We start from the raw sequence: 141,160 nt of genomic DNA, 5'->3' as shown, positions 1-141,160 counted from the left end.
TTCCTGGGTCCCACTCAGGTCCTGTGGCCTGCAGCTGTCTCTCTCCTGAGCCTGTGGGACAAAAGGACAGGTTCAGAGTCTCTTCCTACAGTTTACAACAGCTGAGGACAGGGCCTACGATTTCTCCTCCCTGTCCATTTCTATAGAGTGCACTGGCCAGGAGACCTCTCATCCCCACCAGAAGCTGTCCCTGAAGGCAGAAGCCATGAAGGGGACACAACTAAACCAGGAGACATACAGGGGGCCTGAGACTTACTAGGAAAGTGAATGTGCCAGATCTGGTCCTTCAAAGTAGTATTGAAGCATGAGGTCCATAGGTTAAGATAGGAGCAGGAAAAATCTCATTTTAAAATGCCTTTTAGTGGTATATTTATAAATTAAAGACTAATCAGAAATTTTTTAAAAAGTGAACTACTGATGTACCACATGGATGAAACTCAAAAGCAGGGACTGGGGATGTGGCTCAAGTGGTAGTGCGCTCGCCTGGCATGCGTGCGGCCCGGGTTCGATCCTCAGCACCACATACAAACAAAGATGTTGTGTCCGCCAATAACTAAAAAATAAATATTAAAATTCTCTCTCTCTCTTTCTCTCTCTCCCTCTCTCACTCTCTCTTTAAAAAAAAAAAAAGAACTAAAAATTAAAAAAAAAAAAAACTCAAAAGCATGCTAAGTGAAACCAGGGCAAAGGGGCACACCTGTAGTCCCAGCTGCTCAGGAGGCTGAAGCTGGAGGATGGCAAGTTCTAGGCCAGTCTCAGCAACTTAGCCAGGCCCTAAGCAACTTAGTGAGACGCTGTCTCAAAACAATAAATTAAAAGGGGTGGGGATGTGGCTCAGTGGTAAAGCAACCCTGGGTACAATCCCCAGTACAAAAAAAAAATGCTAAATGAAAGAAGCCAGACACAGACCTATGTGCTGTATAATTCCATCATATGAAGTTCGGAACAGGCAAAATTAGTCTATGTTGATAAGAGTCTGGGCAGTGGTTATCTCTGGGAGGCCATTCAAGGCAATGGAAATGCTCTCTGCATCTGTGTAGATGGTGATCAGTGTGTGTAGAGATGGCAAAGGCAATCCAGCAGATCTGTGCATTTTACTCTGTGTAACTTATGCCTCAACAAATTGCTGTCAAATCCTGCAACCTGTGCCCTAAAGCTGTCTCTGCACACATCCTCTGCCCCCACCACTTCTCCTGGAAGCCAAGGTCAACACCAGACCTATGTACTGAGCAAAGAGAAGAGCTGCAACTACAGAGAGCACTCACGGAGTCCCCGGGGCACAGCACACAGCAAAGCAGCTGAAATGCTAGTGACACCCGAGCAAGTCGCGACCCTGGGGCTCTCAGAATGCACTTGGGTAGAATGCCTCGCAGTGGAAGGACCAAGGAGACAGCCTCTGGACAGTGGTCAGCATCTCAACGAGCACAGCAGTGGCCACAGAAGGCTTCAGGGCAAGGAGGGACTGTGCTCAGGCCCCAAGCTTCTCCCCCTTCTCTCACACTTGTCCTCTCATCTCACGACCTTCGGGCCATGGGTGTGTGTGAGATCTCCTTCCTCCCATTTTAACCTAGCTCCTCCTAGTTATTCAGGCTCCTGTGCAAATAGAACTTATGAGAGCTCATTGGAAATGACTCCCCTCAAACCACTCAAATTAGCTCCCTTATATTTTACTTTATGACTTTTTGAAACACCGTGTCTCCCTCCTCCACTACCTACCCGCATTGCCCAGGAGTTGTATCAATAAAATTTTGAATCCCCACAGCCTGAGTTCACATCTGTACAATGAGACACTGATAACAAGACACCCTCTTCACAAGGCTGCTGTGAGGAATAATACGTGTATGTATATAGCTATGAAAATTGGATGATGTTATTTCCCAGCATATAATGTCGCTGCAATTATTATCATTATTATTAAAACTATAATTGTATTACTTTGGGGCATTCCATGAGGACAGGAACCTTGTCTATCTTTCTTACCACTGAGTATTCAGGACTGGCCCAGAAATAATCTAATAGTGCATCAATAAAGGGACGGGTATGTCCCACCATGAAACAAATGGCAGTTACTGAACAGAGAGAGGCGGAGCTCATGTGACTCAAGCAGGTGTGCAAGATGTATAGTTGTCGGTGATCACAACATGGATACCATACTCTGCCAGTAAGTTCTGCAAGTTGGTATTATCCACGAGGAGTAATTTCTGCCTTTCCCTTATGAGCAAATCTTGGGTAGTGCTAAACCCAGGACCCGGAGAAGAGACAAGGTTTAGTAAAGAAGCTACAAGAGGAGTCCACATGCCAGCCCATAGGCACAGACAAGGACTCCGTCAACAGGACCCTAAAGCTCAGGAAATAATTAGTCAAGAGCTAATGGGGTGGCTCTTGTTACATTGTGTGCATGTGTGAATATGTAACAACAACAAAAAGCTTCTGCACAGCAAAGGAAACAATTAAGAATGTGAAAAGAGAACAAGAACCTATAGAACAGGAGAAAGATCTTTGTTAGCTACTCTTCTGCTAGAGGATTAATATCTAGAATATATACATAACTCAAAAAATCTCAACACCAAAAACCCAAATAACCCAATTAATAATTGGGCAAATGAATTAAACAGACACTTCTCAAAAGAAGAAATATAAATGGCCCACAAATATATGAAAAAAGATGTTTGACATCATTAGAAATTAGAGAATGATAATCAAAACTACACTGAGATTTCATCTCACCCAGTCAGAATGGCAGTCACCAAAAATACAAACAATAATAAGAGTTGGGGAGGATGCGGAGGAAAAGCAACACATTTAGACTGTTTGTGGGACTGTAGATTAGTACAACCACCAATAATTATGGAGACTCCTCAAAATATTAGGCATGGAACCACCTTATGACCCAGCTATACCACTCCTCAGTATTTACCCTGAAGGATTAAAGCCATCTTGAGCTGGACGCAGTGGCACATGCCAGTAATCCCAGCGGCTTAGGAGGCTGAGACAGGAGGATCACGAGGTCAAAGGCAGCCTCAGCAACAGCAAGGCACTAAGGAACTTAGTGAGACCCTGTTCTCTAAATAAAATACAAAATAGGTCTGAGGATGTGGCTCAGTGGTTAAGTGCTCCTGAGTTCAATCCCTGGTATCAAAAAAATAAAAAATAAAATAAGAAAAAGAATTAAAAGTCATCTTACTATAGTGATACATGCATATCCATGTTTATAGCAGCACAAGTCACAATAGCCAAACTAAGGAACTAACGTAGGTATTCATTAATGGGTGAATAAATAAAGAAAATATCATATATATATATAACCCAATGGATTTTTATTCAGTCATAAAGAAAAAATGACAATACGTCATTTGCTGGACATAGTCTCTAGATGGAACTAGAGACCATAATGTTAAGTGAAATAAGCCAAACTCAGAAGGTCAAGAGTCCCATGTTTTTTCTCATATGTGAAAGTTAAAGAGGAAAAAGGAAAAGAAAGGTGTTGATTCAGGGGGAATCTCCTGATAATCAAAAGGAGATCATTAGAGGAAAGGAAACAGAAGGTGGGAGGTGGGGAGGGGAGGGGAAGTGCTGGGGCGGGATATCGGCCAAAATGCATTGTTATATTGTGTGCATGTGTGAATACGTAACAACAAATCCCACCATTATTCACAACTATAGTGCACCAATTTTTAAAATGTGGAAAGAGAAAAAAAAAAAAGCCACAAGAGGCAAGCCCAGCTCCACAGCACATCAAGGAGGCCAGAGACACCCACACTGAGCCCAGGAGCTGCCTGGCGCTACACTGACGCACAAGGATTAGGAGTTCCCTGGGGACAGTGTAGGCAATGTCTTCAGGTGCATTTGGGCTTTGATTCCCACGGATCACTCTTCCACTTTGCTCTGGCTGCATAAGGAACTAAAAGAAAACAGACAGAAGCCTAACGTTCCTAAGGGATCAACTCACCACAAGCATTGTCCTTCTCCTGACTCGGAGCTTCCTTCACACAATCCTAGAAAACAAAGGGAGAAACGACATAGCACACACATCCGTAGTCTCATCTTCTCACAAAACAAAGAAATGGAGACATAATTATGTAATTCAGAGAAATCTGCTGAGTAGGATGTTGTCAAATCGGGTCCTGGTGTGTCCTTGTGGAGCCATCCATGGTGGACGTACCCTTCTCCTGCCTGGCGAATCCTATACTTGCTCCCCAAATAAATTCCATGGTATAGTCTTGAGTCCATGTCCTTAAAACCTCCTGTGCTGCCTTCTCACCTCCTTTGTCAACTACCAGGTCAGCCAAGGAAGCCTCCCCTCTGCCTTCCCCCAGGGCCTCCCCAACGTCTTTGACACCTTCATCATCCCCCTCCCTCAGTGCTCTCCACTTAGCTCTGATGACCAGATTTCTTTCACTTCCATAAACCTTTCAAATTCTTCAGGGTTCTTTAAATGCAAAAGAGCGTTTCAACGCAAAAGCACATGATATATATTGCATGCATGTATAAATATGTAACAACAAATCCTACCATTATATACAGCAATAATGCACCAATAAAAAATATGGAAAATGTGCATGATATATAAGTGAATAATCAGTCCATCTCCAACATACCAGAAAAGTAACAGCTATTAGCTGATGTAAGTCCTTGTGTTTATCTGTGCATACTTGAACATGGAAGAGACTTGCTAGGCTTTCTGTTCTGCAACCTGCCTAATAATACAGGCTTTACATCTGCACAAGTCAACATAGATACACCTACCCACACTTTTTAGTAAATAAAATGTATTCCGTGGTATGGACGTACACAACTGATACAGTCATCTCTTTACTGATCACTTGTTTCAGGTTATTTCTGATCTTACTGTTTTGAAAGTTGCCATGATAACTATCCTTCTACATATATCTTTATACTTTTAATTTTTTTCCTCTGGATTGCTAAAGTCCTTAATTTACATGTCCATAATTTACTGGCCCTCATACACTTCTACGATGATAAAAACAGTTTACAAATATGAACACCTACTGAGTTTTAAAGGTTTAACCTCATAAGCATCTCATTTAACCCTCACAGCAGTTCCTGAGACGCACATTATTGTCTCTGTTTTACAGAAGACAAGTCTGAGATACTGTGGTCAACAAAACAGCTGTTTTCGGTCCTCATGGAGTTTGTAGGGAGGCGACCACTGCAACCACATCCCTAGGAATCCCTTGATGTGGTGGTGTGAGGGGTGCCACAGGCACAGAGGAGTGGGGGGCTCACACCAGGGACTCACAGGGAGGAGTTCCTGGGGAAGTGAAGGGAAGCTGAGGCACATGGGCAGAACCAGTGCCAAGAGAGCTGCAGGTCTGAGACTCTGGAGTGGACCTGACCAATAGGAAGGCCAGTGAGGCCAGCACACAGAGAGCAGGGGCTAGTCACTCATGTCACTCATGTGGGAACTGTCCACAACAGATAGAGCTCAAAGCCATAAAGACTTGGGATCACCTTCAGAGAGTATAAAGAACTCAAGAAGGGCCAAAACCAAACCCTGAGGACCACTTTTAGAGGCCAGCAACTGGAGGAGGACTCTGCAATCTTTGGAGTAGCCGGAAAGAGGAGGAAAAGGCAAGAAGACGGGGGTTTTACTGAAGCCAGGGAAAGAGAGATTCTAAATCTTTGTGTGTCTAATAATATGAAGGGTTAGGAGAGCAAGGCTTAATTTGCTCCTTCACTTGTTAATAAAGTCCAAAGCCCTCAGTCTGATTCCCCTTATCACTCCAGATTACGTATAGATCCCTCGGTAAGCAAGAGCCGTGTCCCATCACACATTGCAATATGCCATTCATTTGTACCCATCTCATCCATTGGCTAATCCTTACCTGTAATCTGCCACCCTCAGTTTTGAAGTCCACGCACTGTCCTTTACACTCATCCACCAAATACTGGATCTCACAGAGGAGCTGGGACACCTGGCTGTGCCGCTCACCATCACCTGCCTTGTTGTTGAAAGCGCAGTATCGGCTCAGGAAGTGCTGAGCCAAAGATGCCTGAAGAGACGGCTCGTTTTCAATATAATCCTGCAGCAGGTCATGCCCCAGATCATCCTTCCAAGTGAAGACGATAATGACGTGCCTGCTGGCTTCAGGTCCAAACACTCTCAGCATGCCCTGGATGGTCGCCTTGTCCTCCTCCGTGTAATGGCCGATAGGGATTACCAGCAGCAGGACATGGGGGCCGGGAGCACAGAGCTCCAAGCACTGTTGCAGAACGCGTTGCTTGGTTTCGGCACAAGCCATGGAGGAGAAAAGGTCAGGGGTGTCGATGACCACCACCTCCCTCCCTCTCATGGTCCCACTCTCTCTCTGGCACATCTGAGTCACCAGCCGATGACTGAACTTGGAGTTGAACACAGTGGTGCCCAGAATGGTGTTCCCAGTGGCACTCTTTCCCGCACCGTGCTTCCCTAGAAGGAGGAGCCGTAGAGGGGACATCCCACAGCCCTGCTCCAGCCTGCTCTCCTGGTCCAGGGGCCCACGGGTTCTGCAGGGACAAAGCCATGTATCAGAGCTGCACTCACACAGGACAGGGGGACAGCGAGGAAGCCCATGCTCTTCTCCCCCACAGGATTGAGCCCCTGAAGACTCAGGCTAGATTGCTCCCAGGGCCTTCCTGAGCTCTCACCCCCCAAACAAACCTAAAGAGCCCTTTAATTCTTCCAAGGCTTTTATCATTCGGAACAGAAGGAGCAAGATACGTTAGAAACTCAGCAAACAGGCAGGTTTCAAAGTTGAAGGAAATTTCCCAACTAGACATTAAAAATACAGACCTTAAAAATACAGATTTGCCAGGCTGGGGTTGTGGCTCAGTGGTAGAGCGCTCACCCAGCATGTGCAAGGCCCTGGGTTTGATCCTCAGCACGACATAAAGATAAATAAAATAAAGATATTGTGTCCAACTACAACTAAAAACTAAATATTTTTTAAAAATACAGATTTGCCTATACTTACCAAATCAGAATCTCAAAGGAAGGAGGAGCCTAGAAAACTGAATTCATCAAATGCTAAGAAATAATTATTATCCAAGTTTAAGGAATCACTGTCTTATAAATATGAATTAAATTAAAAAATAGTAAAAGCTAGAATATATTAGCAAATATAGCATAGGGAATATTTGATGCTCTGAAATCCTATTCCAGGAAGCAGAGTCTTCACCTATGGGAGCATGAGCACCCTGTGCCACGTGAAGCTGACAGAGAAGCAGGGGGTGGTGGGCGTGACTACGGGCTCAGAGTCTGAGCTGCTTCACCTTTGGCTCTGCCACTCCCTGCTGAGACCTCAAGAGCCACTTAGCCATTCCAAGCCTTCAAGAATATTTTTATAAGACGTCATCTTATATGAGATAACATATAAGAAAGTGACTTGTCCAACAGGTGGATGAAAAAAATGCTTAACATCACTAATCATCAAGAAATGCAAATCAAAACCACAGTGAGGTGCTGGGATTGTGGCTCAGCAGTAGAGCACTCTAGCACGCATTCGATCCTCCCTGGGTTCCATCCTCAGCACCACGTAAAAATAAATAAATAAAATAAAGGTATTGTGTCCAACTACAACTAAAAAATAAATATTTTTTTGAAAAACCACAGTGAGGTATCACCTCACTCCAGGATGGAGTGAATGGTCATTATCAAAAAGACAGAGAGGGAGTGGAAAAAAGGAGGGAACCTTTGCAGACTGTTGGTAGGGATGCAAATTAGAATGTCCATTATGGAAAACAGAATAGAGGTTCTCCAAAAAGTTGAAAGTTGAACTCCCACATGATCCAGCAAACCCCACTACTGGTTACACATTAGAGGAATGAAATCAGTACGTCAAAGAGACACCTGCGGGCCCCCCGCCCCCTTTACTGCAGCACTGTTAGCAGGAGCCAGGAAACAGAAACAGCCTGAGGCTCCATCAGCCAATGACTGAATAAAGAAAATGTGGCACACATGCACTATGGAATCTATTCAGCCATGAAAAGGATGACTTCCTGTCATTTGTGACAATGAGGATGGAACTGGAGATCATGATATTAAATGAAATCAGCCAGGCACAGAAAGACGAGTACTGCATGAACTCCCTCATCTGTGGAATATGAAAAAGCTGATCTTACAAAGATCGAGAGCAGAACAGTGGTCTTCAGAGGCTGGGAAGTAGAGAGGAGAGAGGTTGGGGAAGGGCTGATCTGTGGGTTAGGTAAGAACAGGAAGTTCTTGGGGGCAAGAAAGATGGTGGAATGAGATGGACATCATTACCCTAGGTACATGTATGACTGCACAGAGGGTGGGACGCTACATCGGTGACAACCAGTTGTGCTGCAATTGTGTACAGTAAATCAAAATGCATTCTGCTGTCATAGATACCAAATTAAAATCGATTGATTAATTAATTAATCAAAAAAAATAAGAAGCTCTGGCATATATATATATGCATATATACAAATATACATATATCGTAATTTCAATTTCAATTTATTTATTTAAGTAACTTTAAATTTTAAAAAAAGTCACAAGGGGAATGTGCCTCATGATTAATCAGGCCCCAAATCTCTCCCATATCTAACTTAGATGAGACTCTGGACTTGGGACTTTTGAGTTGATGCTGGAACAGGGTGATTCTGGGGGCTTGGGGAAGGGAATGAGTGCATTTTGCATGTGAAAGGGAAATGCATTTAGGGGTCAGGGACAGAATTCTAAGGTTGGAATGTACCCTCCAAAGTTCACATGTTGGAAACTTAATCGCCAAGGCAACAGCGTTAGGAGATAGGACTATAATGTAGATTAATGCCATTGTCACGAGAGCAGGTTAGCATGAAAGTGGATTACAAAAATGAGTTTGGTCCCTTCTTGTCCTCCCTCCTGCTCCCTCCTTGCTCTTCTGCCTTCCATCATGGGATGATGTAGCACAAAGACCTTTGCCAGCTGGGGACGCCTTGATCTCAGATTCCTTAGCCTCTAGAATCATAGTAAATCTCCAGAACTGGGGATGTAGTTCAGTGGTACAGCACTTCCCTAGCACGCATGAGGCCCTGGGTTAGATTCCCCAGCACCACAAAGAGAAAGAAAGAAGGCAGGGGAGAGGGAAAGAAAGAATCTCTTTTCTTTACAAATTACCCACTCTCAGGCATTCTCTGATAGTAATACAAAACAGACTAAGACGCCCATACACCAAGCCAAAAATCGGGTGTGTAGAACAGCCCTCCAGCATTAAAGGGAAGCGATATGTGTGTGATAAGGCACAAATGGGTCCTAAAGGCACAAGTCCTGAAGGCCACCAGGTGCCCTGCTCCTGTTACACAGCCTTCTCTCTCCCAGCCTGCACCTGGGAACTCACAAGGAATTCCCTGTGGCCGGTGACAGAGAAAGGGAGGGGAAGACCGGGGCCTGGTTTACAGATGGTTCTGCACAAGATGCAGAACAGCTGCAGCACTACAGCCCAATCTGGGACATCCCTGAGGACAGTGGGGAGGGATATTCTCCACACAGCCAGAACTCCGAGCTGTGCACTGACTGTGCATTTTGTCGGAAGGAGAAATGACCAGACACGCAGTTACAGACCAACTCACAGTGGTTTGTGGGGTGGCTGGGGACTTGGAAAGAAGTAGAACACTGGACACAAGGGAGTCTGGGAGAAGTATACAACAGACCTCTTAGAATGAGGGAAAGGTCTGAAGATATTTGTATCCCATGTCCATTCTCACAAAAGCTGACCCAGCAGGGAGGACTTCAAAAATCAAAGTCAGTGGGCAGGATGATACCAGTCGGCCTCTTTCCCCAGCCAACCGGCTGTCACCCATTGGGTCCATGCTCAGAGTGGCCATGGTGGCAGGGATGGAGATTATACATGAACTAGTAACACGGACCAGTACCCCATTACCAGGATTTATGGTCCAGAAGTTGGGAGTCGCAGTCAGTGGGGACTGACACCATCCAGTATCACCCCCAGTGACCCACTAGCAAAATGAGGTCCTGTCTCCAAGACTTATGTTCTGCTGGCCCAGAGCTCGTAGTTTCAAAAAGCAGGAGACACAACAATTATCCCCAAGGGGGCTCTGGGTTTGGGCATCCTTGAAAAGCTTCCTATGATGCATCTAGAAGCAATTCCCACCTCAAAGAAAGACTGTCAGAGAAGCTTCCAGAGCCCAGCAGGTCAGTTGTCAAGAGGAGAAGAAGGCTTCACATGTGAAAACCAGGTCAGCTTAAATGGAGGTGAAACCACAGTTTTCAGCAAAGTATTATCCACCTTTAATGCCCCATTCATAGTATCTTTTTTTCAAGAGAGAAAGAGAGAGAGAGAAAATTTTTTAATATTTATTTTTTAGTTTTCGGTGGATACAACACCTTCATTTTATTTTTATGTGGTGCTGAGGATCGAACCCAGCGCCCCGTGCATGCCAGGCGAGCGTGCTACCACTTGAGCCACATCCCCAGCCCATTCATAGTATCTTAACTGTGCAAGGGCTGGGAAGTGCTAGAAGAGTGAATGAGGGGAATCAGGACCCTTGTCTCTGCTTCCTGGTGAGGCTGGAAGTCCCCTCAGTACCCGTTCACTTCCTCCCGGGGGCTGCTCTATGGCACCACCCAAGCCCAGAGCATTCCTGTGGAGGACCCTTCCTTTCTTCCTGTTCCTCCCTTTCTACCCTGCCTTCATCTCAGCCTCCTCCTCCTCCTCCTCCTCCTCCTCCTCCTCCTCAGGCTGAGCCCCCTCCCTGGCACTTCTCCTTGTAAGAGGGCTGCTGAATATAGCCCTGTGTCCCTCCTGCCCCATCTGCCCCCTGCAGGGTCGAGCAACACGCTTTGAACCAGGAGGAAACCTTCCTAGAACCTCGTAAGTGAGCCCAGCACCATCACCCCTCATACACGCACCAGTGTACACACAGCCACGGGCCCAGCACACCTACCTCAGTCCTGTCCCCTGGTCCCTGGCAGCCTCGGAACCCCCGAGCTCCTCCTGGCTCCATTTCTCCATCTGTGGGAGCAGCTGCTGGTTCTCCAGGACAGAAGAAGTAAATCCTCAGGAGAGCAGGAGCCACGGGTAAGGACAGCAGGGGAATGACCAGTTTCCAGGGCTAAATCCCCCTGACAGAGGATTTCTGAGGGTTTCTGAGAAGGAAGAGGTTTCTAGAAATAGGTCTCACATCAGCAGAGGCACAGCTGCAATCAGAGAGGGAGTTCAGAATGCCAGGTCCCAGGGCAAGCGCCCACAGTGGGAGAGGCTGAGGGAGGGGCCTGTTGGGGACACACACAGATCTTCTCTGGGACTGGCCACACTCTGGGGCCACCACACAGCAGAAGGCTGTGGAGCTTAGCCTCTCGCACAGCTGCAGACTACAGAGATGGTAAGAGAAACGCCAGCAGAGGCCCAGCTAGAATCTGGGTGCAGGAGGGTTTGAGCTGAGTCTGTTTGGAGTGGCTCAGAGCAGGCACTTCCTTCCCCCCACTGGTCCCCCCACCACCTAACTCACCCGACTCCTCTCCCAAGATTTAGATAAAAATATGAAGAAATTGTTTGCTTCCTCCCACCAACTCTCTGGTCTCAGCTAACCCCAAGAATAACCTTTACAATCCCTCCCAACAGTGTCCCTAACCTGCCACCACCCAAGCCAAGGCCAGCTGCCTTTCCGGTGGATGACAGCTTTTCCCAACTAGGGAAACATGGCCTCAGGGTCTCACAAATAAAACTCCTTCTTCAAGATACCACAATGTGTCCCAAAGCCTATCCCAACTTCCTAAGGTAGTTGAACACTTTTATTTTTAACCTTACTGGAGCAAAAACTGCATGAGATTTACCATCATCAACACTTTTTTTTGGTGGGTGTGGGGTGGGTACCGGGGATTGAACTCAGGGTCACTCAACCACTGAGCCACATCTTTAGCCCTATTTTGTATTTTATTTAGAGACAGAGTCTTGTTGAATTGCTTACTCCTTTCTTTTGCTGAGGCTGGCTTTGAACTCACGATCCTCCTGCCTCAGCACCCTGAACCACTGGGATTACAGGCATGCGCCACTGTGTGTGGCTCATCATAAACACTTTTAAGTGCATAGTGCAGCTACCTGGAGCACATTCACACTGTCACACACCAGATTTCCTGAATTTCTCCCCTCACATCATAGGATTCCAGGGGGATGAACTCCAGCCCCCACTCCCGACCCCCTCCCTTTTCACCTTTCTACTTTCTGTTTCTGTGCTTTTGGTGACTTCTGAAACTTCCTATGTGGACTCCTACAGCACCGGCCCTCATGTGCCTGGCTTAATCTGCTGAGCAGACCACCCCCAGGTTCACGCAGGGCAGCAAGACCTTCCCTCTGGTGCAGGGACCATGATTCTATGAACTTGAACTCAGACTGGCTTTTTAAGTGTCTGAAGCCAAGCTGCACCACCCTAGAAGAAGGAGCGTGGGGAGGCTGCGGAAGTTCAGGGGGGTTCTTCAGACACCCAGGCTCCACAGGAGACAAAACCACAGGCTCTGGGGCGTTGCTTAGCCTATCACCTCCCACCGGACAGTCCCTACCTGCCGACCTTGAGGACTCCTTATCATGAACTCAAAATAGAACTCAATCAAGCTGAGATGACCCGAGGAGGGTTTGGGGGACACTCGGACTACACCTTGGTGGGAGAGCTGGTGACGGCCCCCAACCTCCTTAAGCCATTGCAGAAGAATTCTCACCTTCCTTGAGCACTAGGTCAACAGACATAAAACCAACTCATTAAAACCATCAGACAAATGCCTCGACCAGCACAGTGCGGCCCATCCCAGCAGTTACTGCCAGAGGTCAATTAACAGGCACCGTTGAAGGCCTAGAAAGACAATGATCCCCAAAACAGAGAAGGGAGAAAACTGAACAGAGAAAAAGCTCACTCATTCTTAAATGAAATATTAAGTATTAGGGGAGTTCTTCAGATAAAACCAGACCTTCAGACAGCTCCTAAATGATTTAGCAAAGTGATTATTTGCTGAGTTGACCGTTTTACAAAATGATCTTTCATCAAATTAGCTCTTACAGCTGAAATTGGTTTTTCCTGTGGAGGGAAGTCATGCTACCCACCTGGTTGGGCCGTGGGGAAGGATGGAGGTTCCCTGCCACCTAGCGGCGGTGCCAGGAACGACAGGCGCAGAGAACGTTCCCTGGGGCAGAGGGCAGGACTCTGCAGGCAGGTGCACACGCTCCACCCATCCGTGCTCTCCGCAGCGGTAGGAGGGAGAGCGACTGGACCTCAGGAAATGGAATAGTCAGTAAGATAGTTATGTAGGCAAGGAGTTCACCTACACCAGGCACTGTGTTAGACTCAGCGGCGCCAAGGGGCACGAGACACGCCCCTGAGAAGCAGCTCACCGCCCAAGGACAGGAAAAAGACTCAACCTGCAGCTCTGAAGGTTTAAACCACCTGTGCTGTGGGTGCATACTGAGAGCATGCTGGGAGCCGAGGATGCGCTGAAGATCCTGCCAGGTGCAAAAGCCACCAAGTGGGGGAATAAACAAATACGTAAACTGGCCATTTGCTGTGGCAGGTGCTGAACGAGCAAACTATGAAGTCCAGGAGAGGCTAAGACTGCACAGGTTAAGTACCTCACCTACACCGGAAAGGGCAAGGAGAAATTTGCCTGTTGGGAATGGAGTGAAGGGTCAGGGGCAGAGGGAGAAGAGCGATCCTAACAGGATTCTGGGTGCTGAGAACAGCCTGCGATGTGTGGGGAGGGGTCAGTAGGGGAACCAGAGAGAGGCTACTGCAGGGGGCCCAGCTAAAAACAAGAACAGCAACTGAATCACCAGAGTGGAAATGCACAGAGGGAAAGAATACAGGTCATGACATATTTAGGAGACAGTAAATGAATTTAAAAGAAAAATGAATTCAGGGTTGCATTACAGTGTTCCCATATAGAAGGGAGTGCTATTCACAGCCGAGCCGTCTTTTTTACTTTGAAAAATATTATTACATGTTGTTTCGCTGCAAAGATAGAAATGTATGTGTTTACTACAGTTTGGGCAGATGGCAGTAAAGTGTCTTGTAACTAAATTTGTGTATTTTGACAATTTTCGGATGGAAGTGAATGTCCTTATTCAAACAGAGTCCATGTTTGTCACAGTAACAATAATGAAGTCGTCACTGGCTTTTTCAGATTTGCATGAAGAGTAGCAGTAGCAGTCACCCCCAGCTGACTGGCTGTGGAATAGCCTTGGTTGGTACTTCCCAGTGACCTTCACAGAGACAGGGCTATGCACAGCGGGTTTCTGTGGGGGACATGAGCACCACAGCTTGGGGACACTGAGTTGAGGCCCCTGGAAGCAGGACAGGCAGAGGACTCAGAGGGTCATGCTGGTTCCTCCCCTGGGTGAGACTCCACCCTCTCACTGAAACGTTTTCAATTCTTCTTATCAGCATGAGCGACCATAAGGATCCACCAGCAGAAGCAAACACGCGGAGAAGAAGGCAAGGACATGCCCTTTCCTGGGCTCGGGGCCATTCTGGAACCTTGTTTCCTAGGAGGCTGCTGGGAACAGGGCTCAGGGACCCAACATCCAGGGCAGGTACTGGACAGAGTCCAGACTCCACGTACGTATCAGGTGGGGAACGGGGGTCTGGAGAGGAGACCAGAGACAGGAGACGCCCGTTCGCCATGAGGCCCCCAGGCCTCCCCCTCTCTGGCCCAGGAAGAAAGCCCCGGGCTCCAGCAGCAGCAGCAAGGCCTGTTCAGAGCCTCCTGCGCTGGCCTCCCCTGCATTCAGAGAGCTTTCCTGGGCCCCTCTGCAATCCCAGGTCCTTGACCCAAGAACCCAGGAAGCATAATCCCATCGTCACTGCCCCAACTCAAACAGGAAACCCCAGGCTCCTTCCAGAGGTGCTCTTCCTCACGAAGCCCTCAGATCTACTTGGGGACAGGTGGTTCTGTTACTGTAGTTGTCATTGTGACTCCTGGGGTTTTCTCTCAAGCAATTTCCAAAGGAACCAGAGAAGGACAGAACTCGGGGAGGCTGAGGGGGACTACTAGCCTGGGTGCTAAGGACACTGCACAAGCCTGGAACCACCTGGCTCCAGGGGCCCAGCCGTCCTCCAGGGAACATTCCCCGTGAAGCTCGGGCGTCCTTTCTCCTCTCTTCCTTCCGTCCCTGTGGATACTGCCCACTCCAAGTACTGCCCGTTACACCTTGCCCTCCGCCCCTCCCCACCAAGTTCCTGTAAACACCCACAACTTTCCTGGTGACAACCAGAGCAGGAATCAGGGGAGCACAAGTCAAGGGCACGTTCTCCTGTTTGAGTTCCTGTAACTCATGAGATGTACCGCTTCCGGGCCAGAGATGGACCACCCTGCTTATCCTGTGAGTCCACCACTGTCCTTGACGACACTTCGGAAGTGAAACGCCCCAGCCCCACCTGCCTGCTGCAGCAAAGGTCCCCTCGGGGTGGAGGTCCCGCTGCACAGCAATGGGAAGATGCGCTCAGGACATGCAGAGAGAAACCAGGGCCCAGGACCCGACCTGCCACGTCCCTGCCTGTGCAGGCAGTGGGAAGACCTGAGGGGGAGTCCTGCCGCCCCCTCCACCTGCCCCCATCCTACAACCCCAAACCTTTCACAGGCCTGTGCCTGGGAACTTTCCAAGGTCTCATATCCAAAGGGATGCAGAGGGTGCTGGCGCAGGAAGACTGAGCAATGTCCCAAATGCTCGCATCTTTCCGGAGGACGAGTTCTCCCCTCACCCCTTCTGCTCTGGTCTTCTCCCGCCTCCTCTGGCTTTGACCAGTGGGTCCTTCCCAGTCTCACTCTGCCAACAGCTAAGGTGGGACCAGCTAACCAAAATGGCTTCCCTTTTCCTTCTTGACCTGCAGACAGGACCTGGGAAGATGTTAGAATCCATCAGGGAACAATCCAGGCCTCTCTCGGGGATCCCTGCTCCCTCCTTGCTGTTGTTCCTCATGATCTGAAGTGGCTGAAATAGTCTCGAGGTTTCTGCCCACATGTCCCCTCCTGCTGGTGGCCCTGCCAGGTATCAGAGGCTCTGTTCTCTTGGCCTAGAGAAAGAGGCAGAGCAGAAAGAAGAAATAACCAAACAGGCTCCATGACTTGGTTTCCAACAAGACTCGTCCCCAGGTGGAGAATGGGGAGTGGGGACGGGGGTGTTGAGAACCCAAGGGACCAGATGTAAAGAGAGGAGGACTCCCCCCCCCCCAGTCTACAAAGAGGTTCCACCCTGTGTGACTGGAGAAAGAAGAGAAGGAGCCCAGCAAGGCCAGAGAGAGGCCTACAGCCACCTGCTAGCAGCACAGCAAGGGGCGGCCATGAGTGTGCAGCCTCAAGGCTTTCCAGACCCCCAGCTCAGCATGGAAGCTGCCAAGACAAGCCGAACCCAATGCCTATGAGGGCTGGGACAAAGGTTGGTGGAGCAGCAACTGGCCTGATGTCCTCACACCCTGGCACCAGGGGAGAACCCAGAACCGCAGCACGGCTCTGGGGAAGGGTGACCAGGGAGGAACTTCTCATTTCCTATTACCATGCAGATGAAAAGGCACAGCCAATGCCACGTGACATCTGGGTTCTTCTTCAAGGCAAAAAATAAATGCAAGCTTGTCAACGAATTCCAAGTGTGTTTTTATTTTTGCTTTTCTTTCAGGGACCCAGCAGCCTAAGAGCCTAGGATCTCCATCCGCTGGTAAAAAGAGCCTGAGGCTGAGGCCTCTCTGTAGCCTTGGGGGGAGACAGGTGCCACCATCCCCCTCCAAGCCTTCCTGGACTTGGGCTCTTGCTTGCAGACAGTGGGGTGCATGTTCCCTCCTATGTGCCTCTCTCTTTACTTCAGAGGGGGAGAGAGAACTTGCCTAGGAAAACAAACCTGATTCTTCTATTAACTACCATCCCCACCCAATGACCTAAGTTTTGTTTTATTTTGGTACTGAGGATTGATCCTAGGGGTACTAGGGGCACTTTACCACTTTACCCCAGGCCCTTTTTTTTTTTTTTTTTTTTTGAGTCAGAGTCCTGCTAAGTTGCTGAAGCTGGCCTTGAACTTGGAATCCTCCTGCCTCAGCCTCCCAAACTGTTGGGATTATGGGCATGTGACACCACACCTGGCCTGGCTTTAGGATTTTAAAAATATAAAAATAGTTCTGTCCCCCCTGGAGTGGTTCAACTGAGGCCACTTTACAGGAAGGGGTGGGCTCCCTAGAGGAGAGCGAGGCCATGACAGGAGAGAGAAGGGACAAACCTCTATTGCCAAACACAGCCTGTTCCTGACACCACAAAGTCGCAGGGGAAGCTCAGCTCAGGGATGTCCCAGGGGCACCAGGCTGGACTTGGGAAAAAGGACATGAGTGGGCACTTCAAGGCCTGTGCGGCTGAGCTGCTGTAACATGTGGGGCTGCAGCCGTGTCTCTGGGAGTCCCTGACTAAGCACTGCACAGAGGGAACCGATGGCCTCCTCTGACTTAGGGATATTAGAACCGGACACACTGGCTCCCTGGAGACAGGCACACAGGGCAAGTGTTTGAGGCTCTGGCACCGCTGTTAGTGACCTCAGACTTCCACCGCTAGCTCAGTGGCAGTAGCAAGCTGCTGTGCCAATGTTTTTTGTGAGTTGAGGTGTGCGTGGGCCACATGACGCTGCACCCAACATCACTCAGGTGACACATGGTGACCGAGGTCACTGGTGAGTCAGACATACCACCAACTCTGATCCGGAGCCCTGTTCCCACCACAGGTTGCCCCCACTCTGAGAAAGAAGACCTCTCACCTTCTCCCAGAGCCCCCAGCCCAGCCTTGGGCTTTCCCATCTGACAGCACGTACCCCGAGGTTGCTTTTTAAAATTTGCACAAAAGTTTTGTACCCCAAGTTATCAAAGCCTCTGTAGGAGGGACTCCCACGTACAGGATCCCCTCATGGTACTACAGAAAGAGCCACACTGTGGCCATCAGTATACAAGTGATGTCAACTGTGCAGCCACTTGGTGCACACAAAGGTGACATAAAGCATATGGGAAAACAGGCTAGAACACTCGAGAGGCCTGACCAGCCGGGCACCAGAAGGAGCCCAGACACAGCTTACTTTTTGGCTGGTCATGCTTCAGTGCTCCTGTCCCATGCGCCAAGAGCTGCTAGTGCCAGGGTCTGCCATTTACAGGTGACCCATATATGCCACGGCCAGGCCAGAGCAAGTCTTCCCAGAGGCCTTCAGGTAGACATGTGGAGGCAGTGAAGGGTAATTAACGCTCATCAAAACTTCTGAGCTTAAAATAAAAGCTTCCCACTGCAAATTGGTGCAACCAATCTGGAAAGCAGTATGGAGATTCCTTGGAAAACTTGGACTGGAACCACCGTTAGACCCAGCTATCCCACTCCTTGGTTTATATCCAAAGGACTTAAAAACAGCATACTACAGGGACACAGCCACATCAGTGTTTAGCAGCACAAGTCACAATAGCTAAACTGTGGAACCAACCTAGATGCCCTTCAAGAGATGAATGGATAAAAAAAAACTGTGGTATTTATACATAATGGAATATTACTCAGCATTAAAAGAGAATTAAATCATGGCATTTGCAGGTAAATGGATGGAGTTGGAGAATATCATGCTAAGTGAAGTAAGTCCAGTCCCAAAAAACCAAAGGCTGAATGTTTTCTCTGATAAGTGGATGCTGATCCATAATGAGGATGGGGGGAGCATGGGAGGAATGGAGGAACTTTGGAGGTAGGAAAGATGGTGGAATGAGATGGAAATCATTGCCCTAAGTACAAGTATGAAGACACGAATGGCGTGACTCTACTTTGTGTACAACCAGAGAAATAAAAAATTGTGCTCCATTTGTGTACTATGAATCGAAATGCATCCTGCCATCATGTATAAAAAATTACAACAAATAAATTAATTAATTAAAAAATAAATATAAACTTCCCCAAGAGCCTCACTCACAGATAGATGATGACTTTGAGATCTCCAGCCATGAGTCTCTCAGGGCTCTATCAGTGCCAAGGACTGACTGACAGACACTCTCTAAGAAGCAGAAAAGAAAGCTAACACCAAGGTGTGACACCCAGGTCCTCAACACCTGGCCTGTGATGATTTATATTTGATTATGTGCATCCCAAAAGCCTGGTGAATTGTATATGGGCCAAAAGTCCCTCTGCACTTGAGAACTCAGTGCAGTGGAAAGGGCAGAACTTCAGGGCAGAGACCTGGTCTCAAGTCCTGGGTGGGATCCAGGAGCAATCCCTGGACTTCCACCCAGGCCCTCCTCCCCTCCTGACTACCTGAGGCAGGTGTGCTCATGGCCAGCCTGCCTTTTCCTCTCCACACCTGACACCACTCTCCTGTGGGTGCCTCTCAGCCTGTGTCCTCATTTTCCCATCAGGCTCCAGGACCTCTGTGTGTGGCTCTCTGCTGCCACCCTCTGGCCCTTGTCAGCTACACCTTCAGAGCATCTGGGCTAGCAACCACCTTTGGTCAATTACATTTAAGAGACTTCGTCAAAAACAACAGACCAAGAAGCTGGGCTCCAAGGTGCACACCTGTGACCCCAACGACTCAGGAGGCGGAGGCAGGAGGATAGCAAGTTCGAGGCCAGCCTGAGCAACTTAGGGAGGCTCTAAGCAGCTCAGAGAGACCCTGATTCAAAATAAAAAAGACTGGGAGTGCTGCTCAGTGGTAGAGTGGCTCTGGGGTCCATCCCAATACCAAAAACAAACAAGGCAAAAGAACCACAGATCAACAATCACAAAGAAAACTAAAAACCAATCTCTCTTCTGAATATACATACAAGAATCCTCAAGAAAATACTAGCCTACTAAATCCAGAAACATAAGAAAGGAATTACGCACCATGGAAACATGGGATTTATCTTAGGAAGTCAAGGTTGATTTAACATCTGAGAATCAACTAATGGGACACATCATATCAATAAAGTCGAAACACACATATATATGATCAACTCAATAGGCACAGAACAAGCATTTGACAAAATCGAGCTCTTTTTGTAATAAAACACATTATCAACCAGAAGGTGGCATCCTCACCTCAACCTAAGGAAAGGCATCTACACTGCTGAAATTAGTCTTGCTATGGAAAGAACTTGTGCTTTCCCCCAAGGTCAGGAACCACCAGTCAAGGGTGTCTGCATTTGCCACGTATGAGGTCTGAAACTGTACATGGTGTTTGTTTCTGTGTTCCTAATAACATACCATCTTTTTAAAATAAGAGGTTGCAAAATATGTCAACAAGTCTAGAAAATAACCCATGTGCTCAGCACCCATCTTCATGAAATCTCAAGAATTTGCCCTTTTTGTTTCAGATCTTTAAAAAAAAGAACGGAAAAAATGTTTTAGATACTGATAAAACTCCAGGGGCACCTACAGGCTGCTTTCAACATTTAATATGACAAATAATGCTGTAATCAACATGAATGCATGTAAGTCTTCCCTAGAATGCGGGCTGCAAAGTGAAATTTCTTTGTCATACAGCATGCAAATTTTAAAATTTATTAGATTTCATCCTTACCTTTCACGGGCCAGGTGGTGCATGCCTGTCATCCCAGCAGCTTGGAAAGTAGGGGAATCAGGTGTTGGAAGCCAGCCTTAGCAACTTAGCAAGGCTCTAAGCAACTCAGGGATACCCTGTCTTTAAATAAAATTTTAAAAGGGCTGGGGCTGTGGTTCTGTGGTTCTGTGATTGAGTGATGCTGGGTTCAATCCCTAGTACAAAAAAAAAAAAAAAAAAAAAAACAGTTCATCTTCACCAAGACTTGGTAGCATCAAGCTTACGGCTGTGACAGGATGGTAACAGGTTGTGTGATCAGCTGTGAAGCTTTAACATCTTTTAAGATGTTTACAAGTTTCTCTTCTGTGCTTTGCCGCTTGGTAGCCTTTGCCCAATTTGCTGTTGGGGTGCTTTTAGTTTCCACATGTTCTCTCTTTTATGCCCTGTGTTTTATGTTCTACATTTTTACATGTCCTATGTGTGAATAATTTACTAGTTTTATGCTGTACAGGTGTCCTTGCAAAGACTGCAGCTTGTCTTTTGAAGTTGCTTATAGTATCTTCTACAGAATTTGGATCTGGTCAAAATTATCAATGTTTCCCTTTGTGGTTAGTCCTTTCTGCATATTCTTTAAAAAAAATGATATCCTTCCACCAGGTACAGTGGCCCACACCCATAATCCCAGTGATTTGGGGGGCTGAGGCAGGAGGATAGAAAGTTTCAGGCCAGCCTCAGCAATTTAGCAGGACCCTAAGCAACTTAGCAAGACCCTATTTCAAAATGAAAAATAAAAAGGGATGCTGGAGATGTGGCTCAAGGTCAAGCACCTTTGGGTTCAATCCCAGATACCAAAAAATATGTATAGTCGTTTCATTCATCAACCAAATACTCCAGGTACCACCCAACATTACTGCCAGTGGAAGGGTAACTGATACATTTTTTGGAGGGTATTTGGGCAAAATGTATTAACAGTCTTTAAAAATGTATACATAAGATAAATGTAGGGATTCTACCTGAGAATTTTATTCCTACACTTGTAGAAATGATATGTCCACTTCTAAGAATTTATTGTATCGAAAGAAATGGGGATGAATCCAAGCACAGAGCCATAAGTGTGTAGTTTTAATTATGAAAATCTTAGGCAATCTAAATTTCCTGAGGAAGGCCTGGTTATAATGAAACCGCCTTGCCTCTGACCACTTGCTGCTGCTATGACAGAATGGCCTGTACTGTGTGATTATGAATGGCAGGCTCACAGGTCTGGCGGCTGGAAGTCCAAGAGCCTGGTCCCAGATTCTGATGGAGGTCATTGTCTACATGATATGGTGGAGGGCGGGCAAGCAGACAGGGCAGAAGAGACAAAAGGTGGGGCTCATTTTTATCCTTTCATTAGGACCACACTTTTGGGGTAACTGCTCACTCCCTATAGTAATAGCATTGATCCATTCATGAGGGTGGGACCCCAGAGCCTAACCACCTCCAGAAGATCATGCCCCTTACTCTGCTGTGACAGCAGACAGCGGTACCTCCTAGACCTTGGGAGGAGGGGACCCCTCCCTCAACCCCAGGAGAGAGAAGAGGTGCCGCAGTCTGGCTGGGCACAAATCACGAGCCACTCAAACAGGAACAAACTATTTCTGAACTCCACCAGCACATTCCACACACGCTCCCTGGGAACTCTCCTAAACACCACCCACGCTGCTCCTCCAGGAACACACCACACACCAACCAGAACTCCCTCTCCCGGCACCTCCCCAACCAATGCGAACTCTCCAGGAATCCCCGTGAGAACTCCAAAGTAGCGCGACAACTCCAAAGTAGCGCGACAACACCAAAGTAGCAGGCCGAGGCGGGCAACAGGGGTCTAACATACAATTGAATGAATCCAGCATCATCTTAATGGCTCGCCTCTCAATCAATACTATTGGCAAAATGCCAGGGGCCATTCCCATTCGGCTGTGGCATTTCCCCCCTTCTGTTTAATTAAACAACAAGCAATGTGGCTTAGGGACCGTGCCTGTTAGGTTGTCCAATACTACATATGGTGCTTACCCGTCATCGGATGAGCTGACCTCAAGGCGTCAGCCTCCTGTCTTAGGTTGGTACCACTGCAATTGGATCTTACCCGTCACTGACTACTGGTCCAGCATACAGCCATACTTGTGGATAGGCCTTTGCACCAGTGGGGGGGTGAGGTTCTTTGCTTCACCTCTGTTGGCCCCCAAATTTGGCCTTGGTGCCAGTGGGGGGTTGAGGTTCTTTGCCTCACCTCTGTTGGTCCCCAAATTTGGCCTTGGTGCCAGTGGGGGGGGGTGAGGTTCTTTGCCTCACCTCTGTTGGCCCCCAAATTTTAGACCATCACAAGCAGAAGGGAGCGGATGTAAAATGCCATGACACCAAGCCAAATGACGGCTCTTTTTGGAAAAATCGTATCACCGGTGACACCATCAGCAAAGATATGCTAGCACTACCACAATTTGCTGCACCAACAGATAGTTCACAATGCATACAAGTGATACATAGTCCAGGCAAGTTCTGCAAGCAGTTCAAAGCAGAGGAATCCATTAATATGTCCATTTCCTCCCAAAGTAAATTGACTCCTTGATTGAGCATCACTTGTTGAGTTACTTTATTCACTGATGCATCAGTTTATACAGTTTGTTGTGATAGCTATCGAAGAAGCTGTAGTTTGGTTTTATTTTTGTCTTCACTGACACTGGGATGAAGATAGGAATTCTGGCAATGATGGCTAAAAAGAAATTATGTAACATTCCAACAGGTACTAAGAAAACAATTTTCTGAACAATTTACATTATCCTGAACAGAATTATTAAATATAATGAAAAGGAAAGGTGAAAGTAAACAAACAGATCTGTTAACCTCCATTTTTGTTCACATATTAAAACAATCCTCAACAGCTGTTTACCCAATTTAAATTAAACCATTTAAATCACGTGAATAAAAAAAAGTATTCGGATCCATCTTTTCATGAGCACTCCTCATATATATGGACGTATGCACATACAGACATACAACACAAAACAGAAGTGTGCACACATAACATACAACACATAAGACAATAGTAAAGGCCTTGTAGCTTTACACAGGTGAAATCTCCATTGCAATGTTTAAAAACTCCATGGTCAAAAAACAGAACTGATCAGAAAAACATTAACCTAGGTCTGTATGAGCTCAAAAAATAAAATAGAACATCATGATGTGGGAAAAGGCAATAATAAAATAGATATTGAAAAATCTATTTTATTATTGGTTATCCTGGTTACCACCAGGGTTTGACTCTTCTTTGGATATCCCATCCTTTTTCCTGTAACTTGCATATGGGTCTGAAGGTATTCCCACAAGCAAGTCTCAAGGTTTTTTACATTTGAAATAAGCCTTAATAATGTTCATTATTCATTAGCCTCCAGGTGTGGGAGAATCACTGTCAAAGATGTAAGAATAGCCAAGCTGGAGCTCTGGATATCAACTGTTATGGATTTGAGCCAAATCATCTTCTTTTTGGTCTGTAGAAATTGCTTTGGTTAGTCTCTCTGAAATCCAAATCAGCTGCTGTTCTCCCTGTGGAAACACACAAACAGAACCCTGACTCCATACAATCACTGGGTCAGGACCTTTCCATTGTCCTGTTAGAATATCCTTCCAAAGTACCTTGGGCTTATGTACATTTTTTGGATACATATGCATTTCTGCAGCACTAAGTCCTGATGAATCCAAATTTAAAAAGTTTAGAGTAAAAAGGGTTATTTTAAGTTTATCTTTGGGGGATATATACCCCTTCCCAATTCCGTCTTTTTGCTTTAATAAGAACATTTTAATAGTTTGATGAGCTCTTTCAACTATGCCTTGTCCCTGTGGATTGTATAGGATTCCTGTTATGTGAGTAAAGCCAAATGATGAGCAAAATTGTTTAAAAGAGGTAGAGGTATAGCCAGGGACATTATCTGTTTTTAACTGTTTTGGAATGCCCACAGTGGCAAAATTTTGTAAGCAATGAGCTATAATATCTTTAGTTTTTTCTCTGGCATGAAGGGAGCCCAACAAAAATCCAGAAGAAGTATCAACTGTAACATGCAAATATTTTAATTTTCCAAATTCTGGCAAGTGTGTGACGTCCATCTGCCAAACATGGTTAGGTATCAGTCCTCTAGGATTGACTCCAAGATTAACTTGTGGTAAAAAGGCCACACAATTTTGACATTGTTTTATTATATGTCTGGCTTGTTCCTTAGTTATTTTAAAATGCTTTTGTAAAGTATTAGCATTTACATGGAACCTTTTATGAAAATTTGTAGGTTCTTCTAGTGTAGAGAAAATATGTATGTCATGTGTAGTTTTATCTGCTAAATCATTGCCCAAACTAAGGGCTCCAGGCAATCCTGTATGTGCCCTGATATGTCCTATAACGAATGCATCTTTTCTGTCCCAGATTAGACTTTGTATAGTGGAAAACAAAGAGAAAACAGTAGAGGAAGTGGAAATCCTACCAGCATCTTCAAGGGATACTATAGCATTAACTATATACTGACTATCAGAAAATAAATTAAATACAGAATCTTTAAACATCACAAAAGCTTGTAATACTGCATTAAGCTCTACCTTTTGAGCTGATTGTTTGGGTATTAAAAATGTAAAAGTTTGATCAGGGGTAACTACTACTGCTGTACCATTATTTGACCCATCAGTGAATATATTTAGAGCATTCATGATAGGTGTTTTCTTGTCATTTTTGGAAAAACTACAGGATGCGAAGACCAAAAAGACAACAAAGGATTAGCTGGTAAGTGGTTATCAAATGAAACATTAGATTTGCACATGATTATTGCCCAAGTATTTAACTCATTAGCTAACTCATCAATTTGATTCATAGTATATGGAGTAATAATTTTATTGGGAGAAATTCCAAACACTCCCTTTGCTGCTTTTATTCCTTTGAGTATTAATTGTCCTACAGCCTCGGGATACCTAGTAAGAATAGTGTTAGGAGAATAAGATAAATGTATCCACAATAACGGACCATCTTGCCAAAATACTCCTGTAGGAATATTTTTTGTTGGTAGTACAATAAATAATAAAGGCAAACTTATATCAATTCTATCCAAATGCATATTTTCCATATATGTTTCAATAATTTTTAATGCCTTTCTTGCTTCAGGTGTTAACATGCGGGATGAATTTGGGTCTGATGGACCTTTTAGGATATCAAATAAATGTCCCAACTCTCCTGTTGGTATGCCTAGATAAGGCCTTATCCAATTTATGTCTCCTAATAACTTTTGAAAGTCATTAAGTGATTTGAGTTGATCTACTCATATTTGAATTTTTGGTGGATGGACCACGGTTGAGGATAATAGAACTCCTAAATAATTAATTGGAAAATTTAATTGTACTTTATCTATTGCTATCTCTAGATTATAATTTTTAATAAGTTTGTAAGTGTGGCATAACATTCTAGCAATGTGTTTTTATCTTTGTGTGCTAATAATACATCATCCATATAGTGAAATATTTGTAGTTCAGGATTTTGATTTCTAAGTAGCTGGATTGCTTTGTTAACATAAATTTGACACATAGTTGGGCTGTTGGCCATCCCTTGAGGGAGTACTTTCCATTCATATCTCTGATCGGGACCTTCATGATTCAGTGCAGGGATAGTAAATGCAAAACGTGGACTATCCTCAGGATGAATTGGAATTGAAAAAAAACAATCTTTAATATCTATAGCTAAAACATACCAGGTTTTTGGCAAAGCAGACAATTGAGGAATCCCTGATTGAGCAGGTCCCATAATAACCCTCTCATTATTAATGGCTCTTAAATCTCGCAATAATCTCCATTTACCAGATTTCTTTTTCATGACAGAAATGGGAGTATTATGGGGAGATACAGAAGGTTGTATATGTCCCTCCGCTAATTGTTGTTTGACCAGGTCATGGGCTGCTTGTATCTTTTCTTTAGTCAGGGGCCACTGAGGAACCCATACTGGTCTTTCTGATTTCCAAGTAATTTTTATTGTCTCAGTGACCCCTTCTGAAAACCCAATACATGTCTATCTATTTCTTGATCTATTTGTATTGGTGCTGCTATACGTTGTTCTTGTTCTCCTAATCTTTTTTCTTTCCTAAAACCTTGTCTAGCCCTAATAGTGGGCGCATTTGGATTGATGTTATTTGTTAATGTCAAACCTAATTGATTTAGGACATCTCGTCCCCATAAATTTATAGGAAGATGATCCAATACATATGGCTGTATAGTTTCTTCACATCCTTCAGGATCCTTCCAATCTAATACCATTGCACTTCTATTGGGATTAGTTGCCACTCCTAGGCCTCGAAGCATTTGAGTGGCCTGTTGTAATGGCCAATGTTTTGGCCATTCTTGACAAGATATGATGTTAAGGTCTGCACCTGTATCCAGTAGCCCATTAAATTCATATCCTTGAATATTTAGTTTTAGCATTGGGCGAGAATCTAAATTTAAAGACAGCATATCCCAATCTAAACCTGTGGAGCCTAATCCCCTGGAACCTCTTTCTATAGTATGGCTGGAAAATGTATCATGCAGGCTGGGTATTATTAGTAACTGTGCTATTCTGTCTCCTGGTGAAATTACTGATATACCTCTTGGAGAACTAGCTATAATTTTTATTTCACCTTCATAATCGGGATCAATTACCCCAGGACTTATCATAAGTCCTTTTAGAGTAGAAGAACTGCATCCCAATAATAAGCCTACTGTTCCTTAGGGAAGAGGCCCTTTTACCCCTGTGGGAATGATTTGAACTCCCATCTCTGGAGTTAGTACTGCTCTGGCGGAGGCGCAGATTTCCAATCCTGCACTTCCTCTGGTTTGTCTGATGAGAGATCTAATGGACAATGTGTCCTGGGCACTACCCTGATGGTGTCACTGGGTCCTCCAGTGCCCCGTATATTTGTGGTCATGGGCCCCAGAGCATTGGGCCCCCCTGTCCGTTTTTTGGCAATGGAGCCCGATGCTTTTCTCCATGATATCGTGGGTAAATACCTGGTCCTTGTCTGTTTTTTGATAACGGAGTACCCTCTATGGTGGTTTGAGAATGGCATTCATTAGCCCAATGTCTCCCTCTACGGCATCATGGGCAAATACACGGTATTCTACTCCTTTGATACCTAGCTTTGTTAAACCCTCCTCCTATAGGGCAACTTTAAAATGTCCTGTTTGTTCACAATTGTAGCATGTTTTCGGCCTGGTATCTAAAGCCTGTTGTACTGCAGCTTCCAAGACTTGCCCTTGTTCATTAATGTCTCTACATAATTTAATATATGTGTTTAAATCTCCATGTTTCCATGGTCTAATGGCCTCCTTGCACCATCTGTTTGCTTGCTCAAAGGCTAGCTGTTTAATTAATGGCATTGCTTGTTCTGTGTCCCCAAAAACTCTGGTAGCTGTTTGAATAAGCCTATCTACAAATTCAGCATAAGGTTCATTAGCTCCTTGTATTATCTTAGATAATTGACCTTGTAAATCTCCATGTCCTTGTAAAGTCTTCCATGCCCTAACTGCATCTGCAGCAATTCGTGAATATATAGCAGGATCATATTCAATTTGTTGCTGTTGACCCTCATAAGGTCCTTTTGCTAACAACATATCTAGATTTCTTTGAGGGTAACTGGCTGCTGCATTTCACCTAGCCGTCTCCATGCAAAATTCCTCATTGGCAACCTTCCATAACAAATATTGCCCTCCATTTAGCACAGCTTTACACATGCTAGCCCAATCTGCTGGCATCATGTTCAAGTTGGTAATGGATTCGACCATGATTACAGTGAAGGGTGCTTGGGGACCTTAGGTTGTTACAGCCTCCTTTAACTGCTTCACTGTTTTGAAATCTAAAGCATGGTGAATTTGCTGCCTTCCTGCCTTCTCAAGTACAGGGCATGCTAATCTTTGAGGTCCTGTCTCAGGATCCCATCTATCAATTACAGGGGTTGAGGGCCACTCAGCTGTCTCCATAGGTGAAGCTGTTGGTTGAATTATGCCCTCTGGTGATAGAACGGAGTTAGTAGCAGCCTTCTGTTGTAGCCTTTTTCCTAATAGCCCCTTTTCCTTTAAATTTTCTTCCTCTATCTGACTAGCTCAAGAGACCTTCTTTTTTACTTGATCTAAAATGTCTTTCTCCATGGTCTGGACCTCTAACAATTTACTTAACACTCTTTCGGTTTGTTTTTTACTAATTTCTAATCTACTATAAAGATAACACAACCCAACAAGATAACACAAAACAAAACCAAAACAGAATGAAACAAAAACGGAACAAAAAATCGTTGTATAAATTTTCCTATTTTCTTGACATGTGCATTTGTGGTCTATTTCTATCTCTTCCTCAGGGGCAAACAACTTCAAACCTTGAGCCAACCATTTTTCCCAGTTTGCCTGAGAAAGTTCTAGGGATAGGCAGCTTGAAACAAAAACAAAACAAATCAAAACAAGAACACATTGTTTTTTGAAATGGTCACCCATTCTCTTGCCTTCCCTCAGGGGCGAGCAATTTCTCTTACCTCCAAACTTCAGGCGTTCCTGCACAGGCCACCAAATGCCACCGTCTGGCTGGGCACAAATCATGAGCCACTGAAGCATCAATGAATAATAACTCAACAAGTAATGCTCAATCAAGGAGTCAATTTACTTTGGGAGGAAATGGACATATTGATGGATTCCTCTGCTTTGAACTGCTTGCAGAACTTGCCTGGACTATGTATCACTTGTATGCATTGTGAACTATCTGTTGGTGAGGTGAAATTTGGGGGCCAACAGAGGTGAGGCAAAGAACCTCACTCACCCCCACACTGGTGCATAGGCCTATCCACAAGTATGGCTGAATGCTGGACCAGTAGTCAGTGACGGGTAAGATCCAATTGCAGTGGTACCAACCTAAGACAGGAGGCTGACGCCTTGAGGTCAGCTCATCCGATGACGGGTAAGCACCATATGTAGTATTGGACAACCTAACAGGCACGGTCCCTAAGCCACATTGCTTGTTGTTTAATTAAACAGAAGAGGGCCACAGTCGAGTCGGGATGACGCATGGCATTTTTGCCAGAAGTAGTGGTTGAGAGGTGACACCAGCAAGCCATTAAGATGATGACTTTTGAGTTCTTGCGGAGTTCCCGTTGAGTTCCGGTTGAGCTCTCGCGGGGATTCCTGAAGAGTTCGCATCGGTTGGGGAAGTGCTGGAGGAGGGATTTCCGGTTGGTGGTTCCTGGAGGAGCCATGTGGGTGGCATTCGGGAGAGTTCCGGGGGGGAGAGTTCCCGGGGACCGTGTGTGGAGTGTGCTTGTGGGGTTCAGAAATAAAGTTTGTTCCTGCTTCAGTGGCTCGTGATTTGTGCCCAGCCAGACTGCAGCACTAGTGTTCGTCAGAATTTTTCTAAATTCAGGCAAACACAGAAATTACTTCCAAAATTAAGAAAAAAAAATAAGCAGTCATTTAGCCTTAACTCAGACAATTCTGTTACAGCTGGTCCTCAATATCCAAAATACTCACCTGGGCTGGGCACCTTCACCTGCTCCCCCACCTGCACCCCAACTTAGTATTCCAAAGCAGCCACACCCTCTCACCAAGGGATCAGCTGAAGATAATAGTTGTGTCAAAGAGCTGAAATTCTCCAAATTGTTTATATCATTTTGTTTCCTCTTAAAAACATTTAGTTCAATAACAACAACAGCAGCCAGTCTCAAACATTCCCGTTTAGAATTACATTTTGTTTTGTTTTGTTTTTTGTTTCGTTTTCGTATCAGGGACTGAACCCAAGGGCACTTTACCAGCTGAGCCACATCCCAGCCACATTTTATTTGGAGACAGGGCCTTGCTATGTTGCTTAGGCCTTCACTAAGTTGCTGAGGCTGGCTTTGAACTTTCCATCCTCCTGCCTCAGCCTTGTCACCATGACAATTTCTAAAATTGTCATTTTAGAAAGCCAACTGTTGCTTCCTGTCAGACTATTATGTGAAAAAAGCCAGTCTGAAAAGGCTGTGTACTGCAGGAATCCAGCTACGGGACATTCTAGAAAAGGTACAAATACAAAGTGCAAAGATCAGAGGCTAAGGGGAGGCAGAGATGACCAGGTGGCACGCAGGATTTTTAGGGCCGTGAAACTCTCCAGTGATGCTTCAGTGGTGGACACACATTGTTATACGGTCGTCTAAATCCATGGACTGTCACAGCAGAGGGAGCCCTGGAGTCAGTCAGGCTCTGGTGATGGCCCTGGTGGATGCTGACTGCAGGAGGCCCAGGGTGAGAGGCAGTGGTTCCTGGGAAATCTCTGCGCTTTGTGCCCGATCTCTCTGTGAACCTCAAATCAGCCTAAGAAATGAAATCATTGTTTTAAAGTTGCTTCACTCTCAACCTTGCAATGGACAGTGAAGAGCCTTTGAAGCAACTTTGCTTGTTTGGTGATATTTGGAAAACTGATCTGATTCTCTAGTAAATATAGAAAAGTTGATTCATCCTTTAATTCATTCAATCACACACTAAAATTTGGATCCATTATTTAATTTCCCTCTCCCAGTGACCCAATTTTGAAATCACCCCATTCATAAATAAGCAAGGGATTCTCTCATTTTTTCACCTTCCCCTCCTCAGCCATCCTGACCTCTTAGACCAAAGGAAACAGCCCCAGACCATAATTTCACATCAGCCAAAAACCTGTCCCCCTTCCCACAGTAGTGAAGCTATTTTTAGGAGTATTTACTTGGAGGTGAATTTTTAAAAGGAAAAAGGATCGTATAGGAACATACATTAACTCCCCACAGAAAATGTCCACATGTCACGTAGCAGAAAAAAGAGTAGAACAAACCCCCAGCTGCCCATGACCACCTCCGAGATCATCAACACGGCCTGAGTGTCCTTTCAGCTGAAGCCTGGGTTATTTCCAAACACATCTGGACCGCATTTCACTCAACACCCACCTCTGAACCATAAGGCTCCTTGTCCAAACAGGACCCCCTAACTATAACTGGGGAAAATTCACACCACCATATTGTCAAATGTCCAAGTGGGGGGGCCCACACTTCTCCAACAGCGTCTTGGGATTTCACATTTCACAAATGAGAGCAGCCCACAGCTTTCCAGAGGTTGTTATTAGCTGTCCCCCAGCTATTACTAGACCATTCCTCCCTCCTGAGGCAGCACGGGTGGTCAGGAGAGGCATCCCACTTAAATGTTTTAGGATAGTTTTGGTTTTGTTGTTATTGCTGTTTGTTTATTTTTTATATATTTTATGATTTTTGGTTTTGTTGTTATTGCTGTTTATTTTATATATATTTTATGATTTTTAGAGCAAAGAAAAAAAATTTTTTTTTTTTTTTTTGGTACTAGGGATTCCAGAGTCAAGTCTTTTCACTAAGACAATCCCTGGCCCCATGGTTTGTCTGTTTGTTTGTTCGTTTGTTTATATTTGAGACAGGGTCTCACTAATTGTTTAGGGTCTCACTAAGTTGCTCAGGTTGGTCTCTTGCCATCCTCCTCCCTCAGCCTCCACAGAGCCGCTGGGATTACAGGTGTGTACCACCACGCCCGACTACAGCAAATTTTCATTACTGACTTTTGGGCTAATTCTCATTGTAAAGTTACTCCATGCTTCCTTTTAATTTTCTTTGAAACCAGAAAAGAAAGAAATCTCTGTATTCCTTTTGTCTCCTCTGAATCAGCCAACAACCTTCATTTCATCTATAAGGGACAACGTATTTTTATGACTCCCTTCTTTAGAACACTCCAGAAGCTCATGATTCTGCACATTCATTCATCAACAAATATGTCCTGAAAGTGTGCTCCCTCAAGGCGCTAGAGGAAACAGCCCACTCCAGGGTCCAACTCATAAACGCCAAATCTCAAAATGTGCGCTAGAGGGCGCCACTCTCCCATTGGCGCCCGCTCCTCAAAGCCCCTTGTCACTACCTGGGATGGTACTCAGCCTAGAAAGACTCCCTTCGCCTGCTCACACGCTCACCCACCCAGATGAAGAATTTCACACCACTTGCAGTTTAAAAGCGAAATAAATTTGTTTAGAAGCATAAACAAAAAAAGAAAGGCAGAACCTGCCCAATTGTCCCCAAACAGGTCTATTTTCCAGCAGGCACTGGGGGCAGGGAGTCTGTGCCTTCCTAAAATCGTGACAGCTGGGTGCTGTTTTCAACACTAAAGTACCAAAAGAAAACTGCGAGATTGAGATCAATAAGTCTTCAATTAAATGTCTACACGATGCAGCCTTCCCACTTTATTAACTGGTAAAGATAGTCTCAAAAGTATTTTTATTCCATTTTAAAAATTAATAGATTTGATTTTCTCATATTACCAATCTTCTTCAGTACGCCCAAATAAAGGCCAAGAAAACAGCCAGTTAACAGAGTGAGCCTCTATTCAGAGCCTGAGGTGTGCCAGGCCTGGAGTGGGCAGCTGAGGCAGGGTCCCTCCCTTCCTGGAGCTCACATTTGAAGGGGGAGGTAGGTAATGAACAAGCAGATAAACAAACATGGCAATTGGTATACTTTGCATTTCTTTTATTTTCTTTTAGTGCTGGGAATTGAACCCAGAGGTTCTCTACCATTGAGCTACACTCCCAACCTTTAAAAAAAAACAAAAACAGGGTTTTGCTAAGCTGCCTAGGCTGGTCCAGACCTTGGAATCCTCCTGCCTCAGCCTCCCAAATAGCTGGGATTGCAGGTGTGTGCATCGTGCCTGGCTGTAGCTTAGATATCAGATGGCCCCCAAAGGCTCACAAATTGGATGTCCATGGCCCTTGGGAGGGGGAGAAAACTTTAAGAGGCATGTGCTAGTTGGAGGCCTTCCAGTCATTAGGGGTGTACCCTGAGGGGATAGTGGGACCCCACACCCTCCTCTTCCTCTTTTTTTGCTTCCCCACCATGAGGTGAATGGTTTTGTAACCCCCTTAACATCTGGCCATCCAACAAATATATGAAAAAATGCTCAACATCATTAGAAACTAGGGAAATGTCAATCAAAACTACTCTGAGATTTCATCTCACACTAGCGAGAAGGGTGGTCATCAGGAACACAGACAATAAAAAAATGCTAGGAGGATGTGGAGGAAAAAAGAACACTTTTATACTGTTGATGGGATTATAAATTAGTGCAACCACTATGGGAATCAGTCGGGAGGGTCCTCAAAAGACTAGGCATGGAACCACGCAGGACCCAGCTAACCCAGCTATCCCACTCCTCAGTATTTATCCTTAAGAATTAAAGTGATCTTACTACAGTGACACACCCATGTTTATAGCAGCACAATTCACAATAGCCAAACTATGGAACCAGCCTAGGTGTTCATGAAAGGATGAGTGGGTAAAGAAAATGTGGCACATATACACACTGGAGTTTTATCCAGCCACAAAGAAGAAAGAAATAATGTCATTTGCAGGAAAAATGGATGGAACTTGAGAACATTATGAGAAATAAGCCAAACTCATGTCAAAGGTCATACAGTTTCTCTCATATGTGGAAGCTAGATAGGAAAAGGGGAAAGAAAGGTGGGTGGGAATCTCATAAAAATCGTAGACATCAGTAGAGGAAAGAAACTAGGAAGGAGGGAGGGAAGGGCAAGGGAAGATACTGGGGGGTGATATTGACCAAATTATATCATCATATTGTGTGCAGTAAGAATATGTAACAATAGCTGGTAGCGGTGGCACACGCTTGCCATCTCAGTGACTCGGGAGGCTGAAGCAGGAAGATCTCAAGTCCAAAGCCAGCCTCAGTGACTTGGTGAGGCCCTAAGCAAGTGACTTAGTGAGACCCTGTCTCAAAATAAAAAATAAAAAAGACTGGGGATGTGACTCAGTGGTTAAGAGTCCCTGAGTTGAATCCCAGGTACCCAAAAAATAAAAGCGAGAAAACCAAAAGAAAAAACAACAATAACAAAAAATGATCTGGCCACGTCTTGCTACCGCCCCACAGGCCCACAGCAACAGGTGTTTGTTACAGTGACAAGAAGCCGACCAACGCCCTATCTAACCAGGAAACGTTCATGGAAAATGCTGAGGAGGGAATAAAACTGGGCCAGGTGAACGGACGGTGTGATTTAGAAAGGGCGTAGCCAAGGCCTCTGGGAAAGACCACAGCTGTGCTGATACCACAGGACAGGAAAGACCCCGGGAAGGCCTAGGAGGCAAGCATTCCAGAAAGTTCCCCAGGGAGGAGCAAAGCAGAAGTGCTTCTCAGGAGAGTGTGAGTTCTTCTTTTCTTTTTCTTTTTTTTTTTTCTCCCTGTTTTGATGTTTGTTATTACTTATTTAAATTCTGGGTTTTTATTCATTTCACAGAAGAAAAGAAGAGTAGTAGAAGAAGTAGAGGAAGAGCCTCTGGGACTCACTCCTTCTATTCCACCTCTTCCTTGAAGATGGTCTAGAGCCCTCCACTGCGGCAGCAGATGGCAAGTTTGACAGTCGTCCAGGAAAAAACACTTCCAATTCTCCAACCTGTAGCATGTCTGTTGTGTCACCGTTGTCTGAAGAAGGAAGGAGGACCCTGTGTCCTGTTGTCCCGGCAGGAGGATGGAAAGTTTGAGGCCAGCCTCAGCCACTTAGCCACTTAGCCACTTAGCCAGAACCTAACTGTGGAGAGCCATTCTGATACGTGATTGGGTGACTCCCGTTAAGGGCCTGAGGCGCTCTGGCTGTGTCGGAGCTTTCCCGACCCTTTCCTGATGAGAGAGCCCATCCGTGTGGGTGTGTGCCTGACCACTGACCCCGGAGACCCAATCACTGACCCTGACCTTGGAGTGCAGCCCCCCCTCAACCTTCATTGGATGGAATTCTCCCCTGAATCTCTTGTCCCCCAAATAAAAGGCTACTCCCAGGCGTGTTCGCTCTCTCTCTCTCCTGCTAGCCCAGAGTAATCCTCGCTGCCCTGCTGGGCGGCTGGAGGCGGGAACCAGGGAGGCGAGCCGTCTAGGACCTAGCAATGTAAAATAAGGTACTGGTTTGTGTGTTTTATTTTGATCTCTTCTAACTAACTTAATGCCTAGAACCTCATTAATGAAACCACTGCGCAGGCCGCGTGGTAGACCTAACAGCACCTGCACTGTGAGGTTCCCTCCCAGGTACTAAGCAGCAGAAAAAGAAAAGCCCAGCCACAGGAAAGTAATGATTTAGAGAATTCATTTTTTAAAATAAGAGGGAGGGGAGAGGAGAGTGAGTGAGTTCTTAAAAGATCAAAAATGAACAGGAAAGATATACAGACACCCTGGGCTTTGGATCATTCAAATTAACAATCTTTGCACTTTGCCCTGGAGAAAAGTGATAAGGATTCAGTAGAAACTTCAGATTGGGGGCTTTGATCTTTTTCCCAAGCTACTGATAGCAGCAGACGCTCTCCGTGTTGGATACTCTCCTTCAGGACCTCACTGGTGGCCGCGTTGTGCAGTAGGTTAGGTTTGCAGAACACAATCGACTCACAACCTTTTAACTCACCACATGCTCACGGGGACGTGGGTCTGTTGTTCATCCAGGCGTCTGCGCGGGGGCAAAGACCAACTGAGGTCACCAGGGAAAGCTCAGTGTTCAGGACTCCTTTTGCTTTTTCATTAAAACAACTTTAATTTTGGCAGAAGCTTTGTCTATGGGCGGAGCTGATCCTATGGGGTGTCTCTCCTTTGATTACCGAAGTGGGTTTTTCCTTAACCAACTTTCTGACATGAACTGTTGCCGAAGGCTTGGTCCCCGTCCCTGATGCCAATCCAGTAATAAGAGCCCAGTCTTGAGAAAAGGAGAAAGAAGTTTTATTGCTTTGCTAGCAAAGGAGAAGCACAGGGGACTCCTGTCCCAGAGGCTTGAGTCTGCCCCTCAGGGGCAACAGGGGACTTTTAAGAGGCGATTTAAAGGCCGCATTCCAGGTGTTCCCCGTTGGAGCTGTAATTCACTCATTAATTTGGGAGAAAGTCATTTCCTAGATCTTCTGGTTTTGCCACCCCAAATCAGTCTAAATTACTTCATTCCTGTGCTGGGTTTGAGAACAGATAACACTGCCTAGATGGGGAAGAAAGGTAGTCCTGCTTTTGAGATTAGGGAGGGAGAGACTTGGGACGGGGAGGGGGAGACGAAGAGAAGGCAACAAGTTCAGTTTAAAAATAAGTCTCAGTGGCAGAGCAGCAAGGGCCATAGTCAAAGCGTAAAGTGGACCCCTGTCACAGAACCACCCTTATATTGTGGGATAAAACTTTCTTGGTCATGATATAATTTGTTTTATAATAATAGGTATATTATTTATTTATTTAGGTACTGGGGATTGAACTCAGGGGCTCTCAACCACTGAGCCACGTCCCCAGCCCTATTTCGTATTTTAATTAGAGAAAGGGTCTCACTGAGTTGCTCAGCGCCTTGCGTCGCTGTTGCTGAGGCTGGCTTTGAACTCACAATCCTCCTGTCTCAGCCTCCCAAGCTGCTGGGATTACAGGCGTGTGCCACAGGGCCCAGCTCATGATATAATTTTAAACATAGTTCTGGTTTTATTTTTTTATTTATTTTTTTTAAAGAGAGAGTGATAGAGGGAGAGAGAGAGACAGAGAGAATTTTTCAATATTTATTTTTTAGTTCTCCGCGGACACAACATCTTTGTTTGTATGTGGTGCTGAGGATCGAACCCGGGCCGCACGCATGCCAGACGAGCGCGCTACCGCTTGAGCCACATCCCCAGCCCTAGTTCTGGTTTTAATCTGTTAACATTTTACTTTAAATTTTGCATCTACGGTCCTAAATGAGATTCACCTAAAATTTTCCTTTTTTGGTTTAGCTTTCAAGTTTTATTAGCTTCAGTAAGTGAGTTTAGGAGTGTTCTCTCAGCCCCAGAACTATTAGGATATGAAGGCTTCATTGAGGTTGACACACCCCAGTGAAAGGACCTGGGCCTCCTATCTTAATTAACTGTGAGAGTGAAGGTTATATTTCTTACTACTGACTCAAGTACTCTAAATGCTTTTAGGGATATTCAGATTGGTTTTGTTTTTGGTTTTTGATTCTGGGGATTGAACCCAGGGCCACTGTACCAATACATCTCCAGCTCACTGCCTTTTTTTTTCTTGTTGAGACAGGGTCTCATTTGCCCAGGCTGAACTAGAACTTGCAATCCTCCCAAGTCCCTGGGATAACAGGCATGGGCCACCACACCCAGCTCTTCTAGTTTTTAGAAATATGCGGTTCACCCAGGCCTGGCAGCCCACACTTGTAATCCCAGCATTCTGGAGGCTGAGGCAGGAGGATTGCAAGTTTGAGGTCAGCCTCAGAAACTTAGTGAGACCCTGTCTCACAATTTTTAAAAAATTAAAAGGATCGGAGACGTAGCTCAGTGGTAGAATGTCCCTGGGTTCAGTCCCTGCTACAAAAAATTATACAGTTACATACTGTCAACTTCAGTACAAAAGATAGCAAACAAAAGTTTTAGGACATTCAGGGCTTTAAAACACTGAATAACTCAAGTCAAAAGAAGACTATAAAGGAAATTGAAAAATATTTATGAATGGACGACTATGAAAATACTACATTTAGAGCCTTCTGATGCCACTTTGGCTTTACATTTATTCGTTAAAAAATTCTTTTTTTTCAGGTACTCAGGGGCACCCCACTACTGAGCCACATTCCCAACTCTTCTTATTTTTTATGTTTGAGACAGAGTCTTAGCTAAATGACCCAGGCTGGCCTCAAGTTAATGATCCTCCTGCCTCAGCCTCCCCAGCAGCTGGGATTACAGGCATGTGCCACCACACCCAGCAGCAGTCCCATTTTCTGTACTGTCCAAGCACTAGGGAGCAGTGACTGTACCAACATGCCAACCAGGAGGAGGCGATAAAGCTGAAGGAAGCTCCAACCGTGATGTTCTGTTGTCCCCAGCCCAGCACTGTGCTCAGGGCACTGCTCCCGCCCGCCAAAACCCACCTCTCTACAAGCAGACAGCATCCTGTCCACAGGAGCTTCCGCTGTCAGAGCTGCAGGCCCCCGGCTGCAAGATCCCACCCACCCTCCAGGAGCCTGCACACTCAAAAGGGAACCAGGAAACGATGCACACGGACAATTTGTCAAAAAACACATGAGAAATGGGATCTTGAGACAACTCCAGTGGAAAAAGAGAACAGCAGGGGCGGGGGGGGGGGGGGGGCTGGGGCGGGAGATGGCGTGGGGGCAGGGGCAGGGACTGGGGTGGGGGCTGGGGCAGGGACTGGGACAGGGACTGGGGTGGGCTCCGTGGAAGAGCACTTGTCCACATCATGAGGCCCTGGGTTCCATTCCTGGAATCGCAAAACAAAACAAAAACAGTAGAGTGCTGAGCCTTGTGGGGTAATTTACCAAAGGAGAGACTGGCGCAGTGAATCTGAGGCTCTGAGGACACAGAAACACAGTGGTGCTGCACAAGGAGCAGGAACAGCACGTCAGACACGCCCTCTGAGGAAAGCGCTCCTCGCTCCCTCCTGGACAAGGGCCAGGGTTTACACCCCGGGCTTCTGTCACCCTGCCAGTGGGTCTGGGGCCAGGGCACGGGCCTGAGCCCAGGAAAGCCACCGAGAGGCTCATGACAACAGAGGAGGTGGGGGAGAAAGGACACCACCCAAGAGACACCCGCAAGAGGAAGGTGACCAGACACCTCAACCTGCTGCAGGACAGCGAGGGGGCCCACGGGAACAGAGCCAGGCAGATGACGTCAGGGAGAAAAAGTGTCTTTTCCTTGCCCATCGTAGGCCCGAGGCTGGGGCCCCATCACAGAAAGACAGATGGACAAGAGAGAGCACACGAGGTATCTCATACCAGTTTTCTGCAACACAGGAGCCTTCAGAAACGCAGACAAAACGATCTGACGGGGAGCTGTGCAGAAGTGAGACAGCAGGACAAAGGGCACGACCCCGTTAACCACAGGGCAGGGCACTTAGCAAGGCCTGTGGGTCCAGGCTCTTCCCAGAGCCTCTGCGTGACCCTCATTTCCTCTGGTCATGGGGGTTTCCTCCATATGAGAGTATTACAACCTACTCTAGAGGAAGGCCAGGGAAACTCTGATGGCCACTTGGAGGAGGAAGGCCAGGGGCGGTGAGAGCAACCTTCCGGATTCTACAGTTTTCTCAAATGCCAAGGTGCCATGTTCTGGGGTGGTGTGTCCTGAACCTCATCACAGCCAAGAGCAATGGCAGAAGAAAGAAGGACAGGCATGGGTGATAAAGCAGCAGGTACAGGAGAAGCAGGAGGCCGGGTCACTGGGTCCTGCCTTGCAGTCTGAAATAAGTTTCTTTTTATAATAAATAAAGACTGAGCAGGCGCGGTGGCACACACTTGTAATTCCAGTGGCTTGGGAGGCTGAGGCAGGAGGAAGCCTCAACAACTAGTGAGGCCCTAAGCAATTCAGTGAGACCTGTCTCTAAATAAAAGTATTAAAAAGGACTAGGGATGTGGCTCTGTGGTAAAGTGCCCTTGGGTTTAATCCTTGGTACCACAAAATCAAAATTAATAATAGACTCTCCCCAATCTCTATAATATAGTCTTCCTCCAGGAGCCCCACTCTCCCCTTGTAGTAATTTCTGGGTGTGCTGACACCCAACAGAAGCTACTGTCACCTCTGTCCATCAACCAGTGCCACTCCCACCTCTCAGGATCCCTCTGCACCACCATGTCACTCTCTCTTGTCCCACATGTGGACACAATTCCCACTGATGCTGTAAACAAAGGTGCCTTGAATCTACAAGCTTTACATCCAATCTCAGGGGACCCTGTTCGTCCCCTTGCAGGTGTCCATGCACCAGGGAGAGAATTCCAGGTTCTTCTCACACCCATCCCAGTTGCTGTGCCTGCAGCTGCCTCTGCACTGTGGGTCCTCAGGAAGCAGAACATCTTCGCCCTGGTCTGGAGCAGCTGTGTTTGAAACACTCCCTGAGTCCGAGACCACATGGTGGTCTTGTTTCTGCACTGATTTAACTGCAAGGGACTGATGACCTTCCAGAAACAAAGGAGGTCTGCTTCAAGGTGACTTTCTGTGTTTGCTGCTAGAAACTGCTAGCAACTGCAATCTCCTGCTTAAAAAAGGAAAGAAAAAGGCTGGTTTCCATTCCTAAAACATCTGCCGCACAGAGCAGAGATGGTGGTGAGACCAGAGGAGGAGGAGCACTGTCTGGGGGCCTCTGCTGCCCACTCTGGGGGCCTGGCTGCACAGCCGGATGTGATTGTTTCCCTACATCCCTGAGGCCCTTGAACAGCCCACCTCTAGCCCAAATGGGTCTCTGTTCCTCACCACCCAAACATGCTTGGGTGGCAGTCAGGGGAACCCCAAAGGACCCTCAGCTGTCAGTAGGCGGCCCCGTGAGGGTCAGGGATGGGAAACAGGTGCAAAGTGGTAAGGACCTCAGCCCTCGACCTGTGAACTAGACCTTTGTCCCTTGTTTCCAGTTGGGAGGGGTGCTTGGGGCACCTGGTGAAGGGCTGCCATGCCGGCATTTAGGTCCTCTGGCCTGGCTGGTCACAAAGGATATGGTCACCTGCCATCCATGAACCCCCTGGCAGATTTTCACTGAAGGCCCACAGGTGACCAGCATCACACAAAGCCACCAAAGGAAGAGGCTGGTCCCAACCTCCCATGGGCAGGATGCCTGGATTTTGTACTCCCCTGAGATGAGGACCCTCACTGTGAGAACAAGAATTGTTGGGAGGGTCTGGAGCAAAAGAGTGGCTGCAGCAGCTCAGGGCAGAGCACAGCCACAGCGTGTCCCAGCAAGACAGCTTGTCTGATCCCACAGGGCTCTGGGCACACATGCCACAGAGCTGGCCCCCACCACATCATCGGCTGAGCTGGGGAAAGCAGCTGTGAGCCACGAGGGCACCACTCACAGCCACTGGAGAGGAATGGGGACACCAGCGGCAGCCACGGAAGCCACCTCACACCTAGGCATCACTGGGGTGAGGACAGTGAGGTTTGGAGATGGCTGGGAGGCTGAAGGAGGGTGGAGATGGGAACCTAGGGAGGCTGGACAGGGTGGGGTGCTCTACACGGGCTCTCTGGCCAGGACTGGCCTTTTCCTCGGCCTTCCCTCCTGTACTCCAGCAAGCTCCGGTGTGATCTGTACTCCAGGTCCTGGAACCAGGGGCCAATGGCTGTGGTTGGCATCTGGACCCCTGTGAAGGCAGAAGCCTCTTGTCTCTACACCTCGAAAACTTGCCCATCTCCTTCTTCTCCCTCCAGGCAGGAGGGCTAGAAGGACAGCTGGGCCATAGGGCCCTCCTCAGGGTGGTGGGGAAGGTGGGGTGCAGAGCTCACAAGCTGTGACGGCAGGCAAACTGTCCAGGATCTTGTTAAAATGCAGCTTCTGATTGGGATTTGGAAGGGACCAGTGCCTGGCTCCCAGGTGACGCCTAATCTGTCAGCCCAAGAGGCACACACCTGCTCTCTCCCCTCTGGTTGCAGGGTGTTGGTCCTCCTGGAGTCCAAGCTCCCCATTTTCTCAGCTCTGGTTTTATCCCCAACTCTGGTTTTCCTAAACTGTAGGCTCCAGGTGGAACTTAGTCCCTCAGTGGGGGACACGTGATTTGGTCATTCATGACATGACACTTCCTTGGCCACTGAGCTGGGCAGGAAACAGGCTGAAGCCCAGCTCAGGCTGGGCACAAGCCAAGCCGTGACCACTTCAGAAGCACCTGTGAGTCAAACGTGAGCCCTGCCCCCAGCAAAGCAGGGCTCAAGGCCCCGGACTGAGGAGTCAGTGATGCAGCTGCAGATCCCAGAGAGCAAGGAACAGAGCAAAGGTGCTGAGTGAGCCAGCTCCCCACTAACAGGAGGGAACGAACTTAACCAAGTCCCAGGGTCACTGGTGGCAGGAGGCCTGGCTGTGAAGTGACACGGTCTCTGCAGGTCCCACATCAGAAAGGACACGATGACCTGCTGGCACTAGCATCATTTATAAGCATGCCTGTTTCTCGAGACCCTGTGAAGCTGGTGAGCAGGGACAGTCAGGAGAGGTGCGACGGGGCTGGCCTCTCATTGGAAGTGGGCCAGACCTGGAGCCTGGTCTCCTGACCCGAACACTCTCTGTGGCCCACCTCTTGGGTGCCAGTGGGAGTTGCCCCAAGGCTTCTCAGCAGGTCTGGCCCTGCCATGGGCTCAGCAAGCTGTTGGTGTCAGAGAATTGCTAATACCTGTTACCCAAATCCAAACAGCACTCTCTTTCCACATGCAGAGAGAACTGCATTAATTCATTGCTGTTTTTTTTTTGCTTGTTTATTTATTATTTTTGGTACTAGGGATTAACCCAAGGGTGCTTAGCCACTAAGCCACCTCCCTGGTCCTTTTTTTAAAAAATATCTTTATTTACTTATTTTTATGTGGTGCTCACATGTGTGAGGCAAGCGCTCTGCCACTGAGTCACAACCCCAGCCCCGCCCCTGGTCCTTTTTTAAGTTTTGAGACAGGGTCTCTATAAGTTGCTTAGGGCCTCACTAACTTGCTGAGGCTGGTCTTGAACTTGAGATCCTCCTGCCTCAGCCTTTTGTGCCACTGGGATTACGGGCATGCACCACCACAGCTGGCTGACTTTTATGTTTTCTCTAGTCTTTGGGCACCGTATTACCTTGAACCTAACCTTCCAGAAATGATGGTGGCTAAGACTGCAGCCTCTACCCTGCTCCCAGCTAAGCCCCAAGGACTACTCTTCACACCAGCTGATGTCAAGAGAACATTTATTCCACTTGGTCAGCTCCAGTAAGTGTCAGTGACCTCCCAAAAATAGCCAGCCTGGACGACCCTTTCCGTATAGTCCTGCATAGTCACGGGCAGGGGTGGGGGTGGGGGTTCCTCCTGCATCCACTGCCTCCAAGTAGTGGAAGACCTGAGGCCTCCAGAGGAGGAGACCCAGGGGAGCCAGTCCACAGCCCAATAAAATGCACCCAACTAGTTAACTCATATGCCCTCTCCCCTCACGCTCCTCCCATCCCCACCCCCCACGCTCCAGCACTTGCTTCATCAGCCAGTTGACAAGTGTTTCCTGAGAGTTATGAGTCCAGCCCTGTGCTAGACCAGCCGGGGTTCAAAAAGAAATGACATAGTCCTTGCCCTCAGGGAGCTCAGTCTAGTTGGAGACTCAAGACACACATGTGCGCACGCACATACACACAGAGGAAACCGAAGCACAAGACTAGACAGCACAGTGTACTCAGGGGTGACAGTATGTTCACACAGGTCCTGTACAGAGAAGGAAGCCCAACCCTGTAGATAAGGAGGGCTCAGTAGAGAGGAGGATAGAAGGGGGACGTTTCCGAGCAATACCAGGGAAGGCACAGCACAGGTACGGCAAGGTGACAAGCTGAACAATTAGCAGAGAGAGGGTGTGCTGTTGTGATTCTCCCTAGATTGGCCAAGGACCAGAGGCATGGAAGCCTCCAGGGCAGGGAGTGGCTCCCCTTTCTCTATTTCCCCCGAGCATTCTGCAATCCTATACAGTAGGTGTCCAGGAAGAACCTATGTGCCAAACTGTCTGGGGGATAGGAGCAGCAGGAACCCAGGGCAGGAATCCATTGGCTTCCATCCCAACCCAGTGGGTCCCACCTTTTCTGATGGGCAGTTCATTCTGGGGAGGCAGGTGAGCTTTGTGGGCTCCAGGATGACCTGCTCAGGTGTGAAGACTAAGCTCTGCAGCTGGCCTGGAGCCTGGCCCCTCCACTTCTACCCATCTGCTTGGGGCACCCAGCTTCTGCACCTGCCTCTCCCACCAGCCACAGGCACCAGCAGCAGGGCTCTAGCGTCTTCCTCCCCAGCTCTCCCACAGGACACTGCCTGGGGCTGCCCTGGTGGGGCAGGAGCCTTGTCTGAGTGTGACTGGTTTCCTTTTCCCTGGGTGGGCTTACTGGTGCTTCTTCCACCTCCTCAGAGTCCAGCTTCCCTGACACCTCCCAGTGAAATCAGAGCCCAGGCCGAGCAGAGGCTCCATTTCACAAGCCAGCATCCTGTTGGCAGAACACGAAACAAATGCAGAGGAGCAAACCAGTCCAGGGAATCTCCAGTGACATCAGGGGAAGGGAAATTAGGTTCCAGAAATCTGGTGCACTGGTGTCTGAGAGAAGGGATTGACTATATGAATCTCCACCTCAGAATTCTTTATTCCCAAACAAGGGAACAAGGTCAGGGGAGAGAGAAACACTACTTGCATGGCAGCCTTAGCTCGGGCTCTGTGTCAGGTAAGGGAAGGGTGGCAGACGAAGCCTCCAGGGCTGAGGTTCTTTGTCTGGAGTCCAGCAGCTCCTGAAATTGCTTGGAATTTTTGAGTCTAAGTGAGTATGCATGTTTTCCTGGAGAGAAGGTCCACAATTTTCATAAATTTTCAAAGGGCCACGTGACCCCAAAGTGTTAACAACCTTCCTGGCTCAGAAAGGAAATGAAGCCTGCAGGAATGGTTCACACAGGGGCAAGGTTCTGCCCTCAAGCCTGACCTGCCGCTGACCTGCTGTGTTAACTTAGACTAGTCACTTCCTGTCTCTGAATTTTAGCTGACTGGCAGACCAGGCAGGAGCAAAAAGGCCACAGATGCCATCCCTGCAGCCACAGGAGAGTAGAGATCCGTGGCCAGGAAGCCAGCAGGAGGCCTGCCCCTGCTGCGACTCCCTCAAGGCCTGGGGGGTTTTCCCACCAGGTTTTGGAATTGGCCTCTAATTCCAGGTTCCATCAGGTCACCTCTACAGGTCACTGCAGGGCACCTCCCAAGGTAGATCTTCTTAGAGGATGTGTCCTCATGCCAGGGTGCAGTGCCATGCAGGCTCCCATGGGACTCCATTCCTAGTCTCTGTGCCCAGATGTGCCCGGCACCTTCTGGGCCATGAGGTCCTGCTCACTTCACATCTGTTCACAGAAACAAAGAGATCAGGGTCAGGTCTGGTGCTACAACATGGCCCTGCCCATCCACCACCAAAGCTAGAAGGGACATCAGCTGCCCCAGCTGCATCTGCCTGGGGCTTTGAGTAAGTCCCTTAACCTCCTACAATGCAAGACGAGAATTATTAGTCCCATTTACAGATGGGACATCTTGGGGTCAGGACATTTGGGTGATTGGCTCCAGTTGTCCCAGGACCCTGCTTAATCTTATTCTCTGCCACCAAGTGCTAGTCCACATTGCAACAACTACCAAAGGTAGCAGGCAGAGGGAAATCGATCTCTGAGGAGCCACACTGCACTGAGGAAGGACAGAGAGGGCAGAGGGAAGAAGGAACAGGTCTCCAGCACTTAGCACAGACTTGAATGGGAAGCAAGGGCTCTGGGAGCAGCAGCGTCCATCATCTGTATGCCCTCAGGCATCTGCACCACCCAGTGATGGCCCTGCCTGGGCTCCTTCACATGACCCCCAGCCACATGCTGGAATCCTCTCAGCTCCATTTTGTATTTTTCAGCAGTACAGCTGAAGGGTCTTGGGGTCCAGAATCCAAAACAAAGCCTGACCTTAGCCACTGTGCTTGAGTACTGGGACTTGGGACAAGCTTGGAGAAGACCATTTCTACATCTGCCAACCAGCTGAAGAGGTCTGTGCCTCAGAGCGGGAATTTGCAATCAGAGGTCCTGGAGGCAAGTTCTGGCTCACCCCATTCTCACTGTGTGACCTCAGCCAAGCATCTTAGCTGGAGCTTCATCTTATGCCTGGTTGGCCCCAGGCTCTGGGTCTTCCATCTGTCCTCACAGTGCCTTTAAAGCACAGGTCTGAGCCCACTAGGTTCTCATTAAAAGTCTCTGAGGTCCCTCCTCCCTTACCACAAAGTCCTTCCTAGGGCAAATTAGAACCTCCACTAAGAAAACCTCACTTCCCAAATCCTTCCACATACTTGCCCTTCTGGAGCAAGTCTATTCATCCCCAGGGCCAGTTCAAAGCCATGGCATTCCCCCGAGTGACTCTAGTCACCTCTCTCCCAGGAACTGCACAGATTGTTCCCACTACAGCCCATATCCTGTGTAGGCATCAGTCACACACGAGTGACTGGGCGGGCTGTGGTCCTCACCCATGCCTCCTTCTGAGAGTGCAGCATAGCACACACATGATGCTACCCTCTCCTAACAGCAAATCCTCACAATACCCCAGGGAGGAGGAGACTCTCAAATTGATCCTCCACTTACAGATGAACAAACTGAGACGCGAAGTGCCATGACTTCTTAAGGACACCACAGAGTGGGTGAAGGAGGCCTTGGGACTGAGAGTGGACCCTGGGATTGTGGAAAGTGGCCCTCTCCAAGTCGCTGTCAACTCTGACATTCTGGGGATGACGATTTGGTAAACAGCTCGTCATAACCAGACCTACAAACCCAGCTTGCTCCCCACGCCCCTGACACCTCTGGACCTCTGGGGCTTCAAGCCGCCCTGCAGGCCTCACCTGCTTAACGCTGCAAGAGCCCGAGGAAAACCAACGCAGGAGCCCAAAGCAGCTGCATCCGGTCTTGAGCTTGACACCCCAAGCCAGTGTTGCCCCTCTCCCGGGATCCTGTCCAGAGAGAGGGCCTCAGCCCAGCTCCATCTCCAGGGCCCCGGGACACCGCTCTGGGCCTGGAGGCAGCTGAGGGTGGCAGGCCACGTGCTTGTCATAGCACGCGGCCTAGGTGGGCCGCCTGGCCCTCGGGCCCGTGGCCGTGGCTGCGCTGGTGGGACTTGAGCGAGCCCTCGCGCGCGAAGCTCTTGCCGCAGCGCGGGCAGAAGTAGGGCCGCCGCTCCCCGAAGACGCCGGGGCGGCGCGGGTGCGGCGCGGGCATGCGCGCGTGGGTGCGCTGGTGGTTGAGCAGGAAGCGCGGCTCCCGGAAGCAACGGCCGCACTGGGCGCACTGGTGTGGCTTCTCGCCGCTGTGGATGCGCTGGTGCGTGAGCAGGTTCTGCTTGAGACTGAAGCAGCGGCCACACTCGGGGCAGGGGAAGGGTCGCTCCCCCGTGTGCGTGCGCTGGTGCACCTCGAGGTTGTGCTTCACGCTGAAAGCCTTGCCGCACTCCGGGCACACAAAGGAGGCCGAGCGGCCCGCCCCGGCGTGCGCCTTCTGGTGCCTCACGAGGCTGGGTTGCTGCGAGAAGGTCTGGCCGCACAGCAGGCAGCGGTGGGGCTGCTCCTCCGCAGGGTGGTGGATGACCAGGCCTCGCTCGTCCCCCAGACCCTCCTCCCCGTCCCCCACAGGGGACCCTCCCCCGGAGGACTCCAGCTCGGTCATGGACACTTCCAGCTGCAATCACCAGCCCCTGGAAAGGCAGAAGGGAAAGAAGGGGTCAGGCAACACCTAGCCCGAGGAGCCTCTCACCTCCCCAAACCTCCAGCACTCGCCCTTCTACGTCGTGGTTCAAGCCAAAATAACCCCTTCATGCTCCTCTACCTGCCCTCCTGGGCTCATCTCAAATGCCACCTCCTCCCAGAAGACTTCCAGACCCCTATAACCTCTCCTTGAGCTATGTTGCCCAACCTGGTGACCCTCATTCACCAGACTGCCTCTACCCCAGCACCTTACCAACAGAGCTGCCTTCTTTTATCCAAGCACTTTGCCTGCTACCCATAAGACCTGCAATAAATGCCTATGGGGACCATCCATGAGCTCCTAGTAGTTTTAGTCTTCACCTGGATACACCTTACCTCTCTAAGCAGATTCTCAAGGAGAGGGGGCGGGAGGTGCACCCCAAACTTGGAGGGAAGGATGTGATCACTCATGGTTTAAAGATATTTTTTGCAAAACTTAAAGCAGGAAACAAAAATAAAATTCTGGACTTGAAAGTGACCTCACTGGATTAAACATTAAAGGGAGAAGCTCTTTGTTTATCAAAATGAGGCATGTGTTTAAAAGGTGAACCAGTGGGTTCCCAGAGCCAGGTCTCAGCTTGATTCCTCTCAGTGTCCCCACAGCAAAGCCTGGCCCAAGACTGAACAATACTTGAGTTCAACAAACATCTTGAGCACCTGGTTTCCTCCACATTGCTTCTCCTAAGGATCCTATTCCAGACCACTGTGCTCCTCTTAAATCATTTCCCATTGTTCTCACATTGCCCTGAGAAAGGAACAGAGCAGGATTGTCAAGTTCCATTTTTACAAATGGAACAACTGAGTTTTGGTGAGGTCAATATTCTTACCCAAGGTCACACAGCAAGGTGAGCCAGTACTAGGCCCTAAGTCTCCAGATTCACTGTTGAAAGCTCTCTTCAATGCACTAGCTCCTTGGTAACCAAGCACTCCTCAACACACACGTAGAGAGGAGACCCCCACCACCATCCCAACCACGGCAGAGCCAACTATTCCCAAAGGACCACTGCTCCTGTAGGGGCACTGTCTACTGCCACCACTCCCATATACCCCAAAAAACTCCTTCAGGGCACTGGGACTGCTCTGCACAACCCACAACTCCACCCACCCCCCACCTCACTAGGGAAGCTTGCTGGCTGTTCCCCTTTACCACCCTGCAGGCCCCTCCCACTTCCAGCCTCAGTCAATCCGCCTGCAGAGTGGGGGTCTCAGGGACACCCTTCTGTCTTCCAGGGGAACAGGCAATCATTCACCCTGGGAGTTGGGGGACAAGTACCACTGGCGGTAGACCCCAAGCCATCAAAGTCCCCTCCATCAATTCAGCCTGTCACTGGGCAGCCTCCCCACTCCTCCGGGCTCCAACCCCGACAGAGGCTCCGCCCGCCTAGAGGGTCCAAGGCCACGGCCCCTGTCCCTCCCCCAAGTTCCTCCACCCCTTGCACACTCACAGCCCAGGCTGCACCCCCGCTCCTCCAGTCTCCAGCGACAGCTCTTTCCTCTAGAGTCTGCGCCGCCCAACGCAAATACGGTAACTCTCCCGCAGCGCCTCCGCGCCCCTCCTCCCCCGCCCCCAGAAAAATCAGCAAGCCCCCCCTCCACGTCCTTCTTGCTGAAGAGTTGCATTAACCGAAAGAGCTCACCCCGCCTCACCCGACCCTCGCGCACAGCCTTGCCAACTCGGGGGACCCGAGCGACCCTGGAGAAAGATGGCAAACTGTGCGTCGCACCCCCACCCACGAATAGACGTAGGCTGCCACCCAGCTGCCGCACCCCACCCAGTCCGCGGCAAGCCCCCGATCCCCAAGGGTGAACGCAGCCCACCCCTGAGCCCGCAGCGCCCCCCGCGGAACCACGCGACCCTGGATAAATACGTAATTAAGCCGCGGCACTACCACTCCTGGAAAGGACTGCGCGGCTCCGGGCAAATACGGTAGCGCGCCCGCAGTGACCCGCCCCCAAGGGTCCAGCAATGGCCTGGATAAATACGGTAACCTCCCGCCGCGGCCAAGGCCCTGGCCAGGGACTCACATGGCGCCGCCTCCCGAGCCCTTCGTCTCCGCCGCAGCGCCGCAGTCGCCAACGTCGTCGCAGCCGCACAGCAGCCCCGTGAGGCTGGGAGGTCTAACTCGCCAACACCCTGGCTGGTGGAAAAAGGAAGGTTGCAAGCGCCTCGCCCGCTTAGGCAGGAGAGGGGACCCGGCTCCGGCCGGCTCCAGGGCCAGAAAGCCCTGCAGGGCGGGTCACCCCAAGCCTCCAGGGCCCCCGCCCTAGCCATTCCTCTTTCAGAACTCCCCAGGTCCAAATTCGGTAATTAGAGCATCATCTTCAATCTCCCTTTTCCCAGGGCTGGAATAGCCTGGCCAGGCCCATAGGATGCCTGTCTCCCAGCGACTAGGAGACAGAGTGGGGGCGCTGGAGGCAACATGGCTGTCCCTGAGCTCCAGGAGAGAGAGAGGGGTCATCGCAGGAGAGAGAAAGAGGTCATCGCAGGAGCCCCATAGAGTCTCTGTGGGCCGGAAACCGCAGAGGGTTATGAGGGCAGATCCAAGCCCTCGAAACTACATGCCTGGGTGCTACCGAAGCCCGATGGAAAAAAGGATAGGCAGAAAGGGAACTAGCAGGGAAGGGGGAAACTCTAAATCCAAGAAGGCTTATTAACACCCTCACCTTACAAGCCTGTTTTCCTCCAGGCCTAAATTTGTAAAAGCCTTAAATCTTAGAGTAGTATTGTGAGTCCAGATGATTAATGCCTACATACATTGTTAGCTCATACAACTATTATGATGATTATGATGATGATTGAACCCGGGGTGTTGCACCACTGAGCTACATCCCCAGTCCTTATTATTAGTGTGTGTGCGTGTGTGTGTGTGTGTGTGTGTGTGTTTGAGACAGCGGCTCGCTAAGTTGTTTAGGGACTCAGTTGCTGAGGCTGGCCTCGTCCTTGCAGCCTTCCTGCCTCAGACACCTGAGTCCCTGGGATTATAGGCCTGGCTTATACAATGTATTTTCTTTAGGCTAAATAAAGTCAAGGGGAAAATATTGTTAAAAACTTTAATAATATGGGGCTGGGATTGTGGCTCAGTGGTAGAGCACTTGCCTAGCACGCACAGGGCCCTGGGTTCGATCCTCAGCACCACATAAAAATAAATAAATGAAGATATTGTGTCCAACTACAACTAAAAAAAAAAACTTTAATAATATGAAACTATAACAAACTTTTTTTTAAGTGAGGGAGAAAAGATTGAAAATATTTTTTTTTAATTTACAGTATGGGTGGGTATTTTTCAAAAGCTATCTATTCACTAGCTGACATCAACCTAGAGATCCTGAAAGACTCAGACCACAGGGAATTGCCCTGTGCTTCATGATTTTTAAAAAAACTGAGCTCATCATGCTGACATCACCCCCACACACTTCTCTTGTACACCGCTTACACAATTTCCTTTAAAAAGAGCATAAGCAGGACAGTGGCACATGCCTGTAGTCCCAGCTACCTGGAAGGCTGAAGGAGGATCTAAGAGTTGGGGGTTAAACTGGGCAACCTAGTAAAACCCTATCTTAAAAGAAAAAATAAAAAGCACTGGGGATCTGACTCAATGATAAAGTCCCCCTGGGTTCAATGCCTACTGTTACCAAAAAAAGTTATAAAAAAATAAATTAATAAATAAAATGAAGAGCTCAAGGCCAAAGTATCTCTCACTATCCAGCATCTGAACTTCTCCCTTTGTATATTCGACTCTGTTGCTTACTTTCCTAAATAAATGTCTTGTCTTTCTTAAATAAGCCTTAGTGCCTTCTCTGATGTGTCCTAAATTCCTTTCTGTGTCCTAAATCAAGCACCTGCCAGAGCTGGGCATGGTGGTACATGCCTATAATCCCAGCAACTTGGGAAGTTGAGGCAGTAGGATCACAAGTTCCAGGCCAGTTTCAGCAACTTAGCGAAACCCTGTCTCAAAATAAAAAATTTAAAAAGCTGGGAATATAGCTCAATGGTAAAGAGCCCCAGGGTTTAATTCCCAGTAAATAAATAAATAAATAAGGAGAAGAACCTGCCAGGGAGTCGAGATCCTCTTCTCTTTTCTGGGAAACCTCCTTTCCAGTGACAGAATCACTAAGATGACCAGGGGAAGGAATAAAAATCTGGAGCCCCTCCTCCACACAACTGGCCCACAGTGGTCAAGCCACAGATAGCCCATAAAAGAGCTGCCTACAACACCCAAAGCAGCAGCGATTGTGAGACGCAGGGAGAAATTCCATTTTCCCACTGCCATTTACTAACACTACTGCTTGCTAGTAGGAGCCTTTGCTTTTTACACAGTCCTTTCCCATGTATTATCTCGTGGGAACTTCCAATAACCATAAGCAGTCTAAATTGGGCAGGTATCATTATCCCATTTTATAGATGGGCAAATAAAATGAAATTTGAAACAGAGTGGCAGAGCCCAGATGGGAGTGGCCTCGTGACTGTGTCCTCTGTACCACCCTAGACCCAAGACCCAGACAAACACAAAGGATATGATGGCAGTGAGCGGGCCTGGGAGGGAGAGTGTAAAGCTACCAGGGCTCAAGGGACATTAAGAAGGCTTCAGCTCTGGGCCCCTTGGGAGCTGCCCCACGAAGGGAGTAGTTGAGATTCCCCAGGACTCAGGGGGACCCCTTCCAGCAGATGGCGGATGTAACTTTAGTGTGGAGCTGTCCCTCGTGAGAGCGTTGGGAGATCCAGGCTCCACAGTGTGCTTTTCAGAGCCTGAGAACTGAAGCACTGCAGGGAGCCACTAGGCAGTAAAATCAGCACCTTGCTCAGGACACCAGACCTGGAGGCCAGGCACCACTGCTTTCACAGCTTACCCTGAGGACCAGACTGTCCCAGCAGGTCAAGCCTGGCCTACTTCAGGCCTCTAGAGCACCTCACCTCAGGCTGATGGCACATGAATGAGACCTCCAAGGAGACTGGTATTTTAAAGAGAAGCAATAGGGAGGGGGACACTGGGAAGCCAAAGAATTGAATCTACCAGGGCCAAGTTGAGAGTCCCGATGGGCCTCCTGACCTCTGAAAACAGCCCCTGTCTGCCTCTCTGCTCACAGGACAGCACCACCTCCCAGTGCTCCAGCTCCTGTTGCAGAAGTTGTCACTGGCCAGGACAACCAGTTTTCATCTCCTCTGCAGGCCACAAGAGAAATGGGGACACTTAGTGAAGACTGAAGTTTTCAAAAGCAAAATCAATAATGAACCTGAGGATGGCACCCATATTTTTAGCAGCATTTTTCTAGGTAAGATGAACCAAAATAGAAACAAAAAGAACACAGCTAGAGATTGAGAGGGGGAGGCAGATGATGCCATCCCAAACCCTGGGTCTCTGTGAGAGATGTCCAGGGCCACAGGCCTCCATTCTCCGCTCTGCCACCCTGTGATTTCCAGCTCCCCTCCTCTCCCCCAGCTGACCATCCTGTTCTCACATGCTGTGGTAAAGGATAATGTAGAAACACTCTGGGAATGCAGTAGCTGACATAAGGTCACCCCCAGCCCTTGTGGCAGCTGGACTCTAGACCCTAACAAAGGCCAGGGCTGCTCACAGCCAAGGCACTCTGGAGAGTAGCTGGCCCATGACCCCCATATGGGCAGAGAAGAAATCAGCTCAGTAAGCCCTGCACAGGGCCCTGCACTATTCCACCCTGGGACTCACCAGATGGACAGATGACCCTGGGCCTCTCCCAGGCAGCTCCAGACCATTGCTCTGACCAGCCTCCAGCTCTTCCTGCATGAGGCCAAGTCCCCAGGGCTTCCATTGTGTCTCCACCACGAGCTCTTCCATCCCCAGGAATTGGAGAAGCATCCCTAATACCTCACTCTAAAGCACTTGGTAATGACCTCAAATTTGGAATTTAACACACTGTTATTTTCCCCATTAGGTTGTGAACTTCAAAGGACAAGAACTGTTTTTTAGCATCCCTGTATCTCAAATGTCCAGAATATAATGGGTCCTCAGTCAGTGAATGAGTAAATGCATGTGAGAAAGCTACTTTAACAGTGCAGTGTCCTAGCCCCAGCCACAACTTTGAGGGCTGGGATGGGCTGTGGAAACTTAGATGAAACCGTGAGTGTGATGTTTCAGCTGCTCTAAAGTTTTCTTTCCTTAGAATTAATTAAAAAAAAAAAAAGCTGAGACATGACCTATGACACCAATTCAGCCAAGCCCTTAAGTTTGTGGCAGACTTAGCTACTTGACATGGGACAGCTCATTCTTTATGGAAACTGAGCTAAACAGAGAACAAACCTTTTCATCTCTTGCTCTACAAGTAGGCACACATGGGTCACTGTAATTATTTTAATAATAAAATAATAGCTACCACTTATTGAGTGCTTGCTGTGTGCCCAGCACTATACTATATGCTTAACATAGGTCACCTGCCAAGGTCCCACAGTCTAAAGGGCAAAGATAGCATTCTACCCCAGAACCGACTCTATCCCTATTCCCAACAAAGAAACCAAAAATCTTTCTAGATTTGGGCCACAGAGTGGGAAGGGAGAGAAGGCAAGTCTTCTAGTTTGTTGTTGTTTTTGTTGTTTGTTTTTGTTTTATTTTGCTTTTTTGCTATGCTGGGGACAGAACCCAGGGCATTGCATATGCTAGGCAAAGCACTGAGCCATACACACACACCACATTCTAGCTTTTTGCCAATAGGAACGTCAATCCTAGGGCTACACCATCCAATAGCCACATGTGGCTATTTTAATTAATTAAAATTTAGCTAAGCTAAAATTCAATTTCTCAGCCACACCAGTCACATTTTAAATGTTAAGAGCCACATGGCACTGGGTGCAGTGGCACATGCATGTAATCCCAGTGACTCGGGAGGCTAAGGCAGGAGGATTGCAAGTTCAAAGCCAGTCTCAGCAACTTAGTGAGGCCCTAAACAATTCAGGGATACCCTGTTTCTAAATAAAATACAAAAAAAGCTGGAGATGTGGCTTGGTGGTTAAGTGCCCCTGTACCCGGTACCAAAAATAAGAAAAAAAGAACCATATGGCTCGTGGCTATGGTATTGGATATCCCAAATACAGAATATTCCATCAGCACAAAATGTGCTGTTGGGCAGTGCTGGCCTAGGACACTGCCCCCTCCAAAGCTGAGTAACCTAGGCGATTCCAACGCCTCCTGAGCCTAAGGGACAACCAAGGGTACCATTCATTTCCCTCTCTTCACAGCCACCGCCTGTGTCCAGGATAAAAAGTGATACTCGAGAACATACTATTTTGGGCCCCAACATTCCTCCTCCTGCCAAAAGGTCAAAGATATTTCTTTACCAAACTCAAACCACATTAAAAATAATAGTTTCAGAAGCACCCCTTGCCCTGCCAAGTCCCTGCTGGGCACAGGGCTGCTCTCTCCCTTGATCAGTGCCCCTGCACCTGCTGAGCAGCCACTCCCCTGAGCAGCTCCCACCGCAGCTGGGTCCAGCAGTCCTGGAGCTAGGTGGTGGGCACCAAACCCTCCTGACTTGACCCTCACATTGCATGTCAAAGCTATTGTCCTAGGTTAATTTTATTAGTTCCCAACCTGCTCCTAACAAAATAACAAGTATATTTCTGGGAACTTCAGCCCCACCAAACTAATGTGGCCTGTGGAAAGTTTGGCCACAGGTCCCCACTGCAGATCTGCACTTACATACCTAGGGGCAGAAAATCCTTCAAGATTTTTACTTAATTACTTTTGGCTGTTTTTGTCCCAGTAAGCAACTTCTTAATCTCTGCAATACTCCACAGTATCTTAGATCATAAAGCACTAAGATAATAAATCTGACCTTATTTATTTGGTACTTGGGATTGAATTCAGGGGTGCTTTGCCATGGATCTACATTCCTAGCCCTTTTTCCTTTATGAGACAGGTTCTTGCCAAGACTGGCTTTTAATTTGAGATCCTCCTGCCTCAGCCTCCCTAGTTGCTTGGTTTACAAGCATGCAAGTCTGACTTTCTTAATTTATGATATGTCTCTTCCTAAATATTCTGACTCAAATATCTCACTTTAAAATGAAAGGGAATGAAAACTGAAATTGACAATACTGTGCCATCCTTGACCAATGATCGTGGGAGTGGGTGCAGCTCAGGCTTAGCAGGAGGCCTGGGAATTGCTGTCAATCTGCAGCATGACCTGGTGAACAAGTCACACTGTCCCAGCCCATTTTTCATATGTCAAATGGCAATATTCCTGCCCTGACCACATCACTGACCATGTGAGATTAAGTGAAATAATCAGTAAGAAAGCCTTGCTCTTAGCTCTTAGGGTTGGGGCTGGTAACAATTTGTCCAAGTGTTAACCACATAGATTATTATAAGCTAGGTTTACACCCAAATTATTTTCCAGCCGAGCATGGTTGCACACACCTGTAATCCCAGCAGCTTAAAAGGCTAAGGCAAGACAATTCCAAGTACACAGCCAGCCTCAGCAACCTACCAAGGCCCAAGCAACTTAGTGAGACCCTCACTCAAAATCAAGAATAAAAAAAAGTAGGAATGTGGCTCAGTGGTTAAGAGTCCCTGAGTTCAATCCCTGGTACAAAAAATAAAGATCCATGAAGTTCAAGGGAGAGACATCTTATTCATCACAGTATTCTAAAAAGTCTAACACGACACACAGTAGGCTTGTTAGTGAACAGTGCTGTGCAATCCCCTGACCTGGTCAACTAGAATACTTGGCAATAATACACCATGCTGGGGAATTTGGTCTTCCTCCTTGTGACCCAAAGCACTAGTTTTTGAGGGTCTGTCACCCAGGGAAAGTGAACAGGCATCCTCATAAATTTTCAAGAGGGGAGACATGCAATTATTTAACCCCAATTCCTGCCAACGCTGCACTTTAAACACAAGGCATTTGTGGAAGAGGACACATTCTCTTTGTAAGATACACCTGCCAGTCTGATCTCTTCAGTATCCGTCTGCAGCAACCCTTGGGCAACTAATTCTACAGGGATCCAGTGTTTCTTTAGGTCTGACTTTATAGGCAGTGGCTCTCTAACCCAGGAATGAATCATGGTATCCCAGGGATGCCTTCCTGGAGTAGGTGAGTTCAGACTGATTTCAGGATTTGCAAGTAGCAAACAGGAAGAAGTGAATGACCCTTGAGCCTCCCATGGTTACAATAGGCTTTGATACAATTCAGGAACCAGACGCTCCCTGGGCAGGGCAAGGCAGGGCATTAGAGAGAGGCAGGGGAGCATCTAAGATTGGTGAGGGTCACAAGGGTACGGGCAAAGCCTTCTAGTTTGGCTTCCTGTTGGTCCTGAGAGCTGAGCGTTCAGGTGGGTGATCACCCTGAAACTGTGGAATTTCTACATGGTTTGTGATCAACAGCTGGACCAGAAATGAGCAACCCTGGCTGAGCATATAACTCACTGGCACTGTGTTAGCAGGGAGGCTGAACAGCTACAGTCGCCCTGCTTGTCCTTGCTATCACCTCCCCGTCTTAGAGCTTTTCCCACATGAAAAGACCTAAACTGGATTTGAAGAGAGGTTGAACCTTGGCAGCTCCCAAAAAGGTAGCATTGCTCGGCATTCAGAGAAGGATCCAGGCCCCCAGAAGGTGAACAGGTACAGTTCTTTCTCCTTAAGAGCCATGCTGGGGTCCTTCCATCTTCCTTCCACCCTCAACTACCCAACCCTGGAACCGCAACAACCCACCTTCTGCAATTCCCTCTCCTCTGAGGAAACAGATCTGGAGCCTTGGCTTCTATCAGCACCAGGATCTCAGTCAACCCTGCTTTCAAAGAGCATAAGATGTGACTTCCAGGAGGCAAGAGGTGAGGCGGGGTAGGGTGAATATGTGAGAAGACTCTAAGCAGACTTTAAGGAGAGGGGACAGGAGAAAACTCCCCTCCAGCCCCAGGAAGAAGTGGCAGTGGGGAAGTTGCTGTGCATGTGGCAAGAGCTCCGTGCCCTGGGCCAGATAGATCCCTGGGAGCACAGACACACACACACGCCAGCTTCAGCAAGGGAGTTCAGAAAGAACACTGACACCACGTGGAATATTCAGTTCTTCATTTTTCTCTTCTGCAACCCCAGGAGGGATAAGATCCAAGTCAGTAACAGCCACCCACCCACTTGGGGACAGAAGCAGAAGCAAGATGGTGGCTCCCTCCAGCACAGTCACCTCCCCAAGTGGCCAAATCTCAGCTGAGATCATCCACTTGCACTCCTGTCCCTGACCATCACGCATATGCCAGTTCAAGGGCCAGGCCAGCCACACCCAGCACTCACTCAGAGTTGGAGAAGGACCAAGCCCCCCAGTCCCTCCAGAAATAGTTACTGGATGCCACTAAATGTGGCACTAGCTTTGGTGCTGGGGTTATGCTTGTCCCCTCCTATCCACCACCTCTGCTCCTTTCCTGGTATTCTGGAGTCTGTCTCTACTCTACCATAGGGACAGCCCCCTGGTCATGGTGCAGCCCAGGTGTGACAGGCCAGTGCTACAGCTGACCAATCCTGGGAACATTTCTCACCTCTGGAGGGTGCCCAAAAGCCCCTTCATTCGGTTCCTAAGGCCTGGGGTACAGACGGGAGCAGCCCATCATCAACTCATCCAGGCTCCTGAGTAAGGAGTGCTGATCTTAATTCCTCCCTCAACACACCCTGGGCACTTTTTCAGGCACCCTTTGGAATTGGGATACTTCTGGAATGCTGTTCTCTGGGGCTTGGAGCCTCAAGGTACTGCCTTTTGATGGGGATCTCAGGAGGGACCTGTTAAGAGCCAGTTTTCAGGCTATCCCTGTCCCCACACACACCACACACAATCTCCTCTGCCGTGCGCAGCGCCGGTGCACTACAGCGCCTCCTCCTGGGGGCCGGGGTGCGGCGACAAGGCTCCGCGGTGGACGCGCTGGTGCTTGAGCAAGTGCTGCTTCTGACGGAAGCCGCGGCCGCAGGCGGAGCACTGGTAGGGCCGCTCGCCCGTGTGGTTGCGCTGGTGCCGCGTCAAGTTGGGCTTCTGGCTGAAGCGGCGGCCGCAGTCGGGACACGCGTAGGGCCGCTCGCCGGTGTGGATGCGCTGGTGGATGGTGAGCGCCGACCACCACGAGAAGCTCTTGCCGCACTCGTTACAGATGAACTGGCGCTGCTCCCCAGGCCCGGCCAGGCCCCCGCGCCCCCGGCCCCACGGTGCGGCCCCACTCCCCTGTGGCGTCTGGGGACTGCAGAGCTGCACAGCCAAGTCCTGAGGGGCCTCAGCTTGTGACTCTGCACCTGGCTCCGGGTCCTGGACGCCAGGCCCAGGGCTCCGGCGCTCGGCAGCGGTGTGCGCACGCTGGTGGGCCCGCAGCGCCGCTCGGCTAGGGCAGCTCTGCCCACAGCTGGGGCACGCCGCAGCCTGGGCGCCCGGCAGGTGCGTGCGCAGGTGCTTGAGCAGGTGCTGCTTCTGGCGGAAGCTGCGGCCACAGTGCAGGCACGGGTGCGGCCGCTCCCCGGTGTGGTTGCGCAAGTGCCGCGTCAGGTTAGGCTTCTGGCTGAAGCGGCGGCCACACTCGGGGCACGCGTAGGGCCGCTCGCCCGTGTGGATGCGCTGGTGGATGTTCAGCGAGGACCACCAGGTGAAGCTCTTGCCGCACTCATTGCAGATGAACTGGCGCTGTTCTCCGGGCCCCGAGGGGCCAGGGACGGAGGTCCGGGCCCCAGGCTGGCCCCACCAGCCCTGGCAGAGCCCTAGCCAGGCCCACTCTGGGCGGCCCCGTGGTGTCCCGGGCCTGAGGCGGCAGGCCCGTCGTACAGCGGCTTCCCGGAGCATTTCATGCAGACCAGCGCGGGAGCCCTGGCGGTCCCGGGCATGTGCGCGCTGGTGAATGCGGAGGCCCACCTGGTGGCGGAAGCAACGTTCACACTCAGGACACGCATGGGTGGCAGGCCGAGAGTGGGTCTTCTGGTGCTTGAGTAGGTGCTGCTTCTGGCTAAAGCGCCTTGCACACTCCGGGCAGCAGAAGGGCCGCTCGCCCGTGTGGTGCCGCTGGTGGCGGGCCAGGTTGGGTTTCTGGCTGAAGCTCTTGCCGCACTTACCGCAGAGATACGGCTTTTCTCCGGTGTGGGTGCGCTGGTGGATCTTCAGGGACGACCACCAGCTGAACCTCTTCCCGCAGTCCACGCACACAAAGTGACCCTCTCCAGCGGAAAGTGTGGGGTTCAGAGGGCCAGGGGCGGCCCCGGGAGCCCGGCCTGCCAGCAGCCCATCCTGCTCAGTGGGAGGAGCCCACCTTGGACCCCCAGTCTCTTCCTGTGTCCCCAGACCCCGAGGTCGCCCCATGGTCTGGCATGGCAGGAGGCCCCGATGCTGCTGGAAAATGTTCTCCTTGTCCTTCTCGGGAAGCACGGCCTGTGTCTGCAGCAGCCACTCTGGCTTCTCTTGCTTGATCTTCATCACCAGCTCATCTCCTGCCAGGGGCAAAGGGAGAGGATGGAGACAGGTCACTGGCTGCTCCCCAGAGTGCAAAGAAGGAGCAAGAGAGAGCAACAGGTGCGAGAGGGAAGAGAAAAGCTGGAAGAAGGAAGGCAAAGATTTTTAAATGGAAGGGGAAATAAAAGGCAGTAGGGGAAGGCAGAAAGTACAGGCAGAGGGCAGGCTAGGGTGTGGATTGTGAAGGAAAAAAAAAAAAATTTCACCCTGCTTTCTCTACCCCAAGGCCCAGGAGATGCAGAGGAGGTTAAAAGAAACCCTCCAAGGGCCGGGGTTGTAGCTCAGTGGTAGAGCGCCTGCCTAGCACGTGTGAGGCACTAGGTTTGATGCTTAGCACCATATAAAAAATAAATACATAAATAAAATGTATTGTGTCCATCTACAACTAAAACACAACAACATCCAATGAAATCTTCTGGCCCAAGGGAACAAGGAGAAAATGGTCAGATCTGAATGTAGGCCACAAAGGCCTCAACACCGGAAATAGGGGTTGCAGAAACAGGGTTGCCTTGCCTTTGTACTACACCCAGGCCACTTCACTCACTGGAGTCCCATGTGCTGCTCCTGGCCCACACTTCACACCTGTGCACAAGTCTCCAGAGGTACTTTCTGTGCCTACCTCAAACATCAGAACTCCAAATGAAAATGCCTACTTTAGACACTAAGGAATACAGACCCTATGATCCCACTTACACGGAGATCCAAAGCTGGCCAAACTAGGGATGGCCGCGTGAAGGAGGCATGGTTTCCGAGGTTCTGCAATGTTCTGTCAGTGTGGGTGCTGATTACAGGAGTGTATTCACTATGTGAGTATGTATGTTATACTTCATGAAAGCTCTCATTCCATAAAGGGGAGATGAAAGCAAACAGTTGTGAACACAGAAGGAATAAAGTCTGAACAAACAGGTTTCAGCATTATAGAGACAACAAAATAAAACGAAAGAAGTAGAAGAAAGGTATTGACAAAGGTAAAAACAGAGATTTTAGGTGAAGGAAATGTAAAAGTACCAAAAGGATTCTGAAAATCCTAAAATACTATTTATTGACTTTATATCAAAAAATTGAAAATCTTTGTAAAAAGATGGTTTTGCAAGAAAATATCAATTAAAGCTAACCCAAGGATAGGTAGAAAAACTGATTATATAAATAATCAGAAGAGACTGAAGAGAAAGCCAGATTCTACCCCACGACAGGGAATAGGCCACAAGACTGCAAAAACAGGCTCCACTAAAACTTCAAGGGAAGGATTAGTCCCTGCTATTTAAACTATTACGGGGAGTAGCAGGGAGGGAAAAGTCTATTAAGTCGGGCATAACTCTAGCATCAAAACAAGACAAAAGTGGGGGTAGGCAGGAAATTATAGGTTTACTGTTCTTTGGACAAATGCAAACATTAGCAAAGCAAGTTCAGTGGCATTAAAAAGAATGACATATTATAACCCTGCTGGGATGTTCCCCAGGAAAGAAAAGATGGCTTGACAGAATCATGACATGACTGTATTAAAAGTAAAAACCTCATACCATATCAATAGGTGTGGAAAAAGTTATCTGCTAAAATTTAGCATCATTTCTGAAGGAAAAGAGGGAGGGAAATAGTAAAGAAGGGAAGAAAGAAGGAAAGGGAGGAGGGAATGAATGAATGAATGAATGAATGAATGAACGAACTAGGAACATAAGAAAATTTCTTAACCTGACAAAAGATGTATACTAGAAATTACAACAAACACTACAACCAAAGACAAAAGATTAGAAGCAGTAAAATAAGGGTGCTCACTATCACTGACACTATTCAACTTCATACTTGAGAAACCAGCAAAGCCGAGGAGAAAAAAGAAATATATAAATATGGGAAAAGAAGAGGCAACTGAGCTTATGATTTTTAACTTAGAATATACAATAGAATCCACTGAAAATGGAAATACAGCAAGATTACCAGGTACAAAAATTAATCACTTTTTAAAATGGCAATAGAAGCTGGGTTTGGTTGCACACGCCTGTAGTCCCAGCAACTCAGGAGGCTGAGGCAGGAGTATAGCAAGCTCAAAGCCAGCCTCAGAAACTTAGCAAGACCCTAAGCAATTAAGTGAGACCCTGTCTCAAAATAAAAAATAAAAAATAAATGGCTGGGGATGTGGCTCAGCGGTAAAGCCCCTCTGGGTTCAATCCCTAGTACCAAAAAAAAAAAAAAAAAAAAAAAGCGTAGTAAAATGAAAAGATGGAAAATATACACAATATACACAGAAACATGAGAAAGCAAGTAGGCACAAGGGCATCCTGAGGGGATATTCTGGGAGCATATCCTGGGGTTCAGACTTTTTGAAGGATAATTGAACAGGACTTGTTAAAATTAGAAGTGTATAGAATCTTCTATATAGAATTTCACTCTAGGTATTTATCCTAAGAAATACATACCAGTGGACCAGGCTTGTCACTCAGTGGAAGAGTACATGCCTAGCATGCACAAGGCCCAGGCTTCAGTCCCGGGGCATATGTACACATGCTTGCACATGTGCACACAAAGAAATATGTGCAAATACAAAGAGGAGTGCTGAGAATACTCACTGAAATGGAATTTGTAATTAGCAAACAATGGATAACAACCTAATTAGTAAACAATGGATAACAATCTAAAGAACAGTTTTGAAAAATTATCATTCTGTTCATGATATGGGTTGTAACTGATAATTGAAAAAATTGGAAAATAACTATATATACCAATGTGAAAAGATTCTAAAACATTTCAAGAGAAAGCAAAAAACAAGTTGAAAAAATTACATGAATTATTTGACCCAATTTATGAACATAAAACTGCATGTCTCTATGTACATACATATGTACTTACATGACCCAGGATGTTGTGTACAAACCTGAAAATGGTGTTTATCCTCTGAAATGATAGGACTGGCTAGAGAAGGTAGAGGGGATCTTTACCTCATCTGTCATTTGAATTTTTCTGTATGTGTGTGGTACTGGTAATTTAATCCAGGAGTGCTCTACTACTGAGCTATACCCCTGGACCCTTTAATTTTTATTTTGAGACACAATCTTGCTAAATTGCCAACTCTGGCCTCAAATTCTCAATCCTCCTGCTTCAGCCTCTCAAGTCCCTGAGATTACAGGCATGTGCCACCATTCTGGCTTGTATCTTTTGAATTTATATGAGGATATTCAAATAATATAATTTTTAAAATATATTTTACAATATTAAAAAAATTTTTTTTAGTTGTAGTTGGACACAATACCTTTATTTATTTATTTTTATGTGGTGCTGAGGATCAAACCCAGGGCCTCGCAAGTGCTAGGTGAGCGCTTTACTGCTGAGCCACAACCCCAGCCCTCAAATAATACAATTTTAAAAAAATAAAAAGGAGTGGAGATGTGACTCAGTGGTTAAGCATCCTTGGGTTCAATCCCCAGTACCAGAAATGTGTATGTATGTGTGTTTGTATGTATATGTGTATAACATACACACATATATAATTTTTAAATCCTTAAATATTTTAAAGAAAAAACCCTCACTAATAATCTGGTAGCCTTTCATTCTAGGGCCAAAAGCCCCACCCCCATGGCCTCAGGGTCATTGTGGGGGAGGATATCATGGAAGGTACCTTTAAGGAGCCAGTTTCCCTCCTTGCAAATAACTTCATAATGCTTCCCCTGGTGCTTGGTCATGAAAAATCATTTTAGTGAAAGTAACAATTTGAAAATGAAAGTGGTGATTGAAATTTATTATTGGAGCGGTGGATCGCTCGCCTAGCATGGGCAGGACCAGGGTTCAATCCTCAGCACCACAAAAAAAAAAAAAAAATAAAGGTATTATGTTGTGTCCATCTATACCTAAAAATAAATATTAAAAAAAAAGAAATTTATTTTTGGCAGGAACTGAACACCCAAGTGCAACGAGTTTAATTGATTATAGGAGTGTTTCCATAGCTGTGATGAAATGTGGCCCGGGGAGATATTTAAGGGACTAAGTATCCACATTGGCAGCCTGGTAGTGAATACAAGATATATTCAAACAAGAAGGGTCCACTGTCCCTGAGTGACACAGTATCCATTAATACCCCAGAGCCCCCCTCACCCCAGGTTACTGCCTTGCTTGGTAAAACTTGGCCTTAATATCCAACAAGTAGCTTTCCCCTCTCTACCCACAGCCAGAAAGATGTCCCCATGCCTGAAGGCCTCAGAACTCCAGGATAGAGTTCTCACACCTGCTAATGGGCACAAGAATATAAACCTAGCACAGGTCCCCTGAGGTCCTGGGACTGAGGAACAGGGTGTGCTAGGCCCTCAGCCTGTCCCAGGGATATATCCCTTCAGGGGTCTGGTATTGATACAAAGCCTCTGGCTTGCAGGTTATATTCCTCAGTCATCATAAAAAACATGTTTTAGGGCTGGGGAGGTGGCTCTAGCGGTAGTGCGCTCGCCTGGCATGCGTGGGGCCGGGGTTCGATCTTCAGCACCACACACAAACAAAGATGTTGTGTCCTCCGAAAACTAAAAAAATAAATATTAAAAAAAAATTCTCTCTCTCTCTCTCTCTCTCTCTCTCTCTCTCTCTCTCTCTCTCTTAAAAAAATGTTTTAAATCTTAAATGGTTCAGATAAAATAAAAATATGTTAAATGGGGATTACCATTTAATGGGTACAGAGTTCCTGGGTGATAAAAAAGATCTGGAAATAGATGATGGGGATGGTTACACGGCATTGTAAGTGTGCTTAATGATACTGATGTACACTTAAAAATGGTTAACTTGATAAATTTTACATTATGTATATAATGTAAAGCACTCCTGGATTAAATTACCACAACAACAAAAAAATGGATATACAACATACATAAGAATTAAAAGAAGAGATGAGGATGTAGCTCAGTGCTATAGCATGCACACAGGCCCTAGCACTGAAAAAAAATTAAAAGAGGTAATTATCAGTTATCTGAAAAATGTGGCACTCAGACAGACCATTCCCTTAAGTCTGGCCAGGTAAGAACTGGCTATAGCCTAGGAGTGGGTCTCCGATATCTGTGCCAGCATTTTCCCTCTTCCCTACAGCCCCAGGGTTGCCTCAGAAGTGCCCTAGGGAGGACAGAGGGCCCTGGGAGTCTCCAAGTCTCCTTTTGTCAGAGCCACCTCACGGCTAAGGAGTTTATACGGGAAAGTGTCCTCAAGTGTTTAGCACACATGCTCTAGGCTTCACGGTGATTGCATAAATACCGTAATGTCTACGTCTTACAGAAGCTCTCAGGAGCCAAGTGAGACTTGAACAGGGCCAGCCTGTCCAACTAAGGGTCCTTATCAAGACCCAGCCCAGGATGGGTGCTTTCCACACATGACACTGCCCCTCCTGGAGCGTGCTGCTAATGCTTATCTTTTACCCAGTCATGGCATAATTTTTGTCTCAGTCTTAAGTCCACTGAAATGATTTTTCTGGGAGGGAAGGTGGTTCTCTCCACAGGGGCTATGGGCTCTGGGGACTATAGAACAACTGCCCTGGGAGGGGAGAGGGAGATAAGAAAACCAGTCACACTCTGCCCAGGGGGGGATTCCTAAATTGGGCTAGGCCTGCCCTGGGACCCCACCACATCAGGATAGGGTTGGTCAAAGAGCTGGGCACTGCGGCAGGAGGATTACAAGTTCAAGACTAGCCTGGGCAGTTTATCAAGACCATGTCTCAAAAGCAATTTTTAAAAAGAGCTGGGAGGGCTGGGGGCGTAGCTCAGTGGTAGAGGGCTTGCCCAGCAAGAGTAAGGCCCTTGGTTCAATCTCCTGCACTAAAAAAAAACAAAAAGCAGGGGTGGCGGGGAGTGGCTGGGAGAGCTGCTCACAGGCAGAGGCAACAGTGCATCACACCTGTAATTCATTACTCGGAGGCTGAGGCAGGAGGATTGCCAGGTCAAGGGCAACATGATGAGCGAGTCCCTGGTGCAAAATGGAACTTTTTTAAAATGTTAAGGTCTAGGGATCTAGCTCAGTGGTAGAGCACCCCTGGATTCAAATCCCCTGCACAGGAAAAAAAAAAAGAGCTGGGAGACCTCCTCATAGGTGCCAGGGGCTGCTGCAGCCCCAGCACAGAGCTAAACAGAAGGGCTCCTGCCAAGAACACATGACCAAACAGAAAAAATTTCCATTCCTGACAGCACTTGCAGATACCAAAACTGAGGGCTGTTTCATCATAACCAACTCTGAGCCAAGAAAGACCCTGAACTCTGAGTGACCCCAGGAAGCTTTCCTGGGCTGAACTGAAGAAGTTTGCTGATCAACAAACAACAGAGTCTGCTCTAAGCAGCTGTCCTACTCAGAGTGCTAACATCTCAATTCCTGCAGCCATGCCTCTGTCTCCCCTGGCTTGGCAAGTTAATGGACTGGGCTTTGTCTTTTTTTTTTTTTTTTTAAATCCCACAGTCTCTTTGTTCTAGTCTTTGGATGACCTTCAAGTCCAGGTCTCCACACTGAAACAGTACATTCTAGATGCTCAGGGCGGCAACTTGTGTTTGGCTCCAGGAAGGACAGGCAGGCAGGCCTGGGACAGGAGGAGGCCACTTTCTCTCTTACCTGTGCTGTCACCAGGCAGGCCACTCTCCATCCCTGAAGACCTCTCACAGCATCAGTGCTGGCCAGGTATCCGCCCTGCCATCTGAGAGTGAGATGGGAGCAAAATAAAGAGAATTGGCCTATGGGACAGGATGAAAGCCCGTCTTCCGGACCCTCTCCCATCTCAGACCTCGCGCTATTTCTCAGCCCTCTTCTAGGACATCGGTTGAAATGTGCAGGGGTTAACAGCACCAGCCTGTGGAGTTTACATTATGTAGTTTTATTTATTTATTTTTTTTAAAGAGAGAGTGAGAGAGGGGGAGAGAGAGAGAGAGAGAATTTTTAATATTTATTTTTTAGTTCTCGGAGGACACAACATCTTTGTTGGTATGTGGTGCTGAGGATCGAACCCGGGCCGCACGCATGCCAGGCGAGCGCGCTACCGCTTGAGCCACACCCCCAGCCCATACATTATGTAGTTTTAAACACACACTGCAATTTTACAGTTTTTAAAAATTCTGGCTTCCCTTCCTGCCCCCTCCATGTTTTAAATTAGATACCCTGACAAACTTGGAAAACAGAAAAAGCATATGGCAAATTGTTTTTAATTGATTAGTTTCAATTATGAGCACCCTGAAATAAAGCTATTTTATAAAGTCACAAAACCCCTAAGGAAATAGTAGATCTTAGAAAATCACCATTATTTGCACACATTTACAAAAAGCAAAGCCCTGGGGAGATAAAGAAGAAAAACACTTGGTTCGTGTCCTTCCATCATCTGTTTTAGGAGGTAGTATATAATCCTAAATTAGAAAAATAAAATAAACTTAAATGCATCAATATAGATAGATACCACAGTAGTGTTCAACTATCAGGGCAAGGGGTAGAGCTCTCACCTAGCTCAGGGGTAGAGCGTTCACCTAGCATGTGTGAGGCACTGGGTTTAATCCTCAGCACTGTGTAAAAATGAAATAAAGATAATGTGTGTCCACCTACAACTAAAAAATAAATAAACAGATATCAGGGCAAAAAAAAATGCTTGTTGAATTATTAAAGAGAATTTTAGGAAGTGAGAGAAAAAGATGTGTGTGAGAGAGAGATCATGGACACATGACACCATACTATGAACTGCCGAGACAAGGGGTGACTTCATGGAAGAGGTACAATTTCAGCTTGACCTTGAAGAATAAATCAATTTAGCGCACTAACAATTTCAACATTTTTCCCCCCAAACAAAATAATCTCTTGGAATGTATGGGTGCCCCTGTGAGGTACTGTCCCTGGTAGAATGTACCAGGTCCTGCCCAACAGCCAGTCTTTCAGACTTGGACTTTTAACCTCTCCTGAAACTCCTCCTCTCTGCCCAGTCAAAAATGGCAAAATGGCATAATTTATATTAACCAAGAGGAAACCAGGCAAAGAGGGTCCCCGACATGTCCAGAGTCACAGAGGTGGTTGAATGGCACAAATGGACAAAAACCCAGGTCTCCTGACTCCCAGACCAGAGCCTCACACCCCTAACATGGGAAAGGTGGCAAGTGAAGGCCACCAAGTGAGAAACAAGGAACCTCAGCTGAGGTCAGAGATCAGGACGGGCCCTAGTCAAGAAGGCACCCAGTAGGCAGATGGCCCCCACCCCTCCTCATCAGCGGCCCATCTTTTAGAGTCCCCCTCCATGTTCCAGAACAAAGCTAGTCAGGAACGCTGCCAGGGCATCTCACAGTCGCCCTAGACAGGGTGCTAGCTCACGGGGCCCTGGTTCAGCCATCACTCTTCTTTATTTTAGGCTGTGGTCTTCTAACGCTTCCTGACTGGCTCCCTTCCTGCCTGAAGCATGGCTGGGGGCAGATGGCATGGCTTCTTGGACGCCCCAAGCTGTTGCCTGGGAGTCCCCTCTGAAGCCCCCACATCCTCTGCCTGGCTGCCCTGAGCTTCTTCCTTCCTCAGTGTCACCTTCCCAGAGCAGCCTCCCCTGGCACCTCAGTACCCAGCAACAAGCCTAACTGCACCTCACGTCGCCCCAGCGGTTTCCCACCTGATGTGCTCGTCACTGTCCCCAGGAGAGGCACATAACAAATATGCTGCCCAGCTGGGGACTGCGCTCAGACGCCGGCTCATTTTGTCACCACGCCAGTGCCCACGGTCTCTCCTGTGGTCACACCTGGATTCATCTCCTGTACCCCTCAGCACGGCAAGGACTCCAAAAGCTGCCCCACAGAGACTCGCAGCCCAAGCTTCAGGCGCCTGGGAAGGGGCTCTTCCAGGCTTCAGTCAAAGCTCCCGTTTGGCCCCCTCGGCCCCCTCGGCTTGGCAACCCCTCACCAGAAAGCCCACTCCAGCCAAGGAACGCCTGGCCAAGACCCCCTTCCCCCAGGGTCCCCTTCCTGAGGGTTCTGGGCATATCTACCGAAACTGGAATCTGGTCTCTGACAAGGTAAGAGAGGGGTATATGGGTAAACAGGAATCTAAAGAAAATTTAATTTCCCTGGTGTAGAGTGAAAGACACCTTCTTGGTTTTGGAGTTTTTTGTTGTTGTTGTTGTTTTGTTTTTTTTTTTTTTTTTAATGGTACTAGGGATTGAACCCACTGAGCTACATCCACCGCCTTTTATTTTGAGACAGGGTTGCAGTTTGCCCAGGCTGGCCTTGAATTTACAATTCTCCCTCAGGCTCCTGAATTGCTGGAATTACAGAGGTGCAGAAGGACTGAATATTTTCTTCAGAAACTTATTGTTAAGTTCTGGCTCTGTCCCTTTTGAAACATACATAAGTCTTTAAGTCTTTTTTGAAGCCAAAAGGCTTTTGCCAACTTTACAACATAATGTGGTTTTTGTTTTTTGTTTTTTTTCTTTTCTAAGAGAACCAGGGATTGAACTCAGGGACACTCAACCACTGAGCCACATCCCCAGCCCTATCTTGTATTTTATTTAGAGACAGGGTCTCACTGAGTTACTTAGTGCCTTGCTTTTGCAGAGACTGGCTTTGAACTTGTGATCCTCCTGCCTCAGCCTCCCGAGCTGCTGGTATTACAGATGTGTGCCATCATGCCTGGCCTTGATGTCTTTCTTGAGGACCTGGGAGCCATCCTTCTGAAAAGTCAACATGCAGGAAGGCAGGCCCTTCTCCATGCAAGGGCAGGAGCCTGGCTCTGGACGGTGCCTGGCTCCAAGCTGCAAAGTTAACTCCTGTCATAAAAATATGAAAAGCTGGGCTGAGGTTGTGGCTCAGTGGCAGAGCACTTGCCTCACACATATGAGGCACTGGGTTCGATCCTCAGCACCACATAAAAGATAAATAAACAAAATAAAGATATTGTGTCCATGTATAACTAAAAAAATATATTTAAAAAAATATGAAAAGCTTACTTTTCCTTTGGGTAAGGGTAATTAGATAGCAAGTAGTCACCCTAATAAGTAGGTAAAATGAGGCTGAATTAGATGAGACATGGTAGTGTCACATGCTCTTGAAGAGCAGCTATGATTTATCTTGAGAACGGATGTGCAAGATAGATGGCCCCTGCCTGGCTATAACCAAGCTGCGAGTGCTCTCTGCCCAGCCACCTTGCAAGTGCCAGGAAAGGCATCACATTCTTCCAACGCTTATTCAATAAAAACAAACAAACAAATAAAAAACTATTTTCTTGAGCTGAGGATGTGGCTCAAGTGGTAGCGCGCTCACCTAGCATGCATGAGACACTGAGTTCGATTCTCAACACCACATACAAATAAAATAAAGATATTGTGTCCACCTGAAACTAAAAAATAAATATTAAAAAAACCCTATTTTCTTTCTCTTCTATTTTTGTGGAAGGCCTTTCTGGGTGATAGAGATTTCTTTTTTTTTTTTTTTAAGAGAGAGTGAGAGGGAGAGAGAGAGAGACAGAGAGAGAGAATTTTTTAATATTTATTTTTTAGTTTTCAGCGGACACAACATCTTTGTTTGTATGTGGTGCTGAGGATCGAACCCGGGCCGCACGCACTCCAGGCAAGCGCACTACCGCTTGAGCCACATCCCCAGCCCGATAGAGATTTCTTAAACTCTATTTCCCCAACAGGGGTCTGCCCTCACCCCTGCTGTATTTTCTTCCCTCAATACTGGAGATACCTGGGAGAGGTGGGCAGCAGGAAGGGGAGGGCAAGGCCCCAGGAGGGGTCTCGCTGAGAGTGGGGGCTCCTTCCATGGCTTCTGCACCCCACTCCTTGGAGAACCTCTTGCCAATTGACTTAATATCCACCTAAAGAGGCTCAGAGGATGGTGGGCCCAGGCCACATTGATGTGGGAAGACTTTGAAGGGGTCAGAGCTTGGGCCATGAATTTGAGGCAAGGACAGAGGGACAGGACTTAATGTACCAATACATCCAGAGGTTCCTAACTCAAACCAGAGAGCCCTGCTTTATCTACTTCAGCTTCCAGAAGCTTCCAGGACCTAAAAGCTGCCTCAGGTGACAGAAGGGCCTTGATTCTTGGTGATCTGCCCAGAGCTGTGCCTCCCTGTCCTGGGCTTCTGTCCTGAGCCACCCCCCTTCTGTTAATAGAAGGAGGGGGCCTCGTGGGCCCAAGGGCATGAAGTGAGAAGTAAGGGGGACACACAGGTCAGGAATGGGGATAAGCCATGGCTTTGGGGACTCACTATACCTATGTGCTCAAGTGGGAGATGTTTGGAGACCACACCCTGGGAAAGCCAAGCCCAAGGCAGTCCCTCCACATGGACACCCCTTCTAGATCCTCCACACCACCACAAATGCCCAAGATTCTCTCCCTCCATCATGTGAACTGGCTTGTCCCTCCTCATCCCCAGCCCTGACATATCACTTGGCTGACAAGAGAGACCCCAGGCATCAGGTGGACAGGCTGCCCTGCAGGATGCAAGGCTCCACAGCCTAGTCTAGTACACGTGGGCCCTGACCTGGGCTAGGCCACCTTTCCCTTCCACTCTCCATAAGTACCAAGTACCAGGGAATCAGGTCACACACAGGGGATGAGTCTCAGGACAAGGCTGGTCACCTCTTATTCCTACCACCTGCCCCTAACCCAGCCTCCCAGCAAGGGGTTGGGCTGCAGTTCTGATAAGAACCTCCTCAATGGGAAGGCCTTGGCGCCAGCTGCAGACCACACAAAGAGTGGATTGTGGCCTGCAGCAGGTGGTGAGGCCTGGGGGCAGAGGAGATAACAAAGGGGCTTTGGTGTTAGCAGAAACTTGGGGAAAGAGGGAAGGCAACAGCTGGGGCAAGGAGCAAGGCCACACCCCCCACCTCCTCCCAAACCACAGGCATCTGCAACACACTCAGGCCCCAGGTGGGGAACAGGAACTGAATGCAGCTCATACATCCTTTGTCACCAGTGGGCAGGACCACAGTGCCTTCACCAGGAGCTGAGGCTTTGAGCTGAGCAGCCCTCATCCTGAGGCCCCACCAGGTCCTCACCCCATCAACCTTCCACCTACACCAATCACTCTGCTCTCCCAGGAGACCCAGGCAGGAGACACCTGCCCCAAGCCTCCATTTCTAGCATTACCTTCCTTGCCCTCTCCTCCTCGCGGGCACCACCTGGTGGTGTTTCTACCTTCCCATCATGCCCTGGCATGCCCCAGTATACAGGACAGCTCCTGCAAGGGGACAGCCAGGTCTGCACCCTGGTGCCAGGCAGGCTCTTAGATCAGCCTTCAGAGGCACAAGTGCGCATCTCCTCTACCCTCATTTACCTGAAGGGCATTGGAGACTCCCTGAACACCTTGACCTTGACCTGGCTATGCAGGAGGGTGGTCAATAGAGATAGGCAGAGAACTGCGAGTGAACACGGACTGGGTAACCAAGCTCTAAGCAAGCACTGTCCATGTCGTCCTTCAGCCAGGGAAACCAAGGCTTGCTCAAAGTCACACAGCCGGCAAGTGCTGAAGCTGGGACCACACTGAGTGGAGCCTGCCCTTACCACGGTACTTTCCCCTCACCATAGGGGGTTCTAAGAGAAGGAGCATAACCGAAAGCAACTGTGACCAAGATGGCCTGAAACTGCCACCCTCATTTTAGGGCTTGGCTTCTATACACACAGTGGTTATTTAAATTCAAATAAATTTAATTTAAAACTGGTTCTCAATCACACTGGCCACACTTAAGTGCTCAACAGTCACGTGAGTCTAATGCTACCCTAATAGACAACCAAGGTCATTTCTGTCTTCCCAAAAGGGAAGATCCAAGAAGGTAGGGACATTGTCCCTCCTGATCCCTGATATTCAGAAGGTGCTCAATACTGAGTCTATGAATTAATTAAACAAATGGAGGACTCTGAAGAGATCACTTTTCTGGCCCCTGTCCCTTGTCACTTATAACAAATCCCTCAGGATAGCCAATGTTCTCTGCCTGAGAATTGAGTTTTAGTTAAGAGCAGCGAAGTTTTCATTTAAAATATATAATCAAAGGCATGTGGGAAACTGATGTAAACACCTTTCCAAGCAGCTTGGGCTTGGGAAGTTGGGAGTGGGTTGATCTTAAAGGGTAGTAAAGTCCACACAAACACACCCAGGCTCAGTTGCATCTCAAATTCAACAAAAGTTCAAAGATGCGAAAATATGGAGATACTGATGCATGTGAGACCACCTGCCACACTGCACAGTGGTCCCCTCTGGCCACAGCTGGCTTTCCAAAGCTTGCTTCAGCTACGCACACACAGCCAACCAGGCCAGAACAAAACAGGATATACCGAGAGAACATTCTCGCAACACTTATCACAACAAACTGTTATAGCTGTTCTTTGATGCTAGTTATTGTTAACTATTAATGTTGCCTAGTTTATAAATTAAATTTTATCACAAGTAATTTTAGGGAAAAACAGTAAATACAGGATTCACAGTGACAGGCATCCACTGGGGGTCTTGGAATGAATCCCCAAGGATTAATGGGAATCTATTGCATATGGAAATATAGAGAAAGTGAAATAGTTTTTTTTTTATATTTATTTTTTAGTTGTACACAATACCTTTATTTTGTTTATGTATTTTTATGTGGTGCTGAGGATCAAACCCAGGGCCTTGCACGTGCTAGGCAAGCACTCTACCGCTGAGCCACAATCCCAGCCCGTGAAATCGTTTTTTAAACTCACAGACACATCTACAGATCCACAGACGCACAAATGTATCAGTCGAGAACGACGAGAACGATGTCAACACAAATCATTACACAGCACACTAGGGAAAGCAGAAATGGAATCCATTATGACACATGTCCTTGAATATTCAGCGCCATCCCTACAGGTCCAAGAAACAGAACTCAGGGAGGCAGGACTGGAGACACCACAGTGAGCTCTGAGCAGTGACTTGCTGGGTGACCTGTGCTGGGGTGAGGGGTGGTGTAGGCCAGCTATGGAGAAGCTGGAAAGGGACAGAAAGTCCTGGGGAAACAACTAGGCTTTGCTCAGTTCAGCCTGACACCCTCCAGGGCCTGGCCCAAGGGCAGCAGCAGGCCCTTTCTCCTGTGGCCAGCTCTAATTCTGAGTTGCCACAGGGCTGGATCGTCAGCCCAAGACTCCCCCTTGAAGCCCACTCCCCAAAGCAGCGAAGATCTCCCCACAGCTGCACATCAGGACCACATCATAGTCTGAAGTGGGAATCAGGAGCCCCGAGTCTTGGCTCCATATCACTGTCACTTCAGCCATCTGGGCCTCAGGTTTCTGAATGCAGATGACTGAAAACAACCCTTCCATGGGTTTGTTATGAGCATCAAATGAGGCAATTTGAAAAGACCACACTGCCTGAATCCTACACACTGGACAGTGTCTTTTCTCTCCCATTACTACCCTTTAAGATCAACCCACTTCCAACTTCCCAAGCCCAAGCTGCTTGGAAAACGACGCCCTGGTGCTCACCCTTCCTAAGCCAGGACTCCTGCCAGCTGCTCTGGAATCTTCAGAGGCCTGTACCAACAACTCTGCAAGGAGGAGAGGACTGGATATGGATTTCATTGTGTCCCTGATGCTAAGCCCTCTACCATTTCTAGCCCTGACCATGTGGGCTTCCATCCCCGCACCCCAGCATCAGACTTGCCCAGAACCCTCTCAATGGCACCCTTGTGCCCTCCTCATGACTCACTTTGCCCTCTTCAACTCAAACATCCACAGCTCTCCCTACCACAAAGCACCAACAGCCCATAACTGAACAGGTCATTGGGTCCTACCAGCACCATTTTAATGCCTCCAAGTTCTACTGCCCCTGCCTGAGTTCCGGTCTACTTCTCACCTGGATGACTTCAATGCTTTATTGTTTATCTTGCTCTGCCAAGTTCTGTTTCTGCCACCCAGAACCCAAACCAACTTTTCTAAAATTGAAATTTGAACATTATTTCCTTACTTAAAATCATTCAATGACTTCCTCATACTTTCAGATTTAGCTTAAAATTTCTTGTCAAGGCCAAAATCTGGCCTGTGGTCACCTCTCCCACTGCACCCAACATACTCCGTCTCCCAGTATCCAGTTCCTGAGCTTGAGCTTGTCAAGTCCTCACACACCCACCAATGACTCTTCTTGGAATGAACTTGCCTGACTTCTCTTCTCAGCCCAGATCAGGGATCATTTTGCCCAAGAAATCTTTTCTGTTACACCAGAATGGTAGGACTCCTCTGCTTAACCTATTCACCATTCAATCCAGTACCATATCCATGGGATTACTGTTATCATCAACACTTTCTCTGGATCTAGTAGTGGCACATGCTTGTAATTCCAGCTACCCAGGAGGCTAAGGAAGGATAGTAATTTCGAGGCTAGCCTCAGCAATTAAGGAGACCCTGTCTCAAAATAATATATTAAAAAGGAACTCAGTGGTAGGGCATTTGCCTAGCATATGCAAGGCCCTGAGTTCAATTCATCACTTGCCCCGATCTCCCCCCGGCCCAAAAAAAGACCTTTTTCTGTCTCTGCAACAAGATTAAAGCATTTTAACACAGGAACACAGGGGTGCTTCCATCTCCTGGTACCCACTACAGGCCGTGCGCACTGTAACCATTACTAAGCCTTGTTATAAGGGTACATTCAAAAATAAAAGAAATTTCAGTCTAAAACAGATTAGAAGCTCAGAATTGGAATCTTGGTGCTAAAAGAGAACAAATAACATCTAATCTCTTCATTTTGTAGATGAAAACGGAGATTCGAAAAGAACATTAAGGCGGAGCCTGGACTGTCAACTTGCCTCCAAGCCTCCAACCCTTGGACTTAGACCACACCCAACTCCAGCCGCACTCCATCCTGCCCTGAAGGAGGCAGCATCTCTACATGCCCCACCTTTACAGAGGAAGAAGCCCCCTCCCAGCCCAGCACAACCCACGGAGATCTGACAGCAGTGCTCATTTTCCTGGAACAGAGGTTTGGGAAGACCATGCACACAGCTGCAACTTCTATGGTGCCTTCCTCTCACTATTCTTTACCTCCAGTTCCACCTCCCACCACCCCGCTCATTTAATCGCACACTTATTGAGCACCTACTATGAGTCTTTCTGCAAAGAGCACTGGCCCCCAGAAGCTGATCTACAGGGGAGGTGGACACAGACAGGGAACTCAGAACAACGGACCAGGTCAGGAGGGGCGGTGCACAGGCGACCCTCCGCTCACCATTAGGTTCTCCCTCGCATGCTTGGGGGGCCTCCCTCCTGACCTCGCTGCCCTGTCCTGCGGCCCTCCCCACCCCGGGCCGGGTCCTTTCCCCCTCGGCTGTGTGGGGATGGAGAAAGTTTGGGGCCCGGTGCACCGGGACGTGCGGGGCTCCCGGAGGCCCGCGCCCCCTCCCTCCCTCCGCTCCAGCCCTGGCCGGGTGGAGCAGCGCGGGAGGAGCGGGGCCGGGCGCCGGGCCATCCTCTCACTGCCCCTCCCCGCCCTAAATGCAGAGGGACTCGGAGGGAGGGGGCCGGGGAAATAAATACCTTTGACTTTGTAGCTAAGGTTAACGGGAACTGCCACCCCGGGGGCGACTTGGGCACCGGGCTCCCGGCCCTGGCCAGTCCCGGGGCAGGCGGGGAGGGCACGCGCACCTGATTGGCTGGTGGTCCTGGCCGTCCCCCAGGCCGTCCGGCCACCCGATTGGCTGTGCGGCTCAGATGACACGCCCGGCCCTATCGAAGCAGCCCGCGGGGCGGCCCCTTTGTTCTCCAGAGCCAATAGCCGGGGGGGGGGGCTGACCTCGCCCCGCGGGCGCGCGGCCCCGCGCAGCAAACGCGTGCGCCGACGGCTGTGAGGAGGAGGGTAGGCGCGGTCCAGCCACTGGTGACCGCGCGGCATCACGGCGCCCTTGTCCGTCCTGCCCTTGAGACCAGTCTCTCGGCCTCGGCGCGCCCCACTTCCCGTGCTTGCGCGTATTAATGTCTGAACTCAGGGCGCGCGTACGGGTTCGGTAGTCAGCTCCGCAAACGGTTTCGGAGCTCCCCGAGTGTTGCCAGCCACTGGTGTCTGTGCTGGGAAACCATCCCGAACCACAAAGAAGCCCCGGCTCTCAGACTTCCCCTCGAGCTCGTGTTTACTCTGTCGTCCTTTTTCTTTCCTCCCTGAGAACCTGTGTTCCCTGGGTGGTGCTGCACACATCGCAGGAAGGTGCACGTGCCCGGTGCGTGCGTGTGCAGAGGGAACCCCCAGCAGTGCCTGGTGATACTGTTTAGGGCGCTCCACGCGAGACCGTGGAAACGGATGCATTCAACCCCTTGGTTTCTAGCTGGGGAAACAGGGTCTGATCGGGTTAAGTTACCAGGTCTAGTTTCACCGCGCTCACTAGGGCTGTGATAAATGGAATCATCTCCCAGCTGCTAACCTGGTCCAGATGGCCAACTAGGGTATACAGTTCCCAGAGCCCTCTGGGAAAATGTAGCCCCAATTGGAAGGAAATCCCTCTCATTTATTCCTCAAAGGGGACAAGACTGGGTCAACTCCCACTGGCAGGTTTGTCCGCAGAGCTGATGAGAAATTGCCTATGGAGGCAAGATTCAAATAAACAGAAGTGGGGCTGCTCTCTGACAGCCCTGTGAAGGAGGTGGACCTGATGTTCCTTAACCAGTCAACCCGGGATGAGGCATCTGCTTCAGGCCTAGCTGCTGTTCAGGCTCAGAAGCGCAATAGAAATTGAGGGTCAAGATTCTCTTCATTTTGCCACTTGCTTCAAGTACAGTTTTCACAAAAGCTATTTTTCAGTCTCTGGACTTTGATTTTATTCATCTGTAAAATAGTTAATAATTTTCTAGTTGCCCACATATCTTACTGGGCCTTGACAGTTATATTTGGTTATAAAGGATAGAAGCACTTGTGCTTCATAAAACCCAACACACCCTGCAGAGCTCTTCACTAGCAGTCTACCCTTCAGGGTCTCCCTCACAGGGTTACTTTCTGGAGGAGGAGCCACAAAGGCTCCTAGGACTCAGTCCTGCTTCAGAGACCAACATTGTAGTTCCAGGTCTTCCAGCAGCGAGTGTGACTGACCCTGTGAGGTCACTTCCACTCTGAGCTTGTTTCCTCCTCTACATAGTGACAGACTTCTCCAAATTGACATTCCTTGGCCAAGGGCATTTCAGGGGTAGAAAGAATGAAGCACATCTGAGAACCTATTCTCATTAAGCTAAAAAATAAAATAAGAGGAGAAGGCTTTTTAAAAGAAAAAAGGTTGGGGGAAGACCCCAAGCTCTTACCACAGTGTAGAGAAACACTTGTGGGGTAGGAGGTACAGGACTTTCACATTAAAATTATAAACAGGTCTGCATTATTTAACATTTAAAAAGATAATTCAACACTTTTGTGTAGAAGGAAAAAAAAAGAAAAACTGCCCGTTTTTCAGAAGAGAAGGGACGCTCCTGAGACAGCTCTGACCCCTCCTGCCTGGCCAGCCCTCCCCTGTGAACGCTGTCTGCACGAATGCTGAGCAAGGGCTTGGGAACCACTGGCTCCTCAGAAAAACTCAGGAAGGAACCAGAAGCAAGTCCACTGTCTCTACTTTCCCAGCTTCCTCAAGACCATCTAGGTGGCCTTCTCTGTCCTTCAGACCTCTCCTTACCAACTCAACCCAAAACAGTGGGCAGCATAACACAGGACACCCAATACCCATCCTCACACCCAGGTCAAGTCCCTTTAAGATGACAATTTTTCTTGGGGTTGGGGATATAGCTCAGTTGGTAGAATGCCTGCCTCACATGCACAAGGCCCTGGGTTCAATCCCCAACATCATAAAAAAAAAGAAAAGAAAAAGATTTTTCTTAAGGTTAGTACCCCTGATCTGATTCCCTCTCCCCTCAGCCCACTGGAACCCATATACTCCCTAAAAGAGGCAGATGGCCAATGGACATTCTTGAGACTATGCCCTGTGTTCTCAGGTTCTGACAGATAACTTGCCTTTCAACTCTACAGGTTTTGATTTAGTACCAGGGATTGAATCCAGGGGCACTTAACCACTGAGCCACATCCCCAATGCCCCAACTTTTTTTTTTTTTTTTTTGAAACAAGTTCTCACTAAGTTGCTTGAGATCTTGCGAAGTTGCTGAGACTGGCTTTGAACTTGAAATCCTCCTGCCTCAGCCTCCCAAGTTGCTGGGATTACAGGCATGAGCTACCACAACCAGCAACTACACAGGTTTCTAAGTGGCCCAAATACTCCCCAAATCAATATGAAGCTTTGAAGGTGTTGGCTTCCATCCCACACACTAAGCCCTACTCGCCTCTGTCCATCTCTTCACTTTGTACCTATGTTCATCCTCTCCAGACCCAAGCCTCACAGGGGTCTGGAGACCTCACAGTAGTTCTGATCTTTGAAACCCATTTCCATCACATCAAGTACATAGTAGGCATTTAATACTTACCTTAACCAAAAGCAGCAGCAAACTCAATTTATCCAAAAAGTATATGGTGGTGATGAAAAGGGACAGGTTCAGGAGCCAGACAGACCTGAGCTTGAATCGCCTGTGGTGACTGCCAGTTACATGACCCCCGAGCAAATGTTTTCATGTTGAAAAGGCAAACAAGACACCCCCTGCACAAGGATCACATGAGGCAGTGTAGGGGAACTTCCCTGCGGGTGCCATCCACATAGGCAAATGGTGGCTATTCTTAAGCACCACTCTGTGCTGGGTGCTGGGGATAAGTGCAGAGATTTCTAATATAAGCAAAAATAAATGCACTTGTTGATGGCTGACACTCAAATATGTAGGAAATCCCCATATTCCTCCCCATATGGGAGGAAGACACAGTGAAGGACCTACAGCAGTGAGCCAGTGAGATCCCACAGGACACAATCAAATCTTTCCCTTTCTTTCCTGGTAACTGGTACCTGAGAAGTCTGACCTGGCCTCAAAGAAGGCTGAACGCCTGGCCATGTGGATCTGCACCCAATGTGTGTGGGATATGCAAGCTGGGAACTGTCCTTACTGCTCAGAATTGCCTATCCTTCCAGAGACTCCTTTGTCATGTTGTCAACCCTCTAGCAGGGAGGGGCTGCAAGTGTAACCTAAGTCTGTATGTCCCACTGTCCCCCAAAAGGACCGTCAATGCTAGCTGAAGTAACTGGAAGGCCAGGTGGTGAGAATGACAATGGTGGCCCTGGATTCACCTCAGTGGGTCAGTGACCAGAAACCAGTTATCATCGAGGAGGGTACTAGAGATGGAACCCAGAAGCACTTTACCACTGAGCTATACCTCCAGCCCTTTTTTTAGGTTTTGAGACAGGATATTGCCAAGTTGTCCAGGCTGGGCTCCAACTTGCAACTCTCCTGCCTCAGCCTCTGGTCACTGGGATTAAACATGTGCATCACAACCTAGCAGGAACCAATATGTTGGTTCAGTTAACTGGAACGCTGGCCCACCACCCAGAGACTGAGCCCAACTTTCTGGTTTGCTGGCCACCTCCTCAGGAGAGGACTAGAAGGAGGGTGTAGAAGCCCTCAACTGTTGCCAAAGCCTCACACAGCCCTTCCTTCCCAGGAAGAAGAGCCATGTTCCTCCCTCCAACTCCACAGTCCCCAGGGAAAGGAACACTCCCCAGCCACCAGTTCTAAAACCAAATCTTTATTCTCTAGTCTGAAAAGGAGGGTAAGTGGTTGTTCTGTTTAGATCCAGAGAACAGAACAAGGCCCAATAGATAGAAATTATAGGAAAGCAAAATTCGATCATTATAAGGAAGAATTTCTAGCAATTAGAATCACCCTACAATAGAACCAGGGCCTCAGGAGGTGGGAGCTCCCTGTCACCAGGAAAGGCTAATATGCACATGCTGGAAACCTTGAAAAGGACCCTCAACCAGGATCTTCCCTTCAGCTGACCCTCCAGCATCAGTGGGCCAGTCCTTCCTTCCACAATGAGCTTTGGAAAGAGTGGAAGAGGGTCAGCCCTGGGAGGGCCAATTAGATAAAGCCAGACAGACCAAGGAGGAAACGCCTGGGAAGGTGATCTTCAGGGAGGAAGGGGATTGAATCATTGGCAGTAGATGGGCCTCTACACGCCTGGGATTTCAGCAGGGGCATCAGGAAGGGGGCACAGGTAAAACCAGCTTAGTTTCATCTCTTGGGCTGAAGAGGCCCCAGCTGCCTGACAAGGCCAGCAGGTTCTCCAAGGCATATCCAGCTGGTCCACTTTTCCTCCCGAGCTTTCCTTTACTAAGGACTGTACCACACCTATTTTCAAAAGTGACCTGAAGTAACTCATATAAAGACTGGGACATTAAGGCGTTAACACCAGAGGATGGACTCTTCCTTCCCACCGGTGGCTCCTATAGCCAAGGGCACTAAGGGTAAATGGAGCTGCTATTGCTACTTTTCCAGGGCATAGAACAGTCAAGGTGAATGTTGGAAACACGGCTCTCAGGGGCTTTCCTGGCATCCGGGTTTACTCCCTCACTAACAGGGCCCAGCTCACTCCCGCCTCTTCTTTCCCTTCTGAATTCGCATCCCTCTCCGTCACCAGCTCCAACACGAGCTACCCAAGCCACTGCCACACTCCTGCTGCGAAGGAGCCCAGGGCCTGTCTCCGTCCCCCACAGCCCCTGCCCTTCTCAGATATCATGCTTCTTTTGGTGGGTCAGGAGTCTCTCCTCATCGTCAAAGGTCTGGCCACAGATGGCACAGCAAAAGGCGCCATCTCGAATGTGGCTCTTGCGGTGGGTGATGAGATTGGACTTCTGACTGAAGCTGCGGTCACAGTCGGGGCAGGCGTAGGGCCGCTCGCCCGTGTGGATGCGCCGGTGGGACACCAGGTTGGACTTCTGGCTGAAGGCTTTGCCGCAGTCGGGGCAGACGTAGGGCTTCTCGCCCGTGTGGATGCGCCGGTGGGCGGCCAGGTAGGGCTTGTGGCGGAAAGCCTTGCCGCAGTCGGGGCAGACGAAGGGCCGCTCGGGGGCGTGGTCGCGCCGGTGGGCGGCCAGGTGGCTGCCCTGGGAGAAGCGGCGCCCGCACTCCTCGCAGGCGAAGGGTCGCTCGCCGGAGTGCACTCGGGAGTGCGCCACCAGGTGGGTCTTCTTGCCGAAGTTCTTCCCGCACTCGGCGCAGGTGAAGGGCCGCTCCCCGGTGTGCTGCCGCTGGTGCGCGCGCAGGAAGCGCTCCAGCCGGAAGCTGCGCCCACAGTCGTCGCAGCTGTACAGGGATGGGGTCGCCTGGGCCTGGTCCCGTGGGGGTTCCAAGGGGGCCTCAGGTGGAGGCTCCGCCGCGGGCTCCGGAGCAATCTTCTCAGGGCCGGGCTCTGCCGAGGGATCCAGCACCACGGCTGAAAGCTGGGGGCTCGCAGCACCGGTGGTGGCCTGCGCGGAGCCCTCAGACCGCTTGTGGATCTTGCTGTGCGACAGCAGGTTGGGTTTGTGCCGGAAACGGCGGCCGCACTCAGTGCACGGGTAGGGCTTCTCGCCAGTGTGGATGCGACGGTGCGAGGTCAGGTAGGGCTTGTTGGTGAAGCGCTTCCCGCATTCTGGGCACTGGTGGGGACGCTCACCAGTGTGCACTCGGCGGTGGGCGATCAGGTTGGGCTTGTGGCGGAAGCGCTTGCCGCAGCAGGCACACTGGAAGGGGCGGTCCACGGCGTCCCCACCAGGCCGCGGGGCGGTCACAGCAGGGCGACCTCGGGGCCTTGGCCCCAGAGCTTTGGCTGCCGCCTCCTCCAGGGCCTCAGCCACGTGCACCCGCTTGTGAGCAACCAGCTGGTCCCACTGGGCAAAGCTCCGGCCACAGTTGCCACATATGAAGGGCCGAGCCTCAGGGGCAGGGGGATGGCACCGCCGCAGATGTGCTCGAAGTTGCTTTTGTCGCCAGAAGCGTCTCTCACATTCAGGACAAGCAATGGGCCGCTTTGCAGCCGAGTGGGCCCTCAGATGCAGAACCAGGGCCACCCAGCCTCGGAAGCTCTGCCCACAGAGGTGGCAGGTGAAGCCCACGTCTGGTGTGGCAGCAGCATGGACCTGATGGTGCAGTGCTAAGAAGGGGGCATGGCGGAAGCGCCTCCCACATTCAGGACAGGGCAGAGGGAGCCGGGCCTGGCACCTTCGGGTATGAAGCCACAGGGCCACCCAGCTCAAGAAGTGCCTTCGACAGTGGGCACATCGACCGGCCCTGCCTAGGGCTTGACTGCCTGACTGGGCCAGTTTAGTGCCCTGGTGCCTCAGCCCGCTGGACTCCTTCTCCAAGGTCTGAGGTGACTCCTGGGAGGACCCTGAAAGGAGCCTGGGCTGGGCTGGACCCATGGCCATGGGGCCCCTGCAGCGCCGTTCCAGCATTGGCTCTTCCTCTGCTGAGGGTGGAAAAGCAGAGTCACTCCAGAGACCAAGACTTCCACCCCAGTTCCTTTCCTCCTAGGAGACCCCAGACCCCAAGAGCAGCCCACCCTCTATGGACTCCCAGAGCCCTTGACACCAATCTAGACTCTCTTAATTCCTTGTAGGTTATTTATTTCAATCTTGGATTTCTAGGTAACATTTCAAGGATGTTTATCTTGTATCTTTATTACCCCGGAAGCTTTCAGAAGGGAGAGATACTGACACTTCTTGGAATCCCCTTGTGACAGCTACCCCAGTGTCAGGAGGTGAGTAAACTTCCAGGGTCAGCTGCACAAACACTCCAGCCACAGGACTCACCAGAAAATATGGTCACATCTCCCTACAGTGCCCTATGCCTTTTCAAAGCTTCCCTGTGGCCTTTCCATGTGTCTGCTATTTCCTATTGCCACATTTGAGCTCTGAGCAACTTGGAGAGGCTGGCTGAGCAGTCACTGAGTGCCTTGGTTGACAGATGATGCAAGTGTGAGGCAGCTAAAGGGGATGAGCCTTGCCTGAGGTGACACTGTAAACCAAGAGCACAACCAGGACTGAGGGACAGGTCTTCTAAACTTTCAGGGCAGTGTTTTTTCCTTTCAAAGACCTGAGTTTGCAAGATGTTGCAAAAATAAATTGCTATAACCTTTCATTCCTGCAAGGCCACAGGGGAGGCAGTTTAAGCCTCACCAACCTCAGCTTCTCTGGGCAGCAGCCTGGAGAACAGCCTTTCTTGGTGACAGGAGGGGAGCCTGGGGCACCACTCCCAGCACAGACTAATGCCAGGCCACCGCCTGTCCAGACTGCCCACAATCTGCCCGCCTGTCCTCCTCCACCCACACACACTATTAGTACACCGCAGAGCTCTCCTGATCCAAAGAACACCCACAGACCGTTGCCCTGGGGGGAGGGAGCAATCCCTGGCTCTGATTCCCTTGGGGTGCTGGGGATTAGTGGGGCAAAAGAGGGGGAAAGAAAGAGATGGTAATCTCTGTCCCCTGCCTAGTCCTGCCCCAACCTGGTCAAGGGCTGCCCATGTTCAGTTCTTCCACAGCTCTGGGGAGTTCGGATTCCTGCTGGAGAGCCGCCTACACAGAATGAGGGCTGGGATGGCAGTTGGCCTCCTAAGGGACCTCCTGTACCTGCTCACAGGCTCCATCCAGACACAGTTCCTAAATTCCCTACAGTCTGTTCTCTGGGGGAATACAGACGTGACTCATCCTCTGAGGACTGAATAAGCACACAGGAAGATGAGAAAGGGGTCCTTCGCCCAAAGGCCCTATTCCTCTGCCCCGATGGGGAGGACTGAACTTTGGGGCTGTAAGGTGGTTTGGGAACACAAGGGCCAGACTCTACCCTGAAGATTGCAGAGCTGGGGATGAGGCTTTTTCCAGCTCTTCCTGGGGATGTTCTTGGGGATACTTCTGCCGCTGCAGCGCCTGCTTCGGCCCACACTCCGATAGCCCCCAGATGTCAGAGAAAACTGCAGCAATAAAGACACCCCTACCCCCATGGCAGAGCTCAGACCTCTGATTGCAGAGAGGCCAGCCTTACCTGTGGGGAGGGGAGAGAAAACATATGTGAGGCTCTGCGTTCTGGGGCGTCATCTTTGTGTTCTCACCAGTGTCCAACCCTCCCCCAACAAAGCCACAGCTCCAGCCTTAAGCCCCACAGCCTGCGTGACAGGTGACAGTGACCTTAATGGATCCTGAATGTTCAAATGAGTGTCGCTCTTCACTAAGGAAGCGCATTGCTGCCTTTGGGGGTCACCTCCTCCCCCGGTAAGGTCACAGAACGAATTCTCTATTCGGTGGCAGGGGTCTTTTCCTGGTGGCCAAAGGCCGGCCCAGAGCAGTAATTCTGGAATCCCTGCTGGCTCCCCTTCCCCCACTCTCCCTACAGGAATTCCAGGCCTGTTTCCCATGGGGCTGCCCAGGGCGCGCCAGAGTGACCAGGACTCGGCCAGAATCCCCTTCGGCAACTTGGACGGCCCAGGGTGGTGGAAGGCCGACACCCCGCTTTTGTATTGGTGCGTGCCCTCCGTCCGCGTTCGCGGGCACGCGGGTCCCGCTCCTACGACAGAGTCATTTCGGGTCCCACGCACGGCGCAGCCCGCGGAGCCTGTGCGCAGGTGCGCTCGCCCCCGCCCGCAGGCCCCCGCACACTCACGGTCACGCGCCCCGCAGGTGGAGACGCCCCCGCGGGCCCGCAGCGCCCCCCGCGCCCCTGTCCGGGCCGTACCTCTCCCGCAGGCTCTGCAGGGGCGCCGCGCCCGTCCATGGAGCCCCAGGCCGGCCTCCGCGGCCCGCTCCCAGCCCGGCCGCGGCGACAGCGGCAGGTTCGAGTTCACAACTGCCAGGCCCGTCCCCAACCTCCCCCCCCCACCGGGTTCCCAGCGCCACGTGACTACAGGAGCTGCCGAGGGTCAGTCGCCGGCTCGGCGGCCGCGGCCTAGGGGCGGGGCGGGGCCGGGTCACCCCTCTGCACCCCACCCGCGGGGGCCTGCCTGGGAGGGCCGCACCCAGTTGCTGTGGTGACCACCAGCCAGGGTTTTCGGCGGAGAGCAGGGGCTCAAGTTTCCTGACCCTTTGTCCCTGCAGGGGACGCGCGCTCCTGAGCGACCGCGTGGCCGGCCAGTGATCGCTGGGTCTGGTTGGTCCGCACTCAAGGATTAAGGGCTCGAAGCTCGTAGGGAGATTTCAGAGAGGGCAGCTGCTGTCCCCTGAGCGTCGAGCCTGGGGCCTCGCCTAGGCAGCGCCTGCCTGCGGCTTCCCGACGTCCGCGCACCCCTGGCCTCTGTGTGCTAGACGGCGCGCGGCGGACCCGGGACCACAGCGGCGCACCTGAGGTCTGCGGCCTCGGATTTGTTCCAAAGTGGAGAATGAATGGGAAGGCCAGATCTTGTGAAATTTAAAAGGCCCTCTATTTCCGATACTAAGAAAAAGCAGGAGTTGCCTGGCTACCTGTGGCCTCGGGCCAGACGCAGGGCAACGACTAAGGTGGTCATTTGCGCACGTGGGTCATTTCGGTTGGAAATGCGCAGCAGCCAGTGTGGCGTCTGCAGAGGCAGGTGTAAACCTGTGCCAGTGACTCACCCACTAGCAGGTGGCCTTGGCTTTCCAAAGAAAGCACTTCCTGGGGTTTCCAGGCTAATACAATTTCCTCTCCTTTAATGCTTTCAACAAAGGCAAATTTTGAATCGTACCATTATTTTTAAAACACTTTAAAATCTGTTGCATAAATAGGAAATAAGGGAACATCAAGATCCCTCATGCTTTCTACCTCCTCCAGTTGCATTTGATAGTTTGATATGTATCCTCCGGTGTGTTTTCTATGCATGTTTATTTCATGTTTGGCATAATTGGGGTGATGCCTGGTATAAAGTCTGCCTTTTTTCACTTAACCCATTAGCGTGAATTTACTCCACATTTAAAAAAATATTTTTATTAGTTATAGGTGGACACAATGCCTTTATTTTATTTATTTTTTATGTGGTGCTGAGAATTGAACCCAGTGCCTCACACATGCTAGACAAGTGCTCTACCACTGAGCCACAACCCCAGCCCAAATCTTCTCCAATTTTTTAAAAGAGATTTTTTTTACATCACGATTCTTAAAGGCTACATAAATGTACAAATAAATTTCTAACAAATTTTCTCTTTTTTTAATATCCTTTATAGATTCATGTCTTATTTCAAAATTCTAGAAGTAGGGAAGTGATGAGTCAAAAACAAGGCATATTTTTAAAGAGTTTTCTAAATTAACAGGAAAATTTATGAGTTTTTCCTGAAAAGTGGCTATTTTTTTTCTACAGCTTTGACAACACTGGAGATTTTTTTTCAAATTTAATTTAAAATGATTATTTCTCATTGTTTTGATTTGTGTTTCTTAGATTTCTAATTAGCTGGATTGTTTTGGGTTTGGTTTGGTTTTTGAGACAGCCTGGCTGTGTTGCCTAGGTTGATCTTGGAACTCCTTGGCAGAAGTGATCTCTCACCTCAGCTCCCCAAGTTCTGGAATTACAGGTGGGTGCTACCACCCCAGCCTCTGGATTGTTTTCACATGGTTATTTATTGCCAGTTTGTGTTGCATCTTTTGTGAATTTTTGTCCCTTTGCTCTCTTTTTTCTGTTTGTGCATTTTAAAATTTGGAAAGTTTGGGGCTGGGGATGTAGCTCTGTGATGGGGCACTTGCTTAGCATAGGCGAGGTACTGGGTTTGATCCTTAGCACTGCAAAAAAAAAAAAAAAAAAAAAAAAAAAAAAGAAAGAAAGAAAGAAAAAAAAAGCAAGCTGAGGGCAGGGGATGCAGCTCAGTTGTTAGAGTGCCTGCCTCACATGCACACGCCCTGGGTTCAATCATCAGCACCACCAAAAAAAAAAAAAAAAAAAAAAAAAGTAAGCTGAGAAGTGGATTTCACTGTTTGGGGGATTGTGCATAAAGTGCAAGTATTAACTACTGTCTTGCAAATGTGTTTTCTCAAACTGTACATGAATATCCCTCCACCTCCCTAGAGTGCCTCCCTTCCTCATGCTAGGCAAGCATTCTACCATTGGCGCAGGTCCCTGAAGCCAGAATTAAAAGAAGCAGTCAATACAGATAGGTAAATTGGGGCTGGGGATTTGGCTCAAGCGGTAGCGCGCTCACCTGGCGTGCGTGCGGCGGCCCGATTGGATCCATACAAAGATGTTGTGTCGGATGAAAACTAAAAAATAAATATTAGAAGTTCTCTCTCTCTCTCTTAAAAAATATATATATATAGATAGGTAAATCAGGTCAGATCAAGGAGGCCAATTTGGGTCTGGGAAATTGGAGAGGGATTGAAATACTACTGTCTTCAGAGTTAAAAGTTGTTAATCACACCCCCTTCCTGCCCAGATCTCTCCACCTTGGCCCCTCCAGCCCATCTGCTTCTCACCTTTTGGCCATCCCACTGAACATCTCCTGGGCCTAGTCACATAAGCAGGAAGGATAGAAATAAGGGAAAGAGAGCAGGAGAACAAAGGAAGCCTAGGACATATTTTAAAAGGCAGAATGCCCGGCAGGGTGGTGCACATCCCAGTGGCTGGGGAGGCTGAGAAGGAGGATGGCAAACCCAAAGCCAGCCTCAGCAAAAATCGAGGCCCTAAGCAACTCAGTGAGACCCTGTCTCTAAATAAAATACAAAATAGGGCTGGGGATGTGGCTTAGTAGTTGAGTGCCCCTGAGTTCAATCCCCAGAACCATCATACATACACACCCCACAGCCTAAATAAATAAATAAATAAATAGGGCAGAAGGCACTCACTTCCCAGGAAACCAGGATACCAGCTATGGCCCCTTTCTCCCTCCCAGGAGAAGTCTGTTACCCCTTTTTAAACAAACCCTGCTTTATATTTTGTTTGTTTTGGTTTTGGGGATCGAACCCCAGAACCTTATGCATGCAAGGCAAGCACTCTACCAACTGAGCTATATCCGCAGCCCAAACCCTGCCTTATATGCTTGCTTCAGTGTGCTTCAACATGCGAGGAAGAAGAACTGGTAACCAGCAGTTTCATCCCCAGCCTTGATTTTTTTTAATTTCTGAAGAACAGTTCATTTTTATGTGCTAAAACCTATCAGTCTTTATGATTTCTCCCTTTAGATTTCTGTTGAGAAGCCATGCCCATCCCCAAATTACATTCTAGTTGTAGTTTTTTTCTACAGAAAATTAATTTTAGTACCTAGCCATTCTCTCTCCACATACAGATTCTGTATTTTTTAAAAAATATTTTTAGTTGTAGATGGACACAATACCTTCATTTTGTTTATTTAGTTTTTTTATGTGGTGCTGGGGTTGCGAACCCAGTGCCTCATGTATGCTAGGCAAGCACTCCACCACTGAGCTACAACCCCAGCCCTTGTTTTGTTTTTTGTGTCCATACTGGGAATTAAACCCAGGGTGCTTTACCACTGCACTACATCCCCAGTCCTTTTAAAAATTGTTTTGTTTTGAGACAGGGTCTTGCTTAGTCCCCCATGCTGCCTCCTGTCCAGAAGTCTTCAGAACAGCTGGGATCACAGACCTGGGCCGCTGCACCCGGGTTTTTTGTTTTAATTATTTTTTCAAAACTTCTTGGCTGGACCCACTCACTTTTTTTTTCCAAATGAACTTTAGAATTTCTTGTCAATATTTTAAAGACCCTGCTAGCATTTGGAGAGAACGAAGATTCATGTCTCTCCATGTATTTGAGTATGATCTTACCTCTGATAGTCAATTGTTTATTTCTAGATAAAATGCATGACTTTTGGGCTGGGGTTGTGGCTCAGCAGTAGAGCTCTTGCCTCAAATGTGCAGACCCTGGGTTTGATCTTCAGTACCACATAAAAATAAATTAATTAAATAAAGGTATTGTGTCCAACTAAACTTAAAAATATTTTTTAAAATGCATGACTTTTATACTTCCCATGAAATAAAATTCACAAATATGAAAAAAATCTGCCAGATTATATGGTTTGGGGGTTCAGAAAATATGGTCACAGTATATTGTGGAACAAATGTCTGGTTTGGTGGTTACAGAAGAATGGTTTTCCTTCCAACAATACAATAAGTAGACCTTCTGGTTTTTACCTAAATGGCTTGTAATAATACTTAATAATTAGGGAGTCTTTATTTTGTGTCAGGCATGGTGATAAATACTGAACACACCTGTCTCATCTGATCCTCTCAGTGACCCTACAAAACATTCTCTTCTGATCCTCATTCTACAAATGAAACAACTGCAGAGCACAGGGCACATGCCTGTAATCCCAGCTGGGGAGGCTGAGGCAAGAGGATCTTGAGTTCAAAGCCAGCCTCAGCAACTTAGCAAAGCCCTAAGCAACTCAGCAAGACCCTGTCTCTAAATAAAATATAAAAAAGAGCTGGGGATGTGGCTCAGCGGTTAAGTGCCCCTGGGTTCAATCCCTGGTACCAAAAGAAAAAAAAAAAAAGAAAGAAACAACAAAGACCCAGAGATGTTATAGAATTTGCCCAAGGCCAAACAGCAGATAGTAGCTGGTTGGAACCTAAACAATGCCACTCAGCCACACTTTATTTTGGGGGGATTGGATATTGAACTCAGGGGCACTCGACCACTGAGCCACATCCCCAATCCTATTTTGTCTTTTATTTAGAGAAAGGGTCTCACTGAGTTGCTTAGTGCCTTGCTTTTGCTGAGGCTGGCTTTGAACCCGTGATCCTCCTGCCTCAGCCTCCTGAACTGCTGTGATTACAGGTGTGTGCCACTGTACCCGGCTCAGCCTCACTTTTAACCACCATACTTGTACATATGGAAAAGGTACCAAGCACTGGGCTAGCACCAAGTAAATGTGAAATGCCTGTGGTTAATGAGAGAGTGTGTGCACCAGTGCTACTTGGTCATTACAGGGCTACTTGATTCCTACATTCCTGCAAGAGTCCCAAGACAGAATTCCTTCATGGACTTCTCATCTGCAGAAAGGTTCTTAACTTAGACAGGGCCTGTGTTACTCCTCCTTCCAGCTCCCCTGAGGAGAAATGTCTTTTGCCCAGTCAGGAGTTCACACCCTGCTGTAGCTCCTTTTTCCAGCTCCACAGGGAGAAGAGGAACAGCAAGGGAGCTGTGGAGGGATTCCTCAGCCTTTATGCCAGCCAGAACTTTAAGGCCTTGGTATTTGGACTTTTGCCCTTCAAAACTGTCCTCCCGACAGAGGGATGGTCCGGCAACCTGCCAAATGGCCAAGCCCAAAGCCCGAAGGATTGTCCCAGATTTTGGTATGCCTGCTGGAGAAAGATGGGGCTGCACAGAAATGCACAACTCTCTGGACAGCAAAAAGTAAAAGGGCCCTGGGAGGATCCCTCTTCTCCAGCAGAGCCTGTCCCTCTATTGGGTTAGACGACTAAATAGGTGGGGCATGTGAGGGGCCACAGAAGATGTCTCCAAAACACCTTCAAAGATGTCTCTTTGAAGACACCTTGGATTGTTTAGAAGCCGCCCTGTCTCAGAAGTGGGGAAGACAGCACCTCTTGCAGATGTTCAGCCTCAGACCTCCCCACGGGACTCACTCATGCATCCAGCAAATATTTAATCAGTGCCCACCATCTGCCATGAAGCCAGGTTGTGACCCAGACAGAAATGGTTCATGCTATTTTACCACAATGAGAAAGGACACTGAGATGCTTTTAACTCTGGTTTAACATTGGAAATATCCTCTTGGGTTAGTACTTAATACAAAATAAAACCAAACGCTTGTTGGTGGTTTTTGAATGGTTAGTTGTTGCAAAGGTAGTGGAGACCAGGGATCAGGAGAGCAGACAGGGAATCGTCCTCTAACAGCTTACTGTAGTGATTCCTGTTAATTCCTGCCTCTGAGCATCCCTAAGGCAGACAGCAAGGCCCTCACATCCCACAGACAGGTCAAGAGGAGGCAGAAAGCCATCTGTCACTGACCTCATGGAGGACAAACATGCCACACTTAAAAACCCGGCACCTTTGAGTATTGCCAGCTAAAGGACAGCTCAAGAAAGCAGTAGGGGAGACCAGAATATGTCACACTGAAACGAGAAGGATCCTTTAGCTAAAGGCAATTAAGAAGTAAATGCTGGTCTGGGGCTGTGGCTCAGTCTTAGAGCGCTCCCTTAGCACATGTGAGACACTGGGTTCAATCCTCAGCACCACCTACAAATAAATAAATAAAATAAATACATTGTGTCCATCTACAACTGAAAATATATTTAAAAAAAAAAAAAGTAAAGCTGGGTACTATGGCGCATGTCCCAGTGGCTCAGGAGGCTGAGACAGGAGGATGGTGAGTTCAAAGCCAGCCTCAGCAAAAAGCGAAGCACTAAGCAACTCAGTGAGACCGTGTCTCTAAATAAAATACAAAATAGGGCTAAGGATATGGCTCAGTGGTCGAGTGTCCCTGAGTTCAATCCCTGGTACAAAAAAAAAAAGTAAATGTAAGCTGGGCATGGTGGCACACACCTGTAATCTCAGTGGCTCTCGGCTGGGGAGGCTGAGGCAAGAGGATCACAAGTTGAAGCGCAGACTCAGAAACTCAGCAAGACCCTATCTCAAAATAAAAAAGGACTGGGGATGTGGTTCAGTGGTTAAGCACCCCTGGCTTCACTTCAATCCTCAGTACCATATATATATATATATATAATTATATGTTTTATTTATATAATGTATATATGTATGTATATATATATATGTGTGTGTGTGTGTGTGTGTATGTATGTATGTATTTTTTAAGAAATAGATGCAGAAATCTCTCTGTTCATTTGTCTCAAACAGGACAATCATTTACAAAGACAAAAGCTGCCCACCTCCCCACCAGGGAGAATAGGTTAGCCATTTAAGACAGCTTTCGACCCTCCTGGCCTGGGGACAGTACCAAAGGAACTTTTGCGACTAACCCACCTTTGTCTGCAGGTGAACTTGCCTTCACACAGGTTACCAGCCCTGAAGACCCAAGTCCTTTTCTTTTGTCTTGTAACTTCTCTGAAAAGTCACTGTTCTTGGTTGGATCAGCTGGAATTCAAAGCCACCTCTTTGAGAATGACTCATTTCTAGGTGTCTTCCATGTACATGTGAAATAAATGCACTAATAAACTTGAATCTATCAAGCACAAGCCTGTAATCCTAGCAACTTTGGAGGCTGTTAGGAGGATGGCAAGTTTCAGCAATTTAGCAAGGCCCCAGCAACTTAGTGAGACTCTGTCTCAAAAAATAAAAAGAGCTGGGGATGTCACTCAGTTGTAAAGCACCTCTGGCTTCAGTCCCCAGCACCTAAGTAAATAAATAAATAAGTACTTGAGTCTATCCTTCTCTGGATTGTTATAGGGGTCTGTTCTAACTTAGAACCTGTTGGGTTGAGAAAAAATTTCCATAGTCACCTTGCCACAATGAAGTAGGCCCCTACTATGACCTACTAGAGTGTGTTCCCTCCAAAACTCAAGTTGAATTTGCTCACTATGGTAGTGGTATAGGGAGGCGGAGCATATAACAGGTGATTAGGGCAATAAGAGGAAACAGTATGAGGCCCTCACCAGATATGGCTACCAGATCAAGCGTATGCCTGTAATCCCCATGGTTAGGAAGGTTGAAGCAGGAGGATCTCAAGTTCAAAGCCAGCCTCAGCAAAAGTGAGAACTAGGCAACTCAGTGAGACCCTGCCTCTAAATATCGTACAAAAATGGGCTGAAGATGTGGCTCAGTGGTTGAGTGTCCCTGAGTTCAATCCCCAGTACCCCCCGCCAATCAACCTCTTTCCTCTATCAATTTTCCTAGTCCCAGGCATTTTGTTATAGCAATAGAGAACAGACTAAGCTCCTAACTTTCCAAGGTTGTGTGAAAATTCTTAAGGAAAAGATCAAAATGCTCCTAGTTCTGCAGTTCTTAAAATAGCTTTAAATGCATGAGAACATGCATAATGCATGGCAAGGACAAATGCTGAAAGAGAAGCCCTGGGTTGAGATCAAATGTCAATCTTCACAACTCAGTGGCACAATCACCCTTCCATTGCATATCTAGTTCCCAGAGCCTATCTTTTGCTTAAAAAAAAAAAAAAGTTGGTCAGAAAGGTACCAGCTAGAGAGCTCAGGTTTCCTGTGGAGGAGACTGGTATGTAGGTGCCTGGAGCTGTGAAGCACTCCTGCTCAGTCTCTTGCTGTCTGCAGCTGCCACATGGTCAACAGCAGCCTCTAGCACCTGGCCTCCTCTCTGCATCCTCTCTGACCCAAAGAGGCCACCAGTCTTCACTTAATTAATTTGATCCTTTAATTGGGATTGAACCCACAGGTGCTTTACCACTGAACCACATCCCCAGCCCTTTTTTGTTTTTTTGGAGACAGTCTCATTAAATTCCTGAGGGTTTCACTACACTGGCCTTGAACTTGTAATCCTCCTACCTCAGCTGCCAGAGTCGCTGGGATCACAGGCATGTGCCACATACCCAGTCATTTTGATCCTTTTAAATATGAATTGGATTGGATGGCTCTCCTGGTCGGAGGATTTCAATGGCTCCCATGACATTTTAAATAGTATCCAAATGGCTTCCAGGACTTGTAAAGTCTACATGACTAACTGGCCTCTCTAACTCCATCCAGGTCACCCTTGATCCTTGCTGGACACGACCCCAGCCACTGTGGGGACCTTGGAGTCGGATGCGTCTGTCCAGGTGATCTCCCTCTAGATCTTCTGGTCTTCACTGGCCCTGGATTCAGATTTTGGCTCAAGTCTCCTCTCCTCACAGTATCTCCCTGTCTCCTGGAGCTGCTGTGACAAGTCCCCACCAGCTTGGAAGCTTAACATTTATCCTCTTACAGATCTGGAGCTCAGAGTCCACAGTCAATTTCATTGGGCCAAAAGGAAGGATTCTGTTGGACCCTGCTCCCTCCAGAGGCTGTGGGGACGGTCCTTTTCCTTGCCTTCTTGCTTCTACAACTGCATCCGCATGCCTCCATAGCCCCATGTATGCGCCACAGCCTGGCATCCAAAAGCTGCAAACTCACGCCCCCTTAGCTGCCACCCCATACAACCTCCTGCCCTATAGCCACGTCCTTGGTCCTTGTGGCCTTTAGCTTATGGCCCTTCCTCCATGTGCAAAGCCAGCATCTAGGCCCCCCCCCCACGCCCCGTTGCCACTCTGATCTCTGCTGTCCTCAAACCTCCCTCTGTCTGCTCTCATAGACAGACAGGATTACACTCAGGGCCCACCCAGATAATTCAGGATAATTGTAAGGGCAAATACAAGCTAAAAAATAAGAAAGGCAAGTTTTGATTTTCCCTGGTGAAAAAAGGACTCTCTTAGCTCTACCCCTTTTGGCTAAAGCATCTACTTTAGAAAACTTAAAATCCACATGATTATGAAATCTTCTTTGTCCATTTAAGTAATACATAAGAAAAAAAAATTTAAGCTAAATAAGCCTTTGGCTGCATTAACAACCACGGAGGTCCTTCTTGAGGACCAGGAGCCATCTCTTTGAGATGAAATCATCAAGGAAGGTAGAACTGAACCTCCCAGGTCACAGGGAAGGGGGAGCTGGACTTCAGCAGGTGCAGGCCTCCAAATTGCAAATCTATGTCTTGTCGTAAAGACACCAGCAGACTGGACACAGAGATGCATTCCTTTGATCTCAATGACTCCAGAGGCTGAAGCAGGAGGATATAAAGTTCTAGGTCAGTCTAGGCAACTAAACAAGACCCTATCTCAAAATAAAAAATAAAATGGGGTGGGTAGAGCACCTCTGGATTCAATCCCTTACCCCACCACCACCACACACACACACACACACAAAAAAAAAAAAAAAAAAAAAAAAAAAAACTATGAGCACCACACCATCTTCTCTTGAAGGTATTCCATGCAGCTCTTAGGCTGTCAGTCAAAAGTTAGAAGGTGGACTTGGGCAGGATTCTAGAAACTCTCCCTTGAGTGGTCCCTTTCCCCTCCTTCTAATAAACTAATGCCTGTTTCTCTGAGCAGTATGTCAGAAATCTTTCTGACTCAATCTCAAGAATCAGAGTTCAAAGGCAGGGGGGGGGGGGGCTCTGAGCTGCCTCAGTTTCCTGGAAGGCCCCAACCCTGGAGCAGCAACACGTTTTTTGTTTTGGTACCAGGGATTGAACCCAGGGGTGCTTAACCACGGAACCACATCTCCAGCCCTTTTTATTTTTTATTTTGAGACAGCGCCTTGCTAAATTGCTGAGGCTGGCTTGAATTTACGATTCCCCTGTCTCAGCCTCCTAAACTGCTGGGATTATGCCCAGCTAGTAACACGTTTGCATAGAGGAAGATTCAAATCGGTACATGCATGAGTGAGGCAAAAATCAGGAACTTGAAGTTTCCTCCTTGAAGGGCTCTGATTTTAGGTGTCAGGACCTTACTTAACATGTTGTTTTGTCGAACATTATTCTAGCTAGAATAACTGGACCCTCATCACCAAATCTGTCACAACCCTCAGTTATCCTGGCAACTGAAACACCATGATTCTCACAAAGAAAGCTTGCTGAGAGCTATTCAAAGGGCAATAAACTAATGAAGGGCGCAGAAAATTGAGGTAAAAACAGGGGGCATTGGGCTGGAGATGTGGCTCAAGCGGTTGCGCTGCGCGCTCGCCTGGCATGCATGTGGCCCGAGTTCAATCCTCAGCACCACATACAAACAAAGATGTTGTGTCTGCCGAAAAACCAAAAAATAAATATTAAAAAAAAAACAATAAAAAAAAAACCAGGGGGTATCAATTTCTCTGGTAAGCAACACAGCTTCTCTTTGAGGCAGTCCATACATTTCCTATGCTGTCAGCCAAAAGTCAAAAGGTATCCAGGGGCAGTGGGGTATGCCTGTAATCCCACAGCTTCTCTTTGAGGCAGTCCATGCATTTCCTATGCTGTCAGCCAAAAGTCAAAAGGTATCCAGGGGCAGTGGGGTATGCCTGTAATCCCAGCAGCCTGGAAGGCTGGGGCAGGAGGATCTCAAGTTCAAAGCCAGCCTCAGGAACGTAGCAAGACCCTAAGCAACTTAGTGAGACACTGTCTCAAAATAAAAAATAAAAAGGACTAGGATGTAGCTCAGTAATTAAGCACTGCTGAGTCCAATTCCCATTATCCCTCCCCCCAAAAAAGTCAGAAGGTGGACTGGCAGGACTCCGGAAGCTTCCCTGGGACTTCGATACAATTGAAGAGCAGGAGCCCGCCCTTCTCCTCCCTGAGAGAACCCACTCTCCCTTTATAGTGTCTCCCTTTCTTATCCCTTCTCATAAACTCGTGCCTTTTACTCTGAGTGTCATATCTGAAATCCTTCTAGAAGGAGGGTCTCCACACTGCCTCACTTTCACAGCAGGCTTCTGCCTTGTTAAAAAAAAAAAAAAAGTTCCACCTATCATTACATTACCATGTCTCTTTCCACTGGGATCTGGTTATAGTCTCCTCCATTTAATTCACAAAATGGATTTAGAAGCCAGTGTGTACCCATTCTTGGTTTAACATTATTGAAAGCCAAGTTTGTCTTGGAAATGCTAAACGGAATTTCTGCAGAGTCTTTGCGTTATAGCAGAAGCAGGTGCACTGTGGACTGTTTGGTTTCCTGTGGGTGGCAGGTGCTTATGAACACCATCTGTACTCATTTACCAAACAACTAAAACCTCCAACTGTAGCTCATTTCTGCCCAGACTCTCCTCTAGTAGAACCATTTTGGTGACTTGAAAGAATTGGTGTCAACCTAGATTCACTCTGTGCCCTCTGGATTTGCTTCCAAGACCAAATCTGGGTCATAGTCAAGTTGGCCAGGAAATCTACATTGTCCTCATAAACAGTTGCCTTCACTTACCTTTTTCCCCCAGTACTGGGGATGGGACACAAGGGTGCTCTGCCACTCAGCCACATTCCCAAGCCCCCTCATTATTATTTTATTTTGAAACAGGTTGTCACTAAATTGTACATGCTGACCTTGAACTTGCAATCCTCCTGCACCAGCTTTTTGAGTCACTGGGATTACAGGCAAAGGCCACAGGGCTTGGCTTTGCCTTCACTTTGTTAAGAAAGGAGAAGAGAATGTCTTCTCAGTAGGACTTAAGAAGGCATTATTAACAATTACAACACGGGCTGGGGATGTGGCTCAAGTGGTATCGTGCTCGCCTGGCATGCATGCTGCCCAGGTTGGATCCTCAGCACCACATACAAACAAAGATGTTGTGTCCACTGAAAACTAAAAACTAAATATTAAAAAATTCTCTTTCTTTAAAAAAAAACAATTACAATAATGTGACATTTAACAACTACACAATAACATTCTATTAAATTACTACATTCAGGAGGCTCAAGTGATTGGCAGTGTATAAACCTCTGGGTTTGATCTCCAGCATTATAATAAATAGCTAATTCAACAAATAATATACTAAGGTTAATTTTAAATTAACATATCAAATTTATGCATTTTATTTATTTTATGTCAGTATATTTAGTAATATAATAAAAATTAATTTTAAAAGATTTCACTTAAAAAGCATTTAATTTCGCAGCATCCAGACTGCCCTCAGCAACTCCTGCTTGCCCATGCTGCTCTAATGCCTACGCTCCTTACTGGGTGATAGTTCTAACAAACATATGCGGCACGTGAAACGAGGCACCAAATCAGAAAGATTTGTGGCCAGAATGCCGTTAAGAGGGAAGTTCTTAGGGTTAAATCACAAATCAATAAGTGACGATAGACTGCCCCAAGTATGTAAGGAAAATAATCCCACGACCTGGTTTTTTTGAAAAACTACAGTACTCCCTAGAGTGAAGGACTTGGTTGGTGCTCAGCATCGCCACCTGGTGGTAGTTCCTTGACAAAATCGCATGGGCTCAGGCGGGGATCTACAAGCATTCCACTAGGTACCAGCAAACAGACCACTTTGATTTACAGAGTATTTTCCGCTCATAACGCTGACTTTTATTGTTTTTTGCTTTGTTTTGATGGTGCTGGGGATTGAATCCAAGGCCTTGTGCATGCAAGGCAAGCACTCTACTGACTGAGCTATTTCCCCAGCCCCCTTTTATTATGTTTTAATAGTGCAAACTCATTTTATTAGTTTGTTGAATTTTTTAGTGTAATTGCATGTTTTAAAATGTTAATGTGTGTGTTGTGTTGTTATATTCATGTTAAGGTACATTCACTTGGTCAGATCTGAATTTCATTTCCTGTCGCATTCAAATACTAAACATTGCTACAGCTGTAGCTCAGCGGCAGAATCATTTCCAGCTTGCAGTAGGCCGGGGTTCAATCCCTCCCACCCAGACTCATCCCACCCTCCCACGCCCGCATTACAAAATAGAAAGAAAAAAATAATTGTATCTGGATTTTTGTCTGTGTGTGTATAAATGAGAAGATCCAGATGACTAATTTCAATGAGGTAATTTCTAACTTTTAACAGTGCAACTCTTGTTTACAAAGCACCTGTGATTATCATGTCACACACACAGAAAAACGACTTTTCAAATGGGGCTGAGTGCAAAGCACCAAAGTTTAGGGAGGGATTTCTTTTGTGTGGTGGGGCACCCAGGAGAAAGAGTAATAGTTTGTCTGTTTAAGTTACTCACCGACTGGTTACACATGGTTCAATACACACATGTATTCATCCATACTCCCTCCTGAAGCCCCATTAAAATTACCATAAAAGGAAGAAAATGGTATCAATCCACAAAGAGAAGGTGGTGAGCAAGGGACAAGGGTGACTAAGCAAAGGTGGAGTTCCTGCAGTGGGAGGAGGGGGTCTGCAGCAAGCAGGAGAATTCCATCCACTGAACTCTGGCTGTAGGACGGCAGGCATGCCCCCCCCCCCCCCAGGAGACCTGGGCTTTCCTCTGCAAAAATAGAATCAGGCAGGACAAAAGGTCCAAAGGAACCCTGGGTGAAGCCAAAGTCCCCAAGCCCCCAAGCCCCCAGAGCTCAGCCCCCAGCGCTACTTGGCTCCAAATAACCCAGCTGTGGCAAAAGCACAGAGTATTCTCCTTTGGGTAACAGTATTGGCCCAAAGAAAAGACAAATAAATCATGCTGATATTTGGAACATTCAAACAAACAGAACCAAACAATGGGCTTATTACTTATCACTCTGTAACAGGCCCACCAGTGGGCAAAACCCCATCTCCCAGGAAGCTCTCTATCAGGCATTTGAGGAATGTGGTGTTCAAAGTGAAAAACCAAAACCACATGCAAAATAAGGAGCATAATGGAGCTTTTATTCATTAATTTTTTTTCCAGGACTCAGGACTGAGCCCAGGGGCATTTAACCACTGAGCCACATCCTCAGCCCTTTTAATTTTTTATTTTGAGAGGGGGTCTTGCTAAGTTGCTCAGAGCTTTACTAAATTGCTGAGGCTGACTTTGAACCTGTGATCTTCCTGCCTCAGCCTCCCCAGCCTCTGTGGCATGTGCCACTGTGCCCAGCAAGAAATCAGTCTCCAAGTCCAACTCCGATTGAGAATTTCAGAGAAAAAAATGGACAGGAGACTGGAGCTGGCAAAAACCCAGGGAAAGACAATTATTCAATCTAGAATCCTTTGCCCTCTGAAGTATTTTGCTTTTTAAAATGCTAAGTGGGAAGAATTTTTTATTTTCTAGTTTATTATTGTCTTTTTAAATAATCGAATCAATGAAATCACACTTTGTAATTAAAAGTGGTATCTCAGAATTCAGCCCCAGAAATCGTCACCACTGCTCCATCTTTACAGGACAGCTTAGTCCTTGCAGCCCCAGTCTCCCCTGCAAGCCATGGCTGAGCTCCTGGTCACCAAGCACCAGAGCCTCAGCATGCAGCATTAAGACTAACCAAGAGCCAGGCGAGGTGGAGCACACCTGTAGTCCCAGCTCAGGAGGCTGAGGCAGGAGGATGGCAAGTTCAAAGCCAGCCTCAGCAATGGCGAGGCGCTAAGCAACTCAGTGAGACCCTGTCTCTAAATAAAATACAAAATAGGACTGGGGATGTGGCTCAGTGGTCATGTGCCCCTGAGTCCAAACCCTGGTACCAAAAGAAAACAAAAAAGGACTAACCAAGGATAGATCGTTTCTAGAGCAACCCACAATAGAAAATGTGTTGTGCCTCCTTCTTTATATTCTGAAATATATCTTCAATAAATGGACAAAGGGAAAGGCCCTGGCCAATGCACAGAGAAAGAAAGCGGATTAAGGGAAACCAACCCTCTGGGGAACTGGAGAGTCCCAAGCTCCTCTGCAAATCCTGCAGCTTGACCTCCTCCTGCCCCTCCCCCTCCTATCTGCATTCCTCTCTTTCTCCCTCTGAGCAAAGACAAAGACAAAGACAACATCCCCTCCCTCTGGCCTTCCTCTCCCCACACTCACCAGCTGAAGCTAGAATTAAAACAGGCAGTCAGTATAGACAGGTAAGTCGAGTCAGTTCAGATCATGGAGGCCAATTTGGGTCTAGAAAGTTGGAGAGAATGAAATGTTAATTCCTTCAGAGCCCTACCTCCACCCAAATCTAGAAAACCTGCCCCTGGTCCAACCTGTTACTAAGGTAACCTGTCCCAGAGACTGTCCCTACAGAGGTGTTGATTACGACCCCTTCCCCCTTGGCCCCTCCAGCCCATCCAGCTTCTCACCTTTTAGCCATCCCACCAGCCATCTCCTGGGCCTAGTCACTTACACAGGAAGGAGAGAGATAAGGGGAAAGAGAGTAGGAGAATAAAGGACGCCTAGGACATATAAAAAGGCAAAACACCCACTTCTTGGGATACCAGCTGTGGTGCCCCCTTCTCCCTCCCAGGAGAAGTCTATGTTATCTCGCTTACTCATTTATTCACTTATTTTTTGGTGGTGCTGGGGATTGAACCCATGGTGTTGTGCATGTGAGGCAAGCACTCTCCAACTGAGCAACATCCCCAACCCCAATGTTACCCTTTTAAAAAACCCTGCTTTATATGCTTGTCTGGGTGTGCCGTGTGCTTCTCTAATGTTCAACCTTCAACACGTGAGGGAGCAGAACTGGTCACTGATGACTGGTGGTATCACTCCACACTCACCAGCTTTATCCCCTTCCCCTCTCTTGCTAAGGCCACCCCTGGTCTCCTTATGATACTGGTGCTCCCTCAAATGTTGAACGTTAGAGAAGCACGCGGAGGCAAGCAGGGTTTATTTAAAGAGGGGAAACAGACTTCTCCTGGAAGGGAGAAGGGGGCCATAGCTGGTATCCTGGTATCCAAAGATGCCAGGGGTTCTGCCCTTTTTATGTGTCCTGGGCTTCTTTTGTTTTCCTGCCTTCTTCCCCTTATCTTTCTGCTTCTAGAATATGTGACTAGGCCCAGGACTGCTCAACTGGATGGCCAAAAGGTGGGAAACAGGTGGGCTGAAGGGGGAAGGGCAGGATGGAGCAGCAAGGATACATTAACAACCTTAAAGCTCCCTGTAAGGAGGGGCAATTCCTGGGACAGGTTACCTTGGCAACAGGTTGGAGCAGGGGGAGGTTCTTGATAAAAGTGGAGAAAGGGGTCTGAAGGAATTAACATTTCAATCCCTCAAGGGACAGTCTCCAATTTGCTGGACTCACTCAAAACTGGCCTGACTCCATCTACCTATATACTGACTGCCTGTCTAATTCTGGCTTCACTTACATCCAGGGGGTTCCATTATCAGTATACTGGATCTCTAAGCACACATTGCCCACTCTCTCTCCTCCTCAAAGCTTGCCGTGTGTGATGCTGTTAAAGGGTCTGACCTTCTAGAAACTGAGGAAGCACAAAAGCCCCCTTTAAATCCCAATTCTTGCAACAGAGTCAGAACGATTTCGGACATGTCACTCAAGAGTTCCAAGGATAGGTTTATTAGAAGGGATGGAAAAGGGGAAAGAGGAGAGGGGATACTCTCAAGGGAGAGAGGAGGGGGACAGCATGCCCCTACTGCCCTCCAGATTTACTGGGGGGGGGGGTCCTCAGGGAAGTTTCCAGAGATTTCTACCCAGGTCTATCTCTTGACTTTTGACTGACAGCATGGAGACATTAGACTTTCAAGTCCCAACTGCCATGACAATTCTAGGTCATTTTGGCCCATGCTGACTGGTTATAATTGGAACCTGTTTTTACAGATTTTATGGTCAGGGGGTTTTATCCTTACCTCCTTGAGTTCTGAGATTTGGTTTGAGTAAGCATCACAAAAATCAGGATAACCTGTATTCCTCTTATCAGCGTTATTTTGGAGCTGCATTTCCACTGCAGATAACATAGTTTGCTGAGGATTGTAACATATCCTGTGGACTTAAGCCAGGAAGGGCTGCAGACATATTGTTTTCATAAAAGTGAAAGCATGTGGGGGTCGGCACAGTGGGCCTGGTTCATAGAATTATTCCCTTAACCTCATGTTCCCACCACTCACGTCTGTCTGTCACTTAATCAACATCAACTGCTCCTGATCTGCCATTGAGCTACCACTAGCTCCTTCTCTGCCTAGTGTTATTCAGTTGGTGTGGTGCATGGTTGGGAGGCCTCCCACCTCAGTCTCCTGGAGCCCCTGCTCCAATCCCTAACTTCCCTCTCTGGTCCTGTCTCCACCTGTTTGTCTATGACATGGCTTCCCATCTGCAGCCAGGGCTCCCCGAGAGTCCCATACACTCAACATCTCCTTTGCATGCCCCATGAACACCTCCAGGATCTCTTCCATGTCCCCATCTTCCTGGAAACCTCAAAATGTCTCTAACTTGTTCAAGGCAGAAACATGGGATCCACTCCTCAGCCCTCTCTACCTACCCCCACATCCAGTCTACCACCAACTCTGATGCTTTTAGTTCCAAAGGGTTTCTGGTTCTACTTTTCTCATCATCAGGGCCCCCTGTTTTGTCCCAGTCACTTTCATCTCTCACCTAGACAATCTCATTTGTCTCTTGTGGACTTTTCCCTCCAATTCACTCTCCAGGAAACCACTGGAGAGAACCTTTAGAAAGGTTATGGGGGCGGGGGGAGGGTGATTTAAATAAAAAAAAAAAAATCATTTTCACATCTTAATAGACATACCTAGTATGCACAAGGCCCAGTATTCAATCCCCAGTATTGGGGATTCGGGGAGTAAGCCTAACATTTTAATAGAGGAATTATCCACAAGTAATGAGATTTTAGAAGTACAAAGGTATACAGTTCTCCTTCCTCCCCTTTTCCTCAGCTTGAGACTTCTTCTCCTTATAGGCAACCATTAGAAGTTCCTTATTTGTAAGAATTTAAGAATCCAATTAGACCCAGCCAGCATGGACCAAAGTGACCTAGAATTGTCATGATAGTGGAACTTGAAAGTCTGATGTCATCTGGCTATCAATCAAAAGTCAAGAGGTGGACCTGGGAAAGATTATCTGGAAATTTCTCTGGGATTCCCAGTAAAACTGGAGTGCAAGAGAGGCACACTGTCCCTCTCCTCTCTGAGAGGATCTATGCTCTCTTAAGAGTGTCCCCTTTCCCTTTTCCTATTCCTTCAAGAAACTCATGCCTGTTACTCTGGGGAAAAAAAAATTCCTTGCTTTTCCTTCTAAAAATATTCCATACAAGTTGGGAGTGGTGGTACATGCTTAAAACCCCAGCTACTTGGGAGTTTGTAGCAGGATAATCACAAATTCAAGGCCAGCCTGGCATTTTAGAAAGATCCTGTATCAAAATAAAAAATAAAAGGACTAGGGATGTAGCTCAGTGGTAGAACACACTGGGTTCAATTCCCAGTAACATTTAAAGAACAGAAAAAGACAAAGAAAATAATATTAAACTCAGGCACTGGACCACTGAGATATATATATATATATATATATATATATATATATATATATATATATATATATATATTTTTTTTTTTTTTTTTTTTTTTTAGTTTACTTTTTATTTTTTGTATTTCATTGAGACACAGGGTCTCACTGAGCTTCTTAGTGCCTCATAGTTGCTGAGGCTGGCTTTGAATTCGGGATTCTACTGTCCTGGTCTCCCAAGCCACTGGGATCACAGGTGTGCGCCACTAGCACCCAGAGACAGGTATAGTTGTATAAACTGTTAGACATACTTTTATCTCAAAGGCAAATCAGTTCTTCTTTACAAAAGATAAACTAATTTGTTAATATGGTTGCAATTTTTTAAAAATTTTATTTTGTACTGGAGAGTGAACCCAGGGGCTCTTTACACTAAGCTACATCCCAGTTCTTTTTATTTTGAGACAGGGTCTCACGAAATTGCTGAGACTGGCTTCAAACTTTTAATTCTGCCTCAATCTCCTGAGTTACTGTGATTACCGGCATGTGCCATCACACCCAGCCTGTGGTTACAGATATTAAAGGAAAATGTTCAGTTATTGTTAAACTAAATTTAGAGTAACTTGAAAATGTAAATTCTTACCAATATTTATTTATTTTTGTTTGTTTATTTATTTCTGGCAGCGTTGCAGGTTGAACCCAGGGTGTTACCCATGCTATGCAAGCTCTGTACTACTTCATTACATTCCCAGCCCCTGGTGTGAGAATCTGCAGTACTTTTTTCACATGATGCCCAGGAAAATCATTAACTGTCATTATATATTATAAAGGTAAGTCCTATATAATGGTTGCGTTGCTACTGCTCCCTGGATGGGACACCACCTGGGCTGGGTCCGAGAATGTTCCCTGTACCAGTCACTACTTTTCAGTAGGACTGCTCTCTCTTTTGAGGTGCCTATCTCACACTCCTTGTGCCTAAAGTGGTTTTAGTTCTCTCTGATTTTTGTTCTCTCAGAGAATGAAGAAGCCATCTCTTGTTTCTGCTTAATAACAGCTGAGCAATGAAATGCCAGTGGTGGGCTTTGAGGCTCCAGTAACTGGTTCTGTGGAGCTGAGACTCTCTGGTGCTCTCAGGGCCTATGGAAGCCTCTACTCTGTGGAGAACAGAGGGCAAATAAGAAAGGAAAGAAAACCTTGTGCCCTTTTGTTTAATGCCCCAATAGGATAGGACTTTTGACCCCAGCTTTCAGAGGCATCTGGTGTGTTGCATGAGATCCTCTGGGGTGACTGGCTTAGGGCTTGGGCTAGATAAACGCTGGTGGTTGCTAATGATATGAAGCCTCACGGCTTTTCCTATTCACTTGAGGTACCCAGGAATTAAGTGGTTATTTGGACACTGAGCTCCCAGACTCTTCACTGCCTTATAAACTCCCCCAGGCCATTCTGCACACCTGCAGTCTCCCAACACCCCATAGGAGACTGAGTCGCTGGCCAACAAGGACGAGAAGTCAGGCCAGGAAAAGCAGCATGCAGGGTCCGGACAGGGGGCTGGGCACCACAGTGAGCCCTTCTCAGAGGAGCTTTAGCAGGTGGGGGGACTCCTTAAGCTTCAGTGTGCTTTGAAGGTGTCTTTATTTCTGGGAAATTTTCCTCCATCAGGAAAGGGCAGCCCTACCTGGGCAGGCGAGCTGGCATAGGAAGCCCTGGAGGGAGCAGGGCAGTCCTCAGCCAGCGGAGAAGAACCTGGAAGCTCCGTCTCCCAGCCAGCGAGAGGTGGGACCAGGGACTGCTTAGCACCCAGCGCTCCGCGGCCCCGCTGGCGGGAATGAGCCGCCAGCGCGGCCAAGGTCAGGGTCAGGGGCTGACCCCAGGAGGAGGGCGCCTGCCCGCCCGCGTCGGGGCGCCGGGGAGGGGCGGGGCCTGGAGGTGGGGCCGCGGGGGCGGGGGCGTGGAAGGGCCGGGGCAGAGGCCGGGAAGAGGCTGACAGCCCGCCAGGTCTGCGCCGCGGAAGGGTGGCAGAGACGCCGAAGGCTCGCGAGGAGGTGAGGAGGGGAGAGCCGCCGGGGGAGGCAGCTGGACGGGCCGAGTGGGCGAAGGAGCGGCCCCAAGGCCACGTGTGTGCGCGCCTGCTTCAAGGCAGCCCCCTGGAGCCTCTTCACCCAGGGGTCTCGGGCCTCAGTTTCCGCCTCCGTGGCTTTCTGGCCCCAGACCACCTCTCCAGGCAGGGTTGACCCCGAGGGTCGCCCCTCTGGCGGCCCCGATCAGGGGTTGAGGTAGGGATCGGAAGGTCTGGGAGGGAGGACTTAGGAAGACCCCAGGAAAGAGGCAAAGGAGGGAGAACCTGCTTGAAGCAAGAGAGCGGAGGGCCGGGCCGAGGTGGAGACCCCCGTTTCTGGGGACAGCGGTGGGGCTGTGGGCAGCGGCATTCCCAGTGCAGGGAGGGTTAAGCATCCTGAGTCCCGCCCGCCCTGGGCCCTCCCACGTGTTTACGTTCTCCCAAAAATATTCAGCCTCTGGCGGGTCTCGGTGAGGAGCTCCAGTCCCTGCCCCTCCCCCGCTGTTGGCCTGGGACGCGGGGCGGGGCGGCGACCTTTGGCGGCCGGGAGATTCCGGGCTGGGAGCGGGAGGAAGAAGGGTCTGTCGGGGAGAGCCTGGGGACAGCCTGGACAGCGGGGAGGGGAGGGGGCGGATAGAAAGGGCGCTGAAGGGTGGCTGTGGCCACAGGACTGCTTCCCAGGCTGCTGGCCAGGGAACCCTGGTAAAACGTTACAGGCCCCGACAAAGGTGTGCGCAGCAGGGTGGGAGGCACCAGGTGGACACCAGGGGCGACTCAGGGAAAGGCCATTTCCCCTGTTCCTCCACCTCTTCCCAGAGTTCTACAGGCATAACTGTGAGGGGCAGGGCAGGGTAGGAGGAGTCCTGGCTGGCTGGAGAGCTGAAGACCACACACCCTCTTTCCAGGGCCCGGGCAACTGAGGTGAAGCCATGTGGCAGCTGCTTATTCCGCTGGCCCTGTGGCTGGACTCAGTGGGCTTGGGCAGGGCCGAGCTCACAGGGGTGCAGCGCAGGGCCCTACAGGTGGCCCTGGAGGAGTTCCACAAGCACCCACCTGTGCAGTGGGCCTTCCAGGAGACTGGTGTGGACAGCGCTGTGGACACGGTTAGTGGCATGGCCTTGGTCTGGCAGGGAGGTTGAGGGCTGCACCTCAGGGGGACCCGCACATTCCCAGGAAGCTTTCCAGAGAAAGGCCACCAGCCCAGGTCACATTCAGGAGCCTTGTTGCCCACTCAGCTACCCATTGAGCTTCCTGTCTGTCTGTCCGCAGCCCTTCCCAGCGGGCACCTTTGTGAGGTTGGAATTTAAGCTCCAGCAGACAAACTGCCGGAAGAAGGACTGGAAGAAACCAGAGTGCAAAGCTAAGCCCGCCGGGGTGAGTGAAGATGTGTGTGTGGGGGGGCACAGATTGCACCCTTGTGTGGAACTGGGAGGTCCAGTGTGAAGCCCTGAAGACAGAGCCATCCTAGAGGGGCAGGGCTCGGAGGGGTGGGTTGGAGAGGGAAGGATTATCCTCATCAGCACTCACATTGGAGTCTCTCAGTCATCAGTAGAAGCCCTGGTGTAGCTTGGCACCATGGTGGATTCATAGCAGGGTTTCACAGTAATTGGTCATCTCCTGGGCAAAGCCACTGTTGTTGGCCATCCCTGGGGTGTGGGGTGCTGTCTTCTGGTTCTGGCTCCTGTCTGGGAGGGAACACCAACCCTGGGCTGTATGGATTCTATAAAGGCCTCAGTTACCTTCATCTACTAAGAGGGGGGCATTATATCAGCGATTTTCAAACCTTTTGTTTGGCTTTAGGACACTTTTGTTCAAATCCAATCTTTAAAAAATGTAAATAAACAGAATAGACAAAAAGCAAAGTGGTCTGGTGGAAGTCAGGTGGAAAGAACCCCTCTGCGGAGGATTCTTGCCTTTAGGCTAATTCACATGCCACACACCCATGCATGTAATTGCACATGTATGTGCACACATGCACATAGGCACACACTCATCTGGGAAGGATTCCTGTTTATATGCGTGTCAAATTTCCATAATTTGAAAACTGGGAAATCCCAGCAACTCAGAGGTTGCAGCAGGAGGATGGAAAGTTCAAGGGCAACCTCAGTAATTTAGAAAGACCATCAACAACTTAGTAAGACCCTGTCTCAAAATAAAAAAGAAAAAGGACTGGGGATGTGACTCAGTGGTAAAGCACCCCTCGGTTCTATCCCCAGTGAAAGGAAGGAAGGAAGGAAAGTGAGATTGACTTCTTAAAATATCCTGGGCCTGAAGCCAGCATAATCTCTTGTCCCTTACTCTGGGACTTGACAGGGGAGCTGGTCTCCAGAGGACAGCTCCCAGCCTCCCCCCCCCCCACCGTGCTCCTGGTGCCCCATGCCCCCCTCACCCTTTTTCTTTCTTCCCTCCATGCTTCCCTCCCCAGAGGAAGCGAAAATGCCTGGCCTGCATCAAACTGAACTCTGAAGATAAAGTTCTGGGCAGAATGGTTCACTGCCCTATATACACGCCAGGACGACAGGTAAGAGGCAAAGAGGTTGGGAAGGGGGCGGAAAGATGGGCTGAGGCTGGGTCTGAGGGAGAGCAGGGGAAGTTTGGATGAGAGGGAGGAGGGGCAAAAGGGTCTTGGGGCATAGTTTAGACATTTCCTAGGGGTATGAAGGTGCTGCCAGTACTACTGGCAGTTGCCTGGATTGTTGTTGGTGCTGGCAGGAGCCCCAGGAACACCAGGAGACCCAGTGCAGCAGGGTGGAGCGGGCCGGCGAGGACCCTCACAGCTACTACTTCCCAGGACAATTTGCCTTCGTAAAGGCACTGCCCCCCAGCTGAGCCCTGGACTGGTAGGCAGCCAGGGGGCAGGGATAGCCCTTGGGTTGGAGATGCTGCTGCTGGACTGTGGGAGAAGGGGAGGGGATGGATTAGAGCCTGGAAGGAAGCTGGCCCTCCCTCACCCACCAGAACCTCAGAGCGTCCCTTGTTTGTAGAATTTCATCCCACTTCCTGCACAGCTGGGCTTGCTGCCTCGTGAAAGGCCTGCCCTCTTAGGCAGAAGATCTGCTCACATCCTGGGCTAATAAACCTGCTCTCAGACCCTGTTCCCTCTGCTCCTTATGTTGCCCCTGCCCTCGGATCAACCTGTAGGAGGCCAGCAGAAAGAGGGCAAGCTGGGTGTGTGTGCACAGGCACACTGGCCCCTCCTGCTGGACACCTGGACACCAGCGGCTCCGTGGAGCCTGTTGTGCAGGGCCAGAGGCAGAGGGGGAAAGAGCAGACTCACAGACACACAATAATGCAAATGGACACAGAGCCATTTAATAGAGTTGGTGGGTGAGAAAGGGGGAGGACTTGGGGAGGGCACAGGCCAGGAACCACAGAGGACAGTCATCTGGATAGGTAGATTCAGAAGGTGGGTGGGCTCCAGCTTTCAGGAATGTTCTGGCACTCTGCTCTGCCTGAACTAGCTGGGCTGCTCGCCCCTGCCTTTCTCACCAATAGCCTTGGGAAGAAGTATCCCGTTCACTAAGTCTCAGACTGGAGCAACCAGGAGTGGCCCCTTGCCTGGTGCACAGTCTGTGTGCCACCTGCTGAAAGTCATTTAGGAGATGTGTCCCTCCCTGTTTTATGTGAAGGGAGGGCAGGGAAGTTTTCATGGCATGGGGGGGACTACCCTTGGGACAGGAATAAGTGAAGGCCCAGTTCCTAAGGCCAGTGACCAGCACAAGAAACCTCAAAGACAATGCAGAGGGAAAGGAGGTGTAAGCAGAGGGCCATCTGCTAGGCTGTCCTGGGGTGATATTGGCGGGGAGCACTTTCAGAAAACAAAGGAAGAAGTAGTGCCCGCAGGACTGAGTGCCTGCTGGGCCCTGGCCAGGCTCTCACTGGCCTGGCGGTCCAGGTCGCGGCACTCTTGCAGTGTGTCCTGGAACTGCCGGCAGGCCTCCTCCAGGATGGAGCTGCTCCGGGTGGGCCACTGCTCCCAGTACCCAGGCTCCACCCAGGGCTGGGCTTCTGTGGCTCTGGGGCCTGGGCTGGAGGTGGGGCGCAAGGAGCTCTCCAGGTCGCGGCACAGCTGGTAGAGCTCACTGCCACGCCCACTCACGCGCTCCCCATCGATGACCTTCAGGCCGGGCAGCAGCTCCCTGACCGCCGCCCAGTAAGAGGGGCTGGCACACAGAGGATTGCTGAGCCGGGCCAAAGGGTCCCGGAGCCGCAGGTACTCCAGGCCCCGTAGCCCAGACAGACACTGAAGCTGGCCAGGAGTGGCCAGCAGGTTGCCTGCAGCATTGAGACTCTGCAGGTTTTCGCAGGCGGCCAGTGGCTCCAGCCCGGTCAGGCGATTGTTGGACACATTGAGCACAGCCAGCTGGCGCAAGGAGGCCAGAGGGCCTAGCTGGGTAAGTGCGTTGCCTGAAAGGTCCAGCCACTCGATGCCCAGGCACTCCCCCAGGCAGCCCAGGTCGGCCAGCCCCAGGTCTCGCAGCTTCAGCAGCAGGATGGACTCCAGAGCAAACTCGCCTGTGCGGGACTTCAGCAGCTGGGGCGTGATGCGTGGCCCCTCAGCCTCTCCTGGCTGCTCACCTGGAGGTTCCATGGGACAGCTGGCTTGGATGATCTGGGCCTTGACAGGTCGTCACAGGGACATGGGCACCACTGGGTCCGCTGGCTGCTCACCCCCAAAAGGCACCCTCCACTCTCCTTGGGCCTGTTTTGATACACACCTGGAGGGTGCGCAGGTCCCTAAGGAGAGACACACAATTAGGCACTTACTGTGACCTCTGCAGCAGGTGACAGAAGACACAAAGGCTGTCCCATCAGCCTTTACCACCAGAACCAACAAATCAACAGCCAAATAAGACCTAAAAGCCAAGGCCTGAAGACAGGCCATGACAGCCCAGCCTAAGGACAGCAGCCCCAGGTCACTCTGTGAGTTAGGGCCACACTGCACAGAATTCAGGCCCAATGTCACCTGTTCCATCCACTGGGGTAGGGCACAGTGGCCCATCCCTGTAATCACAGCTACTCAGGAGGCTGAGACAAGACGGTCTCAAGTTCAAGGCCAATGTGGGCAACTTAGTGGGACCCTGTCTCAACAGAAAAAGGGATGCAACTTGCAGTAGAGTGCATGCCTGGCAAAGCCTGCGCTTCCATCCCAGCACTGCCAAAAAAAAAAAAAAAAAAAAAAAAAAAAAAATGGACGGGGGGGCAAAAATCTCAATTTTCTTTTTTCAGTAACCACTCATGATACATCATCAGTCGTGAGGTATTGATTTTTTAAATGTCAGATTTATTTTTGACTAGGTAATAGGAGGCCACCATCACCAATTTCTTATGTTTCCTTCCTGAGACAATGATGCACGTGGGAAACCAAATAAGCACACTGTACTTGGCTGCATTCACTTGGAATGTTTCCTGAGACATTATTACCCTACATACATGCCTGGGTACATGTATGATCACACTACTGGTGTGGCTCTGCACCAGGGCCAGCCAGAGGAAGGAGAAGCTGTGCTCATTTGTGTACAATGTGTCACAATGCATTCTACTGTCATGTATAACTAATCAGAACAAATAATAAAATAAAATGTTAGGGCTGGGGTTGTAGCTCAGTGGTAGAGCGCTTGCCTATCACGTGTGGGGCACTGGGTTTGATCCTCAGCACTACATATAAATAAAGATATTGTGTCCATCTATAACTAAAAATATATATATATATTTTTTTAAATGTTATCTGAGCCAGGCACATGGCACATGCCTGTAATCCCAGTGACTTGGGAGGCTGAGGCATAAGGTTCACAAGTTTCAAGTCAGTCTGGGCAACTTAGTGACACCCTTTCTCAAAAAGGGCTGGGGATGAAGCTCCATGGTAGAGTGACCCTGAGTTCAATCCCCAGTACAAAAAAAAAGGAAAGGGTTCCCAGATTTGGGGGCCAATTCCCCACCCTCTGGCTGGAGCTGCAGGGCCTGAGGAGTTGGCTTTTAATCCTAGATGAGGGCAAACACTGAGGTCAAGGGAGGGGAGGTCCAGGGAAGCTGAGGTGAGCTAGGTATGGTTGCTCTCCACCCACTGTACCCCTGCCCACCCAAACCAGTTCTGACATCAACTGGTCAGATCAGCAGACCAGCACTGATCACTGTGCCAGACAGCCCAGTGCCAGCTGCAAAGATGACATCATTGCCCAAAAGGCAAGCTGGCGGAGGCCAGAGAGTCTTGGAACCAGTCTTGGAGGGAGGTTTGGTGGGAGGGGTGGTCAACTAAGCTGGCAACAAAAGGTGGGGGAGGGCACATTAAATCAGCAGTGACCATGGGACAGGGAGCCCAGATGCTCGTGCAGCATGAGGAAGGCAGCCTGGGGGCACGGCCGATGGTGCTGCTGCCCACAAAGGGTCAAGGTTTAGGCAGAGAAGAAAACGAGCAGACCTCTGCTCTGCAAGTCAATCCCAACCCTCCAGACTCTTGGCAGGCCAAGGGCAGGTGACGCCTGCAAAGGAGATCATGGCCCCTGCTGCTGAAGGACCTGGGGTGCAGAGCACTGGAATTCCCAAGTACACAGGATCAACACCACTGATTATGTCCCTCTCCAGGGAATCTGGGCCCAGAGCCCTGGCCATCAGCTCTTCCCACCCAACCAGCAAAGAGCTTTTTTTTTTTTTTTTTTTTTTTGGTACCAGGGATTGATCTCAGGGCCATTCGACCACTGAGCCACATCCCCAGCCCTTTTTTGTATTTTAGAGAGAAAATCTCACTGAGTTGCTTAGACCTCACCATTGCTGAGGCTGGCTTTGAACTTGTGATCCTCCTGCCTCAGTCTCCAGCTGCTGGGATTACAGGCGTGCACCACCGCACCCCACCGCACGCCCGCATAGCAAAAAGGTTTTTAAAGGACTCCCACCAGGGAGTCAGGAGACTGAATAGATCTTGTCCTCATTACACCTGTTCCTCACCTAGTCCCCCAGCCTGCAACACTCCAATCTGTTTTGTTGTTGTTTGAATTTCTAAATTCACACCTCATTTCTTTCCGAAAGGACTGGCAGTCATCCCTTGCAAGTGTGCATCCCCTCAACACGAGTGGGGTAGGGCATGTGAACAGGGGGTGATGCAGCCACTTAACATCTGAAGGAAATGGCCCTGGCCCATAGCGGGGATGCAGGACAGCATCAGTGCATATGGAAGAAAAGAAACATGGAGACCCAACCCCAATGAAGATACAGAGTGACAGGGAGGGGAGAGGCCAGAACATTTGGCGATCTGGCTAAGTGACTGGCAGGGGCCTCTCAGACAAGACATAGAGGGGACACAATGGGATGAGAAGACCTCCAACGGGCTGGGTAGTAGAGCACTTGCCTAGCATATGCGAGACTCTGATTTCAGCCCTCAGCACCGCAGGGGGAAAAAGACTTCCAGTTCCACACAGCATGAGGGACCGGGTGGCATCAGGCTGCACACACTAAGTGTGAGGGATGGTGTGGCGTCAGGCTCCAGAATGGCCTCAGGCGTTTTCGGTAGGAGGGTGTGCAGTACATGGGGCTAACCTTCCGGGAGACACTTGAAATATCTCTGGGCATCTCTCCATGAAAGTGCACTATCCTGGGATGGTGATTAGGAAGCCATGGTCAGTGAGAGGACAGAGGTCAAGGGCTACTTGAGTGAGGCTGGGAGGACAATTGAGGCCTTAAAGGAGCGACAGTGCAGTACTGGCCACACCTGCTGAACCTGGACAAGATGAGGCCAGACATGGCTGGGGGCTGGGCAGTCGGTCTCAGGGGCGCTGGAACCAAGGCTGGCAGAGGGCTAAAGAGGGAGTCCCCTGAGGGACTGGGGCAAGGTGCTAGGAGCCACAAACAAAATATAAATGGCACCTTTGGTTGTAAAGTGACGCCAACTAGCCACTGAGGTATTATTATGCTAAGATTTACATTCATATGCAAATTGGGCTCCTGCTGTTCACCTTGGCTTGCTACAGGACTCAAGTTACCGGACTGCTGGAGAGTTCCCATTGGTTGGGGAAAGATAGTAGGAGGAAATTCCGGGGAAGGTCCGGGACCCTGGCTCCGGGAGGCGCGCGGTTCCGGCAGACGCCCGCGTGGGAGGACCGGGTTTGGCTTGCCTGCGGCGGCTTTTTCAAAATAAAGTTTTGTTCCTGCTTGACTGGCTCGTGATTCTGTGCCCAGCCAAGACTGCGGCATTTGGTGGCCCGTACGGGGAACGCCTGAAACTTAGAGGTGAGTAAAACTGCTCGCCCCTGAGGGAAGGCGACAAAATGGGTGAACATTTAGAAAAACAATGTGTTCTTGTTTTGATTTATTTTGTTTTTATTTCAAGCTCCCTAGCCCTAGAATTTTCTCAGGCGAACTGGGAAAAATGGTTGGCTCAAGGTTTGAAGTTATTCGGCCCTGAGAAAGAGAAAATTGATACAACCATTGTCTGTTCCGTTTTTGTTTCATTCTGTTTTGGCTTTGTTTTATCCTATCTTATTGGGTTACGTTACCTTTATAGTAGATTAGAATCCAGTAAAAAACAAACCGAAAAACTGCTAAGTAAATTGTTAGAGGTCCAGACTATGGTAGAAAAAACGCTAGGTCAAGCAAAAGAGAAGGTCTCTCAAGCTAGTCAGACAGAGGAAAATTTAAAGAAACCAAGCTTAGAGGAAAAGCAGCCATCAGGTGGAGAATTACAACAGGAGGTTGCTACTAACTCCGTTCTATCACCAGAGGGCGTAATTCAACCAACAGCTCCATCTACCGCTGAGCGGCCCTCAACTCCCGTAGTTGATGGACGGAATTCTGAGGCAGGACCCCAAAGATTAGCATGCCCTGTACTTGAGCAGGCAGGAGGGCAACGAATTCACCGTGCTTTAGATTTCAAAACAATAAAGCAATTAAAGGAGGCTGTAACGACCTATGGGCCGCAAGCTCCCTTCACAATAAGCATGGTCGAATCTGTTACCAACTTGGACATGACACCAGCAGATTGGGCTAACATGTGTCGATCTGTGCTAAACGGAGGACAATATTTATTATGGAAAGTTGCCAATGAGGAATTTTGCATGGAGACAGCTAGGCGAAATGCAGAAGCTGGTTATCCTCAAAGAAATATAGAAATGCTTTTGGGGAAGGGACCTTATGAGGGTCAAAGACAGCAAATTGAATATGACCCTGGCGTATACGCACAGATTGCTGTAGATGCAGTTAGGGCATAAAAAACTTTACAGGGGCATGGAGACTTACAAGGTCAATTATCTAAGGTAATACAAGGAACTAATGAACCTTACGCTGAATTTGTAGATAGACTTATTCAGTCAGCCTCTAGGATATTTGGTAATACAGAACAGGTAATGCCATTTATAAAACAACTGGCTTATGACCAAGCAAATCGTTGCTGCAGAGAGGTCATTAGACCATGGAGACATGAAGATTTAAACACATATATTAAATTATGTAGAGACATTAATGAACAAGGGCAAGTCTTAGCAGCAGTACAACAGGCTTTAAATGCCAGGCCAAAAACATGCTATAATTGTAATCAAACAGGACATTTTAAAAGGAGTTGCCCCATAAGAGGAGGGTTTAACAAAGCGGGGTATCAAAGGAATAGAATACCGGGTATTTGCCCACGATGCCATAGAGGGAAACATTGGGCTAATGAATGCCGTTCTCAAACCACCATAGAGGGTATTCCGTTATCAAAAAACGGACAAAGACCAAGTGTTTACCCACGATATCATGGAGAAAGGTATCAAGCTCCGTTGCCAAAAAACGGACTAGAGGGCCCAATGCCCCGGGGCCCAAAACCACAAATATATGGGGCAATGGAGGAACCCAACAGCACCATCAAGGTAGTGCCCAGGACGCATTATCCATTAAATCCCTCATCAGACAAACTAGAGGGAGCGCAGGGCTGGACATCTGCTCCTCTGCCAGAGCAGTACTAACTCCAGAGATGGGAGTTCAAATCATTCCCACAGGAGTAAAAGGACCTCTTCCCCAGGGAACAGTAGGCTTATTATTGGGACGCAGTTCTTCTACACTAAAAGGACTTACGATAAGTCCTGGGGTAATTGATCCCGATTATGAGGGTGAAATAAAAATTATAGCTAGTTCTCCAAGAGGTATATCAGTAATTTCACCAGGAGATAGAATAGCACAGTTATTAATAATACCCAGCCTGCATGATAAATTTTCCAGTCGTAATGTAGAAAGAGGTTCCAAGGGATTAGGCTCCACAGGTGTAGATTGGGCTATGCTGTCTTTGAATTTAGATTCTCGCCCAATGCTAAAATTAAATATACAAGGACATAACTTTAATGGGCTGCTGGACACAGGAGCTGACCTTAGTGTCATCTCTCGTCAAGAATGGCCAAAACATTGGCCATTACAACAAGCCACTCAAACGCTTCGAGGCCTAGGAGTGGCGACTAATCCCCATAGAAGTGCTATGGTATTAGATTGGAGGGATCCTGAAGGATGTGAAGGAACTATACAGCCCTATGTATTAGATCATCTTCCCGTAAATTTATGGGGACGAGATGTCCTAGATCAATTAGGATTGACATTAACAAATAACATCAATCCTAATGCGCCCACTACTAGGGCTAAACAAGGCTTTAGGAAAGAAAAAAGATTAAGAGAACAAGAACAAGGTATAACAGCACCTATTCAAATAGATCAAGAAAAAAATAGACACAAATTGGGTTTTCAGAAAGGGCCACTGAGACAATCAAAATTACTTGGAAATCAGAAAGACCAGTGTGGGTTCCTCAGTGGCCCCTGACTAAAGAAAAGATACAAGTAGCCCATGACTTGGTCAGACAACAATTAGCGGAAGGACATATACAACCTTCCGTATCTCCCCATAATACTCCCATTTTTGTCATTAAAAAGAAATCTGGTAAATGGAGATTATTACAAGATTTAAGAGCCATTAATAATGAGATGGTTATTATGGGACCTGCTCAATCAGGGATTCCTCAATTGTCTGCTTTACCAAAAACCTGGCATGTTTTAGCTATAGATATTAAAGATTGTTTCTTTTCAATTCCAATTCATCCCGAGGATAGTCCACATTTTGCATTTACTATCCCTGCACTGAATCATGAAGGTCCTGATCAGAGATATGAATGGAAAGTACTCCCTCAAGGGATGGCTAACAGCCCAACTATGTGTCAAATTTATGTTAATAAAGCAATCCAGCCACTTAGAAACCAAAATCCTGAACTACAAATATTTCACTATATGGATGATGTGTTATTGGCACATAAAGATAAAAACACATTACTAGAATGTTATGCCACACTTACAAACTTATTGAAAAATTATAATCTAGAGATAGCAATAGATAAAGTACAATTAAATCTTCCAATTAATTATTTAGGAGTTCTATTATCCTCAACCATGGTCCATCCACCAAAAATTCAAATACGAGTAGATCAACTCAAATCACTTAATGACTTTCAAAAGTTATTGGGAGACATAAATTGGATAAGGCCTTATCTAGGCATACCAACAGGAGAGTTAGGACCTTTATTTGATATTCTAAAAGGTCCATCAGATCCAAATTCACCCCGCATGTTAACGCCTGAAGCAAGAAAAACATTAAAAATCATTGAAACGTATATGGAAAATATGCATTTGGATAGAATTGATATAAGTTTGCCTTTATTATTTATTGTACTACCAACAAAAAATATTCCTACAGGAGTATTTTGGCAGGAAGGTCCATTATTGTGGATACATTTATCTTATTCTCCTAACACTATTCTTACTGGATATCCTGAGGCTGTAGGACAATTAATACTCAAAGGAATAAAAGCAGCTAAAGGAGTATTTGGGATTTCTCCCAATAAAATTATCACTCCATATACTATGGATCAAATTGATGAGTTAGCTAATGAGTTAAATACTTGGGCAATAATCATGTGTAAAACTAGTGTTTCATTTGATAATCACTTACCATCTAATCCTTTGTTGTCTTTTTGGTCTAAGCATCCTGTAGTTTTTCCAAAAATGACAAGAAAAACCCCTATCATAAATGCTCCAAATATATTCACTGATGGGTCAAACAATGGTACAGCAGCAGTAGTTACTCCTGATCAAACTTTTACATTTTTAGTTCCCAAACAATCAGCTCAAAAGGTAGAGCTTAATGCAGTATTACAAGCTTTTATGATGTTTAAAGATTCTGTATTTAATTTATTTTCTGATAGTCAGTATGTAGTTAATGCTATAATATCCCTTGAAGATGCTGGTAGGATTTCACCTTCTTCTACTGTTTTCTCTTTGTTTTCTGCTATACAAAGTCTAATCTGGGACCGAAAAGATCCATTCTTTATAGGTCATATCAGGGCACATACAGGATTGCCTGGAGCCCTTAGTATGGGCAATGAACTAGCAGATAAATCTACACATGACATACATATTTTCTCCACAATAGAAGAAGCTATAAATTTTCATAAAAGGTTCCATGTCAATGCTAATACTTTACAAAAACGTTTTAAAATAACTAAAGAACAAGCCAGACATATAATAAAACAATGTCAAAATTGTGTGACATTTTTACCACAAGTTAATCTTGGAGTCAATCCTAGAGGACTGATACCTAACCATATTTGGCAGATGGACGTCACACACTTACCAGAATTTGGAAAATTAAAATATTTACATGTTACAGTTGATACCTCTTCCGGATTTTTGATGGGCTCCCTTCATGCCGGAGAAAAAACTAAAGATGTTATAGCTCATTGCTTACAAAATTTTGCCACTGTGGGTGTTCCAAAACAGTTAAAAACGGACAACGGTCCTGGTTATACTTCCACCTCTTTTAAACAATTTTGCTCATCATTTGGTATTACTCACATAACAGGAATTCCATACAATCCACAAGGACAAGGCATAGTTGAAAGAGCTCATCAAACTATTAAAATGTACTTATTAAAACAAAAGGAGGGAATTGGAAAGGGGTATATATCCCCCAAAGATAAACTTAAAATAACCCTTTTTACTCTAAACTTTTTAAATTTAGATTCATCGGGACTTAGTGCTGCGGAAAGACACTTGTACCCCAAAAATGTACATAAGCCTAAGGTACTTTGGAAAGATATTCTAACAGGACAATGGAAAGGCCCCGATCCAGTCATAGTATGGAATCGGGGTGCTGTCTGTGTTTTCCCACAGGATGAACAACAACCGATTTGGATTCCAGAGAGATTAACTAAAACAATTTCTACAGAAAAAGAAGATGATTTGACTCAAATTCATAACAGCTGACATCCAGAGCTCCAGCTTGGCTATTCTTACATCTGCGGCAGTGATTAACCAAGGTGTTTTTTTTTTTTTCAATATCTATTTTATTATTGCATTTTTCCCACACCATAAAGTTCTATTTTATTTTATTTTATTTATTTATTTATTTTTTGAGCTCATACAAACCTAGGTTAATGTTTTTCTGATCAGTTTTATTTTTTGACTGTGTTTTATTTTTTGACTGTGGAGTTTTTAAACATTGCAATGGAGATTTCACCTAGGTATAGTTACAAGGCCTTTATTTACTATTGTCTTATGTGTTGTATGTTGTGTGCACACTTCTGTTTTGTGTTGTATGTCTGTATGTATGTATGTCCATATTTCTTATATGAGGAGCGCTCATGAAAAAATGGATCCAAATTTTTTCTTTATTCACGTGATTTATATGGTTTAATTTAAATTAGGTGAACAGCTGTTAATGATTGTTTTTAAAGATGGTTAACAGATCTGTTTGTTTGCTAATTTAAATTTGGTAAACAGCTGTTAAGGATTGTTTTTAAAGGAGTTTAACAGATCTGTTTGTTTACTTTCACCTTTCCTTTTTATTATATTTAATAATTCTGTTCAGGATAATGTCTCTTTAGCATCATTGCCAGAATTCCCATCTCCATCCCAGTGCCGGTGAAGACTAAGATAAAACCAAACTACAGCTTCTATGATAGCAATCACAGTAAACTGTATAAACTGATGCATCAATGAATATAACTCAACAAGTAATGCTATCAAGGACTTGATTTACTTTGGGAGGAAATGGACACATTGATAGACTCCTCCAATTTGAACTGCTTCCAGAACTTGCCTGGACTATATATCAGTTGCATACATTGTGAAATATCATCTGGTGCACCGAATTGTGGTACTGCTGGCATATCTTTGCTGATGGTGTCACCAGTGATGCAATTTCCTTGCCAGCTCACCCCATGTTTATTGTGGTAATACTGGCATATCTTTGCTGATGGTGTCACCAGTGACGCAATTTTTCCAAGGAGCCATCAATTGGCTTAATGTCGTGGCATTTCTGTATCCTCCTCCCTTCTACTAGTGATGGTCTAAAATTTGGGGGCCAACAGAGGTGAGGCAAAGAACCTCACCCCCCCACTGGCACCAAGGCAAAATTTGGGGGCCAACAGAGGTGAGGCAAGAACCTCACCCCCCCCACTGGTGCATAGGCCTATCCACAAGCATGGCTGAATGCTGGACCGGTAGTCAGTGACGGGTTGATCTGATTACAATGGATTCAACCTAAGACAGGAAGCTGACGCCTAAAGGTCAGTTCTCCCATGACGGGTAAGAACCATATGTTAAATTGGACAACCTACCAGGCACGGTCCATAGCCACATTGCTTGTTGCTTAATTAAACAGAAGGGGGCAGATGCTAGGAGCCACAAACAAAATATAAATGGCACCTTTGGTTGTAAAGTGACGCCAACTAGCCACTGAGGTATTATTATGCTAAGATTTACATTCATATGCAAATTGGGCTCCTGCTGTTCACCTTGGCTTGCTACAGGACTCAAGTTACCGGACTGCTGGAGAGTTCCCATTGGTTGGGGAAAGATAGTAGGAGGAAATTCCGGGGAAGGTCCGGGACCCTGGCTCCGGGAGGCGCGCGGTTCCGGCAGACGCCCGCGTGGGAGGACCGGGTTTGGCTTGCCTGCGGCGGCTTTTTCAAAATAAAGTTTTGTTCCTGCTTGACTGGCTCGTGATTCTGTGCCCAGCCAAGACTGCGGCAGCAAGGCCCTTTTCAAGGAGGACCGGCATTGAAGAAAGCGAGAGCCAGGGTAGAGGGAGATACCAGTGAGAAGGCCGGCGTGCTCGATCACCACCTGAAAGCCGTGAGGCCATTTGCAGAGAGGAAACAGTTATAGAAGAGGGAACAGCGAAGAAGAAAGGCCCAACTGGGTTAGGAATTTGGCCTTCCCTGCCCCAAAGTGCACCTAGGTGAGACACATGCCTGCTAGAACCTAGCTCAGCCCCAGTCCACCTCGTCTAGGCCTTAGCAGCTGGATATATGGCTGTGGTCAGAGCAAAACCGATTCTCATGGGGCCACAGAGTGCTACTGTGCTCCCGATCACGGACCATGTGGCCCTCGGCAAACTCAGGACCATCAGTGCCCACCCATGCGTGCAGTGGACAGAGGTGCAGCAGAGAACGGCTCTGTCCACACACAACTGCTCCAACCTGGTCTCTGCAAAGTGGCAGCCATCCTGTCCTGGTGACAGAAATGAACCATCCTCTGGGCCCAGCAGCAGGCAGTCTATAAGAGGATTGGGTGACATGGACACTTGGGTCTCCTGAGGAAGGCTGATTGTGAACAAGGGAAGATGAGCCCATTGCCCTACCAAGTCTCAGTTCATCTTTCTAGGAAACAGGACCAGAAAAAACAAAGTTCATGGAGTGAGCTTGGACAGAACAGAGCCAAGTCTAAGGAGAAGTCCTTCAACCCTGAGCAGGCTCAGAAGTCACTCAGTGGCTTAAGTGACCTGGGAGCCTTCCTCCACCCATTTCCCTCTCCAAAGGCTCCACGGAGGCCTTCTTCACCTGGGTGTTACCATTGCTCGGGGCAAGGTCTTTGCTGTGGGCCCTCATGCATCGGCAGCAACCCTAGCCTCTGCCCACTAGACACCAATAGAACCAGCCCCCTCCCCCAGATGTGACAACCATAACTGTCTCTGGATATTGCCAGTGTCCCCCAGGAGACATAAAATGCCCCCAGTGAGAAACAAGGTTCTGGAGTCCAAGCCTCTGAGCTCAGGACCACAGTGGTTCTCATCTTCTTCCTCCCACCCACCTCCTTCCTCCCCCCACTGTGCCCCCAGCCTGGCTTCTCCATCTTCTCTGAGGACACTGGGAGTCTGTTGAGTGCTGTCACACAAAATAAAGAATGGCAGTTCAGCTCAACCTGCTGTCCCTTAGGGCAACTTCAGGTGAAACCACCCTGCCCTGTCCACTGAACCAGGGTTTGCAGGGGGGGTACGGGACTGCAGGCAGGGTTCTGGGAAGGTCTGGGGCATACCCCGCCCTCAAGAACAAGATACCCTGATTCCTAGCAGGGGACATTAAGAATGTCCCTTTACAGCCACCACCCCTCCCTCAACAAGCTTTACCTCCTACAGCGAGCCTGGGAACACCCCCTTCCATAGGTCCCCACTGGAGTGCTATGGGCAGGGAGGACAGCCAGGCAATACGGAGGCCAATCTGGAATTCAAATCACGACACTCCAGCCATTAAATATGGTGTTCACAAAGCTTTATTTAAAGGATGCAATTGTTATAGCCAAAATGAAAATACTGCATATTAAACAGCTCAGAGGGTATGACCTCAATATAAAAAAGGGACCATATCAAACCACTGAGATAGACTCTCTGAGTGACAAGATTATGGCTAACTTTCCCTGCTACCTTATATTTTCAATAATTTATTAATGCCACAGGGAAATAAGCTGATAATCTATCCAGGAAAGGCCACTGGACAGGCTTCTGGCAGTCCAGCGAGGGGATGGTTTTGAGTGTGCACCTTTTTTCTTCCAATCCATCTTAGTGACCACCTTGCCCAGAACTCTTCTGTCCAACCCCAGTGGGTTCCTGGATCCCAATCCTCAGGTCCTATATTTGGTCCAACAAGAACTCTGGGCAATCTGTTATTAGCAGGCTTCACATATACCTTTCTCTTATAAATAAGGGATCTGCAGGACACAAGTGGCCAGGGAAGGGTGGAATGTAGACTCGGTCATGTATCAGCAAGAATGACCTGTTGAGGACTGGGGGAGCTCAGTTCTTGGTGCAAGCTGGTTAGTTCCACCCTCGGGAGTACTCTCTGGCCACTCTGGGATTCCCAAATCTGGTGCTTATTGCGCACATGCAGTGTAGGCACCTGCCTCCTGAGACGGCGACTCTACCTTGAGGCTCCTTCCTACAATGAAAGGAGCCTCAGGAGAGCTGCAGGAGTGTGTGTGTGTGTGTGTGTGTGTGTGTGTGTGTGTGTGTGAGGGGGATGCTGAATTCATACCCTACCTCTGGGCCCTGATAACTGTTTAGGAAAGCCTACCCACTTCTTTTTTCCAGAACTGAGGATTGGACTCAGGGATACTCTACCAATGAGCCATATCCCTAGCCCTTTTTTAATTTTGAGACAGGGTCTCACTAAGTAGCTGAGGCTGACCTCAAACTTGCAATCCTCCTGCCTCAAGACTCCTGAGTCACTGGGATTACAGGTGTACATGACTGTGTCTGGCATGTTAGCCCTTCCATGCATACTGCTGAACATAAATGGATCAACACAGGCCTGGAAGATGACTTCAGAAAAGAATATGGCAACCTGTCAAGAACCAAGAAGCTGTCCCCATCCTTACTGCACAGGCTTAAGCAGATGTCCTCTGCCCTTTGCGGCTGCAGGGTTCCCTGAGGTTTTGAAGTCAGCAGACTATTGGGACACCTTCAAGCTCCTGAGCTCCTGGAACCTACTAGCACACACCCAAGTCTGCCCACCCCAGCACAGCAGACAGGCTACAGGGCCAGCTCCTGCTCAGCAGGGTCAGTACTGGAGCAGTTGAGGGGTGGTGGGGTGTAGTTGGGGAAGCTCTCCAGGTTGGTGTTGAGGAAGAGGAGCTGCTCCACAGTCTCCACTTTGAGCGGAGAGCCCTTTTCTGTGATGATGGGACTGTTCAGGGCACCAAAGACACTTTCAGAGAAGGCTCTTGTGGGCGGGCAAGACAGATAGACTGTGGCCAGCTGGGCCAGGGCTGGCCAGGTTTTACGTTTCTTCTCCCAGTAATACAATGGGTCCTCCTGAGCCCCGATGGTCTCGTTCTCTCGCAGGTACCGGCTAACAATGATGCTGGCTATGTGATTCTCAGTGGACAGCGAGGCCCCGCTGCTTTCTGAAGCCATCAGTCCCACGCTTTCCAGCTGCTCCAGCAAGGTCTTCTCCCTCTGGATGACCAGGAAAGAGCCAGACTCCCTGCCTTTCTGCAGAGGCTCCTTCTGGCCCTTCTTCTGGGCTCGTGGGCCCTTGGCTACTTTGTTGGTGCTCACTCGAGAGCTCCTGGCGCGCTGCAGGGAGCCTGAGGTGGGCAGGGAATACTGGGAAACCATAATTTCCTTCACCTTGTACACAAGGACTTGTTTCCAGTGATCAATGTCAGCCCCCACGGGCAGGATGGCCTCAACCTTGCCCTTAAACCGGGGATCCAGCAACGTGGCCAGCACGAATTCCTCTCGGTAGAAGAGATCGTTGAGCTGACAATCTGTGGAAAGCTGCAAGGCCAAGCCCTCAGCCAGCCGCAAGGCCACACCCACCTCCCCAACTCCCTGCTTCTGGAAGTGCCGATGCACCTGTTCTAGGAAGATGTGCAGATAGCGCACCTGGGGCAACACCTGGCTTAAAGAGGCCTGATCTGTGCTGGCCTCACGGATCACCATCTGGAAGGGCTGCAGGAGCTTGACCAGACTGTCTGCCAGGCTCCAAAACATGGCTGAGAGGGCAGTGCTGGCCTTGCCTGGCTGCTGTTTCTCCGAGTACTCCTGCAGGGCCTGCTGCTGCTCCACCAGCCACTCCATCAGGTGGTAGGCTGAGCTCCAGTGGTCTGAGAGCTCCTCGAAGGGCTGCTGGGCTGGGAGGCCACACTGGTGCTGGAGCTGGCTGAGGAGATTCCGGGCCTCTGCGGAGCCTTGGAAATGGCTGTAGATGGCCCTGGCTGTGCCCAGGATAATCTGGATGCTATGATGGTGACACAGAAAGCTGCTCACCACTGAGTCAAGGCAGTGGGCAAAACAAGGGATGAGAGTGTACCCCTCAGCCTGCAGGGCCAGGTCCAGGTCAGGGCAGCCACCAGACACCAGGAAACCTGCTCTTAGGCAGCCACGGCCCAACCACAGGTTAATCTGATCCAGCAGCTCGGGCTGCCTGTCCTCTGTCGCTCTTTCCAGGCCTCGGACCCAGAGCAGGGCTTTCTTCCTCAGGCTCCCCGATGCCCCAAGCTTGCTGCCTGACTGTGCCACCACCCAGTGGGCACTGACAGCCATATAGTTCACCATGGAGTCCTGGGTCAACATAGAGGCTGTGAGGTGAACATGGCCCTCCTCTGCCCACTGCATCTCCTGAAGAACTTGCTCACCCACAGCCTCATGGAGCAGGGGCAAGGCTTTGTCACAGAAGAATGCTGGGGAGGGCAGGTGGTAGCGAGGGTCCACTTGCGCCATGAACCTCTTAAAGGGTTTGGAGGAAACAAAGGAGAAGGGCAAGGCCAGGCTGCACAGCAGCTCTGTGATGCTGTGGTTCCAGGTGTCCGTGTGGGGTTGTTCGGGGGCATTTGTGTTATTAGGCCTGTCCTTGACTGCAACAGGGAAAGCAGGCAGGGGTGACGAGGACAAAAGTGGCTGGTCAGGTCTGTCCAGGTCTGGCTCTCTGCCACGTTGTCCCAAGAACACAGTGTCTGGGTGGTGTATGGGCACCAGTTGCCCCCTTGAGGCAAAATTGGCAGCATCCACAGGCAAGGCCTGTAGCTGTGCCTGTTCCATGTCCTCTACCCCCTTGCCAGGGCTGCTGGTAGCTAGCCCTCTCTCCCACTCTAACCCATGCTGGCTGGCCAGGTGATGGACAAGGCCTGAGGCTTGGGACTGCCCCTCAGTTTTGCACGGTCTGACACTGACGTGACACAAGGTACAGAGGACTTGGCAGCTGTTCTTTAAATCAATGGTGAAGAACTGTCTGATGTCCGATACGGGTGTCAGACCTGTGGCACGCAGAAGGCCTGCGGAATGCGGGGAAGAATTCAAGCCCTGATTTTCTGTTTTCTTAGCTTTAACCAACTTTTTCAAGCAGGGGGTCTCCTGAAGGTTCAGCTGGGGCCCCAACTTCTTCTTTACTACAGGATGAGAACGCTTTTTCTTCCCCTTCTTGGGGCGTTGCCTCGCCTCTCTGGCCAGATGCACAGTGAGGTCAGCTGGCACCGCCTCCTCATTCTCTCTTGATTGGTTTGCCTCTAACCTTTCAGGACTGGTCATTTGCAGGGATGGGGGTTGGGGCTGAATCAGAGCTGGGGTAGAGGGGGCAGCTCTAGCACCACCCAACAAGGACCTAGCCTTCTGTCCTGCCGGCTCTCCTTCCTCTGTGCACCCACATGCCTTCCGCTTGGACACTTTCCTCTTCTCGGGCTGTGTGTGGGGCTCCTGCCCAGGCACAAGTCTGAGGCCCTGAATTCCAGAGTTTGTCTTTGGTTTATTCTGCTCAGAGCTAGCCTGGCACTTTGCCTGGGAAGTGGCGGGGTGAAGACCAGGCCTCCTCACGGGGTGGGTTTTTCTCTTCCCACAGGAGGAAGGTAGGCCAAAGGCAGTTTCTACCTGCTTCTCCTGGAAAACTTGGCCCGAGTCAGATGAAGGGACCAATGTACCACTGGGTGGGGGCCAGGAGCTGCTCCTTTGCAGAGACAAGTGCCTTTCACGTTTCTTTTGGGAGCCGAGGGATGGGACTTTCCTCCTGTGGCCACTGCCAGCATTTTCTTCTCTGCACGTAAACTCCAGCTTGACTTCAGTCTGTGGCAGGCCAAGTCCACGAGAGATATTGGTGGCTGTGGTTTTGAAGTCAGAGCTGGGACAAGCCAAGGTGGCAGCTGGGCTCTTGGGTCTGGCCACAGGGCAGCTGGCACGCACAGAGGGCTCCTTTCCCACTAATCTGGAGGGTATCTGCCTCTTGCGGGGCTTTTTGCTTTTCTCCATTTCTATTATGCTTGGGAACTTGGCGAAATGAGAAGACAGGCCCACGCTGCAAGGCAAGATGAAAAGCACGGTTCTCACTGTCCCCACCTAACTCTGGGGACCACTGAGGGGAAGGGGAGGCCCAGACAGGACAGGAGAAAGAAGGTCAAGAGACAAGTGGCGAGGCACAGCAAGAGAGTGAACTCAGGCCCAGGACCAACTCCCCAGGCCACGAACTCCCAGGTGAAGAGCAACTTTCACTCCTCTAGCCAGACAGGGCACTCCGGAGGCTGGTCCCCACGGCTCTCTGCACATTACAGGCTTCTGTGTGCATCTTCTTTGCCAAACTGATGGACTTTCCCCTTTTTTCTTTCAATGTCTGAGAACACAGGAGGCACGTGATTTTTCTTTTCTTTATATTTATTTTTTAGTTGTAGTTAGACACAATACCTCCATTTTATTTATTTTTATGAGGTGCTGAGGATCAAACCCAGGGCCTTGCACATGCTAGGCGAGCACTCTACCACTGAGCCACAAGCCCAGCCCCACGTGGTGATTTTTCTATGGGGTGTAGTAGATACAAAGTAAAGTAGACAAGAGCCCTGTGTTGACTCACACATGCAAAAGGCAAGAAGTTCCACGTGGTCTGTGCCACCCACGGAAGGGAATGACCTCACCAACAAGTCCTGGCAGTTTTCCCAGGGGAGAGACTAGTAAAAGGGAGAGGGGCTCCCAAGCTGTGTCTTGAAAACCTGGGCAGCAGGAGGGCACAGCAAATGTACAATGTGGCTCAAAATTTGTTTAAAAAAAAAAAAAAGGCAGCCTAGTATCCTGAGCCAGAGGTGTTGCTGGTCAGCCTCCTGCAGAGAACATAGATGGAGCAGCCCCAGTGCCCTCTCAAGCTCTTTCCTGTCACAGACAAACCTCCAGGAGGGCTATTTTCTCACCCCCCATTCCTTTCAATACCTGCTCCTCTAGGGGTCTTGCCCCTAACTCAATGGCTTTTCCGCCACCCCCCACCCCAACTTCCTCCTCTTGAAATGCCCTTTCCCCTCAGGTAGGAACACATTTTCTTGGTTTTCCTCCCACTCAGGTGCCTTCCCAGTCTCTCTTCTGGTGCCTCTCCCTCTGGGTGTCCCCTGAGTGATGTTCCTCAGGCTGCCTCTCTGGGCCCACCTGCACCCAGGCTGCTCTGCTCTTCACCCAGGTCTGTCTGGGGATCAGGACTCTCTCTTAAGCTCCCCTCGCCTGCTCTCCCTGCGTGCCACTCCGTCTTGGTTAGTGGGACACCCTGCCACCCAGATGCTCAAGTCCAAAACCTGGGTGTGACCTTCAATTCACTTTCCTGGGTGTGAGGTTGAGTTCAGGACTGTGAAGGGACAAGACCCTCAGAAGTCAGAGGAGACCCAGGAAGAGAGAAGAAGACAGTAGAGGAGGAAGAGTCCAGTGAGCCAGGATGCACGTCCTTGTGATGGAGAAGACTCTGAGGAAGGCGACTTAGAAACCCACCCACAGCACCCAAAGTCAGCAGGCCTCATCTCTTCAGAGAAGATCAAGATGAGATTAAGAAGGAAGATGGAAAACCTAGACACCTTGACACTGAGTACTGTCCAATATTACAAATCCCCGGAGATGGCAGGTCTGTATTTCCCAGGTGTCAAGCCACCGGGCTCTGAGTCTCTGTCAGGAGACGATCCTTCCAGATAGCAGTCTCCCAGGCTAAAGAAGCAACACCCTCAAGCTTATTTCACAGAACTCAGTCATCCACCCAGACATCAGATGAACAAAGGCCCGTGTGAGGTGCCACGTGGAGGCTGGATAACATCGGGAATGACATACAAGATACTGTCTTGAACCCAGAAGGCTGCTTCCACATGTCAGCACTGGAAGGGACTTACCTCAGCTCTTGCTTCCTGACTGCAGAATGCAACCCAGACTGTGAGTTCAAACCTCCAGAAGGAGTCTGTAGGCTATATCACCATCAATGACACAGGGCACTAAAACCAGGCCATGGTATACAACCTGGTAGAAATGGGAAACACCTGTCTGTTAAGAGCTATATAGCCCAGGGGCACACCCCAAAACCTTCACCCAAGATCCACTAGTGTACCTCAGGGTACCGATCCTGTTGCTTCTCAATTAGCTTTGTCCTATTAGGATGCTATACTCAGTGTATTCAACCTTTTAACAAAGATTCATAAAATACTCATTACGAGCCAGCATTAAGCCCTTAAGATAAAAATATGGCTGGGTGCAGTGGTACATACCTGTTATCCCAGTGACTTAGGAGGCTGAAGCAGGAGAATTCCAAGTTGAAATCAGCTTCAGCAACTTTGCAAAGCCCTGAGCAACTTAGCATGACCCTGTCTCAAAGTAAAAAATAAAAAGGGCTGAGGATGTGACTCAGTGGTAAACTGCCCCTGGGCTCAATCCCCAGTACCAAAACACAAATATTATTCTCCTAAATAACTGCCCTCGGGGCATTTGGGGTGAGAAACCAGTTCCAGTCTCTTAAATCAAATGGAGTAGCATTTGTATATGATCTATACACATCATCCCACATTCTTTAATCATCTCCGATTACCTATAATACTTGGTATATGTAAATACTATGTAAATAATTGCTAAGCCCTATTGTTTAGAACTAATTTTAAGAAAAAGTCTGCACATGTTCAGGGCAGACACAATTTTTTTTTCTTTCTTTCTCCCCCCCCCCCCCCGTACTAGGAATTGAACCCAGGGCTTTAGCGTGGAGCTACACCTCCAGCCCCACAATTTTTTCCTGATAATTATGACCTCCCATTGGTCGCAGAACCTGCAGCTGTGGAAGGCTGACTATACTTCAAGTGTTGGAGATGGAGATGGGAGGAAAGGGCTTGGCTGCAACCCTAAACAGAGAACAAGTACAATGAGAAGAGGGGCAAGCTAACTACACAGGACAAAGGTCAAATCCAAGGCTGGAGCTTCCAGAGAAAACGGGTTGACAGCACAGGAGGGGGAAGGGATTGGCCTCAGAGTTAGGGCAGGCGAGGCATTGATCAGGTGCGGGGAGGGGGGGGGGAATGAAGTCCTTTATGCCCGAGGGACTATTGGTCCCCCAGAGGAAGCCAGGCCACTGATAAATGTGAGGGCTTAATGAATCTGAGGCTATCCGATTCAGACTGCTCTTGCCAATCCTTTCCCTGAGGGCGCCCAGAGAGAGGGGACACTCCTCTATTTCTAAGGTGCCTTAATTATGCCAGATCTTTTCCAATTCTTACTCTGTTCAGGCCCACCAGTCCCCACCTTTCACCCCGTCCCCGGCGCCCCCCCCCCATACTAGGGCACTAGTGAAGCCAGATTTAAAGATAGGTAGTTAGTATAGTTAGGAAAATCAGGTCTAATATCCAATAAAATCGAAAATGAAAGCCATGTTGAGAATGCGCAGGGAAAGCAGAGCAGCACTTGGGGAAATTGAAATGTTAATGTTCCCAAGGCCCAGAGCCCATTCTAAAGAAATGTTAATGGAGCAGCTCCCAGCAAACAGGAAGGTGCTAATCAGAAGCGCCCCAGGTCCTTCCTGCCCAGATTACTCCTCTGGCCAAACTGCCCCTCACCTTTCAGGTCTCCAAACCTACATTCTATCACTGCAAGGTAACAGAACAAAGGACAGCAACAGCGACAAAATGTGGGAAGGGTGAAAGAAGACCTTAACTATAAAAAGGGGAAGACATCGCCCTTCCACGGATTCCACCTCTTGGGTCCCCTTCTTCCTCCGGGGAGAAGTCTTTTCTGCTGTCTTAATAAAGCTTCTACTTTCCACCCTAAACTTGCCTGGGGGTGCTTCTCTGGTGTTATACTTCAGCATCGGGAAGCAAGGACCGTCACCGGGAAACAGCGGTAACACGAGCTGGGCCCTCAAGTCCTGGGCTTCTAAGCAGGTGGAAAGGTGGTGGGGAAAAGGAGGAATGTGTTGGAAGTTAAAGAGCGAAAACCACTATATATTTTTAGATTTTGTCCCACATACACATTTGGCTTACAAAAACCTAAAGGGGGACGTCTTAAATAATAATCAAACATCACCAGACCTTTAAGTTAGGCAAAAGTGACACAAAATGAGATCTGTTGAAACAACGCACCACCAGAACGTTCTGCTTTTTCCCGGGAGGTGGGGGTGAGGGTCCCCGGTGGCCTAGAAGGACGGTGTCCAGAACCCGGGCTCGGCTACCCGCCAGGTGCGCCCACGAGCCTGCGCGCACCGGGCGCCTGCGCTACGCCGTGGGCGAGGACAGCACCCAGCCGGAGGGCCGCCGCGGGTTAACTGAGTCCGGTCGGTAACAGCATCCAGGGCGGCTCTCGGCTCCGAAGTGGCTGAGGGCGGTCTGTCCCGCAGCTCTGGCCTCATCCGTGCGTAAGAGCTCTGGGACCGGACCCGGCCGGCCGCGGAGGGCCCCAGCCGTGCGCCCGCAGCGTAAGTCTAGCAGGTCGCCCCCGAACCTCAGCTCCCGAGACCGGAAAGTGGGACGGTGGCGTCCCCCGCGGCTTACCTGGGGCCAGGTGCCAGGGCTGGGTCCGCGCGCCCAAGGGAGGTGCACGCCAAGCCGCCGCTGCGCTTCTCCCAGCGCAGAGGGAGGGAGTCCCCACGACGCGCCAACCGGAAGGCAGAGACCGGGAACTGCAAGTTCCGGAGCGGGCAAGGGGCTGCTTCGGTGAGCCCCAGCCCGCAGGGGTCTCCGCGAGCACCCCGGGCCCCGCGCTTGGTACGTTCCTCCCGCCCGCAGCGGGCTCCAGTGCGCAGGCGCGGACCGCAGGACGGGAGAGTCTTAGGTACCAACCGGTTTAGTACGGTCTTGGAGAAAGCTTTTGTATGCCCTTATCTAATACAAATGTTGGAGTTCACTGTACCAGCTCCGGGCCCCTCCAAGAGATCCCAATCCTCCCGATCCACTCCGCGGGCGCTGCAGGTGGAAGGCCACAAAGATGATAGTGAGATGGGATTTAGGATAAAGAAAGGACCCTCCCACAAGTCATTGAGATGCAGAAAGCACAGTTGTAAATCTTGAGCCTGAGCAACTTGCCCTTGGCCCCTGCCCTTATAAAATGAGGGAAATATATAAGCAAATGATAAAAACTGGTGCAAAATTGTGTAGCTCCACCCTGCCTGCGTCTCTAGTCCAGCCCCTAGTACGGCTCTCGGCCCCCTGTAGATATGAACACCCCACACCAACCGGTTGCTGTCCCTCTGGCCATGGCTAGCATTCTCCGTTGAGTGTGTATTCCATACTTTACCCCAAAGGTGTCTCTCTTTTGAGATTGCTCCCCATCCCCACTTCTCCCTTGAATATGTATCTACTTTCCTAAATAAACCTCTGCCTTTGCTTTTGACTGCAACGTACTGAAATTCTTTTCCATCCAGTATGGCGAAAACCCCGCTGGTCCTGAATTGAGTTCCCCCTTCTCTCTGCGAACTCCTCCAACCCTTCTCTGGAGACATCAGTTCCCCAGCAACAGTAAGAAGGAGCCACAAGTCGGCATGGTGATGCCCCAGAGGCCTTGCAAACGGCATTGCCCAAGGCCCGAAAAGGCTGCATTCTGCGGTGGAACAGAGAATGGCCCTTTCCCTTGTGGGCGCCAAAGTTTACAACTTTTGCCTCACAGGCTATGTTAGCTCCTTTCCACCAGAGTCAGAAAAACTCCGAAGGCCTCCTCCTCCTGTCCCAAGCCAATCAACTCCAGGCTTGTGCAGTCCTCCACCTAGGACTTAAAACAGGGACCTCTGGAACAAGAGTGTGTATACACTTTAGCTTTACCCTTTACCAAAGTTATTTGGAATCTCAATTGATCCTCTCCATGCCTCAAAGATGAAGCTGTTGTTTTTTCCACTGTACAGATGAGGAAACCGGTACTCAGTCACACAATAAGAGATATTAGCTGTTAAAGAAAAATTATCCAAACAATTGTTAAAGATGGCAAAAGATTCCTTTCTTTAAGAGGGCTCTGCGGTAGGAGAGTGCTCCTGTCTCAAGATCTTGAGTTGCTGGGATTGTAGGCATGTGCCACCAGGCCCTGCTGATCTGAATGCTTTTGCCCCTACCTGCCACCACACACACACACACACACACACACACACACACAGAATTCATCTATCAAGATCCTGACCAACAAGGTGAAAGGTCTTTGGGAGGTGATTACATCTTGAAGGTGGAGGCCTCATGAACACACTTAGAGGCCCCAGAGAACTGGTTTATCCCTGCTACCATGAGAAGATACAACAAGAGGTCACCCCCTTGAATCAGGACCTATGAACCAGAAAACAGGCCTTCATCTGACACTAAAATTGCTGTCCCCTCAATCTGGGACTTCCCAACCTTCAAAACTGTGAGGACTTATTTTCTGTTGTTTATAAGCTACCCAGTTGATAGTATTTTGCTATAGCAACCAATGGATTAAGAAAAGTATATACTTGTATGTCTGATTTTCAGCTGGGCTCTACCACTAAGGTACATCCCCAGCCCTTTTTTATTTTTGAGATAGGGTCTTGCTAAATTGCTGAGGCTGGCCTCAAGCTTTCAATCCTCCTGCCTCAGCCTCCTGGTGTTCTCGCTAATCATTTCTTCTTTTTTTTTTTAAATTTAATTTTATTTTTTTTAGTTGTAGAGGATACAATGCCTTTACTTTATTTATTTACATTTGTATGGTGCTGAGGATTGAACCCAATGCCTCGAATGTGCTAGGCAAGCGCTCTACTGCTGAGCCACCACCCCAGTCCCCTAATCATTTCTTTTTATTGGCAAGTAGAATTCAGTTATGTGCAGAGAGCACAGTTTGTTTACCTATTCACCCCACTGATGATTTGGTTGTGTCCAGTTTTGGTCTATTGCAAATAAAGAATATGTGTTGTGTAGACCTATGTTTTCATTTATCCTGGGCAAGTAAGATAGGAGTGGGTGTACTGGGTTATTCCGTAAGTCCTGCTTAGCTTTTTAAGAGAAGACTGACAAACTCTTCCAAAATGTTCATGCCATTTTGTGCTCTTCCGGGCAATCTTCCAGTTGCTCCAAATCCTTACCAACACTTTGTCAGTCTTTTTCATTTTAGCCATTCAAGTGGTTGTGGTTGTATCTCATTGTAGTTTAAAGTTGCATCTCCAGATGACAGATGGGGTTGACTTCGTTTTTGTGCTCATTTGCCATTTGTACTTCTTCTGTTGTGAAGAATGGGTTCAAATGTCTTGCCCCCCTTTAAAACTTTGGTTTGTCTTGTTCAATTATGAGTTCTTTATATATTTAGGATATTTTATGGTTCAGATCTGAGGTGTCCTCCCAAAACCCTTGTATTAATGCCCGAATGTTCAGAGGTGAAGTGATGATTGGATTGTGAGAGCTGTAACCTGTGCAGTCCATCCTAGCCTGAGCAGACTGACTTGGTGGCAACTGTAGGCTGGAGGAGGTGGGTCACAGGGGGTGTCCCTGGAAGGGTACTTCTTCCCTGTGGTCCCTTCCCGCCTTTCTCTCTCTGTCTGCTTCTTGACCCTGCCATGAGCTTTGCAGCTTCCCCCATGATGTTGCCCAGGCCAGTGGAGTGGGCTGTCTGTGGACTGAGACCCCTGAAATGCTGAATCCCAAAGAAACTTTTCCTCCTCTAAACTGTTCTTATTGGGCATGTTGGTCACCGTGATGCAAAAGCTCATGAAAACAGGCTCCAAGTCCTCTGACAGATGTATACACTGCAAACATGTTCTCCATTTTGTGGTTGCTTTTCATTTTCTTAATTATTTTGAAGAGCAGAAGGAGAGATGGGGCAGTCTGATTGCACTCCCACTTTCTACATGGTCCTTCTCTTCCTTCCTGGACCTAATTCTCTAGGATTTCCACTTGAAGTGGAACTATATGAAGAATTGTATAAATCAATAGGAAAAAGACAAAAAACAAAAAGCCAAACAAAATACTAACATACTAGAAAGTCAGCTAATGAAGTGAACAGGCAAATTAGAGAAGCAGAAACCCAATGGTCAGTAAACGGATGACAGTCGAGCTCATTAGCGATTAGGAAACACGCGTCAATGCAAGTTCCATCTCACACACACCATCTGACTGAAAAAATCCAAAAGGATGAAGAGCACCGGGATCCAGGCACTTGTAAGATTGGTAGGAATGGAGATGGAAACAAACATTTTGGAGAGGAATTTGGCAATACCTTATAATGTTGACAGCTCTATGGTTCTAGATGTGTGTCTGTGTTAGTCATCCTGTGACCAAAATACCCACGGGAACAGCTTAGAGCAGGAGAGATTCACTTTGGCTCATAGTTTCAGAGGTTTCAGTCCATGCTGAACTGGCTCCGTTGCTCTAAGCCCAGAGAGTGGGAAGAGAGAGACAGAAAAGAGAAAGTACGGAAAGGGTCAGAGAGAAAACCAGCCCTTCCAGGGCAGTGTGCCCAGTGCCATGGTGCTTGGCTTGAATTTTAATTTAGTTAAATTTCTAAAGCTTTATTTAAAAAAGCTTCCATAGCTTTTTATCTAAAAGGATTCCATAGCTTCTGATTTTTTTTTTACTTTTTCCTTTCCTTTAGATATCTTTCCCATTTTATAATAATTTTTAAAAATTCTGTTTTCTTGTAGCACATTTATAGCGTCATTTAAATTTGTTGAATCTTGGATCTATTTGGCATTTCTTTTGTTGCTGGGGAGGTCTATTCTATTTCTTTTTCTTTTTGGTACCAGAGGACTGAACTCGGGGGAGCTTAACTACTGAGCCACATCCCCAGCCCTTTTTATTTTTTGTTTTGAAATAGGATCTCACTAACATGCTCAGGGCCTTGCTAAGTTGCTGAGGCTGCCTTTGAACTTGCAATCCTCCTGCCTCAGCCACCTGAGCCACTGGGATTATAGGCAGGTGCCACCATGCCCAGCAAATTTAAATCTATTTCTGGGCTCTGATTTTCTTCCATTGATCTCTTTCCATTGCTTTGTCTGGTGGTCATGGGCCAATATCATTGGCTTAATTTCTGCAGCCTTGCAAACCCTAACCTGTCATATTTTTAATAGCTGGCAGTACCAATGTCCCTCTCAATACTCTCCCCCACCCCCCAGAATATCCTGGTTGTAGCCTACACATTTAAATCTAAGGTTCCCTGAATGCTTGAGTATCAGTACCCCAGTTCCAGTATTCATTCCCTCCCACTGCCCTCTCGCGGAGCATTTGACTTTTTATCGAGAGGACCCTACTTTGATATATTAAAGTCACTTGCTACAAAACACAGCACTCATTTCCCAGGTCCTGTCTTGATATCAAAAACCTCAGGTTACGAACAGTTCCTGTTCCACCAGGGGGATCCGCAATTGTGGCAGAATACAGTGTGGCACAGAATGTAAGAGCTAGTGTGTAAAAATAGTGTGATAAATAGCAGTGACTGACCCCTCAGGCGCTTGAGTCCGTCATCCCAGCTCCTATCACAGCCTCTATGAGGCAGGCGCTGCTAGATCAGAGAGATTAAGTCACTCTCACCTGGCTAACTGTTGGTGGAGCTGGAACTAGAAGCCAGGTCTAGATTCTCACTCTCAACCCTGAAGCTGAGCTGGGCTGCTACCTGAGGGAGAACTGCTCCTGGAGACAGAGGAAAGGGGAAAAAAAAAAAAAACATGTTTGCAGAATCACCTGTTGCTGCCAACCAAGGGCCAGTGATTCTACAGAGTCCTGGGTCCCTGGTAAAGGAGACGCAGAATGCGGGGTGAGGTGTCAGCACCCCAGTGGGTGCCAGGCTTTCATCAGGGGCAGGGCCCTGAGCTTCCAGTAGGGGGAGGATCCTTGCTGCTGCGGTGGCCTTCACCCTGAGGTCGGGGGTCAAGGTGGAGGTGCTCTAGCTTTCTGAGAATCTCCATCCCAAACATATCCACTTGTCCTTTCAGGGGGCGCTGCAGGGTGAGCTCCAGGTTCTCCTGGCCCCCAGGAACCACTACTTACTGAAGGGTCACCTGGTTCTGGCGTTGGTGCCGGCGCTGGCACCCAATAATTCCCCCAAACTTGGGTGCTTCCTTCTCTCAGAGCTCACTGCTGGGAGAGCCAGAAGAAAGGTGATAGATACTCGGGGGTGCTCAGGATCCCATTTCTCTCAGGGCTTTTCCACCTTCTTTTTCAGAGATTCTGGGCTGGTGCAAGAAACTTGCCCTGGAAACATTTCAGAATGGAGAAATTACAGGGGTCACGGCTGAAAGCAGCGAGAGAGGCTCTGCTGGCCTCTGTTGGGTAGAGATCTGGGGCAAACATCTCTAATACACAGGACAGCCCTCCTGGGCCTCCCCAAACCAAGAATTATCCAGCCCCAACTGTCAATGGTGCCAAGGTTAGAAAACTCTGACCTTGAGGATCTCAGCACCAGGACACTTGGGAGCTGGTTTACAACGCAGTCTGAGGGCTGGGGATGTGGCTCAGTGGCAGAGTATTTGCCTGGCATGCATGAGGCTCTGGGTTTGATCCCCCAAATGCAGCCTGCATCCCACCAGTTAGACCCTCATTTGGTGGGGGTGGCATGGGGATGGGACCAGGGACCTGCATCTTCAAGCATTTAGATCATCCTGCACTCTGAGAAATACCACTGCAGACCGATCTGCAGCGTGACTCCACAGTTGGCCCTGGACCTGTGTAGGTCTGCCTGCAAAAGAACCACACAGAACTCTGTCTCAGAGTGCAAGTTTGCTCCATGCTGGGAGCTTCTGCCACAATTGACCTGGCTTTGGTCCCAGCATACCATGGGTTGTTTTGCTTTGGATGATTCTATTATTATTATTTTTAAAAATATTTATTTTTTACTTGTAGTTGGGACACAATATCTTTATTTTATTCGTTTATTTTTATGTGGTGCTGAGGATTGAACCCAGGACCTCACACATGCTAGGCCAGCACTCTACCCCTGAGCCAAAACTCCAGTCCCTGGGTGATTCTATTATTATTATTAATTTTTAAATTAACAAATAAATTATCATGTACAGGGGGACGTTTTAACATATATGTATACATTGTGGAATGGCTAAATCAAGCCATATTATTTAGAGGTGACAACATTAGAAATCTGCTCTCAGCAACTCTCTACTCAACAGGTGAGATCTCTTGAATGTATTTGTTTTGTTTTGCTGAAATCTCATATTCTTTGGTCACCATACCCCCAGTGAGTGATTCTTATTGAGACTTGTTAACTGGAGTGTGGTCTGAATCCCCACAGGACTGTGGTTATCTGCCCTCACTTTTCTGCTATTTAAGTCCAGCAAAACTGTGGTGGCTGCCAACTGATTCTGTTCCTGGAAACCCCTGGGTTTGTAAACAGATGGTCACTTCCAGAACACAGGAGAAAATCAGGGGGACCCACCCCCACATGGTTTCACATCCAGCTCCACATATTTCCAGAATTATCAATGATCCTGTTTCTGTGAAATGACCCTGTTTTTGTAAAAAGCAACCAAAACTCCTGGAGGGCTGTGCTCAAGGGGTTGTTTTGCTTTGGATGATTCTATTATTATTATTTTTTAAATATTTATTTTTTACTTGTAGTTGGACACAATATCTTTATTTTATTCATTTATTTTTATGTGGTGCTGAGGATTGAACCCAGGGTCTCACACATGCTAGGCCAGTACCTGCCTCTCCCTAGTGGGAACGTGGGCAGATGGGTGTCCCTGTCATTGATTGGGATGTGCCAAATCTCTTAGCAATGCTGAGACAAAAAAAAAAAAAAAAAGCCACAGGAGATTGTTGAGGGGGAATGGGTCTGGAACCAGAGAAGTATAAGATTTTGGGATACCTCTGCTCTTTCCCCTTGGCTTCTCTAAGCAGTGTGTGGCCCTGAGGACCTCTTGGATAAATGTTAGCCATTGATATTATCATTTATTTATTTATTTATTGGGTACCAGGGATTGAACTCAGGGGCACTGGGCCACTGAGCCACAACCCCAGCCCTATTTCGTATTTTATTTAGAGACAGGGTCGGTCTCACTGAGTTGCTCAGCACCTTGTTTTTGCTGAAGCTGGTTTTGTAAAAACTTTTTTGAACTTGAGATCCTCTTGCCTCAGCCTCCTGAGTCGCTGGGATTATTTATAGGTATGCACCAGGGTGCCTGGCCAGCCGTTGTTATTGTTAAACATCCTTGAAAGATGGAAGATGTTTCATCCAGGGTGTGGTACTCCCTGGAGAATTATTGCTGCCCTCAGCCCAAGGCAGCACTCTAAGACTACCACCTCTAACACCCCAGAGCGGCCTGAACTGGACTCACTGCTCTGGAGGATTCACTTGCATGCAGGCACTGCCCTCTGCTGGCCATAGGCAAAGCGTGCAGCTTTGCTTAATCTTCGCTGCCTTACTTTTCTCAGTGGTCCCCAAGGCTGCTTCCCACTCTGCTTCTGGGTGTGGCTCAAGGGTACCCTGCACTCTATCACTTCCCATTTGGAGAGATCTTTCCTTCAGGTAGGTTCCCTGAGTATCTGTGACAGGTTGACGTTTACTGGTGCCTCTCCCATGTGGGCGAGGGCCTTGCTCAAATCTAGAATAAAAAGACACCTTGGTACATGATGTCCAAAGGCAGGGCAGCCTGGCCTCTTGCAGCCCAAAGCCACATCCCTGGGTCCACCAAGTCCCTGATGTCAGTTCCTTCTGAAAGCTCAAGGCTGCCAAAGAATTTACTGTTCGTTCCAGCCAACCCTTGCTCTAGGCCTCTGACCAACAAGGCACGAATCCAGAGCACGGAAACCTTGTGCAGGAAACAACCGTTTTGACACCCCACCCTCCCACCCCAACCAAGGGCAACGAGAGCCCTGAGGCATCCCAGACCTGAGGTTCTAGCAGTGTGCCCGCAGCAGGCCGGGACCGGCTGAGTGACAGCGGCTACGGTGGCAGGAGCTGCAGGGGTGCCCAGGCCCAAGGCTGACCCCCAGGTCCCTTCCTTGTATAGCTCCAGACCCAGCTTTAAGAGGGTCCCCAGCCACATCACTCCCACTGTCACTTGTGTTTTATCCCCTTATCTGCCCACTCACTCCCAGCTCACTTCACCTGTCACCAAAGCTGCCAGCTGGCTTTGACTTCTTGGCTGTGGAGGGCGATGGGGGCATGTGAACTCAGGACCACCCCCTCCTCTTTGAATCCTCTTTCTCTGGATTCTTTGGCGTCCTACTCAGCTGGCTCCAGACCTCTCCCAGCATCCCCATGGACCCACCCCATAAACTCTGGCATTCCTGGAGGTCCCATTCTGGGCTTTTAAGGCCTCCTGGGCCCCTCCCATCCCTTGGTGACCGTGAGGTACTTTAAGCGCAGGACTCCAACCCAGCATCTCCTGGCACGTGTCCTGACCTTGCAGCCCACGCCAACCACTGACTGGATGTTTCAACTCAGCAGGAGACAAAGGAAGACCTCAGCTCATCACACCCCCTCTCCAGCCTGCTCCTGCTCCGTGCTCATCTCCAAGCTGTCCCAGCTGGCTTGGGACTTGGTATCCTGTCACCAGGGGTCACAGTGCATGCAGGTCAGACCCTGCCTCCTCC

The 141,160-nt window shown here is 48.5% G+C and overlaps 7 protein-coding genes and 1 long non-coding RNA gene across 22 annotated transcripts in view; 1 reads left to right on the top strand and 7 right to left on the bottom strand.

Moving 5' to 3' along the window:
* GIMAP8 (GTPase, IMAP family member 8) overlaps window positions 1-11,433 on the bottom strand; it is a 16,071-nt gene extending 4,638 nt beyond the window's left edge. The window contains 4 exon segments of the mRNA XM_081287140.1: window positions 1-51; window positions 3,950-3,995; window positions 5,847-6,507; window positions 10,909-11,433. The exon segment at window positions 1-51 is cut by the window's left edge and continues 576 nt beyond it. Coding sequence (XP_081143266.1) covers window positions 1-51; window positions 3,950-3,995; window positions 5,847-6,507; window positions 10,909-10,976 — 826 coding nt within the window. The 5' untranslated portion in view covers window positions 10,977-11,433.
* Window positions 11,434-43,072: 31,639 nt separating this feature from the next.
* LOC308644344 (uncharacterized protein) lies at window positions 43,073-50,180 on the bottom strand. Of its 7 annotated transcripts, none has more exons than XM_081285355.1 (3): window positions 49,623-49,644; window positions 46,840-47,684; window positions 43,073-45,325 (listed from the first exon to the last, which is right to left on the bottom strand). In XM_081285355.1, exon 2 carries the CDS (start codon window positions 47,654-47,656, stop codon window positions 47,045-47,047), a length of 612 nt encoding a protein of 203 aa, XP_081141481.1. In that variant the 5' UTR covers window positions 47,657-47,684; window positions 49,623-49,644; the 3' UTR covers window positions 43,073-45,325; window positions 46,840-47,044. The 7 variants fall into 7 exon arrangements, with proteins under 7 accessions (XP_081141481.1, XP_081141477.1, XP_081141480.1 ...); XM_081285351.1 differs by having other exon boundaries at window positions 49,552-49,625; XM_081285354.1 differs by lacking the exon at window positions 49,623-49,644 and adding an exon at window positions 48,561-49,153.
* A 7,572-nt stretch (window positions 50,181-57,752) lies between these two features.
* Window positions 57,753-77,134, bottom strand: ZNF775 (zinc finger protein 775). Of its 5 annotated transcripts, XM_081285344.1 has the most exons (4): window positions 76,288-76,530; window positions 74,553-74,614; window positions 66,718-66,799; window positions 57,753-60,143 (listed from the first exon to the last, which is right to left on the bottom strand). In XM_081285344.1, exons 3-4 carry the CDS (start codon window positions 66,746-66,748, stop codon window positions 58,549-58,551), a joined length of 1,626 nt encoding a protein of 541 aa, XP_081141470.1. In that variant the 5' UTR covers window positions 66,749-66,799; window positions 74,553-74,614; window positions 76,288-76,530; the 3' UTR covers window positions 57,753-58,548. The 5 variants fall into 5 exon arrangements, with proteins under 5 accessions (XP_081141470.1, XP_081141469.1, XP_081141471.1 ...); XM_081285343.1 differs by lacking the exons at window positions 74,553-74,614; window positions 76,288-76,530 and adding an exon at window positions 76,596-76,681; XM_081285345.1 differs by lacking the exon at window positions 74,553-74,614.
* A 3,558-nt stretch (window positions 77,135-80,692) lies between these two features.
* REPIN1 (replication initiator 1) lies at window positions 80,693-85,811 on the bottom strand. Of its 4 annotated transcripts, none has more exons than XM_081287599.1 (3): window positions 85,667-85,811; window positions 84,782-84,908; window positions 80,693-83,406 (listed from the first exon to the last, which is right to left on the bottom strand). In XM_081287599.1, exons 1-3 carry the CDS (start codon window positions 85,703-85,705, stop codon window positions 81,686-81,688), a joined length of 1,887 nt encoding a protein of 628 aa, XP_081143725.1. In that variant the 5' UTR covers window positions 85,706-85,811; the 3' UTR covers window positions 80,693-81,685. The 4 variants fall into 4 exon arrangements, with proteins under 4 accessions (XP_081143725.1, XP_081143723.1, XP_081143724.1 ...); XM_081287597.1 differs by having other exon boundaries at window positions 85,595-85,720; XM_081287598.1 differs by having other exon boundaries at window positions 80,693-83,403; window positions 85,595-85,720.
* Window positions 85,812-88,102: 2,291 nt separating this feature from the next.
* LOC308646040 lies at window positions 88,103-106,419 on the bottom strand. The gene is made up of 3 exons (XR_014021302.1): window positions 106,286-106,419; window positions 101,244-101,324; window positions 88,103-88,129 (listed from the first exon to the last, which is right to left on the bottom strand). It is a non-coding gene; the product is annotated as an uncharacterized lncRNA (long non-coding RNA).
* Window positions 106,420-106,503: 84 nt separating this feature from the next.
* RARRES2 (retinoic acid receptor responder 2) lies at window positions 106,504-109,761 on the top strand. 2 transcript variants are annotated; one of them, XM_081288560.1, is made up of 5 exons: window positions 106,504-106,652; window positions 107,572-107,769; window positions 107,936-108,040; window positions 109,092-109,187; window positions 109,379-109,761. In XM_081288560.1, the coding sequence occupies exons 2-5, from the start codon at window positions 107,596-107,598 to the stop codon at window positions 109,493-109,495; spliced, it is 492 nt and encodes a 163-aa protein (XP_081144686.1). In that variant the 5' UTR covers window positions 106,504-106,652; window positions 107,572-107,595; the 3' UTR covers window positions 109,496-109,761. The 2 variants fall into 2 exon arrangements, with proteins under 2 accessions (XP_081144686.1, XP_081144687.1); XM_081288561.1 differs by lacking the exon at window positions 106,504-106,652 and adding an exon at window positions 107,264-107,394.
* Window positions 109,762-109,903: 142 nt separating this feature from the next.
* On the bottom strand, window positions 109,904-112,346 carry LRRC61 (leucine rich repeat containing 61). Its single transcript, XM_081288559.1, has one exon. It carries the CDS (start codon window positions 111,255-111,257, stop codon window positions 110,478-110,480), a length of 780 nt encoding a protein of 259 aa, XP_081144685.1. The 5' UTR covers window positions 111,258-112,346; the 3' UTR covers window positions 109,904-110,477.
* A 12,123-nt stretch (window positions 112,347-124,469) lies between these two features.
* Window positions 124,470-126,968, bottom strand: LOC308643521 (zinc finger BED domain-containing protein 6-like; the record flags this gene model as incomplete). The annotated part of the gene is made up of 1 exon (XM_081283345.1): window positions 124,470-126,968. One exon carries the CDS (start codon window positions 126,966-126,968, stop codon window positions 124,470-124,472), a length of 2,499 nt encoding a protein of 832 aa, XP_081139471.1.
* Window positions 126,969-141,160: the final 14,192 nt, after the last annotated feature.

This window comes from Spermophilus citellus, assembly GCF_964194105.1.
Source record: "Spermophilus citellus genome assembly, chromosome: 3".
Lineage (NCBI taxonomy): Eukaryota > Metazoa > Chordata > Mammalia > Rodentia > Sciuridae > Spermophilus > Spermophilus citellus.
The sequence above is the reverse complement of the archived record's forward strand: the minus strand, read 5'-3'. Positions and strand labels throughout refer to the sequence as shown.

Coding starts and splice junctions, on each gene's coding strand:
- LOC308644344 (XM_081285349.1), bottom strand. CDS start 47,656: ATGACCGAGCTGGAGTCCTCCGGGGGAGGGTCCCCTGTGGGGGACGGG.
- ZNF775 (XM_081285342.1), bottom strand. CDS start 76,950: ATGCCGCGCGGTCACCAGTGGCTGGACCGCGCCTACCCTCCTCCTCAC. Junction 60,144..76,595: donor CCTTAGCTACAAAGTCAAAG/GTATTTATTTCC, acceptor TGCCCCTGGCAG/GAGATGAGCTGGTGATGAAG.
- REPIN1 (XM_081287597.1), bottom strand. CDS start 85,705: ATGGACGGGCGCGGCGCCCCTGCAGAGCCTGCGGGAGAGGTACGGCCC. Junction 84,909..85,594: donor CACCTGCGGGGCGCGTGACC/GTGAGTGTGCGG, acceptor TTATTGCTGCAG/TTTTCTCTGACATCTGGGGG. Junction 83,407..84,781: donor CCAGCTCTGCAATCTTCAGG/GTAGAGTCTGGC, acceptor TTCCACCCTCAG/CAGAGGAAGAGCCAATGCTG.
- RARRES2 (XM_081288560.1), top strand. CDS start 107,596: ATGTGGCAGCTGCTTATTCCGCTGGCCCTGTGGCTGGACTCAGTGGGC. Junction 107,770..107,935: donor TGGACAGCGCTGTGGACACG/GTTAGTGGCATG, acceptor GTCTGTCCGCAG/CCCTTCCCAGCGGGCACCTT. Junction 108,041..109,091: donor GCAAAGCTAAGCCCGCCGGG/GTGAGTGAAGAT, acceptor TTCCCTCCCCAG/AGGAAGCGAAAATGCCTGGC.
- LRRC61 (XM_081288559.1), bottom strand. CDS start 111,257: ATGGAACCTCCAGGTGAGCAGCCAGGAGAGGCTGAGGGGCCACGCATC.